General features: G+C 49.5%; 2 protein-coding genes across 2 annotated transcripts; one reads left to right on the top strand and one right to left on the bottom strand.

The window, feature by feature from the left end:
- Window positions 1-9058: 9058 nt before the first annotated feature.
- Cebpg (CCAAT enhancer binding protein gamma) lies at window positions 9059-19440 on the top strand. The gene is made up of 2 exons (XM_026391205.2): window positions 9059-10216; window positions 15936-19440. Exon 2 carries the CDS (start codon window positions 16030-16032, stop codon window positions 16480-16482), a length of 453 nt encoding a protein of 150 aa, XP_026246990.2. The 5' UTR covers window positions 9059-10216; window positions 15936-16029; the 3' UTR covers window positions 16483-19440.
- A 3352-nt stretch (window positions 19441-22792) lies between these two features.
- Window positions 22793-138556, bottom strand: Pepd (peptidase D). The gene is made up of 15 exons (XM_026391272.2): window positions 138473-138556; window positions 129641-129824; window positions 127812-127939; window positions 119448-119511; window positions 115079-115126; window positions 113322-113383; window positions 103313-103357; window positions 90705-90780; window positions 89734-89780; window positions 47337-47405; window positions 45713-45790; window positions 36359-36507; window positions 27573-27757; window positions 24238-24429; window positions 22793-23291 (listed from the first exon to the last, which is right to left on the bottom strand). The coding sequence occupies exons 1-15, from the start codon at window positions 138487-138489 to the stop codon at window positions 23154-23156; spliced, it is 1482 nt and encodes a 493-aa protein (XP_026247057.2). The 5' UTR covers window positions 138490-138556; the 3' UTR covers window positions 22793-23153.
- Between the last annotated feature and the right edge of the window lie 5623 nt (window positions 138557-144179).

Genomic DNA, 144179 nt, shown 5'->3' with positions numbered 1-144179 from the left:
TAACATACTATTTTTGATGATTTATAATCAGACAGGCAAAATGTGGTATCTTAATTTAAGTCTGCTTCATTAAAAAAAACATATTTTTTCTTGTCTCAGGCTGTTAGTATTTTGTGAAATGCTTATTTATTTCCTCTGCCCTATTTATTCACCTATTCTTTTGCCCTTGTTAGTGTTCATCATTTGATGACTGATTTTAAAAAGTGTCTTCCAATATGGATGTTATATGTTGCAAATATTTCTCCAGTTTGTCATTTGCTACTAATTGTATTTATGGTATATTTTTACATCCAAAGGTTTTAAATATTTATGTAATCAATTCTATCCACGTTTCCTTTGCCTTTTTGATTTTGAAATCAAGCTTAAATAACCTCTGTGTGAGAAGTTCCTATCCCAGAGGGGAGCAATTTGCTAACTTCTGTGAAAACATCGGAGCAGGGTTTGTGTTCCGATCCAGGAAATTTTTCTTACTGATTTGTGGGTACGGGGAGACTTACTCCCTGCTGGCACTCAGCTCCTCTCTGGCCATGTTAACCATTGGTAGAGATCACTCTGTGTAGTAATGCAGTCGGTGGTAAAAGAGGGTGAGGGAATGGTCCCCTGAGCCTTCAGCACAAAGGCTGATACCAGTTCCCACTCCCAGCAGAAACCCATGTGACCAGGGAACAGTGATCCAAATTAGGATATTAGCCTTCACACAATACCATTAGCAAATCTGAAGATTCAGTTATATTTTCTCTCCAGTTTTCTCACCAACGTTCCTTTCCTGGTCCAGAATCCAACCTGAGATCCTGTGTTTCTTTTGTTGTCCTGTCCTCTTAGCCTCCTCCAATCTGGAACAGTTTTTCCCAGCTTTTCTACCTCTTATGACTTTGACATTTCTCAAGAGGACTGGTCAGTTATCTCACAGAACACGGCCTCAATTTGAGTTCATATATATATATATATTTTTTTCATTATTATTTTACGTTATGCCACAGGTGTGATGTTGTATCCTTCTCAATGCATCCTATCAGGGGATCCACGATGTCTGTGTGTCTTAGTGTCTTATTACTGGTGATGTTAATTTAGATCCAGGTTTCTCCGCTGTTAAATTATAATTTTGTCCCTTTTAAGTATCATATGAGAAAACACTTTGAGAATATGCAAATATGTTTCTCATTATACTTCCATTCATTTATTTTTGACTCTCATTGGTGATTCATGCCTGAAGTAATTGTGACTGTGGTGTTTGTCTAATGGTGATTTGCTATTTCAATCATACTTTGTACATTTATTAATTGGAATTCACTATAAGGATGAATCGTTCCCTCTCTTCCATTTATTCATTCATACAATTATTTATTTATATCAGTATGGACTCAGATATTTATTTTATTCTGTGAGTTATAATCTGTTACTGTTACTTATTTTGTCATTCAAATTGTCCCATATTTGGCCATAGGGAATTCCTTTGAGGGAGCTCCTCCATCTTTTTGATATGTCCCTCACCATAATTTTTGGGAACATTTTCTGATTTCCTTGCAACATAAGATGTGTCAGATTCTTTGTCTTTTCCTTACCCAAACTGGGAATCAATCACTTCTTTAAAGAACTATAGTTCCTTTCACTGAAGAAAGATATTCAGAAACTATGATTGGTGTCTAAGTAGAATCATTGCTGCTGCTGTGTCATTGCTTCTAGAACCTCTTAATGGTCAGAGCTATAGGCACACAAATATTTTTTGTGTATATACATATATGTATATATTATCATACATATCTATATATACCTATATTTATTTCTATATCAGTATATGTATATATTACAAATCATAAATTCATTCTAATAACCTCTGATTCCAGTCCAATAACACAGGGTTCATGCAAGTCTTACTTTTTATTACTTATAACTTCTTTCTCCAACAGTGAGAAACTTGCTCTCTAATGTGTACTTATTTGTTCAGTCCTAGCATGTATATAAAATAATTTGAGAATTTCTAACCCATATCCCTCCTAAAATTTTAGTAACTAAATATAATTGCTTACTTAGTTATTTTTGTATTTAACCTTATACTGTACATCAAAATATCATATTTCTAAAGTTATTTCAGTGACCAGGTGTGGTGGCACACATCTGTCATTCCAACTACTTAGGAGGCTGATGCAGGAAGATTGCAAGTTCAAACCTTACCTTGGCTACTCAGTAAGACCCTATCTCAAAAAATAAAAAGACTGGGAATGGAGCTCAGTGGTAGAATGCCCTTGGGTTCAATCCTCAGTACAAGCAAGAAAGAAAGAAAGAAAGAAAGAAAGAAAGAAAGAAAGAAAGAAAGAAAGAAACTAACTAACTCAGTGTTATGGTTTGGATCTGCAAAGACCTTCAAAAGCTCATGTATTAAAGATTTGGTCCCCAATGCAACGATGTTCAGAACTGGGGCTTTTGGAAAGTGATTGGATTATGAGGTTGCGACTGCATCAGTGAATTAATCCAACCAATGAATTAATAATTTGAATGGACTACTGGAAGGAGATAGAAACTATAAACAGATGGGGCAGGTTGTAAGGAAGTAAATCACTAGGCACATGTCCCCAAACCTCTCCTAGTCGTCCCGTCCCCGTCCACCCCACCGTTGCTATGAGCTAAGTCGCTTTCCTCTGCTACACCCTTTCTCCATGATGTTCTGATTTATGTCAGGCCCAAAGCTATGGAGTCAAGACAACCATGGATTGAAACCTCTGAAACTGTAAATCTTTCCCCCTCTAAGTTGTTTTTCTCAGGTATTTGTCACAGTGACGAAAGCAGACTAACACACTCAGATTAGTTCTTTTCTTCCCAACAGTGTGGTTATGTTGCTCATTATAGTATGGTTAGGTGGTTCATTGTAACTGTGTTTCATTTTGAGTTCCTCCCACATCCTAATAGGTTTTGATTATTTATTAACTTGGGGTGTGTGAAACATTGCCATAATTCTCAGAACTCTGCAGAAAAGGCCTGTTTATAAAGGTATTGCTCTCTCTTTTTTATTCATTTTACCCTTATTCTTTTGATCCGATTTCCATCCACCTCTTGCAGGGACACAGCACAGCAGTATAAAACAAAACAGAGCACAAATAATATGTATCTTAATGATAAATTGTGTGCCAATGAGAAAAAAGAATAAGATCAACAAGAACTTGGGTAGTCACCCAAGCCATGACTTGAGACTTGGGTTGGGGGATCAAGGAGGAAGAAGGATTTGGATACATGGAATTGGGACAGAATGACCTACTAGATGGCACATAAAGATTCAGTAAGCATTTCTAGCTTTTTTTTGAATTGCAATAAAACTTTATTTATAGATTCTATATGAAATTTGAATTCATATAACTTCCTTGTCACAAGATATTATTATTCTTTTGATTTTTTTCCCATTATTTAATGGTGTAAAAATCATCCTGAGTTTGTGGGCAATACAAAAATAGGAAAATAGCTGGATTTGACCCTCAGGCAATACTTTGCTAGCTTTTCTTGAGCACTCTCCACCTCCTTTCCCCGTTCACTCTATCCTAGACACAGCTTTCTGATCTCACAAGCTGTTCTGGCTGCTGCAAATTTGGTTTCATTCATAGGGTAGCTGAGATAAAGTTGGAATGTTTTGAAAGGATATTTACCATTTTTGCTCTCAACTATCCCCATTTATGGGGATAGTTGGGTCTCTTTAACAGCCATAGGATCATGTTCCAACTTCCATCCCCAAGTTATTTTTGAGCACCCTTGGGGGGGGGGGTGTCTCACCTTAGTCTACTGCTGGGCACCCACCGTGATTACCTGCGCCATTAATGTTTACTGTCAGAGGACCAGCCCCTCAGCATAACAATGACTCCAGCTTCTTCTTCAAAAAATTGATGCACATTTGCCAAGGGTGCCGATTCCTGATTTTCACAAACATGAATTCCTAGAGGCATTCAAGTGATTCTATATTCACTCCTGTTTCCACTGGGCTGAAGTCACAGGGGTTTGTTTAGGGAGGTGGGAAAATGTCACTCTTTCAAAACAGCAAAACAATACTCTTCTCTCCCTAAATCTGAGTTACTTCCCCAGCTCTGTTTTTCCCCAGAAACCTTGGCAAAGAAAAATGATTGAACTCCACATTCTGCTTCTAATCCAAACTCCAACATTTATGGAAATAGATTCTGTTGCCTCTACCCAGTAAGCCCAATCTGAATCCCAGTTTAGGTTCAGGCAGAGATTTATTGCTTTAGGAATCTAAAGGAAAGAAAATGAAAAAGGAAGAAATAATAAATACCTAGAAGTGGACACAGTGTCTCCTCTGCCTTACTTTCACCAGCACCAGCCTTGCTCCTAATAGGACTTTCAGTGCTTGGCCCAAAACACAAACAGCTGGCTTAAAAACATTTTTTTTAAACAATTATAGATGTGCAGAAAAACTGAGAAGATAGTATAGAGTTCTCACACACCCCGTTTCCCCTAATATTAACATCTCACATTGGTATATGCAACAATTAATGTATGTTGAAACATTAACTAAATTCCATTATTAAATAAAGCCATACTTTCTTTGTTTTTCCTTAGTTTTGGCCCATTTTTCTGTTCCAGGGTCCTATCCAAGATACCACCTTTCAGGTAGTTGTCACGTCTACTTAGGATCCTTGAAACTGTGACACTTATCTGGTTTGATGACTTGATCATTTTTAGAATTCCTGGTCATGTGTTCCAGAATGTCTGCCTATTGGAATTTGTCTGTTTTTTTTTTTTTTTTTCCATTCATGGTTAGACTGAGATTGTGAGTTCTTGGGAGGAAGACAAAGAAGTCAACTTTCACCAAGGGTACTTGCTATCAACAGGATTTATGACTGCTGATGTTGGTTTGGATCACCTGGCTGAGGCAGTTTGTCAGATTTCTCCACTGTAAAAGTGCTTTTTATCTCTCTTCCCTTTTCCATAGTGCACTGTTTTTTTTTTTCATTCTCTAAACAGTGTCCTTTCAAAGAACAAAATATTTTGATTTTCAAGTCCAATTTATTAATTTTTTCTTGTATGGATCATGCTTTTTATGTTTTGTCTAAGAAATATTTGCCTAACCAAGGTCACAAAGATTGTATTCTAGGTTTTCTTCAAGTTTTATAGTTTTACATTTAGGCTTATATCCATTTTGAGTTGATTTTGTACACAGTGTGAGGTATAGATCAAAGTTTGTTCTTTTACATATGAGCTTGAGGGTAGTCTTTGTCAGATTTCTCCCCACAATTGAATTATTCTTTTTCTTCTCCTTTTTCATACCTCAGAAGGAAGTCTGATGCGCAGATTGCATTTAACTGGGGGAATTATTATTTATTCTGAAGACATACTCTTACCACTGTGATACATGCATACCCATGTTTATAGCAGCACAATTCACAATAGCCAACTATAGAACCACTAACAAATGAATGGATAAAGAAAACATGGTATATATATATATATACACAATGGATAATTACACAATGGAGTTACTCAGCCATAAATAAAAAACGAAATTATGGCATTTGCAGGAAGATGGATGGAACTGGAGACCACCGTGTTAGGCGAAACAAGTCAAACTCAGAAGGTTAAGGGTGGGATATTTTTTCTCCTAGGCAGAAGCTAGAGAGGAAAAAGAAAACAAAAATGTAGGTAGATCTCCTAAAATCAAAGGGAGATCTGTTGAGGAAAAGGAGCAAGAGGCAGGAGGTGGGGAGTGAAGCCAATTTAGGATGTTAATAATTGGCCAAATTATATTGTTATATTGTGTATAGATATGAATATGTAACAACAAATTCCATCAATATGTGCAATTATAATACACAAATTAAAATATGAAAAAAAGAAGGAATTATGGTCCTCCACCTGAGGGCAGAGGATCTACATAAATTATTTGGAATTCTTCTGCATGGCAGATTTGTCTCTTCTCTGCCATTTATGTATTTATTCATTTATTCATATCTGTATAAACTTGTGGATATTTATTTCATACTTTGGGTTATAATTCAATACTGCATTATTTATTTTGCCATTCAGATCATTTCAGTTTGGGTATTGGGGCCTCTTTCATTTGATTCCTGTGCCCCCTTGACATGTTATTATGGACCAATTGTTTTTTTCCCCCCAAATTTGCATATTGAAGCCCTAAACTGAAATGTGATGGCATTTGGAGATGGGGTCTTTGGGATCTTGATGAGGGTTTGATGAGGTTATGAAGGTCGGGTCTTGATGACAGGTTTGTGCCCTTATCAAAAGAGATATCAGAGAACTTGCCCTCTGATATCTTCTTGCCACCCCTCCCCCCACAAGAGCCCAAAGAGTCATGTGAGCCTGCAGGGAGACTGAAGCTGCCAAGCCAAGAGAAGAGGTCTTTAAAATGAAACCTGCCTTGCCAGCACCTTGATGTTGGGCTTCCCAGCCTTCAGACTGAGAAATAAATTTGTGTCACTTAAGCCACTAGACTGATATTTTGCAGGATAATGACATCCAATACATGGAAAAGTGCTTTATAATATTTGTCAAATGTTCAAGTTCGGACTACATTAGAATTTTCTCTTTAATGCATAAGACTCATATAAATTTAGAGATGTTCTAAGATAACCATTTCACATCTTAACTGTTAGGATTCCAAATAGTGCTTCCAAAGTTGAAATTGGAGATTCAAATTTTGCCCTTGAGAATGGGGATCATATCACATGAGAAAGAACAAATCAGTCGGCCAGAATGACTAAGGCTTCCACCAGAGTGAATTGCCGTTTGAAGTAGATATTTATGGGTTTGTGGGCTCAGCACTCCTATTTCCTCTAAGAACTGCCGCTGCCATCCTCAGAGCAGCCACGTTAGTACCTTTTGACCTGCTCATGACTATTTGGTCATTCAAGATGAGCACCTGATCCATCTGGGTCCATCCTGGAGTCCTTGGCTAGCATTCTTGGAATAGGAACTTAAAAAGGAAGTTGGCCTTTCTTTAGTGACTGTAACTGTGAACACTGAGGTTGTCAATGGCCATGTGAAGAAAATTTGTGTGCAAGCAGAAAGAATCATCAAGTCAATAGGCATGTGCACATACATATATCTCTGAGTTGTTAGTTCTGGTTTTGACTTGATCCAGTTATTTCATGAAGAGAGCCTTAACATAAATCCTTTTTTATACTAAGGCTGGTCAGTTGGTTTTCACTTACTACCAATTAAAGGAGCCCTGACTAATGCACATTGATGGATAATTACTGTTGTATTTTTTATACTACACCCAAATAAATATCTACTAAGATACAACCTGTGGCACAAATTTCTATAAACTTTCTCAAAATATTACAGATATGGACCAGATCTCCTGTCAAAGGAGATAATAATTTGTTTTATTAATTTTCAGAAACTTTCCAAATATATATTAATTTATTTAAGTTTGCATAGTAAATACCTATTGATATGGCTTTCAAATAAGAGATTTCAAGTTACTAAAATTTTCCTCCACTCTTACGTTTTGGAAACAAATGAAGATGTGGTAACTAGGGATACTACTCTAAAAAAATTACCTTATGGGATACAACATAGAGTCAACATTAACACCTTCAATATTATGTGTATTTCAGTGCTTGAATCATCAAAGCAATATTATTATAGCTTGACCTAGTTTTGAAGTGTGTTTTAATCTATTATAATTCTACAGATACAATCTGTTTGTAATTCATGAATGGGCATCATGGTAATAATAATGATTAATACTTTTGAGCTCCTACCATGTACTAGGCAGGCACTGTTCCAGGGGTCTAACATACATTAATCCTTACAGCAATACTGTTGTTATCCCTATTTACAAATGACAGAAAGGCTAAGTAATTTGCCCACAGTCACATATTCAATAAGAGGTGAAGCTGTGGCTAGAACAGATGGATAATGGGAGTCCACACCTCATACCTCTTAGGTAACTAATGTAGTTAATCATAGTAGTTGACAAGTAACTAGATTATTCACTTAACAGGAACTCCTACTTCTCAAATCCTCTGGAAGGAATATTTATTTATTTTGTGGTGCTGGGGATTGAATCCAGGACCTCACACATACTAAGCATGGAGGGGATTTTGATGTACTACTTGTTTACAAATTCTTTGGATTTACAGAATATGTTTTGGACTTTAGTGGGGTAGAGATATACACAGGACATTTTTCCTTTACCGGGATGGCCTGGGTCCATGTGACTTGCAAGAAAACAACATGATGGCTCTCCTAAACTTAGAGACAGAGCTTCCACCAGGCTCTCATTTCCTTTTGGCACCCATCTCTTAGGGTAAAAATCAGAACCCTTCTTGAGTCCACATGACCCTAACTACTAGTTTTCATTGGGGTCCTCTGCTTCAGCCACTTTGGCATTAAATTTCTCTTATCACAGGCCTGTAGGTAAGACATTCCCTGACTGGCACATCCACTTCATCTATGCCACCTAGCCAAATCCTATTATCTTTCAGGCCTTCCTGACCCATCAGATCAGGTCTGGTTCCCTTTTTATAATCTCACAGCATCTTGTACTTATTTCCTGTAGTATCTATGAAAACAGTAATAGGAAAAAGCTATGATTACTGAATATCTCTCTCCCTAGTTCTGAGTGTAAGCTCCACGTAGACAGGGACTGTTAGCCTTGTTCACTGCTGAATTTACAGCACTTAATCAGATTTCAGCATGGTTGGCACCAAATACATATTTGCAGAGTAGAAGAAGGAATTACCAGCTACCAGCTAAAAAGGAAAAAAATATACAAGTCTCCTGGGCATTGACTATAACTGCTGGGTGTGGAAGAAGACCTGCCCAGACAGACACAGAGAATGCTGGAGCAGTTTGGTAGAGTGGATAGCAAATAGAAGGTAACTGAATATACCTATCCATTTTTTTTTTATACAACTTTTGATTAGGAAATGTTCAGGGTAAAATTAGGATTTAGCCAGTAATAAAACATTGTCCAATTTTAATAATGCTAAAATCTTCTTGAAAGAAATTTTGGCTAGGAACACCAAGAGCCAACGTGAAAGAGACATACTGGTTTTGATGACATTGTTATTCTCTCAAATATGCATTTATGGTTATAGTTCACTAATAATTGCAGCCCCTTTTATTTACTTATTTTTCTTTTCTGCAGGTGCTTTATCATCTCTTAGTGATTCCTCGAAACAATCTTATGCAGAGAGCTGGTCGCGGGTGATGAAGAAACATTTCCTCTTTCAAAGCGACTATTTTTTTGAACGATAAGAATTGCTAAAGAGGAAGCAATCAAACCTATCAGGCGGGCTCTGCCCTCCACCCAGAGCTGCTGCTTCCTGATTTAAGAAACGCTTTCAGATCCTCCTGTGAATTGTCTTAGATAAACTAAACTGGATTGCTATTCATTTGATCACGTCTTCCACTTGCTCACCTAGAAGACAGGACAAGGGAATCAATTTTGGAAATTCATTTCATCCTAACAACGAATCACAGCTTGCAGTTTCCGCGAACGGGACAGTAAAACAAAGTCTGCGATTGCCTTCAGAGACGTAAATGTCCAGGACTTTCCTCCAGTCTTGATCACGTGGGCGCGGGTCCAGACTGAAGGGGCGCCGGGCACCCCCGGTCCCAGGAGGCGAGTCCAGAAGGGTGTTCTGGGAAACCGTGAGGGCGACACGGAGGGGACTCCCAGAGGATGTGGTGAAACCCAAACAGAAATCCCTGAGTCCAAAATCCGCCTCGGGTAATGCAGCTTCCCAAAGGCAGGTATGGCCCTCACAGGTGAGGGCTCTTCAAGTCTCCGATTTGGACAGAGTTTTCCTCGCCACTGGTCGCCCACAGCTCAGGGCAGTCACCACCCAGCGAGAACAGCGGCGGGACCGCGGGCGGCGCAACAAGCCGCCGCCTGCTCCCGCCACACCCGCCCGCTCCGCCGCGAGGCGGCTAACGCCTCCGCCACGGGCCCGCCCCCTTTAGCCAGGCGGCCCGTGATTGGCTGGAGGCTCTGCCCGTCCTGAGAGGCGGGTGCTTCGCCCGCAAGCCCGTGCTCCCATTGGTCGTGGTGGCCGCGGCAGCGCGCGCGGTTCGGGCGAGGAGGGGAAGCCGGTGGCCGCGGCGGCGGAACGGGCGGAGGCAGCCGGTTTCGTAACCGTCGCTCCTCCTAGCTGACTCGCGGGCTGCGAGGCCTGGGTCGGGTCGGGCCGAGCCGCTCGGGGCCGCTCAGAGTGGAGGCCGCCTGGGGGCGGGTGGGCTGGAGGCGCAGGTAAGGAGGCCGCGAACGGGCGGGCAATGAGGAGGAGGCCGCGGCGGAGCCGGCCGCTCGCGTGGGCGCGAGCCCGGTCCAGGGAGACCTGGCCCGGCCCGGCCTGGCCCGGCCTGAGGCGGCCAGTTGGCCCGGAAGGCCCCTTGTGACTCGAAGCGCGGGCGGGGGCCCCGCGCGGGGTCTGATGCAACCTGCCGGCAACACCCGGCGGGCTGAGCTCATCCCTGGCTGCGGCCCAGCGCCGCGGCGCCACCAGCCGACCCCCGCGCTCTCCCGGGCGCCCCTCGCTGCCGGCCGGGGACTGGATGGAGGACGTGGTGTGCCCCCCTCCAAAACCCGGCCTTCTGTTTGTGAAACGTGCAGCGTGACATGCCAGGCTCGTATTGGCCCCTGGGGATGAAGGGTGTTCCCAGAATAGCAGAAGGTGGACTGTATCTTAGTTTAGTGCCACATAGGACGTTTCCTGTCGCTCTAAAACGACTGAGTTTGGGGTGCTCTAGAACTCTGTTAGAAGTTAATAGAGTGATTTTATAGGAAAAGTAGGTTTTTTTTTTTTTTTGGGCAAATACAAAGCTTTACAGAAAGAATGTTTTGCTTGTTGGTGGAGATATTTGTCCTGCAGTTCACAGTGGGACATCATTTAGATGAACGTGCGATGACCAGGAGTTGACTACAAAAAGGGCAAGCAATGAGGTCCTTTAGCGTGATTGGAGGGAACACAGGAAAACAGCCAGCAGAAGTATCTAGGTGGAGAGGATGGGATTGCATCTATGAGGGGAGGGATGGTCATTTTTTCCAGGTAAGCGTTTGAAGTATTTGGATTTCCTCTTGTTTGAGGTTTGTGTTGTAAGCTGGCATTTTAAAATGTGTCAGTTTTAAAATCGGTGGGTTACACAAGAATTGAGAGCTTATGCTCACTTGAATCCTTACTTGAATATGTTATCATTTAATGTGATTCCCAAAGAAAATTTTGAAATAAAATACCATAAGGGCTTGGTTTACTAAGAAATTTTCATTTAGAAGTTTCTTCTGTTGTTACTGGAGAGCTGGGGATTGTGCATACTGGGGCAAACCTTCTATCACTGAACAGCTCCCCACCTCCCCCATCCTCAGCTCTAAAAGCTCTTTTTTAAGATCTGATCAGTATTACCACTTGAATAGTATTTGAGATAAGCCATTCTTGAAGTTACTCCTCTGTTTCTAGAAAAACTGTAAACAAAGTTAAATAATTACAGGATGCTAGTGAGCTGAAGAATATTTCAGTTTCTTCTTTCCTGTTTCTGGTAGCCACACTTGACATTTATTTTCCTAAAAAAGAATAGGTGGGAACAAAATTTTATTATTTCCTCCAGAATATCATTTCATGATTGTCAACAAGGCTCTGTGCTCTTGAGAAAGTGGTTAATCCTTGGGGAGTTAAATGGCACCTTGTGAGCCCCTGAGAAGGATGCATAGGACCCTATGGGGATGAATTTGATTTTATTGTCTAAATTGCCTCATCCAGTTAATAATAATAACTAGTGATGGCCACAATTCCAGGTTTACCCCTGGAAGTGATGGTTGCATGGGTTCTTATATTAGTAGCTACATTGCTTCCTAGCCCTGTCCAAAAAAAAAAAAAAAAAAAATGAGCATGAACTCTTGATACATGTATATTTCTAGACAATCTGTATGTTGCTAATCACATCATAAGTAGGTTTAAAAGATGACATTCCAAAAACTTATGTACATTTTCTTCTCATACCCCAGTAGACCACTTATGTATTCCCTAAGGGATGCCCCCTCTTTCCCAGACCCTGCACTGATACTATCATGTGAAGATGAACAGAGCTCTGCCTCTAATTTAGTCTACAGAGAGGCCCACAGGAGAGCTGGAGTTGACAAAGAAACAAGTTGGATAGAAGCATGAAGAGAAAATATAGACTATTGAGGAGTCTCATAAGGGAGCAGGGGCTGGAGAAGGGTTAGGGCCTTGAATTTGATCCTGTAGTCTGGAGCCACAGATTTTCAGCAGGAGTGTGTGATACACTCAGGTTTGAGTACTAAATTGCTCTTGAGACTGGTTGGAGGGAATGCTACTAAATCAGAGACTAGTGCCCCTGAGAGATGATGTCATCTTGAGGTAATTTCTGTGGCATTGGGATCTAGAGTAATGATAGATTGGAGAGTTTTTGTTTTTGTCTTTGTTTTAGGTAGAATTGTCAGATCCTAATGATTGAACAGATCTGGGATAAGGGAGCAGCTCCTTTGAAGAATGGACCTTCACTAAGGAAATTGAATGAAAAATTTATTTGAGGGGATTAGGATTCTAGGTATATGAAAAAAAAGTGACAGAAGAGCTAGAAAGATTCTTAAGCTGAAGCTTTAGAAAAGTTTTTATTCTAATAGTCTAAGCTTTCAGTATGTTACTGATTTGAATGAACATTAATCAAATTAAGAAATTTGAATTAAAAAATCTGTTACTCTTTTGGGCCAACATTTTTAAGATCCAGTGTTAATCTGTCTATAAGAAGTGGCTTCAAGTTCATTATCACCAAAAATCACCTGGAGGTGCCCTTAAAGCAAGATTGTACAATGAAATCAGAGGTCAGGGGCAACCCAATAATTTACTTTTTAATTTTTCTGTTCTTGGTACTGGGAATTGAACCTAGGGGCACTTTACCACTGAGCTACATGACCACTTCTTTTTATTATTATTTTTTAATCCTGAGACAGGGTATTTCTACCTGTCTCATTCTTCTGCTTTAGCCTCCTGAGTTGCTGAGAATACGGGCCTGCCCTATGTCTAGCTGTATTTCTGAAATGTTCTTGAATGCTAATGATGCTGGTCTAGGGACCACACTTTAAGAACTACTGCTTTCAGCTTTCCTTTTGCTTCCTATTTGAATGATTCACATGCAAGGAAACAAGCCCCACCCTGCTTCCTGTAAACTGAACTTTGGAATAGTATTTGTCCACATAGGAGCCAGACTTCCATTTAGATTGTAATATCCAGATTTGAAATAAACTAATTTTTTAATTTTGTTTTTCCAATTTTTTGTTTTTCAGTAAATGCGGAAGGAACAAAAGAATAAATGACAGTGGCTTGTTCAGTGTAAAAACAAAATTGATAATCTTTTGATGTCCACTTAGCTCTTTGATCCCTTTTACTTAATTTTCTCTTTAAGAGCTATATTCTTGGGCTTGCCTATTTTTTTTTTAAACAATCATGGAGTTCTTTTTATTTACTTCAACTTTCTTTTTTGCCAGTTTGTAGTTTCAGTGAATATTCATTGTTCTTCAAGACAAAGGGCTCACCTCCTTTGTTTGGTCCAGTACCTTGGCAAGATGAGTCAGGCTGAGGTAAAAGAGCCCTTCCCCATTCCTGTATCTTTGGGTACGTAAACAGGCATAAACATTACTGAATTGGGAGTCTGTGGTGAATAAAAGTTGTTAGTGAATGGAGTTCACAGTATGTTGGTAGTTGGAAGGCATCTTAGCATTCCACATCCTTCGCCTGTACAGGGGGAGATTGAAGCCCACAGAAGGGAAGGGTTAGCTATGCCTCAGAGTGAAACAGAAGGAGAGGGAGCCAGAGCTGAGATAAGATTTGACCTGGTTTCTTGCCTGTATGTCACTGGGGTATTGCTATCCCTGAACTTGGCCAAAATGACTATAGAGATTAGCTTTAAGGACTTAAGAATATAACATACAAGAAAAATTTAAAAAGTAAATCTATATCTTGGACCTTGATGTTCTTGATGTAAATCAAGGTAAATTTGATTATGATTGTTAAGACAGTCCCAGGAGAAATGTTAAATTAAACAAGTTCTTAGAAATTGGTTAAAACACTTATTCACATTATATCAACTAGATAAGCAATATTTTTAAATGGCAGCAAAAGTGGCTTCAGTTAATACTGAACACCCACTTTTTAACTGGAAGAAAAATTAGGCCATATAATTTTTTCAAGGGAAATTATGAAATGTCCATTATTAAAGAGACTTGGAGTAGCTATCCATCCTGGCTTGCAAGGAAGCTTTCTGTCTTGCTTAGTGCTGGAGTGAGAACAGATAACCCAGTAGCTCAGGGCAGGTTGGGTGGATTTTAAAATTATTCAGAGTAATGATATATGGACCTTATATACAGCAAAGTTTTTTGATGTTGTTTTTTTGTGGTGCTAGGGATGGAACCCAGGGCCTCACGGGTGGCAAGCACTCTACCTTTAACCTGCACCCTCAACCCTTATTTTGAGACAGTTGCGCTAAGTTGTCCAGAGTAACCTCGAACTTGTGATCCTCCTGCCTCAGTCTCTCTAGTAGCTGGTATCACAGGTGTGTGCACGACCATGTACCTGGCCTCAGTGAATTTTTCTTAACGATTCAATGGGGACATTTCATAATTCTGAGTCCAGATTGTTTTTCCCCACTGATATAGTCTTAGCAGTTTTATGAAAAGAGAATAGGATAGTTTTACGGTTCAATACCATTGCTTTCTGAATTTCTAAGAGCTATGACTTCTTGGTGGATAGTTCACTTAGCTTTGTCATGATGATAGGGTAGGTGTGTTTCTATACTTCTTCAGGCAACTGTATAAACAGTTGGGTTCCTGTCAAATCTGGGGAGTTTTTGAAACTGACTTCATTTCTATGGGTAACACCACAGCTTCAAAACTGGCGTGTTCTCTATGCTCATTCAGAAGTGGGTGCAGGCACTGCAAATGTTTAGTCCTTTGTCCAGCCCGAGTCCCAGTACTTACACTTCTTGTATGTATTGTTAGGGCTTTTTTTCTTTCCTTGTGGTTTCAGATTGGGTGTATTTAGATATTTTAGTAATTATATCAGGGAGAAAAAAAAAACATTTAAAAACATGATGGAATGGGAGAACATATTTGGTATCTCGAAGTTCCTTAATCCAAGAAACTAGCTCAGTAAATAAAGAAGCAAAAATACCTTTTCAGATACCCTGTAAAGATAGCTAGGGAGAAAAGTCAACTTCTTGATGACTCACTGGCTACATATTAGAGTATGGAACATGCAGAGATCATAGTATAATATTCTTCATAAATACTGGGGACTGGACACTCCAGTATTCTATTTTGACTTGATCCACATTTAAACTTTCCCCTCTTTCATTGCAGGTGTCTCTTCTACCATATTTGAACTCAGCTTTTCCATGGTTAACCCAAATATCTCAAATTTCTCTCTGGCAGATTATCAAGTGCTATTAGTTCATTGTGCTACCTAATTAGTAGTATTCTGTTTTTTTTTCCTATTCCTCCCCACCTTTTTTTAGCTATTCTGGAGATGGAATCTAGGGCCCCAAGCTTGCTAGGCATGCTCTATACTGCTGAGCTATATCCCAGCCCTTTATATTTTGAGAAGGTCTAAGTTGCCCAGCCAGATCTCAAACTTGCAAATCTTCCTGCCTCAGCCATTTGAGTAGCTGGGATTATAGGTAAGTATCACAATGCCTGGCTTTTTCCTCCATCCTCTTTTTTTCCTGATATCAGAGATGGGCAGTACCCTCAGGATTCAGGTGAGCTGGTTCACTCTTAGGGTGCTTCTGTACTAACTCACCTCTCTAAATTAAATGCTTTAGATTTCTGAAACATTACAACAGTAGGCAGTTGCTGTAAACTTTTCACAGCATGGTGGACTGCAAGTTAGGTACTTGCAGATTTAATTTCATTTGATCTGTTATTTCAAATACTTTATGCATTTTATTTTCTTTTTAACTAGGTACAAGTGAAGATTTTTTTGGCAGTTTAGTTGGAAACCATTGATCACCTGGCTCTCATTTCTGTCTGTTCTGTGTCGGCAAGAGAGTGCCCAAATGAGCAAGACATCACAGCAAAACAGTACTCCAGGGGTGAATGGAATAAGTGTTATTCATACTCAGGCACATGCCAGTGGCTTACAGCAGGTTCCTCAGCTGGTGCCTGCTGGCCCTGGGGGAGGAGGCAAAGCTGTGCCTCCAAGCAAGCAAAGCAAAAAGAGTTCACCCATGGATCGAAATAGCGATGAATATCGTCAACGGAGAGAAAGGAACAACATGGCTGTGAAAAAGAGCCGATTGAAAAGCAAGCAGAAAGCACAGGATACACTACAAAGAGTGAATCAGCTCAAAGAAGAGAATGAACGGTTGGAAGCTAAAATTAAATTGCTGACAAAGGAATTAAGCGTACTAAAAGATTTATTTCTTGAGCATGCACACAATCTTGCAGACAACGTGCAGCCCATTAGCACTGAAAATACAACAACAAATTCTGATAACGCAGGACAGTAGACCTCACCCTTTCCAGACTTCACAAACTGGCTTGAACCGTTAAAGGTGTGACAACCTGCACCACTAATATCAATGGCTCAATGTTGTCTTGATCCATTATTCAAAGATCCATTGGATATTATTTTCTAGGATCAGCACTGAAGAGTTGATTAGCTGTGTAATTTAATTATCTGGTTTTGAATGATACAGATTTTTGTGGGGATCAAAAAACAAATTTTAAGGTATATGGTAAAAAAATATATATGTCTTGGACATTGATGTTCTTAATGTAAATCCTGACTTCCCCAGAAATCCTTATTTTTTAGGCTGGCAAAAGAAATGGGAAACTGGCAGGTCACGCAGAAGGTACTTGGTTTTATGATTAATTGGATTAAGAAAAATTAGGATTCCATCTATTTGTGATTTTTATCCTAAATTGTATATTATAAATCCTAAGGCTATAAAAATCAATCATTGTAATTTGGAATGATTTTATGTATAGCACAAACCTTGTTTTAGAATAATTAGTACTGTTTTCCCCCCAAAGTACAAGTTTTTGAATAGTGATGTCAGGTTGAATAAAAAATCTCATCACCTCTTAAAAGCAGTATGCACCAAATTGGCTTAAAAATGCACATGACATTTAAGAAGCAGATTTTTAAAAAATAAAAGTATAGCATATATTGGGGATATTGTTTGGGTTATTGATTAGGCATTGCTTTGTGTCCTAAAAAAACATTTTGTACCAAAATTTTAGTTTCTGCAGAAGCTAGTAGCTTCTTTTTTTTTTGGGGGGGGGGGGAGGTATCTTTTTGATAGCCAAGTTAGTAAATACAAGTCTTAACAGTTTGATGAAATAAGCTCTGATTAAGATTTATTAGAATATTGGTTTAACTGTTGGTTTCTTCTGTGTTGAAAATAACTGCCATAGGGCCATGATTTTTAAAGGCAAAAATTCTTATGAAAGAACATTTTAGTATTTGATCTTAACCACATTATTAGAAAAATGTATCAACTCCATGCCATCTCCCAAAATAACAGTCTCTAAGAAAACTTGAAAGTTTAAGGTTTTAACCTTTAATTTATTTCACTTAAATACATCTTTTTATATTGTCTTTGTGACTTTTTTCCTAGTTAGTGGGCTCTTCTTCCAGACTTTATGTACCACTATTTCTGTTTATTCTTTTGTCTGCTTTTATGTTCCATAAATTATTTTAGAAAGAAAATGCTCATAAAACTCAGGATATTGACATTTTTGTTGAGACTAAAAAATGGCAATCACTAATGTAGGGCATCTTGAGAGTCTGCCTTATTATCAAATGTTGGTAGTTTAGATTGTCTTTAACCTTTTTTTCTTTTTCTTTCTTTCTTTCTTTTTTTTTTTTTTAAAGCACAATTCTAGCTCAGATTTGTTTGGCTTCTGTGTGTTATTTTGTGCCTGGGATGGTGTCTAGACATGAGTCATATCTGATTAAAGTTTGTGTTACCAGGTATTTTATTTGAACATGGTCATTTCTGGCCAATTGCTGTTTCCTACTAGGACTTGGTATAATGTAACCAGACTGTAATGCAGATTGTGCCCTGGGTTTGGTGGAAGAGTGCTGACTACAGTTCTCCTGGGCAGAAGACATCATTTTTTTGCTGTGCAACTCAGCTGCTGCACATAAAACAAGAATTTAGTATTGTTGGAGATGCTTCTCAGGAGGGCTGTTAACCCTACAGAACCAGGAAACAGGGTAGGGCAGGATGGGGATTAAAAAAAAAAAATTTCCCCCTCCCTTAGGGTCCATCACCAGTTTACTTTGCAATATTGATCTACTACTCATGAAGGTTGATAGGTGTTTGGAGTAACTAATGAGGATGCACCCACAGAATCCTACTGAATCTTTAAAAGCTAGTCCATGTTATATAATTAATTAGAGATACAGTTAAGACCCTTGAATCTTTAAATACCTAAATAGGTGTAACCAACATTTTACTCCCCCACTTAAAAAGATTCAGAAATGGATGTCCCCAAGGAATTTGTGGTTACCATGATACGAATAAGCTATCTTGAAAAACAAGCTGTGGGAATAATCATCTGGAGTGTGTACTCAATATTTCAAATCAACATAAGATTGGAACATCTGAAAAAACTGATTCAAGCTTTCTTATTACCTGTATAAATCAAAACTTTTAACACAAGCAATTATGTATAGAATGAAAATGCTAACAATTGTCTTGACTACTTTACCGAAGTCAAGAGTGAAAGTTTTTAGTTTGATAGTTTTACCAGTATAAAAATGAGGGAAACTAAGTGTGGGAAATGACTAAGTTTAGAGCTTTGGGAATTATAAAGTGACTTTTTTTTAAACTTCTGTGTGTTACTTATGAACCATTAGGATTTGATCTGCTTTGTGGGCAGGTCTAGTGGTTTAGGAATTAGCCGGTAGTATAAATTTCCAGCTGATCCAAGTCTCCTGGGATGGGTGCTTTTTGACTGGTTTTGGCAGCATTTGAGCGGATCAGCTATTCCTGTGTCTGGCCCCTTTCAGTCACTGGGATGCCAGCTCAGATACTTTGGACATTCTTACTGAGAAGTAGTAAGATTTTACTAAAATATGACCAGATTTTAAAAATTTGGGTCATGAGTGTGACATTTTCAAATTTATGTAAAAAGTAGAAGTATGTACAATTTGATATTAAAGGAAAGGAAATTATAGCAGCCTTTGATGTTTCTTAATCCCTGTTAGAGGGCTGAAACTTTGTACCTGAACAACCCATTTAGCATTCAGAGTGCTTTTGATGCCTTAGAAATAGGAAAAACAGCTGTTTTTGTTTGTTTGACAAAAGCTAGGAAAGAGAAAGCCCATTCTCCAGCTAATTAGATCTGCCTCTCAGGAAAAACTACCAACTTGTTCTTTTGTTCCTGGCTTTCAGTTTGTGAGATTACTCTATTTTTTTAAATATAATTTTATTTCTTTCAATAAGTTTAAAATAAAGAAATTTGGAACAATCTCTGTATTTCATTGTGGATTTCTTTATATTAGATAACAGAAAGCGGTTCTGAAAATGTGCCAAAACCTTGCTGAGCTTCCTGATCCCAGCCTGGGGTGGGGGTTGGGGAATAAGCAGAGGTGCTTTTGCCCACATTTACATAAACTTCCTTTAGTGGACAGGGAAGTAGTTTTCTCTGAATGTGAATATATCTTCAGATAATACTTTTAGTTACTGGGTCTAATTTAAACATGTCTACTACAATAGAGAAAGCAATGAATGGATTCTGCTAAATCACCCAGTGTCTCAATGTATGGTTTCTGTTCAGAGTGGTAATAAATTCCTGTTTTGAAGTAATGGATCACTGTAAGGCTTTCCCCCAACCATACAGTTTTAATATTACTATCTTCACTTACATGGCATCATCATTTTTTAGAGATGAGTTTGCTGATTTGAATTGTTTCAAGGGAAGATGCCATTGAGATACTTTTCTATGATCCTTCGATTCTTTTCATGTCTTGGAAAATAAATTTCTATTCATAGCAGTTTCATGAAAACTGTAGTACAGTCATTTCTATGGGTAGTATGTCCCACTTCATTTTTATGAATTAGGTATAATTTAGGATCCAATAATTTGTCCTGGGAAGTTTTATAGAGAGATTATTTCTTTGTTGAAGGTGCCAGGTCGTTTTTAACAACACTTTTAGACCAACTCTTTCACTGTATGAATCTGAAGAGTTCATAAGTATTTTATATGCACTTAAAGGAGAGTGCCAATCCCTAGATTCTTTTATTGGAGCCCAAACATCAAGACTTGCCACTCCCTTTGAAGCAGCTATTAGAGCCTGGTGCCTTTGCACATCACCTCTCAGTTCTCCCTCAATGTGTTTTGGGGGACCTGTCTGCTTCACATCCCCTAACCCTATCTTGTGGAGGGCTGTCCTCCTCTCTAGCCTAGACTTGGTCTTCCTGGACAGGAGAATCATCACATGCTCTCCAGAACCATCCTGTTACTCCCAAGTGCATCCAGGGTGAGACCCAATCCTGTGGAGTGGCTCTCTTTCATCTTGCCAATTTAATTTCTCCTCACTCTTCTTCTACCTCTTGCTTTTCAACCCAAACCCTTCCTGTTTTAGCCCCCAGCCTCTGTGCAAGGTCAACCTTATTTTTCTTCCTGGCATTTTTTCATTGGCCTAGACTATATAGTTATTTGTGCTTGCTAAGGTGAAGCCCCTCTTAGAAGGCTATAGGCTCTGAGCACATGGATTATGTGATTATACCACACTGGTGCAGAGTAGATGCTTAATTATTTATCAAATGACTACCTACACCTTTTTGTGAGTGCTTTAGCCTCGTGTAGTTTCTGGAAGGGCCTCATGTATTTTTGAGGCTGTACAAATTTCTGCAGAGGTTGGAGGAGATACAAGTTGAACACAGCCTTAGGAACATGGGGTGGAGTGGGCTGCCTGAGACCTACCTTGTACCTTCAAAGAATGCCTATTGACCTGGACTAAACAAGTCACATTTATGTTCCCAGTGTCCCTCTTGGACAAAGTGTTTAGTTACTGAGATTTTCTCCTTGATTTTTTGTCCACATGCTTGACAATCAGGGGGAAAAAATGTACGTAGAATGAGCAATTTGGGTGTGGAATGGGCAGTTTGGAATGTCTAAAGGGGAGGAAGGAGAAAGGTGTGTGATACACATAGCTCTGTTTCTTAATTAACAAAACAAAACATCTATTTAGAGTTTCAGTCTAACTTGGACTGGTTTTACCCAGAGGTGGGTGATACTGTAACCCTGTGCACCTCTACTGGTTCATCAGGGGCAGCAGGGGTGGAGAAACGCTTGGCAAACTCTTCAACTCATCTGATGCTCAGAAAGACCCAGTGTTGTACAAACTGCTTGGTGTCACCAGTGGCTCAGGGGATACATCTGTGTACCAGGAAAAAACCTTAAAGAGTGGGTATCGTAAACCCAAAAAGCAAAAGAGAGAAAAGCAACTTGGAACTGTGATTATTTGTTTTTGCTGTGCTGCGGATGAAACCCAGGTAGGGCCTTGGCAATGCTAGAAAAGTGCTGAGCTACACTCCCAGCTCTGGCTTTTATTTCTTTAGGGTCACATCATAAGCACTTTCTTGTTACATCCACTTGTATTGAACTCCTTGGTGGCTTCTCAAAAGCGTCTAGCTTGGGCTAGTTTTCCACTCCATCATTCATCCCTGGCATTCTTTCTTCTCACTTGCCCATCACCTTGACTTGGAAATTCCTGCATGACAACACTGTGAGGAGACAAATCTGAAATGGGTGTGCAGACTTCTAGAAGCTGGCTCTGCAGTTCTGTGGGACTTCTGTGGCAATGGCACAGAGGGAAGGACAGGTATTCTATCTGTGGCAGGGACCAGGCACAATGGGCTGTGGGTGGCCTTACCACCTTGGAGCAGAATTTGATCAGTGGGCTTCCTCTTAGGGCAAGCTCCTGGGCCACACAGGTGGCAGTGCCTAACAGATGCTGGTTTTACATGAAGAAAATCATGGATGCAGGATCCCTGTAAGTCTCAAATTTTAAATAACTACATTTCAAGTGCTATATAATTCTGTCCCTTTCAGAAATCTAACTTTGAGGCAATAACTATATTTAAAAGACTTAGGTTAACCTTTTAACTTGTGCAAAGATAAAGTATAGAATAACTCCACCAATCTGTCCTGAGTGCCTGGGATCTTTCTACAGGGCTGGTTCAACATCTACCCAGCCCCAAGCCTCTGGCTGCACTGGGACTGATGGGGTGACATCAGTGTGGTACAAACTTGTGTGTCTGGAGTGTCTAGGAGGGCTTGTTTACACTGCTCCTTGGGCATAATCTCTGGAGATTCTCATTTCCAAGTACCCCGGTGATTCTGATGACCTGTGAGGCTTGGGAAGTCTAGCAGCAAAGGTGACAGGGTGATACTGAAGCCCAGCAGAGTCCCCGGGGCTCAAAGCAGGCCGTGGGGGAGGACTCTGCCCTTGCTCTCTCAGGCTAGTCTGATGCAGAACAGGGGGAACAGGGCCTGTGCCATCAGCACCATTTTCTTGTGAATTGATTCCTGAGACACTAGATGAACCATCTTTTTAGGGTCCTGATTCCCCGAGCTCATCCACAAAGGATGAAAAGGCAGGAGGATCATGAGTTCAAAGCCAGCCTCAGCAATTTAGTGAGAAATTGCAATGCAGGGAGTCCCTGTTTCTAAATAAAATACAAAATAGGGCTGGGGATGTGGCTCACTGGTCCAGTGGCCCTGAGTTCAATCCCCGGTATCCAAAAAGAAAAAAATGAAGAGGGAACCATGAACAAAGGACCATTTTAGGAAACATTTTATTATAAATTTCATCCTGCACATTGATTTGGGAGAAAACACTGGAAATGCATCTTTCTTGAGAACAGGAATACAAACAGCAGCAAGACACATTTTAGTTGCTACTAAAGAATAAGATTCTCTTCAATCAGCATTTTAAGTCACTGTCATTTAAGCAAAATACATGAGAAATTAAGGGTGTGCTCTTGCAGAAGGTTAAAAAGCTCCTTGTAAACAGGATTATTTGGTATGATCAAGTGTCAACGCTAGGATCTGATTCCTGAGCACCATTCTTGCTGTTGGAGGGCCAATCACCAGGCTGTGTCCGGCCCGGAGAGAGCTTACAAGGCCAGCCCAGTCTCATTGCACATTCTGGCTGGCTCTACTTTGGGCCAGAGAAGGGCGTAAAGGCCTTGTCAGACCCTGCCATGCACGCTTCGATTTCTTCCACGGTCCGGGGCACACAGGTCAGCAGTTCCATGCCGCTCTCTGTCACCACCACATCCTCCTCAATACGGACCTGGGTCAGACCAACAGACGCCCATTATGACTGAGCTGGCCTCACGTGCCACGCGAACAGGTCTGACCTGCTCCAGCCTGATCCCTGCTGTCTGGGAGCAGCCTTTATTGTTTGGATCTTAAGGCTCATTCACTGAATGCCTGGTCCCCATGCAGCAGTGTCAGATAGGGGCCCTTGGGGAAGTGACAGGATCAAGAGGGTTCTGACCTCATGAACGAATTAATCCACTTAAGGATTCATAGCTTACTTGGTTTTGGGGAGGTGGTAAAAACTTTAGGAGGTGGGTCTAGCTGGAAGAAGCAGGTCATTGGAGGTGTGCTACCATTGAAGGCTACTGTGGCCCCAGCTCCTTCCTCCCTCTCTTTTTCTACTTCCTGGCCACCATGAGATAAGCAGCTGTGTTTTACCTCACCTCAGGCCCAAAGCACTGGGGCCAAGTAACCAGGGACGCTCTGAAACTACGAGCCAAAACAACCTTTTTTGGATGGGATGTGGCTCAGTGGTAGAGCACTTGCCTAGCATGTGTGCGACCCTGGGTTCCATCCTCAGAACTGGAGTAAAATCTTTCCTCCTTTAAGTTGATTTATCTCAGGTATTTTGTCACAGTGACAGAAGGCTGATTAACACATTTAGGAATGATCACTACTCTCCAGAAGATACTAGTTGCAAAGCCTCTGTGGACTACCCACTAGAGGAAGGTGCCTCCCATGGTCATTTGCTTATGTGACCTTGTGGTAAATGGGAATCTCTGGGGTGGGCAGAGCCTGTCTTCCTTCTGAGGAATGAGGCACATGTCTGCTACCAGGCCATGTGAAGGGGCAGGCCAGGCCCTCCTCAAGTGAGGAAGTGAAGACTGTCTCTCCTCCACTAGGGCCTCTGTTCTGATGAGCAGCAGCAGTGGGAGAGTGGGCATTCTGAGAACAAGACTGGGCTCACAGGCACTCACCCCGCCAAAACCCCGAAAGCGCTGTAGGACCTCGCGGTTAAAGAAGCAGGCCTGGGCTGGGTCAGCAAGGGCCTGGTCCAGGAGGTGGTCGATGAAGTAGATGCCCGGTTCCACAGTAAGCACCATGCCTGGTTCCAGGTGCCGTGCGGTGCGCAGGCTCCGCAGGCCTGGCTCGTCAATGCGCTCCACACCCTGTGGGGAGAGGGATGGTGGGAGGACCCAGCTGACAGCCCCAGCGCCGGCCACTGGGGCCACTGCCTCACTGGGAGACACTCCAGCCTCATGGGCTGTCTGACAACGGGTCCCCAGCTCAGGCTCACCCTTGCTCTGCTGGGTCATCCCCAAAGACCCTCACTTTGCATGAGTGTCTCTGGCCCCTAGTCACTCTCAGAACTGCCTTCGGGAACCCTGTGGACACTGATGGGCACATATCCAGGGCAAGCTGCCCACGTGGGCCTGCAAGACTGCCTGGGTGTCCAGCTGCCCTCACTCAGGCCCCTCTCCAGGCTAGGGGATGGCAGACGCCAAACCAGGGAAGCCAGAGAAGCTCTTAAGGAGGCTGCGGAGCCTTCCACAGCTGCATCTTTCCTTCCAGCAGCTCAAGTGGAAACTGGTCTCAAAAGTGCAGGTCCCAGCTACCCAAGGCCCAGCCCCAGGTTTTCCACATGACCACTCAGGAAGCAGGACAGGCGCTGTCTTCAGGATGGGCCCGCCAGCATCAGCAATGGTGGATAAATATCTGCCTGCACAGGGCCTGGTGGTGCAATCCCCAGAGAAGCTCTCTGGGCCCTGCAGTAAGGCGCTGGGACATGGCCTCCAGTCCTGGAACCAGAAATGACCAGGGATCGCTGTTCCCTGCAGAAGCCAGAGTCTGCTGTCCTGCCTCTCTCAGTGCACACCCAACCAGGGCCTGTCCATCCACACAGGCATAGCCAAGAGGGCCTCAGCTTGGACTGAGGGCAAGTGGTGCCCAGGACACTTGCAGGAATGTTCTTGCCCTCCCCAGGCCCTTGGGGCACCCATCTGGCCTGCGGTCAAGGCCTCTGAGTGAGTGGGCAGCAAGCAAGCTCTCTGTCAGGAGCTGAGTTTGCCCTGCCCCACTTGTGGCTCTCCTCAGGAAGCCCGCTGCTGGAGATGGAGCTGTCATTTCTGACTGTTTGGGGGCCAAGAACATCAGACTTCAATTAGTGGTTCATGTAAGGTAACCAGAAACAGGCTGGCTCAGCCTCCAAGGCTGGGCACAGCAGGGAAGGCTGTGACTGTAATCCTGCCAGGGTGGGGACAGCCACCCTAACCTGGTGGGAGCAGGCCAGGATGGACACAGTGAAGGGACGTCAAGGCACGATCCCTGGCACAGATGCTGGCTGATGTGGTCCCCAGCCCCACAAAACTGCCTCTGGGCCACTGAGCTGGAAGATAAGCAGGAGGACAGGGAATGCCGGGAGACAGGGTGCTCCTTAGCTGGACGGTCCTGCTTGGACTGCTCAGGTGAGAGGTGCTTGTCGCAAGGGGAAGGGCCTGTCTCCTGCCCAGAAGCGGCTTTCCAGGGCTGGGGATCCTGGGTCTCTACTCCAGAATCTTCCTGCTCCTACCACCCAAAGCTACGCCTGCCCCTTGGCATCCCCTCCCTGCCCCTTTCCTTCATGCTACACCCTTAGTGCCTGTCTCCTTCTCCCCACTCCAGGGCTTTCAAAGCTGGGGATTTGGCCAAGCCCAGACAAAGACATGCCTCTTTCTCCAGGCCACCCTCCCTCCCTGTGGACCCCTAGGCTTGCAGGGGGAGACAGGTTGCCTATGCATGGAGATCCACTTCTCTCCTCCCAGAGAGTTTCAGACCCATCACTCCAACTGAGGTGGGGGAGAAGGGAAGGGATCCTAGGGGGCTTGGGGAGTATGCCCACCCCAGCCCACTGAGCACAGGAAACGCTTCTCAGGGGCCCACCAGAAACAGGGCACAGGCCCGGGATATGCTTGGGAGACCAGCCCAACGGCTGGGCAGAGAGCATGAAGGGCTGGGTGGAGTGGGCACAGGCCCGTGATGGAGAGATCACGGGCCTCCCCTGGCCCAGGACACCAGCCTAGCTGGGGGTGCCCATGCTGTGCCCATAACTGCCTCTGCCTGGGCGGAGGGCTTGACGAAGCCCCAACTTTTACTGGGCTCTGAGCAGAGAAGACCCAGATGTGTCTGTAGGCCTGAAATAAAATAAATGACTTTTATAGGAAAAGCCATATTTTTTCCACAGTGTTTATCTGTCAGAAGAATAGACTCTGTGAGCACAAAGGGCTGCTTACTGGAAAAGATGAAAACAGTTTGCTGCCAATTTTCTTTGGTGGAAAAAAAGTGCTTTGGCGACTAATGAATAACGAACCTCAGCTAACAATGTCTGGAAGGCCCTGCTCTTGGCTCCCTGCACACAATGGGAAGGATAGAAATTAGGAAATTAAAACTGATTTTGTTTCTCCAAATTTAACTGTTTACACTTGAGGAAAAAATAATTGAATAATAATGCTTCTCTTGAGCAATTCCACTCCCCCCTCAAATCATTCTTAGTGCTTTCAAAATACCCTGCAGCCAAGAGGCCAAGCCTACTCTTGGCTAACTGGCTGGTGGGCCCCAGGGCGTGCACCGATTGCATAATCAGCCCCCTGCGCAGTGGGCGCCAGGCCAGGGGCAGGGACGCTCACCCCGCCCACAGGGGCCCAAAGGGGCTGTAGCCACCTGCCTGGTAGGGCCTCCTGTGGGCCCTCAAGCACCCTCTGGGTGGTCCTGTGAGGGCTGGGTGGTAAGAGGAGGAGGGGAAGTTGTCTGGAGATGACCCCCAACAAGCCTTTCTGCCCTGTCAGAGGTCCAAAAAGTGACTGGGGATAGGCAAGCTCCAGGGCCACAGGTGTGCTGGCCCAGGGGCCTGGGAGGCAGAGGGCATGCCAGCCAGCGAACAGGGGCAAGGGCTCTGCCGCTGGGCTTGTGAGGGGTGAGGTAGGTGAATGAAGTCAGAGGCGAAGGAATCAGTGCAGGTCTGTCACTAAGACCTGGCTTCGGGCCCATTGTCCCATGCACTATATACCTACTACCTACCACCCTCTGGGCAGAGGATACTTGTCCCAAGGCCCAGCATATAGAGGCACACAACTCCATGCCTAGGTCCTGTGGTCACAGCCACTGGACGAGGAATCCACCCCTGCCTTAACCAGGGCCCCAATCCCCCATCTCTTCCCCTCTGTATCCCCAGGGAGCCCCACCTCTCCTGTCTCTCAGAACCCCCTCTGCACCAAAGACAGCCAGGCTCAGTGACAGCCCACAAGCAGGCCAACTGGGACAACATGTCCACACTGACCTCAGGGTAGCCTCCCACATCGTGCACGTCAAGGCCCAGGAGGTGGCCGAGCCCGTGAGGCATGAACACGGCGCCCAGATGGACCTCGACCATGGCATCCACGCTGCCCTGCAGAATCCCGATGCGCACCAGCTCCTCCAGGTGAATGCGGTCAGCCAGACGGTGCATGTCAGGCCACCAGACACCTGTGACCCAAAGAGAGGCTGTAGTGAGTCAGGGCTTCACAGGGCAAGGGATAGGGAGACACAAAGCCCTCACACAGGCTGGGTAAGACCACCTGGAGTGAAGGACCCAAGTGTCACTCCAGGGACCAAGGGCAATGTAGCCTAGGTGGCCTTCTGTACTGGCCTTTTCCAGTCAAAGCCTGGACCTCCAGATGCTCTGCCTCCCTATTCTGCCTCACGGGTACACTTCTGTCACCCATGGCCAGGGCCCCAGGCCAGGTGTACTCCAGCCCATGCAGTGCCCACCCCTGCCTAGAGTGTTTCTGGGGCTGGGGAGCCCAGCAAGATCCCTGGGCACCAGAAGAAAAGCACATGTCTCTCCAGGGGCAGATGTGGGTGGCTCAGGCCCGAAGGCTACCTCGGAAGTTCAGGCCTAAGTTTTGCTGCTGTGGGGCAAGGGGAGGCCGGAGGCTTGGTGGTGGTAGTGGGTGTCCCTGTATATCCTGAAAGGCCAGGGTACCCTCAGAGGCACTGCAGGGAGCAGAGGTGTCTGGGTGAAGGAGCAGCTCTCTCAGCACTAGTGGCAGGGATCTGGGCCTGGCCTGCTCTAGCACTGGAGCCATCTCCCTGGAAGCCTGGGCGTGCAAACCCAGGCTGCTAATCAAACACATCTTCACCCCATTCCCAGGCCCAGGATCACTGTAGAGAGCCTTGTAAGCAGAGTCCTGGGGGCCACACAAGCTCTGTGGGGCCAAGGGGCCTTTGGGAGCTGCAACATAGGTCACTTGGAGAGCTGCTGTCAGACTGGGCCAGCATCAGGGTCTGCCTGAGCTCTGGGAATCTTCCTGTACCTCCCGGAGGGGCTTCCAGCCCATTTCTGGACCCGTCCTGAGCACCAGACAAGGATCCCAGGCCAGCAAAGCTTCCTGCCCTGACCTCATGAGGGTAGACGGCCACGTGCTGGCTGAGGCCAGTGGCCCAGGACATGCCAAGCAAGCCCGGTGAGGGCCCAGGTCACTGTAGTGCTCTGGCACTGGAGCCAAGGGCGACCTTGGCTCCAGAGGCCCTCCCCACCATGTCCTGCCTTGGCTCAGAGCTAGACCTGTCCTCACATATGGCCCTGACCTTGGTGACCTCTGATGCAAGAGGGGAGGGCTGGGGATCCCACACCGAGAGGGGCTTTGCTGGATCCTGAATTGACAAGCACTGGGCCATGAGGCTCAGGACTCAATGGGATGAAGAGAAATGGGGGCCTACCCAGGGACAGGTCACCACCCCTCAACACTCACTGGGCACCAGCCCTTCAGGTTTGGGCCACTTCCCTGACAGAGACGGACACCCCACAGCTGGGGTCATGGAGTGGCTCAAACACGTTCACAGGCCGTGGCCCAAGGCTGCAGGGGGTGGAGACCTGGAGACAGAAGAATACACTCTTCGGAGTCTAGTTTCCAGCCCAGCCCCATCTACCTACCAGAGCCAGCAAGGTGCTGGGGTGGGCGCAGTCTTCCTAGGTCTGGAATCTGGCTACTGGGCAGGCTTGGGGTGCCCCTGGCCATTACTGGCTCATTTATAGAGGAGTCTCAGGCCCACACGGCACCTTGGCTCCTGTGCTCCTATGGGTGGAGCCAGGGTGGCGAGCTTTCTCTGATGGTCAGCCTTCCTGAAATGGGGACCAACCGAGTAACTAGAATTCCAGCTCAGCTTGTCACCGGCTGTGTAACCTGGGCAAGCTCCCCCACTTCTGAGTCTCTGTTGCTGCCTCTGTCAAGGAGTCACAATGCTGGCCTTTAAAAGACGGCTACCGTCTGATGTCTACGGGAAGCTATGGACATGAGCCACTATTGATAGGTGGCTTATAACCAACCAGAGACTGATTTCAACCCTGCTGGTCACTGTGCTCCAGGGCTACGCCTTCCTCTCTTCTAGCTACTGCTCTTCCCTAAGATGCCCATGGCCAGGCCCAACAATCCCACCCCAGCCCACCCTGGGCTTCCTCCGCAGGACTCTCCAGAGGCTGGGCCACCTTTCTGCTCCAGAAGCATATGGAGCCTTTCCATGTCAGACTCTGGGCCATGACCTGTGCCACTGCATCCTTGGGACCTCAGCCAGAAAGCCATGGCCTCCCTGAAGACCCTCCCCAGACACTCTTCCCAGCACCTTCCGGTAGATAGATAGTCTTACTTGCTTCTCTCGTCTCCACGGCCTGGCAGAGCGAGTGCGCCTGAGGTGCTACAAGTCCCCAACAGCTCTGCAAACTCAGCTCCTATCCGGCTCTCTGAGATGCTTTCTTAGATGGGGACCTTCTCCAGTCACCAAAGGGCATCCCCAGGAAATGCAGTCTCCCTTCCAACTTGACTCATTTCAACAGGGGGGCTGCAGGCTAGGTCCGGCCTCAGCAGAAGGTGGAATCAGGTATAAAGCATACCCTATGGTGGCCCCTTGCCCAGGGCCTGCCTGGCTGTGTGGCTCAGGCAGCTCAGTGGCGCCTCCAGGGCCCCTTGCCTGTGTACCCTGGGGAAAGGCCTGTGCGCGGCTCTCTTGGCTGTGAGTGGGAAGTTCCTGCCTGTGTGTGGTTAGGGTTGTGACAGTGATTCAACCTCCAGCGACTTGGCCCAGTGTCTGGCCCGGATGGTGGTTACGACACCCAGTACTGGGGCAGGGCCCCCGAAGTGTGTGAAGGTTAGCGTCCTTGAGCTAGGCTTGAGGGTGGGCACAGACTAGAGAGCCTCCCTGAGGCCAAGGCCTACCCTGACTCCTGGACTCCTCCCACCTCAGCAATCTGTGGCACCTAGAGCCCACTGTTCTGAGCCAGAAGGCATCCTGGACCCCATACCTGCCCACTCTGGGGAGGCCACATTGCAGAGAAGGTGTAGGTAGCCCAACTCTCCCCTCCACCTCTAGCCAGCACCAAATCTTGTCCTGGCTTCCCTGAAACATCTCCTGAGGCTGCGCCCTGTCTCTCCCAGGGCCCTGCCCACTTTTCACCCCAGTCATATCCTGCAAACTGCTCAGAAATGTGGGGCAAACAGAGAACAAAGCCCAGGTTCCTTGGCTGGCCTCTGACTCCAGCCTCATCCCTCACCCACTCCTGGGTGTAGCAGCCAGACCAGGGCAGCAGTCAGACCAAAGTTCTGAGAGCCATGATTCTGACCATGGTTCTGAGAGCTGATACTTCCTGTGCTTTCCACCTGTTCTTCTTGGATGGGACCATGGCCTCCAAGCACCCAGTCCTCCTCATACTGGGCCTCTTGTTGAGGCACTTCCTCCAGGAAGCCCTCTCTAACTGCCCCTTCCTTGCTGCCACAGCCCCTCTACTACAGCATAGCACAAGGGCACAGTGTGGGCCTGGTTTGGGCCTCTGTGTCCACAGAGTGTGGGGCTTGGACTCTGCTCGATGCCTGGCATGTGGCACATGTGTGGTGAATATAAGGAGCGCTGGTCTCCCTCCTGGCCCTCTCGTAGCCAGTGCTGTGATCCTGTGGCCCACTCTGTGTACACACACGCAGCCTGGCCAGGGTAGTTGCATGGTTAGTGCCACACCATCTGCCTCATGAAATTGTTGGGCTCAAAGAAACAAGAGCTCCCAGGGCCCAGGCCCCAGGATGTGTATGGGCAGCCCCAGGTTGCTGCCTAGTCCTCTGTGCCCACCTGGTCCCCTCAGGCACACTCTCTCCTGAAGGCCTGCTGGGCCGGGGCCCAGGCTGGCTCCTCAGCTCCTCAGAGCTGTGAGACTTCCTGCCCAGAGTATGAAGCCCAGGCTCCCAGGCTTAAGCCCAGCTGAGAAGGCAGTAGAAGGCCCCTGGGCTGCATCCTGAGTCACTTCCAGACAAAGAGCTCGCTTCATTTGTGGACAATGGCCCTCGGGGGATAGATGACGTGCAAGCCAGGGCCTGGGGGTGCAGGAGGGAAGGCCCAGGGCTCAGACCCAGGGCAGAACCGAGGGCTACTGGGAGCTTTGGGGCAAGCCAAGTTGGCATGAGGCTGAGGGCCTGCGGCCCGGCCCACCCTGCCTGTCTCAGGGACCCACTCACCCTGCACAAGGGCAAGAAGTAAGCCTGCCCACACTATAGGCGCCTTGCTGTGCACTCCCCGGGGTCTTCCCCTACACCCTGCCGAAGCACCCCAAGGGAGGACACAAAGGCAGGAAGCTTGCCCAGCATCCTGCCGCCAGCAGGAAGGGAGGACACAGGGCACCATACAGCCCTCTCTGACCTGGCTTCTGCCACAGAGAGCAGCATGGCTAGGGTGACTGGCACCTTGTACCTGTCTGCCTGACCCTCATATTCCTCCCGATCTGTAAGGGCGAGGCCGATGGGAAGTCCAGACACTTGGTTCTGCCCCTGCCCACCTGGGAGGGAGGCAAAACACCAGGAAAGGTCCACAGAGTCCACATGTTGTCCCTCCCCCAGCTAGCTGGTCACCCCTGCAACTATGTTCCTCCCTTACCTTCAGGTCCATTCTAGGATGAGGGCACTTCCTATGACGGGGTGTCGTGAGTGGAGGCTACGGGGTGGGGGCTCATGTGAGAGCACAGGAGGGAGGGCCCCCTGCCTAGGGCAGGGGATGCAAGCCCAGGGAGACGCACGGGCAGGGTGAGGAAGGGTGCTTGCTGGTGGAGTGCGGAGGCCTCAGTGTCAGGCCACCCAGCGGCTGGAGAGCCTGGGGCTCTGCAGGACCAGGATGTACTATCAGCTCCAGGGCAGCCTTACAGCCATGCTAGCTCTGACCTCTGACTCCGGGCACCCCCGTGGGCTCGGCCCACCCCTCTCCAGTAGCACCTTTCCTTTTTGAGCCCTCTCTATGGCTAGGCTTCCTGGTGCCACGGAGACCAGGCTGTGTGCAATGGCGGGCCTCTTGCCCTAACCCCAAAGCCACAGTGGACTTGGATTCCGGCCACCAGAAGCCAAAGCTGGTTCACAGCCTCATGAAGATGGAATTCTCCCAGGTGCTGGAGCCGTCAGTCTGTCCAGCCCACCCTCCTGCCCACCAGGGCTCCCTGCCTGCCTGAGTTCAGCCCTCCTTTCCTTGTTCTGAGTGGCCATGAGGAATGCTTTGCCTCCCCCCCCTTTGCCCCGGGATGGAGGGCCAAGGACTGCATTCCTCAATTCCCTGGGGGCTCTATCCACCAGGGTCTCTGTGTGATTATTAATTTCTGCCTCTCCTCTGGGCATCACTGTGTGACTTCCTGCTTGTCTTTATTTACTCTTCCCTGGAAGGTCACAGGAAGCAGTCGGGCAGTCTCAGTGGGGTGTTTGTCTTGGCCTAGGAGCTCAACCCACAACCCGGGGGCATTCCCACTGGGACAGACAGGGGTCCAACCTGGCCATAGCTGCCCCGACGCTGTGGAGAAACCATCTGCCTCTACCTGGGAAGCGGCTCTGTGGGCACAGGACTTCCAATGCCCCAGTGCTGGGCCTATACCATGTGACCCAGATGGGGCCCAGCTCTGCCCTTGGGAGCCTTGGTGTGTCACAATCTGGCAGTATGGGTGGTTAAAATGCATACAGGGTAGTGCTGGGGCCTCTGTCCCACTCTCTCATACAAGGGATCCTTGGAAGCCTCAGCGTAGGCTCCCTGACCAGGTCTGTGCTGGGGGGCAAGTTGGGGTGTAAGAAAGAGTGGACCTTGGGTGAGCAAGAGTGTGCCTCTCACGGTCTGCAGGGACCAGTTCAGGTGAACTGGCCTAGTGGCTCCGGGCATCCCTGGCTAGACCTGAGCTGCCCCATGAGTCAGCGTGAGCAGAGGCTACACTCACTGGAAGGCCCTCCATGGCTTCCTGGAGAGGGCCTGTGCTTACAGACAGTGGGAGAAGACACCACACCCCACCCTCCCCAGCCCAAACCACCTGCCATCTGAAACCCTGATCACTTGAAATGATTGGTGTATTCAAGACTGAGGAAAAATGCTCATCTGTGGTGTGAAGACGGGAGACGTATCCCTGTGGTGATGACTCCACAGGCAAAGGACAACGTGTCCCATGGTTTCAAAGTCAAATTAAAAAGGGACACGATGCATCCTCCCCAACTTTGTTCTACTCTGCTACCTCGTCTGTAGACTTTACCTTTCCATATTGGTCTTCTTTTAGGGGCTTGTAGGGCTGGGGCCTGGAGGTGCCCCCCGAATCCCCCCCTCCCCTGGCTCCCTAAGCTCTGGTTGGGTCTTTTGGAGATGGACCGGGGGCCATCCAGAAAGGCCTGCTCACAACATGCCTCCTTTGACAATGACTGCTGCTGATGTCGCTTCCCAAACAGCCCTTGGCCCCGTGATCATGGCTGTGTCTTCCCAGCAATGGGCCAGGGGGCCGCAGGGGACTGTTCAGCCAGATGCTGAGCCAGCAAGCTCTGGGTCCGTGAGAGGCCACATCCTGGGGCTCTTACAGTTCTAGAGCTCGCAATCTTTTTCTTCTTTTTAAAACCAAAGCTCCATGGAGGGGTACAAATCTGACTACCACAGCCCCCCGTTTAGGAACTCCAAGTCTAATTTCAGGCCTGTCACGGCCAGGGCCCCAGAGGGTCCCAAAGCCTCTGTTCACCATCCCCGGAACCCGGAGGAGACACTGGGCTGCAGCCAGCTCTCTGCTGGCCCTTAACTAGAGGGCTGATGCCAGTGTCTGGAGCTGGCTGAGCCCACCCTGGAGCGGATTCTGCTTTGAGACAAGGAGGGGGACTATGGAAGCCATTTGGGGCATGAGGAGGCTGAAGGATGGGAGCAAGGCACACAGCCAGCAGGCAGCCGAGCTGGAGTGAGCGCGGGTCTCTGGGCCTGGGGCTCATTTCTAGACCCCGGAGCCTCGCTCTGGTGCTCCACTGTGCTGGCTCTCTTGCTGCAGTGACCCTCATGTGGCTTGTAGAAGAGTCTGAGCTCCCCCTACCCCGGAGGCCTGGGGCCTGCACAGCAGGGGAAGGAGGTGGTGAGTGAGCGCTGGAGGAAGCAGGGGCTGGGGCGTCTATGACCCGAAACACCAGGTGCTCTCTGCCTTCAACCCCATGAAGAAAGTGGCTGAGCAGCTCAGGAGGACTTCGGGTTCAAAGCCAGCCTCAGCAACTTAGTGAGACCCTGTCTCAAAATTAAAAAAAGAGCTGGGCATGTGGCTCAGTGGTTACGCACCCCTGGATTCAATCCCTGGTACCATTAAAACAACAACAACAACAACAAAAACAAGTGGCGGGAGCCTCTGCAGCCAGCTGGTGCACCCCCAGGAGCTCACTCCCACACTGGCCCAGTAGGTCCTGCACCTCTGAGCTGCCCCAGCTCTGGCCCCACTCACACCTCCTCTCCCTACCTCTATGGGTTGGTGACGGCACCCAACGCCATTCTGTTGCTTACAACCAAAGATGCAGAAGTCAGTGTCCTGGTGGGAGAGCTGTGCCTTGGGCAGTGTAGGCGAGTCACCAGGTCAGATTGGAAGAGAGGCAGGGAAAGCCCATCCTTACTGCAGGATAGGCTGCAGCCAAACAGATCATTAGGCATGGCCAGTGGTGGCCAGCAGTCACATGTCCCCAAGAGGGCTCAGCCTGGGGGATAACTGGCTCATGGTACCTTGATTGGGCTGTAAGGAATCAAAGGCCTGCAGGATGGGCTTCTCTGAAGCCCAGGAGGATCTGAAGCAAGATTATGGCACATCTGTAAATTATCCTATCCAGGCAAAGGTGACAAGTCAGGGTTCCCTGGTCACTGCTGGAAAAGGGTCTCTTCCTGAGGAGAAACAGCCAAACACTGGAGCTGGCACTTGACCAGGTATGTGCTGAGCCTACCCATCTCGGAACTAAGGACGCCCGGGGCTCACTGGAGGGAACGTGGCTGACAACTGAAACAGGGAGAATGGGAGGACCCAATGGGCCTGGAAGGGACGTCAGAAAGGCAGTCTTGCTTGGGGGGACACTTTCTCCCCTCCAGAGGACCACCTCAGTGGGCCAAGACTGCCATATATGGACATCAGGAGGCAGAGCAGTGAGGCCTCTGGAAGCTGCCCGGGGGTGGGGGACACACATGGAAAACTGGGGGCCAGGCAGGAGCAGGATCACAACATGCTGGCCAAGGCTGGCTGTGGGGAGAGAGTGGCAGGCGTGGGCCTAGACTCACCCTCATCACAGAGTGACCGTGACCTCTACAGAGCCTGAACATGAGCCAGGCAGATGCTTGAAGGTGTTTCCCATGGCTCAGCCCGATCCTCGAGAGCTGCTGCCTCCCCAAGTACCGATAGGGAACAGTCACCCAGGGGAAGAGCTTTCTGTCCAAGGTCACAGAGCTGCTGAGTGGACCTGGAACCTGTTCCAGTGTCCACCCAGATGCCAGTGTCCAAGCCTGGCCAACTCTCCCTCAAGTGGACTCTGCTTTGGGACAAGGCACGGGACATGCTGACATTCTGATGACCAGTGTGGGCGGAGGGATGTGCAGAAGAGGTGGCCAGTTGGGACATGGGGTGACTTTGGGCTGAGCTCCCAGACTACAGCCTTCTTCCTGATTGGTGGTCAGTTCTGTTTCCTGGCGTGGCCTGAAGACTGACTCATCAGAGTCTGACTGGTCACGTGTGGAGGGGTAGATGCAGGTGCCTGTCACAAAGCTGCCCCCTCCCCATGCCACAGGGTCCTCCTCAGCTGGCCCCACTCCCCCTCCCCTCACCTGGCTTCATAGTGCTCATGACAGCACGGCAGCTCCGCAGCACCGCCTCGTAGATGGCCTTCTGGTCCTCGGTGAACTTGCCATTGGCTGGAAAGGAGCAGGTGATGTCCGAGGCGAAGCAGTAATACTCACCTCCCATGTCGAACAGGCTGCAGGGAGAGGAGGGTGGGAGGTGAGCGGGCACTCAGGGTGCCTCCTTGCTCCCTTCCCATGTACGGGACTCAAGGATGGCTTCCTTTGGCCCGGATGCAGTAGGGTATTGTGACCACCCCACCTTGAGAAGGTGACCAGCGTAGGCAGCTCCAACCTGGCGTTCCCCGGAAGAGCATGAGTAGCAGAGGAACCCAGACCTCTATCCCCAGCAAAGAGAGTGGCACAGGGCTCAGCCTCAGCAGGGCAGGCCGAGGAGAGTGGGGCTTCCCTCCACAGCCTAGCCCCTGTGGGGACTCACTTGGAGAACTGAGACAGACAGACACGTCCCCAGGCCCCTACCTGCCACCTGACTCCATATGAACATGTCAACAGATCCCCTAGGTCTGCCCTTTACTCAGCAGGGAAGGGAGAAGGAAGGAGCCTGGGGATGGACACAGGACACACTGTCTACAAGAGAATGCGACGTGGGGCCATGTCACCTGCTTCCCTAAATGTGCATCTGGGTGAACACTTGGCAGACGGCTGGTACCTCTGGCTGTGCTCCAGCTCAGGGATCCCCTGCCCAGAGGATGGTGTCCAACACTATCCTCCCCACTGAGGTGTGACAGATTGGTCCTGCCAGGGCCTGAGGGACGGGTAGGAAGGGAATGTCAAGAGGATGGCCTCATATCCAGCAGGGCTTTCCTGGGGCTGAATGGACATGGCTGCTGCCTGCGACCCAGGCATCCCCAGGTGGCTGAGCAGGGCACAGGGAGGGCACACAATAGGGGAAGACAGGAGAGGCCCAGGAGCCAGGGGGCAGTAGTGTGACAGATGGCCAGATCTGCTCCATCAATCAGGAGGATGCAGTGGAGCTGCCCTACTGGACATCATGTTGGGGCCCCTGACACAGCAGGGCCTGGAAGGAGCAGGGACAGCCCCTGCTACATAAAGGGCCATGGGGAGGGCCGATGAGAATCCTGCCCTGCTCACCCTGTGACCAAGAGCCAGACAGAACATGTCTGCACACGCTGGGTCCAGGTCTGACTTCCAGGAGGGTCCAGAAGGGCCCCCATGGTATGGGGTCACCCAGTGGGCCAGGAGGAGCCTGGGTAGAAGCAAAGGGGTACACAGATGGTTCACCTCCTTCTCCCCATCCCACCTCAGCTTTAGAAGCTGCTGGCAACAGTGGAGGCCATTAGCTCCTTCTTGAGGTCACGGCAGAGTCACAACGATCCTCATGAAACTGGCTGAGGAACATAGATCTAGCCCCTGGCTTGGTTTCTTGCCCATGTGTTCAAGGCCAGGTGACCATAGGGGCAGGCCAGCTGAGAAGGTGGGAGCTGCCCTCTTGCCCTGGCCAAGTCCAGTTCTGCTCGGTGTCTGGCTCCATTCTGGGATTCCTGTGGGGGTCCATCTACAGCAGCACAAATCCTGGCAAATTGGAGCGTGGGGCACCGCTGTGGCTTCCTTTACAAGGGCCTCTCACCCAAATCCAACTGTAGTGGTAACCACAAACATTCCAGAAGCTGCCTGTGTGCTGGTCTTTGGGTGGGAGAGAACAGAGCGGGGGACCCTGGGCTCATGTGTGAAGCAAGGGACTGCCACCCTACAGAAGCAGATTTAAAGGAAAAGCCTGAATGTACAGGATCCCCGGATGCTTTGCTGGAGTCCAAAGTCCTCAGATGGGCACGTTTGAATCTCCTGCCTTTTCTGATTGCAAAACACCATAAATAGAGTCAACAGTGCAGGAAGCCCAGGTAACAACTCAGGTGACTCTCAGGGGGTACAGCAGAGCCCCCACTCGCATGACAGAGAACTTGGGGTTGGGTCAAAGTCTCAGGGGGAACCCTGCGTGGAGCAGACCTAGGGGGACCTGGGCCTCACTTGAGGCTGTCTTGCAAGGAACCAGAGACGCTGGAGCAGACACACCCAGGCGCCTCCCCAGGAGGCTGCAGATGCAAAGACAGTAGGGGCCAACAGTTGCCTGTAGGATTACTCCTGCGTGGGGCACACTTCCCTCAGAGATGACCTGGAGGGTGGGGCACATCTCAGCCCTCAACTGTAGGGAAATTGAGCCTATTAACACTGGTACAAAAAGCCCTGAGTCGAAACTCAGTGCCCAGCCCTGCAATGAGCTCTCTTCTCCTGGCTCCAGGGTTCAGACTTTAAGAGTTCAGTTTTCCCACCTTTAAAATGGGACCACGACAGTTGCTGCAGGTTTGAGTCCTCCTGGGGCCAGCGTTCAGGCAGCAGTGGGGATGGAGCTGCATGGGGCCCCGGCCTAGTTTTGCCTGGGGAAAGCAAGTGTTTTCATTTGGGCTCCCTGGAGTCAACAGAGGAAAATGGTTTGCGGTTTGTTGGTTTAGAATATCCAAGAATGGACTGGGCAGACAGGACAGAGCCAGGAGTGTGGGGGACACAGATTCCTGGGAGTGCCACATCAGAGGGTGACCTGCAGCAGCCCTCTGGGGCAAAAAGTTCTATTGGACTGTGTTGATCTAAAAGAAAAACAGAAATTGAACTATGTAAAAAATCAGGAAGCCCACAAGAACACACCAAATACTGGAATCATCTAGAACAGTAAAAAAATAAGACTCTTCAGGGCAAACCAGACTCTGAACCAAGTCTTCCCAGCCCTCTTCAATAAAAGAGAAAGAGCGTGGGATGGAAGGCTCTTGGATTTCTTCAGCCAGCCTGGCTTTATCTTCCAGCTTCTAGAAGACTTCAACTGTATTTTTTTGTTTTAAATCATCCACTTTCTGGAAAAGGAAGTATACACCCGCCAGCCAGCTCCATCCTGCCCAGCAGTACTCGGGCACGGGGCTAGAGTCTATTTTTGTGTTCTCAGTTCCCTATCTTTTTCTGCTTTTTTTTTTTTTTTTTTTTTAATCTCCCTCAGAGTTTCTACATGCTAAGCGATTCAGATTCAAGCCATTCTGGAATCCAGGGATAAAAGCCATCTCTTTTATAAATCATCTCCTTCCAACTCCTCTGTTCACTTCATCCATACTCTGAATGCAAAATGACAATGGAATTTGCTCATACTTGGCTTAATTGAGAACGCAGGATGCCTCCTTCCCGGCTGCCTGGGGACACCCACCAGGGACACTACTATCATTGGCCCAGTGAATCTGTGTAATAATCTGAGACATCTGGGGAGAGATTACACATCTCCCAGAAATACGCTGGCGTCTCCTTCCCCACATGTGTTCCTATAGCTGCGCTTCTGGCTGCGATGAGAGGTTCTGTCTTCCGCTGGCTCTTCCTGGGCAGCTCCAGGCCTGGGCTACCTGCCACCATTGGCCCACCCAGACCCTCCTGGGTCCCTCTCCAGACCCCACCCCGCAGGGCCTGGCCAGCCCGCAGGCAGAAGGCGTCTGAGGGAAGTGCTGCAACATTCAGCAAGAGCCACTCTGCAGCATGGAGCTTCACCTTCATCTCTGAGTGTGTGGCACAGCTCTTAGCTGCTTTTCTCTGAAGACTGACATCTTACACACGTGTGTGTGCAGGACCTTAGGGACAGGGCAGACCCCAAGACCTCAGTTTTCCCACCTTTAAAATGGGACTGCATCCCAGGTCAGGCTGTGAGGTTTGGAGCTGGAGTAAGCTCTCAATTCCCCCTAGAAACTCAATGGGAGAGAAAAAGGAAGGCAACTGGGTCTCTTTTCCATGTGTCTGCTGCAGTGGGCTGACCCTGACGACAGAGTGGTGAGTGCTGGCCTCCCTGGGGCACAGGCCGGTCGCCTGCTCCCAGTTCCCAGTCACACTTTCTGTGCAGTGCCAGCCTCCAGCTGTGGCCAACAGGGGCAAAGGTCATCCTTTGGGGTGCCAGAGGCTCCCTAGGGCCATGGGCTGACACGCCAGGTGAACCTCTCCCCAGGGCCTTTCTGGGCATGTCCGTCCCACTTTACCCAGCTTTGGGACAGCTGTTCCTACGGGGCCTGGGCAGACAGGAACAGTGCTCACGCAAGCAGCCCACGCCAACAGCAGCTTCCTGTCCCCAAGCCCCAGAGCCAGCAGTCCCTGGTGCATTCACTGACGAGAGCAACCATGCGCTGGGGCCTCCCAAGTCTGGAGAGAATCAACACTGCCATTTTACGGATGTCAGGGCGGGATGCAGAAGACCAGTGTCAGGTGGAGGCCCCGGGAAGAGCACCATGCTGCAGCTTGCCTGCTGTCCCTAAAGTATTGTGGGCCAAGGGCTGGGCAGCAGGGCAGTGCAGCTGTGGGTGAGGGGAGGCAGGCAGGCAGTCAATGTCATGCGCACAGCACATGCTTTATTTCACTTTTTTGGCGACCAGTGTCTTGTGATGTCTGTGAGCACCCGGGCTGTCTAGACCAGGGCCCTTCAAACTGTAGGTCTTGACATCAACTGAGTGGGTGCCGCCTAGAAGCACTGACGAACCAAACAGAACGGAAAGAAAACACATGAGAGGGTGTCTGCCTGCCATCAGGGCACAGCTGCCTACAAGTGAGTCAGGGTACTTCTGAGATGGGGTGTCGAAGGCCATGGCCAACTCATCTCTGGATAGATGTCTGACCAGACCTGTACTGCTCCAAGGACTGGGCATGTCCTTAAGACCTCTAAATGCTCAGGATAGGGGTCCCTAGTGACAATCAAGTGTCCCTCTGAGGAAGCAGCAAGGTGGGGGAGGGTCTCAGTTGAGCCTGGCATCAGGAAACAGGCCCTGAAGTGACACTCTTACTCTAAAGCCCACCAAAGCACCAGGCACCAGGAACAATGGGGCATGGAGGCTCCCCTCACCCCAGCCCCTTCGCCAGCAAGGGAAGAGCACCCTCAGGGGGTCACAGTGCCAGACAGACAACGGGGGTGGCAGAACTGTCCTACCCCAGCCTGCAAGGCCTAAGAGATACCAAGAGGCTGCTAAAGCCTGGGGTGAGTAGGCGTTCCCAGCCTGCGGGGCGGAGGGTTTGGCACCTCTGTGGTGAAGACAGTCATGCAGAGGAGGGCTCTGGTGCCACCCTTGCTTGGGGATGTGACCCTGGCAATGAAAGCAGCAGCACATGCCAGCCATATGTGACTCACAGTTCAGGGTGCCTTCAGGCACTGTCCTGGTATGAAATTGGTAGCCCTTATTTCTCTGTGCTTTGGTGACTACGAGTGGTGTCCCCCCCTCTGTAGGGCAGCTAGGGCTTCAGCCTAGCTATTTGCATGGCAGGGAGACAGATGAGGCCCTAGGCCATGGCAAGGAAGGAGGAAAGGAAACTGGCAAGCTGCTAAGCATGGAGGTTAGAGACAGACCTCTCCTCCCCCGCTGGGCTGCAGGCCCACCTCCCATGCCCCCTCAGCAACACAGAAGACCACTACCCAGTGGGGGAGAGGCCCAGCCTGAGACAACACTGCCCTCTTCTGGCCAGTACAGGAAGGTCTGACTCACACCCACCAGTTACATTCTGACTTTAGTTGGGCAATCCAGGTCTGGGGCGTCCTTGGGCCTGAACCCTATAAGGTTCAGAGAGCGGCTATAGTCCTCAGCCCTGCTGCCTTATCTGGTGATGGGAAAGGTAGGAGATGGCAGATGAGGAGGGGTGTCCCAGCTACTTTCCAAGTCAGAGCCCACTGGAGGCACATCCTGGCCTTCTCCCTACCTATTCTGTGGGGTGAGCCTGCTTAGGGGACAGGAGAGGCAGGGAGCTGCAAGGCTCAGACTGGGAGTCCTGCAAAAGAGTGGCCCAGTTCCAAGGCCCTGCTTCCCAGTGGACTGAGACACAGCAGTGCTCCCTGGTGTCCACTGCCCAGGCTGGCTAGGGGAGGACGGGGAAGAGCACGAGGGCTTAGAAGATGACTGGGTTGGGCGATAAGTCCTGAGCATGACTGTGCTCACACCTACCTGCTAGGGCTAGATGAGTGGGCAGGGGCCTTCTGGACACTTCCAAAGGGCCTCCAGGGACCCTGTTAGACACCAACCTTTGTGTGAACACACTGAAAGCATTCACTAGCAAGGCTGCTTGCCACGCTTCTGTAAGCCTGTTCTAGAAGGCTGGCCTGCTTGCCTTAAAAAGGAAAATCAAAAGGGCTTGATAGCTCTTCTAGGACAGCAATCTGCTCATGGGGTTCATGGGGGAACCCCAGGCACACAGCTGAAGAGGGTTTTGGGAGCCAAGAGGAAAACTCCAAGAAGCTCCATGGCCACAGGCCTTGCACAAGGCCTACTGGCTCTGAACCAACTTGAGTGGGGGTCCTAGGGACAGGAAGGCAATCCATGCTCCTGTTCCTCCCCTTGGAGGCATGCAAACCAGGATCTAGCTTTGGAACAGGGAGGGGCCCAGGGCAAGAAATAGGCTTTTCTCAGTTCTTGGCTGATGAACTTGACCTCAAGTATGAACCAGCATGTCCAATGAACAGGCCCTTGAGTGTGTGAGGACTGTGACCCCACAATGGCTCATGGTGGCCTGAGCCCAGCTCCAGATCCTATTACTGTGAGGACGAGGAGATGGGGAATGGGCTTCATCAACCTCAAGCCCTACCTGCCTTTGGGAAAACCACTAGGCTTATATTGTGGTTTGATACCTTATGATGAAGTACCATAGCTTTTATTTTGGGATAATAGAGTGATTTATTATTTACCAAATGCAGTAGGCACTCAGCAGATCAATTTCAATAAAACAATGGATTATAAATGCCGCCAGCAATCTGGCAGTAGCAGTAATCAACAAAACATGTTGTTCTAAATGCTGCATAATAAATTGACTATAATAAACTCATAATTATTCTACTGGCTACATTTCAAAGTTAGCACTAGAAAAACAAAATCACCAATTTGGGCTTGGCACGAACATTCGTGGGCTTCCTCCAATCCCTCCTGTCTACAGCTGCACCAGGAGACACAGGTGCCATGCACTGCCCAAGAGGGCTGAGACTCCAACACCTGGGAGGTGTGCAGGTCTGATGTACACAGCACCCTGGCCTTGGCTCCACAACATTACCGATCGGACTGGCCTCTCAGACCCCAGTTGGGTCAGATGGTGAGGAGTAGAGAAGCAGCCTCCTCCTCTGACATGTGCTGAACTCATGGAGCAGAAAAACTCATGGCTACCTGACTCTGGCACAAAGCCTTCTAGTTAGTTAGAGATGCCCCCACGACAGAGGGACCCTGCTGATATGGCTGGCCTTGGCCTTGGCCTTGGCTTCTGCCTCTGCCCTGGGTCTGGGTTCCTGTGTTCTATCCTCCTGACCCAGCCAGAATGGGCCACAGAGTCAAAGATCATTAGAAAAGTTCTCAGAAGACAAGAGTCTGAAGAGCACAGGTGGTCTCCTTGGGGCTATCTGGTTCAGTCATGGCCCAGGGAGAGGGTGGCTATCTCTCCTTCCATGGTCTCTTGCTGAACCAAGTCTGGGGAGCCACTCCTCTCCCCAAATCCCTCTGCCTCACACCTGTGCCTGATACCCTTCTGTGTCTCCTTTGCTCTCCAACACCAAGGTGAGCAGTGTAGGGTCAGAGGAGGAAACAGAGACAGATAAGGGAGGGCCCTGTTGGGGACACTGCCTCTGGGAGGGTAACTGAGCTCTGCTCTCACCTTCCCAGCCCTGGGCATGGCACAGCCTGGCCACTGCCTAGAGGCAGGGCAGCAAAGCCTGCAGAGTAGGCCCTGGCCCCAGTTCCTAGGGTCCAGCGTGACCTTTAAGTCACAGAGACTCTGGAGTAGTGTGGCCAGACAGGTCAACAAGATGGACACTGAGGCTCTGTTCATGGCCAGGTGGGTGGTGGTAACCTCTAGGTTCACTCTGGGCCTCAATCTCTGCAGGCTCCCATACCTGGACTTGCTGGTCAGGTGCCCCTGAAGGTTCCTCACACACCCCTTCAGCCACTGTGCGTAGCCCTGAGATGCGTGTGCCATCGCCACTTGCAGATGGGTGAACTGAGGCTCAGAGAGGAAAGTGGCTTTTCTTCCAGAAGGCTGAGTTGGGCTCCTGACAACAGTAGCCAGAACCAGAACATCCCATCCAGTGACTGACCTGGCTGAGCAGACTATGGCCAGTCAGTACTGGCATGCCCTGTGGCAGGGATGACCCGGGCTTAAGTGAGTTCCCATTAGTACAGCTCAGAGCACAGATCTCTCTGGGCAGCTGGGTCAGTCTATGCACAGTTGCTTGCACTCCTTGGTAGATGTGGCAGAGGACTCCTGCGTGAGGCTCCCACCACTCCCCGTGGCAGGGCCAAGGCCTGCCCAGATGTGGCCAGGGACAGGTCAGTGTGCAGCCATAATGGGAACTCCAGCTTGGGGAACGAGTACATCGGGGAAGCTAAGGGGAAAGAGGGCAGCCCAGCTGCACCGGCCACCTGAGAAGCCATGACATTGCCTAGGAGCAGGGCATGGAGGTACCTTGTTCAGCTGCGTCAGCAATGGATGACAAGGGGCCCAAGGACCGGGATGGAGGATGGTGGGGCACTCCTACCACTGGTCAGTGACCACAGCATATTTGAAGGCCAAGACAGGGTGGCCCTATGTAGTTTGGGGCTGAGCATCTGAACAGCTCTCAACATCCCCACGCTGGATGGTGAGGAGGACAGGCAGGGAACTTGGCCACTATAGCTGAGGCCATATCTGTGTGTGTCCCTGGAACCCTACCAAGCCCATGAGTGCTACCCCAGGGTGCTCTGCCCTCCATGTTGGGGATCTGTGAATAGGATTGCAGTTCTTGGTATGGAGGCCACGGGGCCTGCCCATGCAGCCTTTCATGTCCTCCACCAGGGGCTGAGATCACGGCACAGCATGCTTAGAGAGCCACCACCTTGGACTTGCTGAACCAACAGTTTGCATATGCCAAGAGGTCCTGTGGCTGAGGATGACATGTTTCTGGGTATGGGGGACTCCTGGCCTCCAGGCACTAGGACACAGGGATGTAAGTATGGAGCTCTCTCTGAATGGAAAGAACAACCTGGCAGAGGCTGGGGACAGTTCAGCTCCTCCTCAGAAAGCCCAATATCCCATGGAAACACAGTGACCCTATTTTGCACCCACCTCATGGTGCTTATTTGCAGGGGACAGGGGATTCTGGCCCTGTAGAAAGCACCATGCAGGCCAGTAGCCTTGGCAGAGAAATCTGAGCGGTTTCTGGGAATCTTGCTGTGGTCAGCACTCTCAGGATAGGGACCCAGAGGCTCCCAGTGGACACTGACATCTACTTTCCACCTTGGCTGGGCTATTCACGTGCAGAGATGGAACTGGGACAGCCCAGGGGCCAGCTTCACTTACCACATGTCTCCATCCTGGATCGTACGGTCGTTGGGGGCCCCAGCATGTCCGTAGTGCAGTACAGATGCATTCTCACCGCTGCAAAGAGCCAGGAGGATGGTCAAAAGCTCATCCGCACCCAGCAGCCCTGGGAAGCTGGCACTCCAAGCCCTTACCCCAAGGACAGTGCTACCCATCCTCCAGCAGAGGCCATAAGTTGGCTGGACCAGGCCCACAACCTGAGATCAGGTGACATGGTGACCACCCATCCACCAGCCACAGCCTCTTGATTCATGACAGTGCTACCTGCAGGGCTTCTGGGCTGTGATTGCCACTCAGGCCACCACCCTCTGGCCTGGGGACGTGAACAGCACAGATGAAGAGCAGAAATGGAAACCTATAGTCCAATAGTTTGTGGACCTGGGAGATGGGGGGACCCTGTGGAAGCCCTCCTTTCCTGGAGACTAAAGGGAGACGGGGTCAATGGAAAGGCCCTGGCAGTCTCCACAGCCACCCTGGGGTCCTGGTTGGGGCTAGAGAGACAGGAAGCCAGCAGCTTCTCATTTATCTGTTGCCTCGAGAGAGCTTCCCTAATGAGCGATGCCTTTAAGAAAAAAGGACTTGTAAGGCTGTCCAAAGGAAAAAAACAACAACAAAACCCAACCCCACCTGGGTGTAATATTTATGGCCCCATTTGGGAGTCTCAGGAATCATAAAAGTAGAAATAATGATTTTTCCCTCTATCCACCAGAGAAGAACATTTCCAAGGACTGAGATGCTCATATGTATTATTCATGTGTGAGGACGTGCACATCAGCAAGAGAAGCCCAGCTCCATCCTGGCTGTGCAGGGGCCAGACCTGAGGGGCAGAGTCTCACAGAGCATGTAGTGAGCCCCAGAGCCAGGACATGCCTGTGCAATCACACATGGAGTGACAAACAGTCACAGACACCCACACCATAGTGCATATTCATGGCCACCACTTGCCTCTCCGTTCATGGTCATTGCTACCACTTGTGCACTCTGAGCATACCTAGCCACGCACAGTGGATGCACACAGCCACACACACGGCCACACAGGACACCCCAGACACAACGTGCCACACACAGACACCTACAATGATATACACACCTACACGGAGCCCAACACCCCCATAACCATGACAGGATGGTCCTCATGCAGCCACACCAAGAGCTCCACGTGTACACACATGTGGACACACAACCGCAGCCCCCTCACCAACACAGCTCCGTCCACGCTCCACCCCTGCTGCACACAGAAGCCACCCGTCCTAGAGTCCTAGTCCAATCCCCGTATGGTCTGTGTGTACCTATGTGAAGGGGCAAGACAGTAGTGGCCCCAGGAGGGGTGGCCTCCCAGTGCTCAGCTCCTATGCCCATCACCAGGGATGGGAGGAAGGGGACAGAGGTATGCTTCTGGAGCAAGCTGGCTGCTTTCTCCTTCCCCTGATCCCAGGTCTGGCGGGTAGAGGCAACTTGAGTCCCGGAGTCTTGGGGGCAAAAGTGACTTCCAGGCTTGGGTGGCCTGGTGTGTAAGTGAGCAAGTGACAAAGAAGCTCACAAAGAAGGCAGCACCCTCTCTCTTTCCCCGGACCTTCCCCCAGGAGACAGACGGTGTACTTACCTGCAGCAGATGCAGGTGTAGGAGTTGTGGCGCATGCCGCCCCGGGAGTAGCAGTAATGCTGGAACAGGCTGCAGGAGAAATACAGGCTGAAATCACTGCAGCATGCACGAGTCCTCAGCCCAGGCTGCCTTCTGCTGTGGCCCCGAGAAGCCCGAGCTCCCCAGCGTGTCTGTAGGGAAGAATCTGGGGGTTCTGAGCTGTGAGAGCCTGCCAGCCTCGCTGCCCCAGGGCTGCCCTGCCTCCCAGGCTCATTAGGAAGACAGAGAGATCACTGGAGCGGGCTGGGGCAGGGGCCACGTGCTTCTGCAGGGCTGGAGGAAGGGCCTTCCTGCAAGTCAGACAGGATGCAAAGCTGGAGAGGAACACGAGCCCTTTCAACCCCAGGGCCGTCCTGTGCTAGACAAGGGTGAGTGGTAGGCCGCATGGAGAGGGAGCAGGCCGGGAAGTCTCAGGGAAGCAGGGAAGGGCAGGTCTACAGGGCAGGTCCCGCTCCTCCCTGCCTGGGAAAGCAGTAAACCAGCTGAGGTCCCTGGACACACTCCTCCCTAAGCAGGTGGGCCCAGCAGTAAGGTCTGCAGGCAAAGGCAGGCACACCTCAGCCCCAGGTTGAGTCCAGTGAGTGTCAGGGAGGCCTCCATGAGAGCCAGACACCAGCAGCCAGAGGATGGCCGGACCTTGGCAAAGCCCAGCAGGACCAGGTGGGTGTCTACAGCGGCAGTAAGCTATCTCCTCCTGCTGGGTCCCCCATGGCAGATCTTAGAGATGGCTCCGAGGACTGATGGTCCAACCAGACTAGCCACATCCAAGTCCTGAACTCTAGGGAGGTGACCCTGTCCAGAATTCTGGAGTAGCCCTGGTCCTCCTCCTCCCCCACCACATGCCCTGAGGCCTCCTCCCGGCATGAGACTGGGCTCTCAGGGACTAAGTGGCTCCTGAGGTTCTGTCCTAGTCTTCCACACACACCAGGTGCCTGGTCTCTGCAGAACCCAGCTGGCGAGAACCCAGCTTCCATGCAGGACCCCAGCTCCGCCCAGCTCTCATATGGCCCTGGCTGAGAAGCAGGCCCAAGCAGCCCCCACCCTGCCTACCCGCCTCCACGGCAGCCATCTGCAGAGCACCAAAGACCAACTGTGGGCATGCCAACTGGCGGCCCTGTCTGCCCTGCATGTTCTAAGTCTGTTTAGAGAATGCCTGTGTGGAGGAGTTTAATCTTTCAAGCACTGTAAACACAAATTATGTATAATTGTTATGATTGGGTATTAAGTAGTTGTTATGCAGAAATGGTTCTGCTAGATTCAATCGGCTTGCAGACTTGCCTTACAAACCTTACAGGATAATTGGGTAGCTGCAAGTGAAATATTCCACAACACAGGCTCCAGGAGCTGCCAGGGAGGTGAGCAAAACCACGCGCTCCTCTCCTCGGCTGCTCCCCTCCTTGTGGTAGGGGCACTTGGACAACCGGCAATGTAGCCTCTACCTCGGTTCCAGGAGGCCAGGGGGACAGTAAGACCCATGTTCACAGCACTGACGGAGGCCACAGCCCAGGCCCACTCCTACTAAGGCAAGGCAGGGCCAGTGCCCCACACTGCCAGTCTTCCTGCATGAGGCCTCTACAGGTAGTTTCAAAATTGGCTCCCTCTACGATGACACAAGAAGACAGTGCTCCCTTAGTTTTGGGAGGCATGGCCCTGCCCTATCAGAAGGACACCTCAAGGGGACACCCAGCCACCATGCTTAGGGTAATGGAGACAGTGTGGGCCTCTGCAGATGACCACAGTCTGTACTGAGACTGGCTGGCTTCAGAAAGGACAGGCAGAGGGCTGGCTGTGCCATTGGCATGTGCAGATGAACAAGGGTGGCCCATGAGAAAGGAGACCGGGGTGGGTTTGGTGCCCTCGCCTGCAGCAAGCCTTCCTGCTGCATCGTCCCCTTGGCAGAAATGACCTTCCTGTATCCCCGGCTTCTGTTGAAGAAAAAAAGCGACTTCGAGTATGAGGCGGGACTGTCAGGGGCGTCTAACTGAGGGAAGGCTGACCCAGTTTTCACCTGTAACTGCAGCCCGACACTCGACGCTGTTGCAGGAACACTGACAGTTCCACACACCTGCCAGGAAGAGCCGAAGGAGAAGAGAGAGGCCCCATGCTGACATTCACTCCGCCCCAAGGACTCTGTTCTTCACACTGGACTTCGGCACCTAATTTTGTTCTCAGTGATCTTTTCTGACAGGACTTGAGGACACACTGGAGCTCTGACGGGTGGACAAAATAGGACCAGTTCCATTTCCTGCAGATTCTGGGCCTGGGCTGTCGATGCATAAAGACACTTGAGTGCTGGGGCTGGGGTGGTGGTGCCGGGGACCATGAGGAAAAGTGGGACACACTTCTAATAATTTCAAGGTGAGGACTGGAGACCAGATGCTCCAAACTGGGGCCACAGGCCTGACCTGGAGGCTCTGTGCAGCTCGGTCTGAGCTCAGCTAGTGGAGCTGGGGTGGCTGGGAGCAAGAGCGGACTGACCCAACTTCCCACTGATGGCTCATATGCTACAGTGGCCAGAGGACACCTGATAAAGTCCCCTTTATATCTTCACAGAAAATCCGGCCAACTGTGAGACAGACAAGGGGGTGTCTAGCTGACTCAGCTAGAGGGGTAACTACTGACTGGTCCAGGTCCACGGCTGCATTTTAATGATGGCAGAGGAGCAGCGAGAAACACTCTCACCTCTCACACTCAGAAGGGCGCCATCAAACGCAATAGCAGAGCAGAGCTCATAATTGAGGAAGGAAGGAGAGGCCAGAAAGTCAGTTTTGATGAAAGGAATGGACCTGAGACACCCTGGGCCCCCAGCACACAAAGCAGGGACTGCTACAGTGATGCACTATTTTAGTTGGCTTTTGTGTTGCCATGACCAAAATACCCAGTGAGAACAAGTTAGAGGAGGAAAAGTTCATTTGGGGCTCACACTATCAGAGGTCTCAGTCCACAGATGGCTGGCTCCATTAATCTGGGCCCAAGGTGAGGCAGCACATCACGGCAGAGGGGTCAGTGGAGGGCTGCTCCCTCATGGCAGGATCAGGAAGCAGGAAGTGAAGGTGGGGAGAAGTCACAGGGAAACCCACCCTTCCAGAGCACACCCCCAGTGACCACCTCTTGCAGCCACACCCCATCTGCCTACAGCTACCACCCAGTCCATTCAAAGTAGGATGGACTGATTAGGTTGCAGCTCTCACAGCTTAATCATTTCATCTCTGAATATTCCTGCAGAGACACAAGAGATTTGGGGGACACCTCATAACATGAACCCACAAAGAAAAGGGAAACTTGGAAAAAATTTACCAGCAACCAAAGAAGCCTGCTGGGCTCTAGATGAACACCAAGCATCTCAGGATTCATAAGCACCAGTCTGTGCACCAAGGGTTTCCAGTTTGCATGTGCATAGTTTGGAAACCCCCAAGCTAGAAATTAACAAAACACTTGGTCCCTGGCTTTGATACCAGGAGCTCCCAGCAGGAGCCAACACAAACCAAGCAGGACAGTCCTTTATAGACTCCTTTTGAGGCCTCTGAACAATGACAACGACATCATGCACAAAGTGCAGGTGGCCACACACACCACATACACACACACTACAGACATGCCACACCTACGTACCTGCAAACCCTCCCCCCATACACCGTGCAGTGTTTTCAGATACAACAAACAGCAGGCTGAGACCTCCCAAGGACTTTGAATAACAGCATATCTGGTGGAGACTTTCCATACATATAAGATAATTAAGACCTAAGAGGACAGCATAAAAAACACAGGCAGATTTTATGAGGAATCAGAGCAAAACTGGTAAAATTGAATGGTCTGTCAGAGGACAGCAGACAGCAAGTCAGGCAGGAGCACTGCCATCCCCCATGACCACCTCCACCTGCTCTTTCTATCAATCTGCAATTCGCACGTGCAGCACAAACACTAGGCTGAGCCCAGCCACCCCTGCTCCCTCCTGCTCACCTGGAAGAAGGGCTTAGGGGGAACCCAGACCAGGTTCCTGGGCCAACACAGCCTTCCCCAGAAGCAGGGGGACTTCCTGATAAGCAGGGGGGACATCTGCCCGTGTCCCAGCTAACCAGACATCCCTGCTGCTCTGCGCCCCCTGAAGCTCTTCCCTGCGTGCCCGTTCCACCAACATCATTGTCTATAAATTTCTCTCAGGCAAGACTCGGGTAGAAGATGCTTTGTATCTGAGCATAAATGAGAACCCTTAAGTAACCTGGGAGAATTGGCGCTGTGAATAACGAGGTAGATGGAGTTACTGCAGTGACAGACGGGGGGCAGGACCATTTGTCAGTGCCTGGAGATGACTAATGGGACAAGAACAGCAAATACTCAGGCCCACATCTGCAGAAACCATGTCTCCAGGGAAAGCCTTGCTGGGCTTCCCCCCCAGGGATCCATAAATCCCTCTGGTGGATAGTTCCTGGGCACAAAGCCCAGCTCGTGCCCTCAGAGGTTTTATCAACTAACAAGAAGATAAGCCATAGTCCCTTAAAACACATTAGTTGCCCCAGATAACAGCAAAATGGCTGCCCTAGGAAGCAAGTGCCTATCAAGCTATTAGCACAGGCTGTGAGCATCGGTAGCTGGGACCAAGGAGGTCAGTGGGGGTAGGGTAAGGAGGGGCAGCTTTGGCCACATCATTTCTCAGGACCCAAGAGGTAAAGAGTGACAGAAACAGGCGTATGGCAGGGAAGCTGGGTAGGGGTGGTGGAGCCCACGTGGCCTGCAGACACTTAGGAGGGTGGTAATCTGGACAGAGGCTTATACAGGTGAGTAGAGGCCAGAGGATGGGGGCTGAGGAGCTCCCCACCCAACTCCTGACCTTCGTCCTTGTCCTTGGCCCCACACATCTAGCATCTCAGGGCTCTGCCCAACACTGACTCAGAAGCCAAACCCCAGCTCAGTCACTTGCCGGCTGTACGGCCTCCTTCCATGCCTCAGTTTCCTCACCGTAAGAAGGGGTTGGTAATGCCACTTCCCTTACACAGTTGCTGTGACAATTAAATGTCTTAATTCATATGGAATATGTAGAATGCCCCTAGGTACACAATGAGCACTTTGTGTGGATATCATTGTCATTGTTCAGAGGCCTCAAAGGGAATCTACAGAAGAGGGATCCTAACCGCAGGTGGCCAGAAAGTCACCGGCATCTCAGTACTCTTTGGCTACTCCTTGAAAACCAAACAGAACCTGCGTAGACCCGTGGCCTGGGCGTCCATTCCAGCATGGTCCAGCACAGCCAAGTCCTCCCAGGAGTCCACAGGCCTCGTGCAGGACAAGCACAGGCAGCATCTCCAGGGCACCTGCCTGACAGAATGCAAAGGTGTGTCCTTGCACCAGCCTTGGGACTCACACACACACGTGGGCTTCCTGCTTGACAAGTGGCATCTTGGCCTGCTGTCCCTTTATGGCTGCCTCTGCCCTCAGGGAAAACTGATACAGGAGTCTTGCCTCCTCGGGGATTGATGGGAGTCTTGAGTGTATAAAAAGTGGGAGGGGAAGGAAGTGCAAAGTCCCTATTCCCAGTGTCGGGTACAACTGTCTCAGTACTAAGTGACTTGTAATTCACATTTATTTTAATTAGTGACAATGACATTTTCCAGGTCTACATGACCACAATTGCAATACACCTTTTGAAGATCTATCCACTTACTAAAGGAAATTCTCTTTCAGAGTGAGAGAAAGGCAGTTCTGCAGAGAGGAGCCCTGACAGTCATCTCAGGCCAACAGGCGCCTCTCCTGCTTTCCCAGCGTGAGACTCGGAGCCAAACTCACATGCATCAGTGGAGCAGGCGGCAGGAAACTTGTCTCACGTGGAACCGTAAGCACGTACCAAATCATCCTTGAACTCTCAGGGGAAGGGTGGAAGCTGCTTGGCTTCTTCTGGGATGAACGATGGGTCATCAGAAGGCTCCTGGCAACAGGGCCCCTACCCACCCAGTAGTCGCTGGGTGGGTCCAGCCACTGGTTCATGGATCTGCCTAAACACCTTAAGGGGGGCCCAGTTCTGTTAGAATGAATTTTCTGTTGGCCTTGTGAAGGGCAGGCACTGGGACAGGTGAATCAGGGTTCTTCCTTTGTCCTCCCCTTTCCCAAGCCCTAGGTAAGGATAGACACAGAGAAGGTTAGGGATGAGCCACTGCCCAGACTATATTTGTGTTTTAAATGAGCAAGTGGCATTCACGTGGTACATCACCAGGAAGGGCCTGGCTTATTAAACATTGGACTAAAACCAGCAGTACATTATTTAGAAAACCAGCATACCAGAGAGCCAGACAGCTTCTCAATACAACTGGTACCAAAGTGGTACCATCAAGAAGGGCACGGGCCATCTGGAACGGCTGTGGTGATGCCTCCGCCTTCTGCGGATTTCTTTGTTGCCCAGTGCTCCCCGAGCCTCCTCATTCCCTCCCAGAGTCCCCCCACACCAGTCTTGGCTCTTGGGTTGAGACTGCTTGGCCAGGAAAACACCTCCCAAAGGCCTGGCCAGTCCAGTCTCAGAATATGTGAGCCCACCAACCTGATGAAAACAGACTCTTTTGGCCCGGCCACCTGCCCAGGCCATTTGCCCAACTCCCCAGCTCCTGCTGGGCCCCTCTAGCAGTGCCTGCAACCTCAGGGACTGCACTTGAGGAGCAAGGGTGCTTGGAATCTGGGACTCCTGTAGACTCCAATCCAGGCTCTGCTGCCTACTCAGGCTGGGACCTGGGGAAGGTCACGCAGCCACTCCAGTGAGAAAGAGCAAAGAGCCAGCTGAAGCACTTGGCACAATCCTTTGTGGAAGGAGACTTTGTTCTACTTCACAGATGAGGAAACCACAGCACAGAGAAATGATGCTCAGGGAGGCCACTGAATCTGGGTTTGAGCTTAAGAGTCCATTCAGGGTTTTTTATTTTTCTTTTTTGGGCAACTGGGGATTGAACCCAGGGTCTCCCTAGGTATAAGAGTGCTAGGCAAGTGCTCTATCACTAAGCTAGATCCCCAACTCCTTTTATTTTATCTTGGGATAGGGTCTTGCTTAAGTTGTCTAGGCTGGCCTCAAATTTATGATCCTCCTGCCTCAGCCTCCCAAGCAGCTGGTATTATAGTGCTCAGCCATCACACACGGCAGGGTTTCTCACTGCAAACCTTAAGGTCTCCACACAGACACCTCTGAAGCTTTGGTTCCGTAGGTGGGGGCTAAAATAGGACCTTCCTTGGGCCTAACTTTGAGGACTGAAGGAAATCAAGCAGGGAAAGGCTGGGTGCTCTGTTAAGTCCTCTGGAGGATGATAACTGTGGCAAACACCTTCCAGGGCCCTGACCTACCCTTAGCTGTGCATGGATCCTAGGCTGAGCTGAAACAGGTCTGCAAGGACAAATGGCTCCACCCAGGGACCTGGGTGGGCTGCTGGAAAGCAATGGCTGAGGCTCCAGGAAAGGCCCCTGGGATGCAGGGTCTTGTAAGGGAAGGACCTATGCACCGGAGGTAAGGGCAGCATCAAAGACTGCAGCAGTCACAGAAAAAGACAGGGAGACGTGCAGCGACAGAGAACGTCAGCTCGCCCTCTCTTCTAGAGAGGCCTTATCAAGGTACAAGATAATTAGCATTTTAATTGGATAATTGGGAATTCTAAATTGCCTATCTTGTATTAAGCATAACTGAGGACATAACATGACATTCAATTAACAAATCTTCCCCTTTATTCTTGACATGCTTGATTACACTGAGTTTCTGACTTACGCAGTATGAGTTATTGGAAAAAAAATTGATCTCCTTAGTCGACAGAGCCCTGGTCACGGTAGACTCCTAATAAGTTATGTAAATATGTATATGGAAGAGATCTAAGAAATTCTTACACAAGGATCCTTAGAATTACACATGAAAAAAATAATGCTTAATCTTATCACCCCGTGATCACCTCTATCAAATATTTTCTTGAACATCCTTCCAGGCATTTTTTAAAACATAAACACAGATTTTAAAAGATAATTAGCTCTAAACTTTTTTTTAAGTCACCTTTTTACTTAAATATGATATATGCTCAGGAAAGGACTCAAATAGTAAGAACACAGTTCAATGAATTGGCACAAACTGAGCACACCCATGTACACCCTATCTGTCCCCATTGGTCCTTCTTCTCCATGGGCGACTTCTAATACCATAGATTAGTTTTGTCTCTTTTGGAACTTTCTGTAAATGGGATCCGGCAATATGTTCTTTTTATGTCTGGTGTCTTCTGCAGCTCAGCATCGGGTATGAGACCCATGCAGGTGGTGGGGGCTGGTCATTCCCTTGTTCTAGTTATTGGGTTGTGCCAGTGAGTGAGTAAAGTCCCGTGTATTTTTCTATTATTCTATCAGTGAACAGCAGGCTGTTTCCACGCCATAGCTATTACAATAATGCTGCTGTGGAAGTTCTTGCCTGATCTTCTGGGAGCTGGTGTGTGTGCATCTCTGCTGAGCAAATGGCAGGTCGCAGGATTAGGTGTGGGTCCCACTGCAGTGGAGACAGCTCACGAGACTTTCCGAGTAGTCACTCCTTCATTTACCGTCCTTCTTCCACTGCACACCTATGCATGGGGCCCAAGCTGAGCTGTCACGGATCTGCAAGGACCAACAGCTCCACCCAGTCCTGGATGAGGGCAGGCTGTCCACTGAGGTTATTGCTAAGCAAGAGTGTGAGCCTTGTCAGGAGGCAACTGTCTATACTATTTGTATTTTTAATGCTGTCACAATATCTAGAATGGGATGACTTTTCCCTGCTGCCACTGCTCCCTCTCTGGTGCAGGCCCCTGGCTTCTCTTGCCTGGTCAATGGTGACAGTGATCTGGCTGGCCTCCCAGCATCAGCCCCTGTCCCCTAAAGAACATGTTCAGCAAAAGGATCCTTCTACAATTAAAGGACCACCCTGCTCACACCCATCCTGGCCTCCCATCAGCAGCCTGCCTGTCTCTTACTCTCCATCTCATCTGGTCTGGAGAGTCCACCTCCTCACCATGTCTGACCTTCCAGGCAAGCTCTTGCCTCAGGGCCTTGGATGAGACCCATTCTCTCCCGCTGGAAGATCCACCCAGAAATCGGTTTGCTTTCTCTCTCCTCCTTCAACGATTCCTTCTCAGAAAGGCCTGTCTTGAGTCCCTGGATAAAAAGTATCTTGTTTTTCCTTTGACCTACACATCCACACATCCATCCATCCATCTACCCACCCACCCACCCTCCCATCCATCTCTATCATCTACCAATCTACTTATCCATTTATCTACCCTACCATCAATCCATCCATCCTTTCCTTGCTGACACTAGGCTGGGGTTTTATCTGTTTTGTTCACTGTAGTATCCTCCAGAGCTCAGATTAGAGCTTGGCACACAGGAGGTTTTCAGTATGTTTTTATTGAGTAATTGAATAACTAATTTTGAATATACAGCTGGGAGTACCACGGCTATAATTTACTTAACCAGCTTCCCACTGGCAGATATCTAGGTTACTTCCACCTCTGTTATGATGGACGCTCATGGCCATATGCCTTTTCACTATTCTTAGACAAAAATTCCTAGAAGGAATTTTGAGCACATGCGCATTTCTCAGTCTCAGGGAAAGTTCTGCAAAATGAACCCTGGACACTCATCAGGATTTTCAGGGTCCTGGGCAGGGCACCTCAGAGCCTGTCTGCCCACAAGACTAGGAATCTTGTAGGCAAATACCAAGTATTTCCAAGTTTCATTGATGGACTGGCAAGTCTGAATGAGCTTATGTGCTTATTCCTCATATTTTTCTTCCTTTCTGAATGGCTTGTTCCTTTTTGAAAAATGTGAATGTTCATCTTTTTCTTATTGATCCTTAAGGTATTTATATTTGAAGGATACCGGGCAGTGGTTTTGACTATCATCTGTATAACAAGTTTTCCCCTTTGCTCTTTAATTTTCTTTATGGCATTTCTGGACAGATAATTTACATTTTTATTGGTCCGATGTGTTAAAGTTTGTTCTTTATGGCTTCTTCCTTTGGCATAATATTTAAGAAGCCCTTCCCCATCCCCAGGATTAAATAAACCCTGACATCTTTTGTGGACGGTTTTCACACTTACTTTATCAATCAGTCTTGAACTGACTGTAATGGAGGTCAAGAGGCAGAGCTCCATTTCATCTTCTTTCACTAACTGTCGCCCGCACGCTGGCCTGCAGTGCCATCTTGTTGAAAGATTAATTCTTTATATGTGGGACCGTTAGGGCCTCCACCTGCAGTCTGTGCTTGTGCAGGGACTGTCCCCTGCCCTCACTGGGGCTTTCAGGACGAGTTCTACTCTTTTTGCATTCTGACCCTCTTCGGTACTTTCTTTGCTGATTCTTAGAAAGGAAAGGTAGGGTGTCTCTCTGGGACAGGTACACAGGAGGGATCCCGGGAGAGAGACAACACACAGAAGAAACTCACAGCACATGGCTCAAGTGGGAAGTTCTAGGCCTGTGAGTCCAGACCCAGTTGGGGACTGAGCAAGAGAGAGAGTGCCCCAGCTTTGGAAAGTCCTGGAAGAGGTATGCAAATACAAGTAAATCTACTGAGAGTTCTCTGATTCTGGGGTGAAAGTCTGCTTACCTCTGACCCCACCTTGCACTGGTCATGCTGACTTCAGCAATAACATCCTTCTTAGCCTGAAACACAATCTTCCCCTTTTAAGCTGGGTCAGACCACCAGATGAATCATCCAGGGGGGCTCAGACCACATGTCCAGGGTACGAAAGGCTCTCCATAGTAGAAGAATATAATCCTAGTTTAATCCAATGCAGAGGCCATTTTATCTCTAAGAGATGGCTGTGCCCCCTCCACGACCCCACGAGGGATGCTAGGAACATGGGGAGGTTTCTGGAGAGTCAGGGAGGGAAGAAGGGGATTTTTTTTTTTTTTTTAGCCAGTATTTCCCAAAGCATGATAAGAGCCCATGAGATGACATCATGTGGATCAACAGAGTTATCTTATTTTTTTATTTATTTTAAAGTGCTACCTTCCATTTAAACTGGCAAATTATACTGAAGAGTTTCACTTATGGCAGAGATAAAAAGCTTTCTTCTGAAACATTTAAAGTGGGGGGAAAAAGGAATCAATTTAAAGAAAACCAGAAAGCAGGTAATTGCAAAGTGGGGTATGGATTTGGCTGAAATCCTGAAAGTGCTGTATGAATGGCTGATGATAAAAAAAAAAAAAAATCTGTTCTAAAGATTGCTGGAGGAAAAGCCCTGTTTCTAGCTCTGGATGGGAGAACTTTGGTCTGGAACCTCCCCAAGTTCCCATTCAGCAGTTAGCAGGAAGACCTCAAATAGAACCCAAGTTCTTCCCTGTGACAGGGCCTCTCTGTTCCCTGGCTCAGCCTGGGAACACCAGAACCCACGGAAAAATGAGCAAATAGACCCCTTAGAACCTCAGGTGCTGAGGTGTGTGAGGGAACAATGCCGGGTCCTGTAAACCTGGCAGCTAAGGGCCTCGGATAGGAAGGTACCAAGCCCCTTGAGGATGCTCTGCTTGGCTGACAGTGCAGGCTTAGCACAGGCGTGTCCCTGCGGTCCAGAATGCTGGCAGGAGTCTCACTTGGCAACGCTTCCACCGGCTTTATTTAACAGCTAATCCTGAGGCTGGGTCATTAGATGAAGCCTGGTCAGGGCACCGACTCTCCTGGAGGCTTCAAGATGAAAGCCCCGTTACAAAGCACCCTTTGTGCCAGGTCGTTCTGCACTCTGCCTAGGGGTGGGAGGTCTTTGGAGGCTCCACTATCTTTGGGTAGAAGAAATGAAACCTAGGTTCAATCCCCAGCACCACAAACAAACAAAACAAAGGAAACCTGTCTTTTGCCAAACAGATGTTCTCTAAATACTGACCCTGCAGGAGACAAGGGCCCCGCATCCCACCTAGAACGGGCAGGATAGAAGCCCCAAATTACCCTTTTAGGGAAAGAAAATGCTTTGCTTTTTGAATCCATCTAGGATGTTTATTTCATTTAAAAAGGTTCCAGTGATACGCTGTTTTTAAATATCGGATTCCTTTCTCAGCTTTCCAATCTTAAAATATTTCACAAATGTGTCATTTCAGAAATAACTATCCCAGGAAAAAACCATTTTAGATTAATGCCTTTCTGAAGTACAGTCTTGCCCTCCCCAGCTGAGCCCCAGCACACTTTGATCTGTCTTCTGGGTCCCTGTCCCCTGCTTCCCTACCAGCTGCCCTCCACTGAAGGAAGTGAAGGGGCGAGAGAAGTGGCAGGTGCTATCGCTGGGAGGCCTGCAGACACTAACCATGGAGGTGGTGCAAGCACAGGGCTCTGAGCACAAGGGTCTGGCCACCTGGGACCAAGTAGCAACCCAGTGGTCAGTGTGCAGCAGGCAGGTGGGCCACCTCCAGGTTGGAGGGACCCAGGAAGAGGTGTGTTCCTGGCAGCCTGGACCCCTGGCCACCTGCAAGAAGCAAGAACCATGGCTACTTGGCCAGGAGGGTGAGACTCAGGTATCTAGGAAAGAGATTTGTTTCCTCTTTGAGAAGGTTCTTCTAAGCATGCACGAACCACAAAGCCCGTGACAGAGTCCAACCCCCAGAGGAGGGAGGCCAAGATCAGCTCTGGCAGGGCCAGCCTCTGCGGGTCCTTGGTGGGAAGGATCCTCTCTATCCTGCTGGTGGCTGCATTTCGAAGCGGCTTGTCAGCTATGAGGCGTGAACTGTCAAGGGCCCCTCTTCTAATGAGCCTTCCCATCCCCGTTCACAACTCTGAGCATTAGTTTAGCCACACTTGGCTGAAGGAACAACATGAATACTATTTATCACTTTGAAAGTCTTTATCCACTTAAGATGATAAATGGGGGTTGGGCTCACGCTGCCCCTACAGAAAGATCAGCCCTGAAGAGAAGGTGTTATCGCCAGGGCCAGGTGGACCCAGGGGTTTGCCTGGCTAGCATATTCCAGCACGTTCTGCAACTGTGCTCCCTCAGTGACCTGTCAGGAGGGCCAATCAGAAGGAAGGACCTGCTCAGGGAGCAGACATCATCTTCTGGGGTCTCAGGACCCTCTCATTCCAAAGCACAGAGGTGGGGCAGGGGAGACAGCTACCAGTGTTCCCCATCTGTCCCCACCTGCAGCAGGATGTCCACTCGGGGTCCACAGAGGATGAAAGAAGTGATTTCAGACCATGTACCCTGAATCTCTCTCCTGCTGACATCCCACACACGGCCGGGGGCGGGGAGTGTCTGAAAAGTACTCCTCAAGGGGATGCCAACAACAATCCCCATGAATTTAAATTTGGGCAACCTAAACCTACTTATCAATAGCTAATTAATAAGATCTAAGTCCTTTGATGACAGGATGATTAAACTGTTTTTGAAATAATCCATTTTTAATTAAAATGCTACCCTCTCTTGTTTCTGGATGTATTCAAAAGGAAGCCTTTGCAGATGTCTTGTTACTAAATACATATTATACTAGGACAATAATTAGAAGAATTCATGCTTTTAATTATATTTTGATTATTCTTTACCTATTGATGCAAAGTTAAAGACTCTTTTCTTTTTATGGTATTAGCCCTCCTCAACACAAAGCCAGCAGACCAACTACAGGATTTCTCCCACATGAGAAATCCCATCTCCTGGTCTGATGGCAATGAGGGCACTTGTCAGAGGTCTACTCAATGTCCACTCATTGGGACTCACCCTGGGGGCCCCTATAAGCCTCCCTCTGCAAGGCAGGAGGGATAAGGCTTGGGAAGGCCCTCCTGTCTAGCCATGAGGTAGGAGTCTTGCGCCTCTCCACCCTGGCCTGCATACTCTCTGCCATACCTCACCAGGATGACCTATAGAAGCCATCATCTCCCACCAAAAGTCAGAAAATTCACAGACTGCCAAAGCGGGTCAGAGGACAAGGAAGACGGAGTCAACCTAGGGAAGCCATGCTTTCTCATCAGCTGTGCTGGGCACAGGTGGGGAACCCAGGTATCCATGTACGCATCTCGTGTGCCCTGAGCTCTCCCTTCTGGAATGTACCTCAGCCCCCACCCCAAGCCCAGCCGTTGCCAGCACCCCATCAGGTCTCCTCTTTCCTCGGCTACCGTGTCCCTCCCTGCTGCTCCCCTCCCTCCTCCATCTGCTGGCTTTAACCAGATCCCCTCCTGGCCCAACTGTCCACCCAGGAGGTGGTGGCTGGAGGGGTCTGGGTGTATTCTCAGCACTAGCAGCCCTCCTGAGGGGCTTCAGGAGTCAGGAGGAAGGCACCATCATCACAAGCTGCATCCACATGCAGGGCCTGACCTCCCACCCTAGGAACCTCCCTGGGTTCTCTCAGGTGGCTTTCCTTCCTGTCACCACCTACTGCTCTTCATAGATGGCTCTGCCCTCACTCCTGTCCCACAGAGCTTTCAGTCAGGCATGTGGCCCCAAACGGTGCTGCCTCCTTTCCCAATCAGTCTTGAAGGAACTCCTGGCACCAGGCCCAAGTCGTCTGGTACTCAAGGATGAGCATGGTGATGGGCACACAGTAGGTCCTCAGCAAGTATGAGAGGAAAGGGTAACTGATGACAGAAAGACCCAATTTGAATAATGATTTAAAGAAAAAGTTCACACTCATACACACCCCCTGAACTCCACCTGTCCAAGAGTAGCTCAGTGGAGATGTGGCCATAAGCTCCCCACTCTATTTCCTCTTTCTGGCTTTAGGTTGTGAACATGTGACTGTCTTCCCCCTAAAAGGAATATGAAGGGAAGTGACATGTGCTGTTTCTAGACCTTGGCTTTTACGAGTAGGTATGAGTTTTCCATGTTTCTCTCCCTTCTAAGGGGGGGAAATCAGGCAACGGAAGCAGCCCTGAGTCACTGCTCCCCAGTAGTACCACGTGCCAGCCTCAAACTGCAACATTTCCAAGAAATAAGGCTTGTTTTTTTTTTTAACTAAACAACCAAGAATTGGGTTTTTGTTGTTACAGCAACAAATGCTACCCTATGCTGATTAAATACACATGGAAATCTAGAATATGGAAAAAGTAGAATTTTTTTTTAAAGAGAGAGAGAGATGGAGAGAGAGAGAGAGAGAGAGAGAGAGAGAGAGAGAGGGAATTTTTTAATATTTATTTTTTAGTTTTCGGCGGACACAACATCTTTGTTTGTATGTGGTGCTGAGGATCGAACCTGGGTCGCACGCATGCCAGGCGAGCGCGGTACTGCTTGAGCCACATCCCCAGCCCAGAAAAAGTAGAATTTTAAACCAATGAGGCAAAGACATTATTCCAAAGCAATGAGTTGGCCAGACATTCTGCAGGGTTAGGGGAGCAGAAAAATCAGGATTCTTGCTTCCACACTTATCTTAAATGCATTTTAGATGGAGAGGTAAATATAAAGAAAAGACAAGCATGTAGATGCATGGATATGTTATGATACTATATGTACCAGTGTTTGAAGTATTTCATAATTATGCAGTAAGTTTTTTTAAAACCATAAATAAAATTATAGACAGAGGAAAACACATGTAAATAGTTGAAATGTATTGAGACAACAGAAATGATAATTATGCAAAGATATAAACTATATAGGAAAGAACCAATTTGACTACTTACATTTAAAATTTCTGTATATCTCTCTGGGAAAACTATTTTCAACATATAGAATAATAACATGAGCCCTACTACAGAGTGTTCTTGTAGATTAGTAAGTCAAGCACAAATGTCCCCACAGCAAATGGGGCAAAGAAGAGACAGGCCACAATGACAAATGCCCAAGAAATGCTGGCAAAAGTTTAACCTTCCCAGTAATCATAGAAGCACCCATAAAGGTGGGATAGTACTTTGTCCTTATCAGATTGGAATAATCCCAGAAACAACATAGCTAACCTTGAGGCCCCGTGGACACATGAACACTCATTGGCTGTCCAGCATGACGGCTCTGAGAGTGAGAGTATGGTTTTGAGAGAAGAGAGAGAGACCACCTGGCTCCTCCAAGGCCCATCTGTCTGCTATGGGGTCTGCGGAACCTTTGTGGCCTATCCTACAAAGGTGGAAAGGATGCTATGTGCCCCTCCAAGGATTAAGTGAGAAAATCCCCAGGAAGTATGGAGTACACCCATGCCAGTCGCAGTTGAGAAGGGAGACCAACTTTTTTAAGAAGGCAGATTGGCTTTGTGCTTCAACATTTCCTCCAGCAATTGCATTTGCAGGAATTTGTCCCAAAGAGATGATCAGTTAAATATCCCTTCAGGGATGGCCAGATAAGGCTGATCATCATAGTGTCATACAGAGAAGCCAAGAACCATCTGGCTGTCCGGTTAAGGACTGTGGGGGTGGATTATGGCTGGAGCCCCACAGTGTGTCCCAGTTCACTGACGGAAGAGGTTTCCACTGCACAAATGAGGAACAACCCCCACCCAGTGTGATTCAGCACATCAAAGTCTGTCTGTCTGTACCCCAGAGAGATCTGGAGCCTATTGGCTAAAGCAACAGGGGTGAGTGAACCTCTGCACCATTGACTTCTCCCCCCCACGCCACCCTGTCCCCCATATCTTGTTTATAATATTCTGTACTGAGTATCCTACTGGCATAGGTATTATTTTTGTATCAGATTAAAGCCATTTTCGTTTAAAAATGTTTTTTGAAAGAAATGAAAGCTATCTGTCAAAGACCAAACAGCTCCCCTGGACCCAGACTTGCCTCACTAGCTGCCAGGGGACACAGCCCACACTCCTAAGCACTCTGAGATCCAGAACAACTCTACGAAGCTGCCACAAGGGGTCGCGAGTGCACACCATCTGCCGCCAACCAACCGGGAGTGCCTTGAAAATCCTTCTGCCTGGCTGGAGGGAACCACAACTAGATCTGTTTCTACACCACTGTTGTGGACAAATTAAAAAACAGCCAAATCAAGCCAGACATGGTGGTGCATGCCTGTAACACCAGTGACTCGGGAGGCTGAGGCAGGAGGATTGCAAGCTGGAAACTAGACTGGGCAACTTAGCAAGACCCTGTCTCAAAATAAGAAGGGACAGGGATGTAGCTCAGTGGTGGAGCATCCCTGGGTTCAATCCCGAATACCACAGTCGAAAACAAAAACAAACAAAAAACCCCCAACAATGACCCAAACTCAATTCTTGCTGACTCCTCATGGGGAACCTCCCTGGAGTGGGGGTAGAGGGTTGAGATCATCCAAAGTCTGAATGCCTTGGGTCCTCCTAGAGGCCAGGACTGAGGTGTAGTCCTGGGAGTCACAAGGGGAATGTCCCCAAGAAAGGGGAATGTAAAACAGGACAGCACTTTCCCCCTCCTTGTTCTGCCCAAGACATTTGAAATCCCTGCTCTTGATATTTTCTTAAACCGTCTGCTTTGCACCTCTGTGTTTTGCCACCAGGGCACAGATCCTTCCCAGGAGGGACACAACCCTCAGAGACTTTCCTACCTGCCCCTCTTTACACCCATCTGGTAACATGTCTGCCTGGAGACGGGTGTTCAGACTCTAAGTGCCACTACTCTTCTGCTTCCTGGGCTCAGGATCAGAACTGGAAGATTAAACCCAAAGGGGTTGTCAAGAGCTTAGGGGTCATAGGTGCCCCTTAATGAATGAGGCCAGGAAGAAACCTCAAGGAAAGACATCCTCTTGGAAGACAGTGAGGCCCCACCCCTTCCTCTACCTAGAGTTCTTGGACCTTCTCTATATTACATCAGTAGGCACAGAAATGAACTCTATAGGCAAGATTTTTTTTTGAGGGGGGGTTAAACTCAGAAGTGCTTTACCACTGAGCCACATCACTAGCCCTTTTTGTTTTTTATTTTGAGTCAGTCTCACTAAGTTGCTCAGGGCCTTGCTAAGTTGCTGAGGCTGGCCTCGAACTTGTGATCCTCGTACCTTAGCCTCTCGAGTTGCCAGGATCACAAGCATGCATCACGTGCCAGGCTATAGGTCAGACTCTTTGGTATGTGCTTTGGAGAATTCAAGTCACAAGAATTTCTGCTCAGTTCTGCTTTGAAAGCTCACGTATCTTCCTCCTCTGGAATCAGATTCTTTGGCAAAACTTCAGTCTGCACAAGGAGGTATCCTATCACAATGTGAGCTGGAGAGGTGAGAGACTGGCTGGACAACAGCCTTACCTGCTTCCTCTGGCTGCCCTCTGCACTCATGCTATATCTTGAAGGCCACTCACCTAAGCCAAATGAGCTCCCCGCTCCTCGGGAAACAGCAGCGACAGCCCCAGCTTCCACTGCAGTGGAGGGGGCCACAGACAGGATGGGGTAGAACTAAAGCTCTGCAGGGCCAAATGAAAGGGCTAATGGGCCTCTGGTGCTGCCACCAGGAAGACCCCAGATAGCTATCTCCCTGGGGGGGAGCAGGAAGCTCCTATTCCTGGGAGGACTGTGCCATTCCAGGAAACTAGCCTGCCACCATGAGCAGATGCAGCAGGTACAGGCAAATCACCTAGACTGGGTAAAATATCACTCTGGCCAAATCCTGCTTGGACAGAAAACTAAGATTCAGCAGACAGCTCAGATCTGAATGGATTTCCAGTCACAGCCCCTAAATCCCCCAATTAAATGCACAGTTGCATAGCAAAGGTGGGAAGGCCAGACTCCTGGGCTCCCAGCACGCACAGCCTGGAGATGATGGCCGTGACACAGCCTGAGTCACATACACATATTGCTCAGAAGCACCCTCAGCTCAAGCAGCCTGCAGATGTGGCTGGCCCACAGTAACCTGCCCGCCTGCCCTCTGGCCTTCCCTCCCATCCTGCTTGCAGCTGGGTGTTCTTGGGTGAAAACACCACAGAGCAATCGTTTCTACCCCACCAGGTTTGGGACAAGCTGGCTGGTCCCCAGGACCTCAGGAACTACACAGATGTTTTCATGTTGCTCCCAACCCACGTGGACAGGGCTATCTGGTCTTTCTTGCCTCCAGCACAGAATATGCCCAGTAAGGGCCTCAAAGCACCAGCCACCACCCCCCCGCCCCCCCCCGCCAAACTTCAATAACCCAGGAAGAGGGTTCTTTATGAAGTGTCTGGAGCCTGCCTGCTCCGCTGGCTCCTGTCTCTTGCAGTATGAGCAGGTGTTTCATTCCCAACCACAGAGCCGAGCTCGGCCCAGCCCTCTAAGGGGGCATTCCTGCTCCACAAACACACAGGGCACAGCTAAGCCCTTGAGACGTTCTTAGAATCACGATGCCTACTTTGTGCCTCCAGGGGCCTTAACTAATTTATAAGGCAATTTTAATAATAACTATATATTAATTTTACATCCCCTTTTTACCTATTCCAGTGGCTCTGAACTGTTAGGAATTAGGTAATATATTACAATGGGCTTCTGGGGATTTTTTATTAACTAATGCCCCATATTTAAAAACCTTCTTGTCAAATGAGAAACATTAAGAAGCACTGTCCCTTTTATAATTGCTTCTAATAGACTCAATATTCAGGCCTTGGCCTTAACAGACAGTCCAGGCGGTACTTCCCTAAATTGCATTTAACTTTACATTTTCTTTCTGTCATCAGCAACGGAGTAATTCAGAAAGCGCACAAATGGTCATTTCATGGTGTCAGCCGGTAAATTTGGGAGTTATGAGAACCACTCAGGATAAGAGATGCTGCGGTCTTCCTGCCTAGACTTTCAGTGTAGTAGCTCTTCTTTGAAGTTTTTCTTTGAATCTATTTCTTTTTTTTTTTAATTTTTTTTTTTTTTTTTTAGTTCTAGATGGACACAGTACTTTGTTTATTTTTTTATGTGCTGCTGAGGATCGAATCCAGTGCCTCACATATGCTAGGTGAGCACTCTACCACTGAACCACAACCCCAGCCCTGAATCTATTTCTTGAGGTATATAACATTTACCCCATAAAGTGCACACACCTCAGGTGTCCACCAACATACCCCCAGATCAAGACCCGGAAGACTTCTAGTCTCTCAGTGGGCTCCATCACTGCCCACTCTCCCTATTCCTCATTTATCAGCATTTTTTCCTGTTTAAAAACTTCATCTATAAATAGGATGACATTCTTTTTTAAAAATATTCTTTTAGATGTTAATGGACCTTATTTATTCATTTATTTATATGCAGTGCTGAGAATTGAACCTGTTGCCTCACACATGCGAGGCCAGTGCTCTGCCACTGAGCCACAAGTCCAGCCCCAGGATGACACATTTTAAAATGTGTAAATTCTTAAGGATTTCTTGATTCTGCATTGTCTACACTGTTATCGTGAGACTCATCCAGCAATGTTCTTGTGTGTCACGACAATCTGCTCAATCAATCTGCCTGGTGGTACTCACGGTGTGAACCTACTATGATCTCTCTGCCCATCAGCTGGGTTTCCCCCAGCTTCCGACCTCTCCTGGACCACAGACAGAGCACATCATCTTCTTCATGCTTAGTGGGACTGCAGAGGCGTTGGATAGGGGATGCTTGGCTTTGCTTGATGCTACCTGTCATTTTCCAGCAACCATCACTGCATCTTTGTTTTCTGCTTTTCTCATGACAGGGAGGAAACCTTCACACCATCACTGTATGAACCTGGAGGCTGGAGCCTAAGTGTAAGGAGTCAGAGCAGCTCCTCAGGGGTGAGGGCTGCCTGCCATGTGCCATCTACCGAATGGACGACAGTGTATTTGGCCTTCCCTTGGTCTCAGGGGTGGGAACATCCGAGATTTTCCTACAGATGGACACTTCATAGAAATGGAATTTGACCATGGATGGGGGTTAGCAAGGGGTGTCCATAAGTGGCTGGGAAGGGTTGTGCCCGCTGAGTGGTCACTGAACCTTGGGAACAGGGCCAGAAACGATCCAGGTGGAACAGCAGGAAAGCCGAGCAGGTCACACACGAGGTCCAGCCTTTGCATGGCTGGGCTCCACAGGCCTGGGTTCTCCCTGCTTACAGAGCCAAGGATAAAGACAGCACACTGGGAACCTTCAACTACTGGACAGTCTAAAATATCTGCGGGCAGCCTAGAGAGAAGGAAAGGAAGTAGACATCAGCCACCACAGTGATGGAGCCCCAGGGCAGGTCCAGGCCCAAGGACTCAGGAAGATCAAAGGCATACAGCGGATAGGAAGAGGCCAAGTGAGGTAGCTGAGGCGACCCTCCCTGTCCAGCCGGCATTTCCAGGCAGAAGAGAAAAAAGCAGCAGCCACCCCAGGCTGCCGGAAAGCCACCACACTGGGGAATCCTTTGTTTTCATTTCCAAACTCCAAGGCCCCTCGGCTGTGCCAGCGTCTGATCCAGACTCAAAACCACAGGGGACCCTTGGCCAGCCCGACACAGAGGAGCCTCAGCTGTGACAGCCTGGGGGCTTGGAACACTGAGGCCCAAGAAGCCGGTTTTAGCAGTTTATGAATAATAAATGTAATTAGCATGATGGAAAACAGAATCTAGAAGCCAAGTAGAGGCCCCAGGGTGAGTGACTTAGCAGGTTGCCTCCCTTGTCACTTCCGCCAGGGCCCCTCAGAAAGGACAGGTGGTCAGGAGGTCGGGGTGGGGGGGCGGTTTATAGACAAGGGAGGAAGTTATGGGCAAACCTCACCCTGGCCAGAGCACAGAATGAAAAACAATGAGGTTCAGGCCTGGCTGGGGTATGAGGGCCACCCCAGAACTGACTTCCTTGCTTGGTTCTGAGCACGGCTTACCCTGGATCCTGCAGCATGCCTCTCTGGTCTCGGTTGCACCACTAATGCAACAAGAATGGCAGTGCTACTGTGGCTGCTGTCACATCAGACTGTGTGAATTCAGCTCTTATTTGCAGGACCCTCAGTTCTCACAGCAGCAGAATCTCCAAGGGTCAGAATCTCCAAGGGCTGCAGGCAGAGAGCTGCCCCAGGCTGCTCACACCCAGGGCATCTCCAAACAGTTCCCTTGGTGTTCCCAGCTGGGTCACTGGCACCAGCCACACAGGATGCTTGCTAGTCTAAGGCTGGTTGGCACGGGTGTCCCTCTCGGCAGATCCCCCACCTCCTGGTACCCAGCACTGAACACTCACTCTGCAAATGTCACAGGAAGGTGGAGAGGGCTTGGAGGAGGAAGGTTGCCTACAGGAAGCAGTAAGGGGGACAAAAGGCAGGTGTGGGCTCAGGGAGGTGAGGATGGGCCAGAGTTTAAACCAGCCCAAGGCTACCTCTGACTTCCCTGCCCTTCTCTTAGTCTGTTCTGTGTTGCTATAGCAAAACACCTGAGACCAGAAAATTTATAGAGTTTATTTAGCTCACAGTTCTGCAAGTCTAAAAGTATGCCAGCTGCATCTGGTGATGGCCTCAGGCTGTGTCATAACATGGTGGGTGGCATCACGGCAGGAGCATGTGAGAGTGTGGCAAGTGAGTGTGTGCAGCAGTGGGTGAGGGGAGGCAGCAGGTGTGCTTTATAGCAACCCCCCTAAAAGTAACCCATCCTGACTCGTACCCTGGAGAAAAGCATTAATCCCTCTTAAAGGTCCTAATACCTCTCAATACTGCCTCAACATGAGTTTTGAGGGGGACAAACTATATCTAACTTACAGAAGCCCCCCACCTTGGTTTGGGGGTGCTGCTTTGGCTGAGAGAAACAAGGAAAAGGAGAGAAGGATGTGAAGAGAAAAGAAGGACCTGGCCAGTGCTCCCTGGGTGGAGTGGGGTTGGGGCACCCACACCCCCCACCCTGTGGGCACCCTGGGGGCCCCTGCAACCATCCGTCAGGTCAACACGATTGCACACCTACTGTGTGCCAGTGCTCAGCTGTGATGGCAGGATGAGCAGGGCAGACCATGCAGTGGCAATCCCCTCCCTGAGTGACTGAGGATGTGGAGCGTGCCAAGGCAGAAGCCAGTGCTGGGGGACACGGCCACAGGACGGGGCTTGTGGGAAGACTCCGGCATCTTCAGCAGAAAGAAGGGCAAGTGGAAATCCAGAGGCCACAAGAAGAGACACACGAGGGAAGCAGGGGCCGAGCAAAGCCAGCCCCTCCTGATCGCAGCCAGGAGTCCGGAGAAGAGATGCATCTCCCAGCCACCTGGGCTCCGATCCTTGGAAAGGCGGTGTCACCTGGTTTTGTCATAGTACTCTGATCCTGTCTCACAACAGTCAACTTCTTCTTTTCAAGATTCTTTTAAACGACAGCTTGCTTAACTGCCAATATCAATTGGCCGGCAAGTCTACGAACACATGGTTCTCTGCTTGTCTCTGAGTCCAGGCACTTTTATTTGTCCCCAAGTATTTGGCAGGAACCAGTTACATCAATAAAGAAACGTCAATTTTTAACAGCCACGTGAGATGCAAAAGCCTCAGATGGATTTTCCATCCACAAATAGGGCGCCTGGAGGAGCTGTTATTAACAGCCCTGGGAGACACAGGGCCAGGCCCGGGAGACAGTGTTCCGGATTTAGACAGGATTAAGGAGACACGTAGGCACCAGACCTCTAAGCATCATAAATAATGCTAAAATTCTAGACTGTAGTTGAAGCCTCTGCTGTCATAATCGTTTAGGTCATGATGTGTTTGATGTTTTATAGCAAAATGACAAATATCTTTCTCAACAGCTAAGTACAAAGAGCCATCAGAATAAATCCAACCAAATTGCCCACTACAGGTAAGCAGGCGGTGACCTGGGGGTGAGGGGGGAATATTCAGGCAGGTGGCGGTGTCAGAAATGACTCAGACAATGATTTCCGAAAATGCTTTGGACCTGTGGTCTGGGGTCTGTTTGCTCATATTCTGGTCATGTAATCTCACTGATGGAGGCGGCAAATTCCTGGTAACACATGGGGTCTGATACACAGGTAGTCCATAGCCAAGTTACAGCAGAGCCAAGGAAAGGGATTTAAAAAAAAAAAAAAAAAAAGAATACTAGTGTGGTGAACTGACTCATGAATGAGACACAGTGAACTAAAGCAATGGGTGATTCTCTGAATAGCTGGTAATAACCCTCTCAGTCCTGCTGTCTGACCTTCTGCCAAGCACCAGTCCCCGAGGATGATATCAGCCCTTGAGGTGGGGGAGCATCCAGGAACCAGGCAGGGAAAGGCTCATGGTGCTGAGCACTGAGTGAAGACACACACTTGTTTTCTGAGCCCTGAAGAATATTGTACCCCAGCTCTCTCAGGACCCACAATGTCCATTCAGCAATCCTGCCCAGCCCAGACTAAAAGAGGCTGCTTCTTGTCCTGGGCCCCACAAATGGTTGCTAAAATAGAGCTTGTAGGACATCAAGGGAAGAGGCAGACCCAAAGGTTTCTCTTGCCCTTAGTGCCAAGGGGCTTCTATGTCCCAGGTTTTCCTGATGTCCAGTTCTTGCTCTGTCCAGCTAGACAGGTCCAGGATTGGAGCAGCTCCTGGGTGATGGAGTAGGGACAGCAGGGCTCTATCTGTGGCCGGTAGAGTATCCTAGCAGGGGTAGTTGTCCTAGAAAATGCCTTCCCACGTTGGTGGCCCTCCTTGGAGCAGAAGTGTGACACCTCAGGAACAACTCATGGCAACTGTGGGGCTGAGGAGTGGTCAGACCCATGGCTGCACAGAAACATCAGGAGTGAGTAGAATGCTTTTGACTCAGAGAGGGATCTGCACTCAGCCAGGCTGGTCCAAGTGTGGTTTCACTCCCCGGCAGGACCTGGACAGGACCTGGACAGGACCTGGAGTGCTGAAGGCTCTGCACAGACTGTTCACACCAGGTGCCTCTCCAAGGAGGGAAAGATGTGGCCATCCAGGGCTCCCACGGCCTGAAGGCATCTCATGGGCACCCTCAGCCCTTGGGGTGCACAGCAACTATGCCTCCCAGCCCCCATACAGATCCTAGAATACTAAGAAAAGAGCTCCTCTGGGCTGGGCACCCAAGCCAAGGGGCCCCAGCTATTGATGGCCATGATTTCTGGCTGGACCCTGGGAAGAAAGGACTCTCTAAATCCCCCCAAGCAAAGGGGAGTGGAAGAATGGCTTCCTCCCCTGCGCACAGGGGCAGGGGAAATGTGGGTGGCCTGGTCTCCTGTGTGCGCTGCGTGAGTGCCCACCAGCCTCCCTGGCATTTCTGTGAGGGCTACCTGGCAATGCCTCAGGAGCCTGGCCACTTGTTTTAGCTTCTTAGGGGCCCTCAGCCAAGAAGTCTCCCCAGGTGAATGATGACCACCACAGTTCCTTAAGTGGGTCCTGAGCCCAGCACTGTCCTGGCCAGGCTGTCCCCACCTAGAGAAAGGCCCACTGACTATAAGCCTGACCCATGATTAAATCAGATCACAACCTCAAAGGGGCCTTGAATAATGCCTCTCATAAACTCCCTGGAGCAAATGTCAAACTGCACAAGACAGGATTCCAAAAAATGCTCTTAATAATGATTTTATACCAGCTTTCCTAAAGTATAGCAATGGGCCATTTCTAATACCCATGAATGACATTTGGTGGGATGTGCCACAGGATGGGTGACCCTGGCTAGACATGAACCTTTCCCCACATGCTCTTCTGGTCTCCCCTCTGCGGCCTCAACTTCCCCAGGCACCAGTGGCTGAGACACCTCTCCCAGTTTTCTCTCCAGCTGCTCAAGTGGAAATGCCAGTGATACCCTTGACTCTTCTCACATAACCCTCCTGGGTCTGATAACCTGCCAATCAGCTGGCCCACTGCTCCTCCACAAGACATCAGGCTGTGCCCCTCCTCAACTTGCCCTGCACCTCTCCGACTGCATGTCCCACCCCTGCCCTGTCCTCTTGCCACTTGGGCCTCCTTGCTGTTCCTTTTCTCCAATAACCTAGGACTCCTCACTCCCTATGAGTCTCACTTGAGTCCAATACACAAGGCCTTTGACAACACCCAAATCAAATCATACGGGGACCCAGTGAGTCCCCTTTTGACCTTTCTTCTTCCCCCCCTGCATTTGCCACCACCTAATACGTTGCTTACTTTACTTATATATTTGGTTTGTTTCCCCTTGAGAGCTTCACAAGCAGCTGTTCCCATTTTGGCAGTTCTTGATGACAGGACTGGCACCTGTCATTACTCAGTAAGGGTTTGCAACAAAACAGACCAGCATGGGCAAGCTGCAAAAGAGATGTGTTGGTCCAAAATGGACGTGAGTGACCTGTTTGCCATGGGCAGTGGATGGTGGACACCATCAGCCTGTCTGGCCCCCAGCAGGCAGAGAGTCGAGGTTTTTGCTGTAATCCAGCAAACCCACAGAATGGTTAAATTGGAGCTCCGTGAAATGGACAGCCCTGGTTAGGTGTAATTCCTAGACAGTTTTGGCCAAATGTTTGGTATCTGGAAATGATACCGGGCACTCCTGGTCTTAAAGGGACAATGAGTCTGGTTTCTGCTCTTTCCATCAAGCCAAATAGCTCAGCCCTGGCTCCCTAAGACCTCTTGAGATGGCATCTTCAGAAAAATGCCTTGGCATTTAACATCCTTCCGGTGAGATAGGCTTTCGTCTGGCCTCAAGACCACCTGAGAACAATTGCCCCACATTGCCTCATTGCAACACAACAACATGTGTCCTTTTATCTGTCAGTCCAATGGCAGGGACCCGATTCCTCGATAACCTTGGGGCTGTCGGTGACCACATCCCCAGGAAGCTGGGCCTCTGGAAGAACACAGCCCTGGAGTGACTGCCACCTTGCTCTGAATGGGTGTGGAGTGTTGGGACCTCATTCCCACCTCCAATGGCTGCTGCTGTTGCTCCTTCCCTTCACTCCAGAGCATTTACAGAATGCCTGCGGGGTGCCAGGCCTTGCCCTGTCAAAAGTCTGGAACCTGTTAGGACAGGCCTCCAGGGACACTGAGCATCCCTGCACATGACCTTTACCCACTTACCACCCTTCTGACCCCTCCCCATCCCTGCACAGCGCAGCCCTTTGCTCTGGACCTGCTGTCCTGAAAGGCCACAGAGAGATCAAGGCTGGGGGCTGGAGGATGGCTCCCTGGCTTCCTGGCTAAGTCTGACCTTGACCCAGGGAGTTGGGCCTCTTGCCCTTCTTAGGCAGTCTCTTCATACCTTCTTCCTTACCTGGAACTGGCCAGATTCTACCCTGACTCCGGCATTATGGTCTATGTCATAGTAATTCATAATGTATTAGATATCTGTCCTTTTTTGTAGATATCTTTTAAACTAGAGCTACCCCAAAAGACAACTTTATCTTCCCAGTGCATGATACCTACCGGGTTGAAAGAAGAAGGTCCCCTTGCATCAAGAGAGGTCACCGTGGCAGCCTGGAGTGCAGGCTCTGGGGTCACCAGTCAGGGTTTCCACCAGGCCCCTCCACTAGCCCACAGTGTGATCTGGGATAAAACTGTTCGGTCTCTTTGTTCCTTACCCATAAAAGGAGCTTAATAGTGGTCCTTAGGCTAAGAGGGCTGCTTTGAAGATTAAATGGATCATACCCCCATTTAACTGTAGACATGCAAAAGGCCCAGACCAGAGGCTTGTGTGTGGCTGGGCCTCAGGCATCGGCCTCAGGCAATGTCTTCTGGGGCTGCCCACTGCTCCCACCCCGAGAACTTTGCTCAATGGGGACGGAACATTTCTTTCACTGCTGCATTCCTGGGGTGCAGAACAGTGTCTGACATTCAGTAGGTGCTTAATAAATGTTTGTTGAACAAATGAATGGACTGAGAGAGAAGCCCTCTGACTAAGGCAGGCACAGAGTGAGAAGACTAGCCTCTCTTCCCCCCTCCCCCCTCTCCCCCACTCCTAGGCAGGAACATGAAACACAGCCAGGCCCTGACTGAAAGTGCAGCACCAGGGCCCTGGGGATCTCTCCTCCTCCAAATTCATGAGCCCCATAAAAGTACAGCCTGAGGGCAGAGCTCTGTGGTTTAAGCAGGAAACACAATGACCATGAGGCAGGAGGCAGGAGACAAAGAATCTGCAGACCAACTCAGCACTGGGGCTTCCTGGACCAGCCTCCCTGGCAGGGGACAGGCCACATTCCCCAGGAAAGGCCTGACTCAGTCTACACAGCCCAATGCCACTTGACAGTTGGGAGCCATCACCACAACTCCTCCTCCCTCACCCCAACATCCACTCATCCACAAGTCCCCTCGGTTCTGCTCTAACCACCCTCTCCACACACCCTTGTCCTCCAGCCTTGCCCAGGCACAGGGTCCTCCCTTCATCACCTCCACTGACTCACCACCCAAAGCCACAGCCTTGGCTGGTCAGGTCACAACCCAGTTCACAGCAGCCCGAGGGGAGTCTCACTGCAACCCCGTCCTGCCACCCACTCCTCTCCTACCGATTGGACCCCACCCACTGGGCCCTTTCCCCCGTGCCTTCTTAACATGTGGCAAATCCTGAGCTGGCTCCTTGTCCCCTCTTAGCTTCAGCTTGAGGGTCACCTTATTTTCCTGGATAATGATTTATCACTATGTGTCTGTCCCCCTTGGAGGCCAGGCCAGCCCACCCCTTGGAACGTTAGGCAGCGCTGAGTCAGCATGAGTGAACCAGCAGACTGGGGCCACACTGCGCTTCTCCAGATAGCAGAGGCATTGTTACGGGCTGAACTGTGTCCCCCTCAAGTCCACACATGGGAGCCCCAGCCCCCAGTACCTCAGACCGTGATTGCATTTGAAGACGGGCTTTAAGGAGGTGCCTAAACCAAACTGAGGCCACCAGGGTGGGCCCTAATCCAATCTGACTCAAGTCTTATAAGAGGAAATTGATCATACAGAGACACCAGGGATGTGCATGCATAGGTAAGGCCACGTGAGGCAAAGGTGAGAAGGTGGCCATCTGCAAGCCAGAGGGAGAGGCTTCAGGAGAAACCAACCCTGCCACCACCTTGATCTTGGATTCTCAAGAACCCAGAACCATGAGTAATAACTTTCTGTTGTTTAAACCCCTAGTCTGTGCTATTTTGTTATGGCAGCCCAAACAGATTAATAACAGAAACTCAAGGCCCAAGGGATGACCAAAAGGTCTCCGGATCTATCAGGGAGGCTATGGCCACAAACCACTGGGTCTTGCATCATCCAGGACCTGAACTCTGAACTAGAATCCCACAAGAGTCAAAGCCAAGACCTTGGAGGAGCTGGTTCGAGAAGACACGAGGACAGGACCCTTTCCCTTGGGCTAGCCCCAGCCACAGCGTGGAGGAGGGGCCTATGTTTTTATGGCAGAGGAGAGACCTCTATGGCCCTGGTTGGGGTTTTGCCCACCCCTCCCAACAAGAGCTTCGGGTCCAAACTACCCAGACACCGCGCCTGTTAGAGATTCGTTTTTTTCCTCTTCAAAGCATTATGGATTGATTGCCAAGTCCTGCAGTAAATCAAAAGAAAGTCACTCCTCATTACCTACTTAGAATTCCCCGAGTTCTTCCTGGGAAACCATTTCTCAGCTGTTTGATGGCAGAGCCACCAGCACTGTCTCCAGGCACGCCACCCATCGCGGCGGCCACCGACACTTTTTTCTTCCAGGCTCCTTTCTCAGTACCTAGATGAATTTCCACCTTCTCCAGCTCTAAGAAGAGCTGCCAAGATAAATGATTCAAAGGCTCTGACTCGGGTTGAAGATATATGAACTGCAAAGCGGATTCTGATTAATGAGCCTAAGTTGGGGAGAGAAGCGCTGACCACCCTCTCACCCAGGATGGGCCACGCTGGCTGCTGGCCTGACTCACCCTGGCACCTGGACGCTCCCTCTGAGGTCTTTTCTCCTGTGGGATGGTGATGCTTATCTGGATCCAGCCAAAACCAGGTGCCGATGCCATGGCCAAACCCCTGCTACCTCTCACCCAGTGTTACCGAGGGCCTCACAGGCACATGACAGCTGGCTATGGCTGGTGGGAAGCAGGAGGTGCCCTGTTCGCACACTGTTCGGGAATAAGCTCCTTCCTGCAGCTGGTACCACTTTTCCAAGAAACCCCTACCCCCCCCCAAAAAAAGCATGCTCATCACCATGGCTGCTCAACCCCAGGTCCAGAGCGGGAGCGGGCGGCAGCAGCCTCTTCCTCCTGCAGGATGGTGAGGCCCTGTCCTGGGATCATAGCTTTCGAATGTGACCCTGCTGTCAAATCCACCTGCCTGTCTTCACAGCCATGAGCCAGCCCCAAGAAGGCACCAAGCCCTACTTCTCTTGCGTGGGTGAATACTAAGAGAGTAGAAGAGCAGACACTGAGCCAGCCAGGCTCTGACCTAAGCAGCTACTCAGACGTGTGTGGTGTGGGACAGGACCTGCCAAGAGCTCCACTAAACAATCCTCTGCCACCTCAGGCTGGGAGCACAGTGGACCTGGTCCTAGCTGGCACGCTCAGAGAGCCAAATGAGCAGGCCACAGCGCTGCTTCTGAAGGCCATGACATGGGAAAAGCCCTAACCCCAGGGCCAGACACACAGAAGGCCAGAAATCGCCACTCACCAACAAGGGGTCCCCAGAGTGCTGTCACAGATGTGTCCACTGAGCTGGTGCTAAGATGTGTGTGTGTGTGTGTGTGTGTGTGTGTGTGTGTGTTGCTTACAGGAGGCAGCCCCAGGGAAACACACACAGTTGCACAAATGCAGGATCAGCAAGGGACACAAGGGCATGGGCACTCAGAGCCTACAGAACAGATTTGTCTAACTAAAGGGTGGAATTTGCACAAAAGCAGCTGGCTGGATCTGTGAGCAGCAGTAACATGACCCCAGACCCATTTCCTATGGCCCCTTGCCAGGCTCCGGCAGTGCTGGATCCCAGGATGCTTGAGAGAGACCGTATCACTGCAGCTAGGGCAGGATCATGTTATGCAAGCCCCTGACCTGAGTCTTTCATCAGCACCGGGACATCTCCCACAGCCATAAGCAGCTGGCTCCCCTGGGTGTCCAGACTCACTTCAGACCCTCTAGTGTGGCAGTACGCTGAGGCCCTGCCTCCCCTGACAGCTGCGAGAGCCCAGTTGAGCAGGTGGAGGCAACCCAGCCTCCCTGGGAGAGGGGGCAGCTGTGGGAGAGGGAGGCTGCAGCCAGGACTGTGGCACAGCCGGGCACAGCTGCTGGAGGAAGCTCAGGGGCTCACACCTCCCATCCTCCGTGCCACAGACTGAGAGGAGCCAAACAGCCTGAGCTGCAGGCAGGGCAGGAGCGGGCCTGGCCTGGGTGACCTCACAGCCCCAGGACATGCAGCCTATTATTGGGACCTCTACGCCACGGGAACCCCCTCTGTGGTTCTATCATAAATTACCTCCAGGTTTCAAGAGCAGACGTGCCTGCTGGCAGATCTGGAAACGCCTTTCAAAGTTCCTAGGTTAAACCCTTCATGACATCCACAGAAGTCAGAGCTAGGAGGGAAAAAACTCAAGGCCCAGAATAATTGCTCCCACAGGGAATGCCTTTTTGCACCAGCATGTAAAAGGTCTGGATGAGAATTTGCTAAAAACCAGCCTGGCACCAAACCTCACAGTGTAATCACAGCTGTCTGCTTGCTCGGGGAGCCAAACCGAAATAACCCTTCCTACGGGGTAATTCCTCACCAGGCGCTCCCAGGACATGCCGCAGCGCTTTCAGAAGGTTGGAACAAACAGGACAGAGCTCCCTCTGAGATGGGTGATGGGGCCCCTGGCAGGAGGGAAGCTGACCGGGCATTTACAGACAAAACATGAAAAAGTCTTTTTTCCGGAGCTCTTCCATTTTTCTTGAAATGCATGACTCTTTTGACTTTCTTTCATTCCTTTGCTAGAGACACTGGTATGAGAAATCTTTCTCAACTGGGAAAAGAGTCAGCAGCCTGAGATTGATGAAAGGGCCAGGCCCTGTGCTGGGGGAGGTCACAGGGAGGAGCGAGGCCTGTGGCATGCACCCAAAGCCTACTCAGCTACCACTAGGTCACTGCTCTGTGGAATTCCAACTTAAGGTTACTTACTGATTTTCTAGAAAAAGTCAGAAAAATCCATTTTTAATCATTGACTCAAATTAACCAAAACAAAAAACGAACCAAAAAAACCCAAAAAAACAACAAAAAAAACCCCTTTAGTTTGGCATGGACCAAACCATAGCTACCTATGCATAGGGCTGAGCTCAGAGGCTACCAGCTTACAAGCTCTGGCCTTTTGTCTTGCTAGAAAATTCCTCCTGAAATCCCTCCAACCAAGGCTCTGAGCCAACAGAGAGGACTTTAGAGTCCCACAGGTGCTGAAGTCAGTTCCACTGGGGCCTCAGGTTGAAGGCAGACAAGCTAATGGGGTTCAATCAAAGCACCTCCAGGCAACCAGACACTGTGGAGGAGATATCCCCTGTTTCCACAAAGAGGGGGCTCAGCACTGGTGGGGCCTCCCAGTGTAGCCTACACTCCACTCCTTAGCCTCTCTGGGCAGGGGCCTCACTTGCACAAGCCAGGATTCCACCCCTTTTCTTCTGCACCTGAGCATTTTCCATAGAGGTTCTGGGGCCCACCAGACAGCCCCTGGTCAGACGTGCAGGAGCCAGGGCAAGTCTCCCTGGGGAACTTAGAGCCTCCAGCCAGCTGTTCCTCAAGGACAGCACAGCTGAGGAACAGCGCACAGTCTCAATGGAGAGGAGGCTCAAATGTGGGAAGGGGTCAAGTTTCAAAATGCACACAAGTAGTGAGCCCCAGAACAGGTGGGTTACAGGAAGAGAATGGGGAGAGAAGGGTGGGAACTTACAACTACCGTGGAAGTGGGAATTATGATAGAAAAGACAACGGCCCCAGGGCACTATCCAAAATCTCCAGTGTGTGAGAACAGGAAGTTCAAAGAAGGCCCTGAGCAGAAGACAGCTCAGATTAAAGAAGCAGATCCTAGACCATCACGGGGGCACGGGGGCTCGTAGGGACAACCCAGGCCCAGGCCCAGGCCGATGTCCATGGTTTCTAACCCTAACAGGTCACCCCATTACCTTCTGTAACTGAGAAGGAAGCCACAGAGACAGGGAGTGGAACCTGTCCTGGATGACATGACAATTAGATCACAGCTTTCAGATAACATGACCATAGACTAAATGCTTGCCCTTGGGGAGTGACCAGTGGAATAACAGGAGACACAGAGAGGGCGAGACCCCTCCTTGGGTGTAGCCGTTGGCCTGTCCACTGTGGGCAGACCAGCCTCACTGGGGGCCCAGCTGTCCCTGATTCCACAGACACACCATATATGCCAGTCAGCAGGCCACCTCCTCCTCCCACCTCATTCAGACTCTGTTAGGTATGACTGCTCCTCTTCCCAGATCTAAGTCAGAACAGAACGCACAAGATCTGAACCCAGCCACTTGATTGTTAGGCCTTCCACCCACCAGTGCTGCCTACTGACCGTAGAGCTGGAAAGCGGCCCAGCACCCAGCTCCGCTGCATCGCAAGGAGTGGGCCTCCACTTAGTCCTCCCAACCAACTGGCAGCTGGGTGAGATTCAGATTCTCAAAGCACAGCCCAAGCCCAGAATGGCACCAAGATGGGTCCTCAGGAAATACTGTTACTCTCAAGAATAAAGAAATCTCCAACTTATAAGCAACCAATAACAAACCTTAAAAATAAAGGAGGGTTAGGGTGCAGCTCAGTACAGTGGCTGACTAGTAGGCCTGAGGCCCTGGGTTCAATCCTCAGCACCACAAAAATAAATACCTACATAAATAAAGGAATGAACAAATATAAGCCAGAAAAATATAACAAAAAGAAAACATTTAAGCTAGGTAGGGTAGCACAGGCTTATAATCTCAGCTACTCAGGAGGCTGAGCCTAGAGAATTGAAACTTTGAAGTCAGTCTAGACAACTTAGAAAGACCTGTCTCAAAATAAAATTTTAAAAAGGGCTGGGGATATATAGCGCAGTGGTACTTGACTCGCACATGTGAGGCCCTGAGTTCAATCCTAGTACCAAAAACCAAACCAACCAAACAAACAAAATAACCTGAAATTGGTTATTAATATCAATACCAAAATCAGATAAAATCAGATTCAAGACACAGACTAAATAGGTTAAAAGGTTTTCATATAAGCTGTAAAAAGGGAAAATATACAATAAAGACATAATAATCAGCAACCTTTATACTTCAAACTACTTACCACTGAAGTGAGTAAAATAAAACCTATTAAGAATCACAAAAAAGAATTCATAAAAATCATCTCTCCTAATCTTGGAACAAACATTCAAAATTAAGGAAGGAGAAAGAAGATGGAAAAATATAATAAACACTATAATACACACTCTAAAAATAAAAACTAAATAGTTTCCAGTGTTCCATAAAATATTGACAAAATGTTTTTGAACAGGCCACAAAAAAAATCTCAGAATTAAAAAAAAAAAAATTACACAGACCACATTTTCTAACTACAAATGGTGACAAAACCAGTAACTAACAACAAAAAGTTAACTAAGAAAACCCACATCAATGTGGAAGAGAACTAGTTCATTTCTTGGGTCAAAAAACAAATCAATCAGAACTTACTGGGATACAGCAAAGGCAATGTTGAAAAGCAGATTAGCCAAGATCCATTTATTACTAGGAAAGAAAAAACAAACTAAAATTCATCTAAACAAGTTCCGAACAAGTTTCAGGAAGGAAGGAGAAAGGAGTTAATAATAAAATTGGGAATCGATGAGTTGGACAAACAGTAGAGCTGAAAATAAATTACAGAACAGATTTTATGAAAAGACCAATAAAACAGATAAAATCCACACCATGTTAATCAATGAGAAAGAACATGAATACATAATAGGCATGAGAAAGGAAATACAACTGTGGATAGAGAGGTGATACATATAAAAATGTAAGAGTTAATAAAACTGGCAAGTCTAAATCCTTGGTGAATACAAAAACTTTCTAGGAACATATCTTGTATTGATTCTACGAGTAATGAAGTCAGAATAAAACAATCCCATATAGAAAAACCTGAAAAGTGAACGAAGAAATTCTCCCCAGAGAAACAACAGCTTCTGATTACATCAAAGGACTTCTTATATATTCAAGGAGCAGCCAAATCCTACGCTTTCCTTAAACACATGATAAATATTTATCTGAAATCAACAGCCAGTGGATAGTTCCAGAAAAGAGAAAAATATGGGAGTTTCCCAAAATAGGATCTAAAAAAATCTCTGGGCCTCAAAAATATGGCTAAGAGAATTAAAAGGGGGTAGGGGGCATTTATAGCTTCACTTCCCACTTTGAACCTATATAAAATGCTCGTAAAAAAGAACAAAAGCAAACATCATTATGAAGATTTGTAAATATCAAGCCTATTCTATATACTAGACATCTATTAGTTCACTGAATTGTTCCCAAGCATGCTAGAAAGTGTTATCAGTCTCCTTTTTCCCAGATGAGGAAACTGAGGTAGAGTATTATCAATTTGCCCAAGGTCACATGGTGGTAAGTGGCAGAACTGGATCCAAACCCCAAGGCCCCATCTTTAGGGACCATACTCTAACCTGGCTCCCTCTTTTAGCCTATGAAAACATTAATCTACTATGACAAAGGATGGCATATCCCAGGATGCCACACTGGCTCTACAGAGAAGGAAGGTTAGTGATCCATCCATCCACTGTATACCCAGTGCTCAATCTTAGTTTTTTTTTCTTTTTTTCTAAATTCTCCAATAATAGAAACCAGGCTCCTTGGAGAAATGGCCCCAGGGTTGGAGCAGGGAATACACAAGATAAGCTTGGCGCATCCTGCAGTGCCATTAAGTAAGGCAGTGCTCAGAAAGCAAAATGATGGGAGTGTACCAAAGGCACACGGGAGCCAAATGAAAGAGCCTCCTTCAATGCACAAGTTACAGTGATCTGGACAACAAAGTAGAGAGTGTAAGACTGGGTTGTAACCCAAAGTATAAAATAATGTCCATGGTCTGTACAGATACAGGTTTAAAAAAAAGAAGTTGAATGGATAAATGAATGCAGAAGACTTACCAATAACATGTAGATATTTCCCCTCAAGGAGATAGAACAAACCCCCCCCCCGATTATGTGTGGGCTGTGCATAGTGACTTCCTTCCAGAGAACACAGTATGGAAGGGGAGAGGGAGACAGTCGCTTCACAGTGGAAAAACCTGACAACTACCACCTTATATAGGTGATCAAGGTCAACATCAACTTAAGTCATGTTGATAATACCTACTCTTGCTATGACACAATGACAATGGCACTTGATCTCTGTGATCTTCCTCATAAGCCCAGTCTAACCACAAGAAAAACTAGAAATGAAAGACACCCTTCACATTACCTAAGCAGGACTCCTCGAAACCATCAAGGTCATCAAAAACAAGGAGAGTGAGAAACTCACAGCCCAGAGAAACTGGAGGATGTGAGATAACTAGATTTAGTATGTTCTCCCGGATCCTGGAACAGAAAAAGGCACTGGGTGAAAGCTAAGGGAAGTGGAGTCAAGTATGGCTTAGAAATGAGAATGCTTCAGTGACGTTCCCGAGTTGTGGGAATGTTCCATAATGATGTTAACTGTGGGGAGAAGGGGTGCAGGGCATATGCAACTCTTTAATCCTTCTGTGATCTAAAATAAAAATTTATTAATTGCTGAACACACACACACACAGCCAAGCGAGAAGCCAAAAAGGCAGCTGATAAAAGTTGACATCCTTTCCTGATAAAATCTCCCAGCAGGCAAGAAAACACTACTTCCGTAAACACATGATAAATATTTATCTGCAGTCAACAGTCAGAACCAGGCTAGTGGTGAAACACTGGAGGCAAACCCATAAGAGTACCTGGCTGGAACCACTGTTTAATGGGGTTTTGAGGGGCAATTCCTCTGGCATTGAAAAGACAATGCTGCTGGACGTGGTGGTGCACGCTTGTAATCCCTGGAAGGCTGAGGCAGGAGTAGCTCGAGTTCAAAGCCAGCCTCAGCAAAAGCGAGGTGCTAAGCAACTCAGTGAGAAACTGACTCTAAATAAAATACAAAATAGGGCTGTGGATGTGGCTCAGTGGTCAAGGGTCCCTGAGTTCAATCCTCCACATAAAAGACAACACCTCTATTGGATGGTTTTGCACTCACACCTCTCATTAGGCTTGCATCAACCTCATTTGAAGGGCTACCTATTTGAAGAAAGCCCTTCTCTCTGGTTCTTTGTCTAGCTTTTTGCTGGACACCAGGCTGATCTGCATCCTAAGTGTGCCCATTTCTCAGCTCCTCTCAGGGGTAGGAGGAGCTGTCCCTGAAAGTGGACTCTGCTTGATGTGATGGCCGCCATCTTGGGTCAAAACCATCATGACTGCCCTGAGCAACCCTGGTGAGTTTTCCTGTATAGTTCCCAGCATACTATACACAGACAAAACCATTGGAGTGATATGTAGAGATTTAGGACCAGACCCTGGGGCCAGAGTGGAGTAGGTGGGCACATAGGACTGCCCTGCCAGTATGGGTGGCCCAAGATGAAGTAAAGACTGCCCTGGATTCTCACCCAGGACAGACTTTGAGGCTGAGGGGGTTTTCTGCACCTAGACATGGGTGGGGGGTCATCCTGCTCAAATGGGCCGTGCCCCAGCTCTCATCCCTCAGCTTGGACAAAGGAGAGAGGCTACATCTGCTATGGAGAGTGCAGGGCACTAAGCATCAACAGTGACCAGGTCCATGGAGAAGGACCCATCACATCCACTGCTGTCCTGGTCAGAGGCACCCTGGACCCAAACCGTGGGATGGACAGACAAGATGAGGACTACGACATTTGAGAAGGCTCATGGTCTCCAAGGAGATGGAGATGCAAACCCTGAAGGAATGACAGAGAAGCAGGGGCCTGGCTCAGTAGTGAAGGGGGCTTCCCAGAGGAAGGGGTGCACTCAGGGGTCCACTAAGCCCATCTGCTGTGGCCTACCTACAGGAAAGGGGAAGCAGTGCTATGGGGTTGCCTACAGACTCTACCTCCTGATGGTTCAAGTTTCTAATGCCACCCCACCCCCACCAAAAACAAAACAAAAACAAAAACTACCACCTGCTTAACAAGAATTCAACAAGGTTTTGCAACCTGGGTAAACTGGAAGATCAGCCACCTGACCCTGCTCCTCGTGGCTTGGATCAACTATCCAGGGGGGCGGGGGTGTGGTGGGGAGTAGGGGTTGTCAAGAGTATGTGTGGGGTATGTTTATGTAGGTGTGGTGTGTACAGAGGTCTGGGGGGCTGTGGGTGACGGTGAGCAAGTGCATGCACACACACTGGGGAGATGAAGACCCTCCGGCCGTGTCCTCACTCCTCAAATCTGGACTTGACAGACGCAGTGAACACAGAATTGTGAGTCACTCCATCTGTCCAAAGGGCAGGAAAAAGCAATAAGACCTTTAATTAAAAAAAGAAAAAGACTGCACTGCGAGGCCAAGTTCTTCATTAACAAAGGACTCAAAGAAAACAGGAAGCTACTACTGTGGGCTGCTGCCTGTAACAGAAGAGCTCAGAAAAACCCAGGCCTGGCCGAGGGTCTTCAGATGGGCCAAGTGTTTGCCAAGGAAAACCCAGCCAGGGGAGGAGGACAGGCCACACCAACACCACGGCACATCACAGAACCTCTGTCTTTTAAATGACTTTCACAACACCCCCAGTCCCAAACTGTCACAAAAGGGGCCCGAACAACCTACTCGTGGCTTGGAGAGAGAGACAGCATAATTCCAATTAAGGTCCCAGGCTGTCAAAAACATCAAGTTATTAATCTCCTTGTGGCAAATGTGAGCAGGGACCTGCTTACACAGCCAATTGAGCATGCTCTAAATTAGTGTTTGCAGGTAATTGATTCAGCTGCCAGCCCGGTGCCAGCCCGCTACAAGCTGGTTACGCCACTAACATTAAATAATATGAGGCGGTAAAATGGACTGCCTGATTGGGCCTGCAGTCAGATGCTGTTAGAGCCCGATTTGCCCAAACATTAATGTCTTATTGGTTTAACACAATTTACTACACCTCAATTTCGGAAAATGATTTTCATTTCCTTTGAAACCTCACTCACAGGCACAGCACGGAGGAGGAGGTATCTTATAAATGCCATCAGCTCACTTACTTTTTTTTTTTTTAACATGCCTGCAAGACTGTGTAACAAATCTTTGATAATTAAAAAAAAAAAAAATGAGGCTTAGAACTGGGTTTCCTGGCTCAAGTATGAGCACAATTGTCCTGTGGTGTCCCCAGCCTTCCGCCTCTGCTTCCAGACTGACTTGCAGGATTCCCTGTCCTTCCGGCCAGATGTCCCTCTGTGGGGCTGGGGCAGCAGGTCCAGCAGGTTTTAGGGATGCCCACCATTTGTGCAGGGTGCCAGCAACTTGCACAAAAGAGCAGCTCGCTTCCTTTCAACCCGGTGAGTCCTCAGTCTGCACAGCAGACTGGCCGCCCCGACCTTTCCAGGCAGCAGCCCAGCCTGTGTTAAAAGGGCCATGTCCCCTGGGCAACCAACACCTCCTGTTTTTTAAAAGACTTCCTCCACTAATCAAGAGGAGAATTCTGAAGTCCCTAGTGGCACAGAGGATGGCAGAAAAATAGCTCAGGACCTTTTTATCCATCAAACCCACACACATTTCCTGATGCCAGTGGTGGGCGAGACATGGCACAATAGATGAGATGTGGCTCCTACGAAGCCCCCAGGCTCCCAAGGATCTGGGCTATACACTGTGTTGCAGTGACCTGGGCAATGACAGAGAGACAAGCCTGGGGGAGGGAGCTCAGGCAGGAAGAGTCTGCCCACCTCATGACTGCAGATGCCCCCACACATCAGAGGGGATATGATGGCATCTGTGGACAACGGTCTTCCCACCACCTTCGGGACACCCTTTGTTCCCACCTTCTACTTTTCCCTGGAGATGTTGCTTCTCAATTCTAAGCTCTCGGGGACCCATGACCAGATGGCTCCCACTGGACACAGGCACCCCCTGGTTCCCAGGACTAGCCACAGGTGGGTGCGGCCACACAGCAGGTGCACAGCAGTGAGCACAACTGGCCCATCACACCAAGTCCCTCCACTCAGCACCCTCTGGGAAGCTGCTATTGGCCATGGTCTCCAGGCATGCTCAGTGGCTACAGCCTCCAGTTTCAGGCCCCCTGGTCCACAGAGGAGGAACCAGCAGGGCCAACCCAGGGACCTTGTAGGGATGGCGGGGAGGGGTGAGACTAGGGTATTGATACTATTCTGGAATTACATTTGTCTTTCTGAATCCAGGGGGTGTTGGTTTGGGGACTCTATTGGAAACCAAAACTCCCTTAGATACTCAATCCCTTATGGGCACCGTATTTGCATATAAACTACACATATCCCTCCATACACTTTAAATCATCTCCAGGTTCTTCATACTATCCAGCATGATGTAAACAGTTGCTGTACTAGGTGACTTAGAGAATAATGACAAGAGTCTGTACATGTTCAGTGCAAATGCAGGATTTTAAACAAATATTTTCAATTCACGGTTGGTTAAACCTGTGATGCCGAACACTCAGACACGGAGGACCAACTATACTGTTAATTTACTTAGATGCGATAATGGCAGGGTGGTTATATAAAGAGAAAAATATCCTTGTCAATTGAGACACTCCTGAAGTATCTACAAGTGAAATGACGTGATATTTGAGACTCATTTTTAAAATACTCCAGCAAAACGAAACAAAATGAAACATAAGACAAAAGACCTGCGGAGACTCTGGGGTTCATTATATTATTCTACTTTTTAGAAATTTGAAATTTCTCAGTAAGAGGGGAAAAAAGACCTCCTTCATTACTAAGGTCGGGGCCTTGTGAGGGTAGCGGGGAAGGGGCAGCACTGGAGCCTGTCCGCAGGCTGCAGCAGGGTGGGGCTCTGGGATACCACAGAGGAGGTGGCTCCAGGACCCTTTCAGAAGCCACTCCAGAGCTGGACCTCTGCAGCTCAGGGCACAAGGCTGCTGTGTGCAGCACAGAGTCGGCCCCACACTGCGGTAAGCTACTCTTGCTCCAATTTCTTGGTTATTTTTATTTGAGGCATCAGCTTTGGGTCACTATGAGTCAACTGATTTGGGAACAGGTTTCTGGGGCAATGCCAGTTTGAGGAACCCAATGCCCAGCCACCTCCCTGGGGCACAGTACTCTTCCCATCTCAGATACTCAAGGGGGCTGGGATCCTGGGAATTAGACCACAGAGACTGTGATGCAGTCTCCTTTCAGGTTAGACACTGAAGAAGACCTCGTCCCCAAGCCACAGCCACAATGAACAGAAATGTCCACTCAGCCATTGCAGTCCTACCCATACCTTAGCCCTGCTTCCCACACTGATGCAACAGGCAGGCCAGAGGGGCTAGGAGGATATATTAGCCTGTTGATTTTTACCATAACAAAAATACCAGAGGATGGCTACTTCATAAAGAAAAGAGGTGTGTTTAGCTCACAGCTTCAGAGGCTGAAATTTCAACATCAGGTAACCTTGGTTTGGCCATTGGAGAGGGTAAACTATGGATGGCATCATTGCAGGAGCATTAGCAAGAGCAAAAGATCACACTTGACAGAGGAAACCAGAGAACTGTGTGGGGTCAGGCTCCCACTGTAATAACTAACTCAGGATCCCACAAGAACCACCTTAATTCCCCTGAGGCAGGGCCCCCCAATGACCTAAGGGCCTCTCACTAGGGCCCACCTCTTAAAGGTCCTTCCACCTCTCACATCACTATACTGAAGACAAAACTTCCAGTACATGAGCCCCTGAGGGACAAACCACATCCAAACCATCGCAGAGGGCAATGCAGAACCAGCATCCCCCTGAGCCAGCTCTGCACAGGGCAGCCCCTGAGGGCACCTGAGCCAGACCTGGGCCCTGCAAGGTGGGGAAGGGGCAGCTCTTCCAAGACCAGTCATGGGAGACAAACCCTAGTCCCCTAGAGGGACTAGCAGTTCTTCAAGGTCCCCTCCCCAGAGGTTCTGGGCAGTGCAATCACTGGTGGGAGACCCAGAACACGGGTGGGAAGGGAGCCACGCGGGTAGCCTGGGTCTGAGTCAAGGGCTTCCACAATCCATGGGCAGCAGAATACCAACTCCTTGGTCACAGGGGTCTCGGAGCAGGGCTGAGCTGACCAGCCACACCTCCATAGCTGGGCAGCCCCAGGAAGTTCCCCAGGACATGGGCTCACTGCAGGCCTAATTGAAGCCAAAGGCCAATGGAGCTCTCCAGAGCGCTTTATGAGCCACTTAACCATCCCTCGCCCCAGTCACCCAAGCACAGCAGACATAATGGCAGTGTTTACACATAAAAATGGCAAGCTGTTTTACTAGCAGCTTTTAGAGTCACAATAGCAGCTATTTGGTAAAGTTTCCTGCAAATTGCAGAAACAAAGTCCAAGAGTAGAATGATGGGCACTAAACCACCCTGAAAAGTAATGAAAGACCATTACCATCAAACACTCTGCCAAGAGCTACGGAGGTAGCCACAGTCGGGAGAGAAATAATCTCTGCCCAGGACCCCAAAGCCTGCTCGTAATCCCCGCCCGGTCTGTGCACGGCGCTGCGGCGCCTCATCTGTTACTCGCTCAGGGAACATAAATTACCACTTTTTACATTTTAATCTTTACCCAGAGAGACGCAGCTTACCTTTCCATCTCATATTCTTTCATTCCCACTTTTACAGCCTTCATTACCTGGAGGATGGATATTAAGCAAAGACATTTGTATTAGGCAGATAAGTAACCCGGACTTATAAATAATGTATGGCATTTTTTTCAAAAGAAGCTCTTCTTTAGAGAAAGGGGGGAGAATGATACGTGCACACAGTGGTGCAGAAATGTGACAAATTGGACTTTTAAGGGCTCCAAAATCCATACAGTTTATTTATACCACTGTGGAGTACTTCCATTGGGAAGCGGATCAGCGCCACGCTCTGAGCCACAGCTGGGAGGTGGCGAGCAAAACTGAAGACAGCAAAGGTTTGGCTGAGGTGTGTTTGGTGAATTCCTAATGCCGAGAAGACTATGAAGATGATCTCTGAAAGGTTTCCTTTGCTTGACTTTCATAAAATGGAGAAAATCGCCTGTACAAGAGATCACGCAGTCCATCAATCACCCTGGTTTTTTCCTAACATGAAGCTGCGACACTAAGCAGGCCCTGGGCTGGCCCAGCACCCTGAACATCCTTCAAAAGATGCACTTCCTTATTTGGTCTTGTTTCTCTATCAATTGGGAAGTGTGAAAAACAACCATATGAAGATGTTTTCAGAAAGTGGGCAATGGTAATAAATATGCTGGAATCTTGTTAAGAACAAAAGAAAGAAGCTGGGAAGTGCCAAGATGCCAGGAAGGGCAGCTCTACCCTCCCATAGTTGGGAATTTTTTTGCAAAACTCCCTGAGGACTAGCATTTCCTCTCACGAAGGTGGCTGCCTTAATGGGAGGAGCCAGGGCAGAACCTCTCCTGTCACTGGGCTCTGCCCACTAGGGAAAAGAATCATTCTGTACAAAACTTCCTGCCTGTCACAGGTCCTCAGGGACTAGAACGGGGGCCGCGAGCTTCCACGTGGTTTTCTAAGCGCACACACAGCAGTGCAGCCTGCTCAACCACCTAACTCACCTCCCGGTGGGCCTCGCTGGAGATTCGATTGGTGTAGCGCAAAACTTCCAGCTCCATGTCTGTCTTGAACACTCGGCTTCAGGGGAGAAAAAGAAAGTAGCAAGTCAGTGACCTCCAGCCCAGACTGGACCCTTCCAGGTAGATCCACCACACTCTGCCTGCCTGTGGCTGCACAGGACCAGAGGGGGAGCCCCACGCCCCAGGAGTGACAAGTTACCCAGAGTGGCCTAGAAGAAAATCCCTGGAGGGGAGCACAGCAGCTGCCCATCTTGTCCCAACACCAGCCCTGGGCAGGAAGGCCCATGACCAGAACCCGAAGCCACTGTCGGCAGTGGAAGAAGCCCAGCCTCTACAGTCAGACATACCCTGCCTTTCTGAGCCTGTTTCCTCCCCCATGGAAGGGGAATAAATTCCCTATGGCGAGGGGGTGGGACTTTAACCTTAAGGCGCCACCTCCCAGGGCTCTGCCTAGCTGGCTGCAGAGAATACTTGTTTCTCCCTACCCACCTGTCCCTGGGGCAGCCCAGGGACACATGTGTTTTGGGCCCTGCCTGAGACAGGTCAGGCAGTGGGAGACACCAGGGGGACTGCAGCCATTTTCAGCCTATGTGTACAGGTACAGATGTGGAAACAGCTGGTCTACAGAGAGAAGCAGGAGACTGGGGCAGACAAGAAGAGCGAGGCAGCAATGAAGGGGAGAATGGGCATATGCAGGGCAAGGGAGGCAAGACCAGAGACCCCGCTGTGTCTCCAGCAACTGGCTCTGGGGGATGCCCAGGGCCCTCACAACAAACTCACGGCAATGTGCCCAAGTGTGTTAGGTGTCTGGTCCTTGTACTTAGCCTCATCCCCAAGTGAGATTCACATAGATCCTCATCTTCTACCCTGTGCACAATGCCACATCCACAGGCATGTAAGTCACTAAGGGCACTGTCCAGAGACAGACCCTGAGCTCCTACTCCAACTGCACCCCTCCCCAGCTGTGTGGCTGAGCTCCTCACTCTGTGCCCGTTTCCTCGCCTGTGAAGTGGGGATGACAATGTGCTCCTCTCATAGGGTGTGGTGAGAATTCAGCGTTGCATTTTCTATGTACCGAGGGCAGTGCCAGGCACTCGCCAGCGCCCTGTGAGTGTCTGTGACATAAACAAAGTACAAAGCCTGGAGATGCTGCCTTGGCCACACTGCCCACCTCAAAGCCACCCTTAGGCAGGTTGCCTGATTCTCCTCAAAATGAGGTATCTGAGGGGGCATAGCCTGGAATCCCTGCAGATGCCAGGTCCCTTATGTGAAATGGTGTAGTATTTGCTTTTCACCTACTCTGCAGTTAGGCCTATATAGTTATGTCTATTCTGAACCTGTACAGACTCTTTTTTCTTGTCATTATTCCCTAATGGATACAACTATTACAGAGCATTTACATTGTATTAGGTATTATAAGTAATTGAGAGATGCTTTGGCCGTTCACAGGAGGATGTGAATAAACTTTACAACTATTTACACAGGTACAGACCTGACCACAAAGGTCAGGAACGAATGCTGGAGAGAAGCTGAGGATGTGTGAAGGGGTGAGAGACATCACTTCATTCATGTGAATTCAACATAGTGCTCAGTAAATGGCAAATCTGAGTCTTGCTTTCTGGAAGCTTCTGGATTTTTTTTCCCTATTGCATCTGGTTGAACCTGTGGGTGAATGGAACCCACGGATATGCAGGCTAACTGTATCTCCCAATGTTTACAACAGGCCTACGAAGTTAGACAAATCTCAGAAAACAAACACAGCTTCCCTTCTTTTTAGACTGCCATTTACTGGGGGCCTGTTCCCTGCAGGCTCTGGGAATGGCCGGGAACACTGGCTGTGATGCCCAACTCACCCCCTGCAGGACCAACACACTCTTCCCCCAGCTGCTGAGGATGCTGGCGGACAACCAGTCCTCTCTGGAGGTCTCCTTGATTCAATGGAGGGAACAAAGACCCAGCTTTTTGCTTCAACTAGGGACATCTCTGCTGGGTCGCTCCAGCTCCAAAGCTCCCTTTGGGATCAGCTGTGGGGGCTTGGGACTGCAATACAGGCCTGTCCTGCTTCTTCTCTCTGCCACACATGCTGATCCCAAGAGCACGCCTCCGCATGTTTTCTGCCTATTTATCTCAGAGACCCAGCTCCCTGGGGATCCCTGCCTGGAAAACATCACCATCCCCATTTCACAGATGAGAAACTGAAACAGCGAAAATAAGATCAAAAGTGCAGGACCCGGGCTGCAGTTTTGGCTCAGTGGTAGATGCTCACCTAGCACGTGTAGAGCCCTAGGTTCGATTCTCAGCACCACATAAAAAGCAAATAAATAAAATAAAGGTATTATGTCCATCTACATAATAAAAGTGCAGGATCTATTCTGCCTCACTGACTCCCTTTTCTTTAACTGCATGTAAATATAGAACTTTAAACCCAGACAATTTACTAATCAAATACAAAAGAAAGAGAGTCCTTTTCAGAAGTTCAAAAATTCAGAAATGGGGAAAATATTTAAGAATCTGCCCTAGCAAAAAGGGAGAGAGAGGGAAAGGGTGGGGAGAGAGAAAGAACAAATCAATTAAGAGGATGAGATGATATAAAGGGATATTTTTAGAAAGTAGAGTTGGCCCCAAAGTATAATTAAATAAAAGCCCAGGACATGCAGGATGGCAAGCCTGGAAAGCAATCAGAAATTAGATATGTGGCTCTGAGAATGGAATGGACTCATTTCCACACGTAAAATCAATAAGAAGCTTAAAACTCTTAGTGATATGGCGAAGGCAAATAGAACTCCAGGAAATATATATAGAAGCCACATTGATTTGTGTGGAACCAAAATAACACCATGCAGGTTACTTTCCAGTCCCAGGCAGGAAATGTGACACAGCAGTCAATCCAGCATCATCGATGGCAGGTCAGCTCCATATAATTTGGGTCCTAATGTGGTGCAACAGGAAATACCATCACCTAGGACGTAGTCTACCAAATATTTTAAACTTGTAAAGCTTTAGGTCTAACATTCAGTTTCTAAGACATTTGGGCACAGAAGAACTAGCTAAGGACATCGCAAGGGAACCACTATACAAATCCAGAAGGCAGGACATCCTGCAGCACAACCAGCCTTTTCAGTAAGTAGTTAGGATCTGAATGTCCCCAAAGATTATATGTTAAAGGCTTGGTGGCCTTTGGGAGGTGATGGAGCATTTAAGAAGTGAGGCCTACTTGGAGGAAGTTGGTGCCCTTGAAGGGGATCTTGCCAGCCCAGCCCTCTGGCCATGAGGGGAACAGCTTTCCTTCACCACATCTATCCACCATGATGTTCTGCCTCACCACAGGCCCAAAGTGATGGGGCCAGGTGACCAAGAACTGAAGTCTCTGAAACAATAAGCAAAAATAAATCTTTCCTCTTTATAAGTTGATTATCTCAGGTATTTTGCTGCAGCAATGGAAAGCTAACTTATATAGTCAATATCATGGGCAAATAATGAAAATAACTGAATAAGACATGGAAAATGAATGTGTCAAGGACAGTTAGGGATGTCTTTTAAATTAACATTTTAATTGAAACAATAATTGTATGTATTTATGGGGTATGATCTTGAATCTCAATCCATGTATACAGTGTCTGATGATCGGATCAGGGTAATTGGCATATCTATGACCTCAAATATATATCATTTCTTTGTGTTGGGGACACTCAAAATCCTCTCTAGTAGCTATTTTGAAATATTCAACTAATTGCTGCCAACCATAGTTACCCCCTGTGCTTTAGAACATTGGAAGTTACTCCTCTTATCCCACCCCTGGAACCATCAATCATCCTCTCACCATCCCTCCTTCCCTAGCACCCTTCCCAAGCTCTGGCCATATTTCCTAACTTTCAACAATGTACCTTTGCTGCTTTTGTTTTAATGAAAAGTTTTTTTAATTAAAAAAAATACTCCAAACAGGGCATAAAATATGGAGTTTCATTTTTCTATAACTGATTATTATATAAGAAAATAATCTATATGTCCTTGATGCTAGGAGCACCTGGGATGGTGATGCTGGACTCAAAGAGAAGCTGCCATCCTGGTACTCTCCTCAGCTCTGCAGAGGCCACACTATAGTGTCAACAATAAAAGTCTGGTTTATGGGTTTTTGTTGTTTTTACCTTTAACTTTTCCCAAAAAACACACAAGATTTACTGATCACATACACACAATGAAAATGATAAGAATAGTAAAAGATCAGGAGGTGAAGGCAGGAGACTGGAGATACAATGCAGAAAAGGCCTCAGGGACCCTCCCCACAGCTTCGGCTGACCTGGGGGGAGGGCAAGATGGTATGGAGAGTTCAAAGAGCAATACATAAAGGAGGATCAAGTGCACTACAAGATGACAAGGGGAACCAGCAAAGGAAATAATCATACCATTAAAAGTGAGCAGGGTAAAGAGGTGTCAAGAAGGCACCTTGATTTTAAGGTGCCTTGATTTTAATCTACCGGCCCTGTTCTGATTCTGCACTAGTGGGGCTTTCTAATAAATGCACATATTGCTTTGATAACACTAAAACCTTTAATAAGGTGCTGCCATAATGGCAAATGAATATCCATTCACTCATTTCACCTTTCTGTTAAGGAAGTGTCAATTTGGTGTTCCTGGCACTGGTGAGGAATAAGGCAAACCCCTCCTTCTCTGGTGGGGCTCTGAGACTCAGGAGATATGCCTTACAAGGAAATCCACAGTTACAAAGTGGGAGAGGGCTGCTGCGAGGGGAAGTCCAGATGCTATGGAGCAGAACCACAGGGACCCAAGCTTGGCAGGAGATGGTCCCAGTACAGAGGCCTGTAATGCAGAGCTGACCTGCCATCAAAGGGGCCTGGAGAGAGGCCAAAGGTTCTAGGTGTATCCCCCTCATGGTCAGCTCTGCTCCTTTGCTAAAGATGACCCACCTTCTCCAAGATCCCTTGTAATTACCTTTCCTTCTCCCAAAAGGGGACATTCAAGCATCATCAAGATCAGAAAAGCCTGAGTGACAAACCCCTCCCCTCTGGCCAGAGGGTACCCTGTCCATTCTCCTCAGTCAACCAGAGAGCCCATGAGCCGGCCTCGGGCAGATGAGGACAGCAGGGCAGACAAGGGGCTCTGTGAGATCTGGACGGGCGGCTCCCCACCTCCATCACAGCCAGCCAGCCCCCGGGGACTTCACAGAAGCAGCCACTGACTCACACTGTCTCCAATGACGCCACACAGATGGCTCAGACAGCCATTTGTCACTGCAAAATGAGAAAGGCATCTTGCAGCATGCCACTGCCTCCCAAAGACTATAAAACCTTCCAGGTCAGGCGGAAAAACAGACACACAGGCCCAGAGGGACTTTCACAAAAGGAACGCCCTTTCCTGAGGAGGCAGACCCACAGCCTGGCAGTGTGCTCTCCGTCATCAGAAGGCAGCCTGATTCTAGGGCAGGGTGCTTGCTGCTGTCCCACCTGGGGATCAGAATCCTGGTCCCTGTTCCCTAGAGCAGGAGGGTTCAGATAGGCATATAGGACTCAAATGTATAGGACTCAATGAGCAGCTTGGGTTCTTAAGATCCAAATCCACTTACAGGATAACCTTACTGCCACCCTCCACAGGGAGAGGACCTTTATCAAAGACAGTGATGGCCAGAGTGACAACATGGATGGAACCAGGCCCAGGCCATGTCCACCTCTGCTCCTCTGGCCCTCTCCTTGGCTGGGTGGTGGGCCCATCCCTCTAACCACCACTCCTGCCAACACTGCCCTCTCCTGGGCCCAACCAGCCCGCTCCATGTCTGCTCTAGGGCTGCAGAGCCATGGCTGCCAGGAAGTGCACGGCTGGGCAGACAGCCCTCAAGCTCCCAGGCAGCCACCACACCTGACTCCCACATGGCCTCCAGCTACACAGCATGCAGGAAGCCTCCTCCCAACTCCTCTACCTTCTCTACTCCTCCAGCCACTCTCCATGCACAGGCTCCTGCTCAGGAGATGATGAACACTGCCTCCACTCCACCTTGAACTAAGGACTTTCCCCCTCTCCACAAATCCTCTCCTTCCCCTTGTGAGGGAAGTGAGGCCTCCTCATGAGACAGGGACAGGCAGGCAGGCAGGCAGAGGCACAGGTGCATGCGCGCGCGCGCGCGCACACACACACACACACACACACACGCATGTGCACACCCGTTCCCTCCCTCCCCACCTCTCCTTCTCCAAGCCCCACCACCACCTGCCCCTCTTAACTAGCAGCTCCACTGAAAACCCCTCCCCTCCTGGCTCCTGGCTCCCCCTCCTCGCTCCTGTCTCCCCCTCCTCCTGACAAGCCTTTCTCATTTCCCACCTCGCCTCCTTCCCTCCCCTCTTCAGCCCCAGCCACTCTGCCAGCCCTCCTCTCACCCCCGCCCAGATCACAGGGTTCCCAGGTGCCCACTTGGCCTGTTCTTCCCCTCCCTCTGCACTTTGCCTTCTGCACCTGCTCCTCAAGGCTTGAAGGTCCCCTGGTACTTGGAGCCCTGCATGAGACAACTTCCACTGTGTCCCAGCTCCATGATTCTCCTGCTGCTGAACGGCCATGGACGTCATCCCAGACACCTCCCTCTGGCCCACCCATGGCTCCCCACATCTGACCCAGGACCAAGGGCTGCCATTCTCCCTGCACATCCTCCTTTTCTCTTTACCTGGACCTCACTCTGACCGCCTCTGGCCCTGCCTGCTCCCAGACAGCATCTGGGGATGCTGAGGAAATGCAAATCTTCTCGAGCTTTCTCTTGCTGACAATCTTTCAGTGGCCTCTAGGTGTCCCCAGGATGAAGGTAAAGCTCCACGCCATGACTCCTGAGGCTCTCCAGGCCCTCCTTCTGCTCCCCAACACTCGCCACTGCTCTGTCTCCAGCTCCTCCCTCCTCTGCCTGGACCTTGCTCTTGCCCTTTCACCTAAGTTGCCTCCAACTCCCCCTGGAAATACTCCTTTCCCAAGGTGGGGAGGGTCTCCTCCATCCCTGACCGTAGGCTAAATCCCTTCTCTGGGCTCCCTGGGCAGTCTGTAGGAATCCTCAGAAAGCGCTCACACTTCTAATTTCTTTAAAGTCTCTTCCAAAAGGCTAAAGCCCCTAAGGGCAAGGTCCCACAGTGCCAGAACATGGTAGCCCAGAGCAGGCATACAGAAACAGGCTTGCCACACTATACAGACTTTGCACCCTAGCTGGAAACTCTCCAGCAAGGAGAGTTAACGGCCTCAGTTAAAATTAAAAACAGATTTCCTCCTCCGCCCCACCCCGGTGGAGTTCATCAGGTCAGGTGGAATCCTGCACACTCCCAGGCCAGCAGCAGCTCCCAGGCCAGGCAGCATAGGTACAGCCTCCGGGGGCCTCTGCAGCCCAAACTCTGCATGAAGGCTAGAAGAGACAGCAGGGGACTTGAATGAGCCCCCGGTAGCCACACTCCCAGGCTCCCCACTGCCTCCTTCCATCCTCCTGCAGATGAGAGGACGGCATATCGCCAGCCCAAGGAGAAAGAAGCCTTGACCCACACCACACCTGATCTTGAGCACAATGGTGTGTTTTCAGCCTTTGAGGTGGAGTCCTGCTTTCTTTTGTGATTTAACTTTGGGAAAAGTGACACACTGGGCCTCTGGCTGGTTTACCCAGGACTTTCTCCCCCAGGCCCTTGGGTCTCCTTTTAAAAAGAAAAAGAATTCAAATAGAACCCAGGCAAATTATTCCACAAAGGCAGTCCTCTGGTAAAACTGGCCCGGTTGTTCTTTGGGCTGGCCCAACTTAATCCCAGCTCAAACAGACGTCTGTGTGTGCTGGCCTAACCAATTATCCATTGGGGGCTCTGGGCCTGCAGTCTCGCTCAGGCGCCAGGGAGAGAGGAACCATTCCTGGCCCAGTTATCTCTAAGACACAAGCCCCAGACACTGTTTTTAAGGTTGCTGCAGAAAATAAGACTGCCCAGCACACTGCCTGGTTTCGATCCATCTGATGAAGCTAATTCTGCCACTCCTGAGTAAACAGGACTGAGAAAGGAGGATTCCCAGGTTCTGTAGACTCACCATCCCTGAGAGAGGGATGCTGTCCCAGCCTTCTGTGTCCACAGAGGTGAGGAGTGGCTGTTGGAAATACAAGGATTCATAAGGCTGATATCCCCATGAGAAGACCAGGTCACCTCCTCCAGGATACAGTAGAGGACCATAGCTCAGGACAGGACAACACAGATGTCCCATAAGAAGCTGGGGAAGAAGGCGGCTGAGGCTTTCCAGATAGGAAGGAGGTGCCTGGTATAGGCTGGGAGCCAGGGGCACCCCTGGGCTTCATGCCAAATCATGGGTTCATGGCCATGCCTGTGAGCATCATTGCACTCAAAACAGAAAGATGGCCACCTCCACACAGGGAAATTGAGAGAGTGAAGGCTCCTGCCCCACCCTGTGCCCAGAGTTTCCTGCTACTGGGTAGAAATGACAAAAACTGTATTAGGCAGAGATTTATTTGCACAATCTTTTTGGCCCTTAAATATTCACAGGTCACAAAACTGCCTCTGGGTATTAAACCCAGGATTAAGACATCAATTAACTGAGGTCTGATTGCTCCACTGATTAACACAGTAGTGAGACAGGATAAAGTATTTCCAAAATCACTCTCTGCGCATCAAAGTGCCACCGTGCTGAACTAAACCCATTTGAAGGACCTGGAAATTCCATCTCTCCTGGAAGACAAATGTACACAGCATGGTTCTGTGGGATCCAGGTGGGCAAGAGTTCAATACCACAGGACTCCCTCTGCCACCTCCGCTCCCAAGCAACAACCATCCCTTCCACATCCCAAGATGGAGCCATACAAAGAATAAAATCTCAGAACAATAGGAGGGACTAAAAAGAAATGGGTCGGGTGGAATTACACCAACTTTTCAGAAGGCTCAATCAATAATTCTCTCAAGGAACTAGAGCCAAGCTCAACCCCAAGCACAGTATACCTGAGACCTCGCCCAGGACAGGCCAGTGTGGATGGGAGGTTCACTCCACACCTAGATTATCTATCCCACATCTTGATGTTCCCACATCCCGTCTCCTGCCTTCTGGTTCATGATAACTCATTCTCGCTCTGCCCTGGGAATCCCAATTTCCATTTGATTTTGTCATCAAATGGAAGGTTAAATGCCTACTCATTAGGAGACAAAGATGAGTAACTCTACTAGAAAACCTTTCCTATGTGCACCAAGAATGTAGGTCTTCATCTACTTTTCTAACTTGGGACTTGTTACTCAGAATGTAGGGTCCTGGGGCACTTTGCCCCTAAGCCGTTCGAGGCTTACCATCTCTTGTGTTCACAGAAGGCAGGGGAGCAGAAATAGATCTGTTACCCACGGCCTGTTTAATGCATGCAGGACACTTTCACTCAGTGTAATTAACAGTTCTAAAACCGGCGTATGACTCAATTGAACAGTCGCACTTAAAACCCAAGAAGGCACACGGCAATTGCTGATACGCTTGCTCTTCTGTGACACTTCCAGAGGTACTTAGCCAGAACCCAAAGCACTGAGCTATTAGACGGTATGAAGGCCTCTCCTTTTATTTCCTACCCTACCTTCAGATCAATTTCATCATCTGCAAAACTGCAAAGTAGAACCACAGCCTAAATTATGGAAGTGAGATGCCTGCTCTTATTAAATTTCAACTTTTGACCTACACATTCAAACTGCAATACCCAGCACAAGAAAAGAAATGATCGGTTATGATCTCATGTTTGTGGGGAAGAGTATGATTATAGAGGAATTTACAGGAAATCAAAAAGGCCCCGCTTGAGAGAATGGAAAACAATAAAACAGTCACACAAAGAAAATGAATGACAACCAAACAAAAATGAGAAAGTGAGCTTCCCCAGGCTGGGAGTCTGCTGTTGCCTTCCAGTCAGACAGACTCGGGGAACAACCCAAGCCAGCTTGGAGCTGGGGTACGCATGGGTGCCACAGAAGCTTTGTACACAGCCCCTGTTCTCCAGCCCTGCTACACCCTGGCCTCAGCCCAAAATCCATTCTGCTGGCTCCAAGAACCCCATACTTCCAGTATAACCAGGAGTGGACAGGGAGAAAGGCTAGCTCTCCTGAGATGCAAGGGCTGCACAAGATTCTGGAACCACCAGCCTGGACAAGTCCCTAAACTCCCTGTGCCTCAGTTTCTTCATCTGTAGCATGGGAGTAACTAAGAACCTATACCAAATGAATCAGGTGGCACGTCCAGTGCTCAGTACAGTCCCTTGCACACAGGGAGCCTCAGCAGTCAGCATTTGGCTCGTGCTCTCATTCAATCCTTGCTCCATCCACCTCCTTTGCAGGTGAGCAGTGGAGGCTGGGTGTGTCTCAGCATCCTCACGGTGGGCTAGGTGTTACCACACCTCTACTTTTCAGATGAAGTAGCCAAGCCTTGTAAAAAGATAAGTAAATTCTGAGGGTCACATGCTGGGGCTAGAACTCAGGTGTCTGGGCTGACAGTTTCCCCCAAACAGCTTCCCTCTATAGACAGAGAGGGTGCTGAGGGCATTCAAGACCCAGGAGCCCAGATGCAACATCATGGAAAGCCCACCCTCCCCAGGAAATGAAGGACCTGCCCGGCATTCTACCCTGAACCCTTCCTCATTTACAGGGCAAGGGCGATGTTCGGGGCTGCAACCGATCCACGGAGAGCCGCTGCATCACTGCAGAGGCCAAGGTCTGTGCTATTAAAACACACCCCTGAGGCAGCAAGGACAATGTGACATTTCTGAAATCGTTCTACTGCCATCAAATGCCAACTAAGTCCTTTCCGCTGCTCACTTTAATAAAGCTGAGAGGTATTCTATGAACGCAGATTCCACCTCAGAGCCTTGGAAATGTCACTTGAATTAAAGCAAGCTTGCTCCAAAGTGACAAACTAATGGTGCATCCCTCAGGGAGATGCTGGAGTGCACAACCCTGTCACAGGCTCCAAAGCGCCCCCACTATAAGCAAGGGAAAGTCACAGTGAGGCAACATGGTTGTACGTGGGCCTGTTCTGCCAAGTTGGAGGCTACCGAGAGGCCAGGCACTTGTTACTTTATTCAGAAAGAAAAGGTGGCCATGAACTTGAAGGTCACAGCCCCTATCCTCACAGTGTGTGGCTATGACAGAAACCAGCCTGGGGCTGCCGAGAGACCTAGGTCAGCCCACCTGGCTTCTCTGGAGGGTCAGTGTACTCGACACATGCCAAGCAAGTCCCAATTTGCCACAGCCTCCCCTTCCAGTCATCCCCATTTCAGTGAAGTACGATCCCGCTGCTCAGGGCAAAAACCCAGCCACCTTCGCTCCACCATCACAGCTGGTTCCTCCCAGGAGTCCCCGACGCAGTTGCTTTTTCTCTCACATCTGTCACCACACCCCTTCCATGGCCACCTGGATTCCTGCAACAGCCTCCTCCCAGGCAACCTGTTCCCACTCTCCCCCACAGCTAAGTCTCCAGTCAGAGGCCAGAATTGTTTTTGGAAAGGCAAACCTGATGCCACACTCTCCTGCTTTGACCCTTCAGGGGTTTCCTGTGTTTCCCATTTCTCTCAAGACAGAGTCAAAACTGGCACCAAGACTGGCCTAGTCACAGCTCACCTCTCTGACCACCCTTAGGCTGCACCTCCCTGCCTGCCCCCATGGCCACACAAGGCGACTACCCTTTCTCTGGTTCCCTGAGCTAATGTCTCCTTGGCCTGGATCACTCTCTCCCTCTCCAGCAGCCAATTTCTGTTAATCCTTGGGTCACGGTATTGGTTGCAAGCTCCAAGGTTAGGTGAATTACATCTTTCAATTAGATTTGGGAAGATCAGAAGCGAAAAGTCTACATATCTCACCAGTGAGTGACAAGGTGGCAAAGGCCCTGCCTCACCTCTCTTCTACATTTACAGTAAGTCCAGTCACGCAGCAGAGAAAGAATGCCTTGCTGCTATCGCAGAACACCTTGATGACGTAGGAAGAAAATCAGTGGCACATCAGATTGGAGGGTCACTGCCAGGGCCCACAAAGGCCATGCCCAACCTGAGAGGGCTTGACCTCCAGGCACCTAACAAAAACCAGGTGTGCTACAGCGAAGGGCTGCCTAGGGAAGAAAGAAGCCACAAAAGAACACGTATAATGGAATGACACAGCTGTCAGGACACCTGGGCAACAGGAGGAAAACATGTTTACCTTTCTGGCATGGCATTGTGTGTGACGTTCACTTCTGTACTCTGCACTACCTGCCTTCGCTCTGAGCTGTGTATGTCTGGCTTATGATGGAAGAATTCTGAAAACCCTGGCATGCCTAAGGGCCTGGGTTCATCCTCAGAAAAGGCACACACACACGCACACACACACCAAAAAATAGAAGAAATGTTAAGTGAAATTTAATTGATATTCAAGTGACTCATGTCCTTTTGAAAAAAACCAACCAACCAACAACAACAACAACAACAACAACGCCCCAAAAGAAAAATTAAAAAACAGAAAAGGCTAAAGGAGGAAGTTCTAGGGACCAGCTTTCTGAGTTGGATGGGTAGAAACAGCAGGGTCTCCTGTCTCCTTGAGCTGAGCATAACAAGAAGCCAAGTTGCCCACAACCATACTTACCACTCAACGATCTCTGGGTGAAGAATGGTGTTGTTGACATTGAACCTACAGAAAGAAAATAAACAAAGCCAATTAGGTCAGTAGTCTAACACTGAAAAGTACCTCATTTAATACACACACACCATGACCAAGAGAGGGCCCCAATGAACTTCAAGACTTCTTGGCCTGCAGAAGGCCTGCCATTCGGTTCCTACAGCAGACCCGGAAGCCCAGGGTATATCCCCCAAGTGCAGCTTCCCCTCCACCCCCACAATGCAGATACCAGAGCTTCTGTCAAGCAGCCAACATATTGGAAGCATCAGAAAGAAAACAAAAAGCAATAGAGAGAATATTTGAAAAAATAATGGCGGAAAACTTCACCAACTTGACTAAAAAAAAAAAAAATTAAAACATTAACCTACATACACATCCATAAAGCTCAATGATCTCCAAGTTAGATAAATTCAAAGATATCCACTCCTGGACACATCATATTCAAACTGTGAAAACACAAAGAATACAGATGGACCCCAACTTACAATAGTTCAACTTAGAATTTTTTAACTTATGATGGGTTTATCAGGACGTAACAAGGAGTATCTACACTTACATTGATTCAACTTAACATTTTTTTTTTTTTACTTTACAAAGGGTTTATTGGCATATCACCTCAATGTAAGGTGAGGAACACCTGTATCTTAAAAGCAGCCAGAGAAAAATAATTCATCACATACACGGGATTCTCAATAAGATTAATGGCTAATTTCTCATCAGAAACTATGGAGAGCAGAAGGCAGTGGGATAATGCATTCAAAGTGCTGAAAGAAAAAACATTGCCAACTAAGAATTCTACATCTAGCAAGACTCTGCTTCAAATCTAAAAAATTAAAACATCTCGCATAACAAAAAACAAGAGAATTCATCACTAGCAGACCTACCCTGTGAGAAACAGTGAAAAGAATCCTTCTCACTGCAAAGAAAGGGCACCAGAGAATAAGTTGAATTCAAATGAAGAAAATAAGGACACTGATAAAGGTAACCATAAGGCAAACACAGAGACAGGACAAATGTATTTTTCTAAGTCCTTTTTTCCTCCCATCTGACTTAAGAGAAAACTGCAAAAAAATAATAATTGTTGACATGCACAAAATACACAAAGATGCGATTTACATGTAATAACAGCAAAAAGGAGGGGGAGGAAATGGAAATCTATAGGAGCAAAGTTTTTGTATACTACTGAAATTAAGTTGCTTTTAATGTAAACTAGATTTTTATGTTTAAAGTTTCAATTGTTATCTCTAGAGCAATCACTAAGAAAATAACGAAAACATACAGAAAATAAGAAAATCAAAATTGAAATAAATATATATATATAAGCTGGGTGGTACAGTGTTTGCTTAGTAGGTGCAAAGCCCTGGATTCAACCCCCAGAACCACAAAAACAAAAACAAAAAAGGAAGAAAAAATATCAAACACAAAAGAAGGCAATGGGGTCCCTGGTCCCCCCTACCCCTCACTCTCTTTTATGTTGCCATGAGATGGGTGGTACTGCTCTGCCACATGCTCCCACTGTGATGTGCAGACCCAAAAGCAGAGGGGCCAATCAATCATGCAAAGGAGCATCTAAAACTCTGAGCCAAAATAAACCTCTCTTTGCAAGTTGATCATCCCAGGTATTTTGTTAAAGAGAGAAATCTAACAGAGACAAGCATATAGATAAACATAATAAAATTGTAGGTCCCAAAATAAATCCATCCATTAATGGTAAAGTGGCCTTTTTATTGTGATAAAACACATAAAAATTGTCACTTTAACTTTTTTAAGTATACAGTTCAGTGGCATTGTCATATTGTTGAACAATCGTCACCACTATACATCTCCACAACTGTCCAGCATCCCATTCCAAAACTCTGCATCCAGTAAGCAGTAACACCCCCATTTCTCTTTTCCCCCCAGTGCTGGTAACTGCCATTCTATTTTTTGTCTCCACGAATTTGGCTACTTTAGTAACCTCATATATGTAGAATTATACAATATTTATCCTTGGCAAGTTGGATTTTGACAATCCAATAAATGTGAAGACAATCTTTTCAAGTGATGCTGAAACAACTGGATATCCAAATGAAAAAGAATTAAGGTGGGTCCCTACCTAACACCTCATAAAAAAAATTTACCACACTGAATCAAAGACCTAAATGTAAGAACTAAAACTATACAATTCCTAGAAGAAAACATGGGTTTAAATCTTTATGGCCTTGAACTAGATTTCCTAGATATGATACCTAAGGCATAAGAAGCCAAAGAAAATAGATACTGGACTTCATCAAAATTAAAATTTTTGTGTATCAAAGATACTATCAAGAAACTGAAACGACAACCTACACAATGGGAGAAAAATTTTGTGAATCATCAAGAGCTGCTACCCAGAATAAAGAATAAAGGATTTTGAAAACAAGTTAAAAAAAAAAAAAAAAAGCACCTTAATAAGAAATGGGTAAAGGAGCTGGGTGGTGGTGCACACACCTGTAATCCCAGCAGCTCAGGAGGCTGAGACAGGAGGATCGCAGGTTCAAAGCCAGCCTCAGCAAAAAAAAAAAAAAAAAAAGTGATGTGCTAAGCAACTCAGTGAGACCCTGTCTATAAATAAAATACAAAATACGGCTGGGGATATGGCCCAGTGGTCGAGTGCCCCTGAGTTCAATCCCCGCTATTCAAAAAAAAAAGAAATGGGTAAAGGGTCTGAATAGAAATTTGATCCAAAGAAGATATACCAAATTGCCAAACAGCACAAGCAAAGATGCTCATCATCAATCTTCAAGAAAATGCAAATAAAAACCTCAAGATATTACTTTACGTCCATCTGCATGGTTATAATAAAACAGACAATAACAAGTACCGACGAGCATGTAGAGAAACTAGTGCCCTCATACGTTGCTGCTGGGAATATAAATTGGTCCAGTTGCTCTGAAAAATTATTTGGGAATTCCTCAAAAAGTTAAAGGGCTACCACATGACCCAATAATTCCACTTCTGGAGAATTGAAAAACATGTTCACACAAAAACTTTTACATCCATATTCACAGTGGCAATATTCATAATGGCCAAACAGTGGGCACAACTCAAGTGTTCATCATCTAATGAATGGACAAAAAAGATGTGGCAAATATTCATTTAAAAAAGAATTTTTTTAGCCACAAAAATAGGCAAAGTATGGATTCACGCTATAATATGGATAAAGTTTTATATTTTCCAGGTGAAAGAAGCCAGACACAAAATACTACATACTGAATGATTTCATTTATATCAAATGTCAGAGCAGATTAATCCATAGAGACTCGGGGTAAAAGGAATGTTGGAGTGAGAGGAATGGAGGAATGAGAACTGTAAATGAGCACAGGGTTTCTTTTTGGGTGATGAAAATGTTCTAAATTGATTGTGATGATCATTGCACAACTCTGTAAACAAACAAAACTCACTTAACTGCACGCTTTAAATGGGTAAGTTGTAAGGTACATGGATTGCATCCCAATTACATTGTTTTTTAAAACTTACTGAACTATGCCTATAGTAAAAGTTATATAATGCAAATTTTACTTAAATAAAGCTGATTTATAAAAATTAACAAAAGAGAAAGGAGACATAGATAAATCCACAAACATGGTTGAGATTGTCACATACCTCTGATGGTAATAAAAACAAGCAGAAAAATCAGAAAAGATATACAAGACATGAGCAATACAATTAACCAACCAGACTCAATTCGCATGCAAAACACCACTGCCAACAGCTACAGAATCTATGCTCTCTACAAGTGTATATCATTTATATACTAATAAATATCATAACAATCATATGCTAGAAGTTGAAACAAATTTCAAAGGGATAAGATACTAAGAATATTCATTGATCACAGAATCAAACTAGAAATCAGGAACAGAAAGGGAAATATATAATCTCAAGTTGTTTAGAAATTAAGCAACAAACTTTAAATTCCCTCTGTTCAAAGACAAAAATCACAGTGAAACTAGAAACAAAAATATAAAATATCAGCTGTGAAATGCAGCTAAAGTAATTCTTAGAAGATAATTGATAGTCCTAAATGAATAGAGAAGAACATTAAAAAATCAACAATCTAAACTTCCATCCCAACAATGTCCCTTTCTTCCTTCCTAAAAAGCTAGAGAAAGAAAAAATAAAACAAAAAAAAAATTAGGAGGAAATTTAAAAGAGCACAAATTAATGAAATAAAACAGGAGATGAAAAAAACGTCAAAAGCTGCTCTTGGATAAGATGAATGTAACAGATAAGATGACCCCAGGAGACAGAAATTATTAGGTCAGGGCATCTCTCTGACCCAGGAGAGCCATGTGTGACCCAGAGCTCAAGCTATTGGAGAGACAGCTGGGGGAAAATGATGTGGCCCAATAAAGTAGAAGTCTCAGCAGAGGAGACTTGGCAAGCCTTCAATTCTCTGGACTTCAAGACCTGCTCCATCTCAGGTTGGGAAACCACATGCAAGCACATGCAAGGCTCTGAGCTCCTAACCTGCAAGCCAGGGACTCTCCATGGCCTCACTACTAGTGTTGAAAACATCCAGGTAATGCCATGGTTGTGAGGCCAGCAGCCTTGCTCTTGGCTGAGCCAGCTGACCAAGAAGCAGGGAGAGGGGAAGAGAAAGGCAAGCACAAACCAGCAGGTGAAGAGGATTCCAGATCTGATTCCTAACTATAAGCAGGACTACCTGATTCAAAGTCAACCTAAATGCTGTAGAATCAAAGACCTACTTGTGAAATATCAAAGAGACTAGAGGCAGCAAGGTAGTTCAGGGTGAAGAACAGAGTAGCAGACAACATAAATCAAGACGACAACAAAGACACTGCTGTCCATTTTGCCAAATGTCACTTTGACCTTAGGAAAAGCAATGGCCAATCTACCTGACAGCCAGCCAAACTAGCAAAATTTCACTTTACACAATATGTATGTACACACACATGTACAAACACATAAACAGCAGTAACCCAGCACAAAATGACTCAGCGCGCGCGCGCGCGCGCGCGCACACACACACAGAGACACAAAGACGGGCATATGCTTAGAAAAGATACTACACAATAGTCATATGCTCAAGCATACACACAATAGACGCTAGACCCAGTCTCACCTTATCCATGGGCAGGGGGACATGTTCCAAGACTCTCCGTGGATACCAGAAACCACAGGGAGTATGGAATCCTATGTATACTGTTTTTCCTATATATACATATACATCTATGATTAAGTTTAATTTATAAATCAAATACATAAGAAATTGATAATAACTAATAATAAAGCAGAACAATTATTCAAAAAGATAGTAATAAAAATTCCAGTATCATTACTCTTGCTCTTTGAGTCCATTATTAAGTAAAATAATAATGAACACAAACACTGAGATACAATGACAGTCAATTTGATAAGCAACACAGTTACCAAGTGACTAATGGGTGGGTAGCATATATAACATGGATACAATGGACAAAGTGATGACTTATGTCCTGAGCAGGAAAGTGTAAGATTTGATCATGCTACTACTCAGAATGGCATACAATTTAAAACTTATGAATTGTTTATTTCTACAATTTGTCATTTAATGTTTTTGGCCCTCCGTTGACTATGGCTAACTTACACCTCAAAAAGCAAAACCACAGAAAGCAGGGACTACTGTATATGCCCAAACACATAGATACAGGTTTATACACACAAACACACACTAAGTTACATATACTTAGAAGCATGTGAACAAACACAGACACACACACCCATTTGGACAAGGATATATTCAGATATACACAAAGACCCAGATCCAGATAAACAGATACATATACACAGACTCCTATAAACCGATGTATATACACAGACATATACAAATGTACATTCAGCCACAAAAACATACTGAGGGAAACACATTCAGATGCACAGAGAAGAGTTCAAAAGACAGTATTGACAGTTTTAATTCTGGATAATGAAACTTGAATATTTGTGCTGTGCTAACAGCATTTTTCTATGATGACTGTATATCAATTATATAAAATCAACAATAAAACCCACCAATGATCATAAGAAAGCAAGAATGTCCTGGAAGACGGTAATTTCCTGGTACGCTCTAAATGTGGGGTAGGCAATGAAGGGGTGAACAGGGTGGGCTTGACTCCCTGCATGGGCCTCTAGTTTCAACCCTGGAGGGTCTAACCCAATGCATGAGGCAGACCCCCAACTCTATTCCTTGCTAGCGGGTGGGGCAGGTTCTCCCCTCATGGAGATTTCCATTGAATTTGAAACCCAATCCTAAATATTAATTTGTTATGCAAGTTAACAGTAGCCAGAAGCCAAGGTCCCCAAACCACAAATTGGCATTTTGTTATAATCATCAAGTTTTAATAATGTCCCTCTACTTCCTGGGTTTTAAAATTCACATATTTGAATATTAATATTCCTACATTAACAACCCCCAAATTCAGCATTTCACATTTAACTGCTTATTTAAATGGAATTAATTTGTAACCAATTGTCTTCAAGTATCCAAGGCAATTTAAGTACATGCCAAAAGATAAGAAATATGCTTATCCTGAAAAACCAGCTGATGTAAAACAGGGACCATATTTCTCTCTCAGACAGCCTATGAAATGCAGTCTATAACTTGCTGTCCCCATGTAGGACTCCTGGGCACAGACTCGCCTGCCTGGAAGGGAACTGTCTCATGCCAGGGATGCATCCCTATTAAGTGAGGCAAATCAAACCTAAAAAATGGGGGGCCCTCAACTCAGAAAGCATGGCCCCCTAAAGACCAATTTCTTCTCTTCATGGTCAGCCTCTCTGTCTCAGGAAAATCTGCCCTGAAATCTATCATCTCCTCAGCTGCTAACAGACCCATCACATCTGACATGGTTCCCAGGGTGCAGCAATCAGGTGCTCTGTGGAGCCTGGGTACCCAGAGTCCTCAGGAAGAAGTCTCAAGTCCTCTTTACTGCAGGGCTCCCCTCCCCGACCCAGCTCTCTAGCCTCCTGTGTGTCTACCACCCACCCTGCCTCTGCCTCCCTTCCCTCTGATGCCACCCTCTACCATCCCTACCACTGTGAGACCTGGAGCCCTCCTGCTATGGGCTGATCACCTATGATCCTGGGAACTAAGGGAGGTCTGAGGCCAAGGTTGAGCCCAAGTGGAAGGAGTTAGCCTCCTCCTCTCTGCGAGCAAAAGCAAAGGCAGCCTGAGAGGGCCCATCAGGACAAACTGAGAGGCCAAACCTGAACTTCTGTTGAAGTGGGAGGTTCAACAAAAATCCAAGATGGAGGTACATCAGAGATGTTTAATAGGGTCAAAAGCAAAAATTCCAGGAATAAGGAGCTTCATTAGGGCAGTGAGAGGCAACTAGGGACACAGCAGTTGAGAACTGGAAAGTAGGATGACAGCAAGATTCATCTTGCTTAGGAAACAGTCTATTATTATCCCCAGCAAACAGCTGGAGGCACTCGGCAGGCAGGTGAATGCGGTCACTGAGCCGCAGTGGCCCTCAAGGACAAGGTCTCTTCCCAGCCCAGAGCAGTGGTAGAATTGAGGTGCTGGACAATTCTCCATCTGGGTGGTGGGAGGCAGGGGACTGAGCTATACTCAGAGCCCAGGAATATAGAGGTGACTTCCTGGAGGAAGGATCAGGGAGCACCTGGAGGCAGACGCCAGAGCCCCAAATCAATGCCCATGGGACACTAGGTAGGGGGCACCTGTGAAGGATCCTTCCCCAGCGGAAAACCCCTGGTTGTGAAGTTACACCAAGAGAATGGTGAGATGTGAGGCCCAGAGAAGAGGCCTGAGGGGACACACCTGCCCGGGGACAGAGGAGAAGGGAGACCAGGAGACCGGGAGATACAAAAGCAAAGAAACAGGTGGGAGGGCTTTCCGCTGCAGCACTCAACCAATCAGGGACCTCAGCCAACTGTCCATCATGTGGGTGTGAAAATAAATCTACCCAATGCCCATTTGGAGGCCAGTCTCTTAGCCCAGACAAGCAGATGAAGGCCTGGAGACCACCAGTCAGCCCACATCTGGACCAGACTGTGTGCCACAGATGGTGCAACCTATGTGCCGGGGGAGATGATGCAAAATCAAGCTCGCCCCTGGCTCTCAGAAAATCATCTCCAGATGCTGAGGTAGTGGGTAAGGGCTTGTGGAGCACAGGACCCTCAGGGCTTCAGGGGACTGTGGAGATTCAGGGGAACAGCGCAGGATCTGCTTTAAAAAGGGAGAAAGCTGGAGTTTACAGTGATGTGGGATGAGGCCTCCACTTCTGACACCCCCATAACGTGACGGTGGCCCTGACTCTTTTGTGTGAACCTCATAGAGCAGCCAGCAGAGGTCTGCCTCAGGGACCCCATCCTGAGCTTCCCACCCAGGACCACACCTGCCACACCAACTCACTGTGTGGTCTGGGGGAAGCTCAGCCCTCTGTAACAGAGATCTCCAAAGGGACAAGAAAAGGCCCCACAGCCAAGAGGCTCTGCATCTCACCATCACCTGGGAACGCCCGCCATGCTGGGCCTATTTAGCCCACTGTGTAGATGTGAAGACAGGCCCACACGGCAAGCAACTACTAAACAGCAGCTCCATGCAGACTCTGGATGAATGGGATCTCTTTAGTCCCCACAACAAGCCCAAGCAGTATCACGTTATGTCGGGGGTGGGGGGGAGGACCAAGGTCACAAAGCCAGTCAGGGTGCCCCTTCCCAGCTCAGGGCCCTGCCCATGAGGAAAGACCTAGGAGTGGACATAAGGATGCTGTGGAGATGGTCCGTGGAGTTGGTCAAGGAAGCTGAGCAGGGCCTTGAATGCAGGCACCTGGGTCATGGGGAGGCTTAGCCCTGGACAGCAGCAGCTGACTGTGCCCACACTCCCTCCAAGGGCCTGAGGACAGACAGCAGTTCCAGTTCCATGGTCAGCATTTCAACAAGCAGACTAATGGCATAGGAGGCAAGGCCACTTTGAGCAAACTCCCTAGAGGATGCAGAGATTTGTACAATGGAAAGAAGCAAACCTGATACCCACTCCCCCTATCTCAGCGCTCTTATCACTGGGAAAGTGATACATATTCATGAGCTCATAATCCTTTCTAATCACCACTACATCACACATACGCACAAACTCCCGCAGCTCAGGCTCATACATAATTATAAGGAGCTTCCTCCGTCACTGCCTGGGTCCACCAAAGGACAACAGAGGACACAGCGGCTACAGTGAATGTGTGGTGGAGGATGATGCTGGCGGCCCAGGTTCATTCAGGAGCAAGGCTGGGTGCTGTCCACTGTCCACACTCAGCAGCCTGGAGCAGGGCCTCTCTTTGAGGGCTTGTCTGCGGCAGGGTCAGCCCAGCATTGCAGGCCCACAGATCCCTGAAGCTGGTCCCCAGTCAGCCTGGGGACACAGCATAGTGGATAGGCAGTACTCTCTGGGGGCCACAGGGTGACGAGGTGACAGTGAGGTGAAGGTGCTCCTCTCCCTGTGACCAACAGCTGCCCACCTGCCTGGAGAGGCCTAGAAAGGGAAAACTGCTTCCTAAGCAGGGTTTGGCGACTCATCTCAGAGCTCAGCTGAGGAATACAGGCAGATAAAGGGATACTACCTGAGACTAGGGCAGTAGGGGACACAAGGAGTTGTTGAGAGCTAGACTGGGAGAGGTCAGTGGCCAGGAATAAGGGGAGGGCCTATATGGAAAACAGTGTGATTCAGAGCTCAGAGCTTCTCTCCAGAGAGACCATGCACGGCAGCTAGAGCTGGGCACTTTCATCATGAGGCACAACAGAGAAGGTTTGCACTCCTTAAAGCAAAAAATAGACAATTTTAGGCCAATAATTTTAAAACCATTTCCTCAAAATGCCCAGCACCAAATCTATTTTTAGAATGTTCCTCTGTGTATTTCACAGCTCATATGTAGACTGGGGAAGACCCTCTGGCCAAGGAGCAAGTACATGAGGGATGGACAGACAGCCTGGGACCCACACTCACTTGCTGATGCCCTCAAAGGAGGCTTCCCTGCACACGCTGCCGCTGTCGGTATTGACACCACGCTGCAAGGAAAGGGAGAGAGGGTGTAAGAACACACACATGTCACACGGGGGCCACACAGTGTCCCCATAGCCTGCACAGGAGACCCTACCTCCTCCAAGCAGGTTCAAGATAGGGGAAGTCAGGGAGCCCCAACTCTGAACCCAAAACCCCTCCCCACCCTGCCTTTCCCTCACCAGTGAGGCCCCCACCTCCACCCCCACCCCAGCCAGGCAGCTCCAACCCAGGCCCTCCTTTCTGCACTGCAGCTTGAAAAGCAGACAGGTCAGGAGCCTCATGTATCCCACAATGTCCCAGGTACACAACAAGGTCTCCTCCACGGATGGGTCAGAATACTCTGATGACACCAGCTAGGATGCTGGGCCCAGTTAGGGCCCAGGCAAGAAAAGTGGGTACCAGGGACTGCTCACCACCACTACCAACTGCTCTGCCCAGGCTGGGCCTTATCGTCTCTCTCACCCACGTGTGTCTCACTAACAGGGGTATCAGCAGCACCCCCAAGTCCCCTTATCTGCACAGATATGACCATCGCAGATCAAAAATAACTGAAAAAAAATTGCATCTGTACTGAACTTCTTGTCATCATTCCCTAAATCTACTGCATAGGTTATTTCCATAGCATTTACATTAGATCAGGTATTATAAATAATCCAGAGATAATTTAAAGTATATTAGAAGAGATATACAAGTTATACAAATACTATGCTATTTATATAAAGAACTTGAGCACCTGGAGTTCTCGGTATCCAAAAGGGTTCTAGAACCAAACCTACAGATAGAGGGATGACTGTATTATCAAATCCAAGGATATGAGACCTACATCAGACAGGATGGTTGTGAAGCTGTTCCACCCCTATCCTTTTCCTAATTGTAAGGAGACTCCTCATGGAAATGGACCAAGTGGAAATGAAACAAGAGATTCAGAGAAAAAGATGCCCCCCAGCGAGGCAAGGCATTTTAAATCACAACTGCTTTCTTAAGAACTGCAAGCCAATCGATGTCTCACCACATACCCAACACACTGGGCCATCTCTGACCACAAGCATCAAATGCAACCTTCCTTCTTAGCCACCAAAACAGCAGCACAGAATAAAGAAACCAAGTACTAATGAAAAAAATCACCAAGAACTATTCCTGTAAAAATCAATTAACAAAGGAAAGAAGGGTCACTTTGGAAGGACCATGTAGATGAAACTCCCAAAGTCAAAGAAGAGCAACGAAGCGCGCTTCCCCTCTAGACACCCCACAGCAAGTGAGCCCCAGCCCTGCCAGGTGCCGGGGACCATGCTGCACTCCAGGCTGTGCTCCACAGCCCAGCTATCTGAGGAGGGAAGCCAAGGGTGTTTTTCAAATTCCATTAATGACAGGTTATATGCAAATGCTACTGAGGGAGGAGTAAACTAACATTCCACACCGCAAAGCCCATGAGCTCAGACCAACACAACTACATCTTCCAGCAGGTGTTAACCCTAAGTGCACATGGTGCCTTGTCCATCACATCACGTCCCAGGGACAAGAATGGATCCTGGACACCGTCAGCCATTCAGACTAAGTAAACATGGTTACTATTACCAATGACCCTTCCTCCCCATTTCCTAATTCTCCCCTACCACTCTGACATTAGCCGGGAAAGGTTGCTCCCTGAAACCTCTTCTCTGTACTGAACACTGCCCAGCTCCTAGACACCAGCCACTTACCAAGGTTAGGAGGACAGAGGGGTTCTGTGATGTCAGGATACTGGCAATCTGAAAGGTAAGAAAGAAAAAAAAACATTTTACCATTTTAGAGCAATTGTGAAGAAGTCTGCTGGATATAATATACCTCCATTACTTAATGACAGTGCACATTTATACAGCAGGTCCTTAAAATAGGTGAGATTATTGTCCCATCCTGCAGAGGAGGAAACCAAAGCTTACAGAGGTCAAAGAACTTCTGAAAGTCACACAGCTATCAAGTGGAAGAGAAGGCTTCAAACCTAAGCCTGGCACGACCCCATGGCACTAGCCTCCAGGTACCAGACAGATCCTAGTTCCAAACAACCAGACCCACCCACCCTCCAGGGTACCACCTCTGCCATCTGCCAAGAGCCAGTCCCACCAGCCCAAAACCCTCAGGCACTGTCCCACCAGCTTTGCATCCCCAGGGCAGACACCTCCCTCCCTGCCCCCCCATTCTCAACTAGACTGAGAGAGTTAGCCTTCCCCAACTCCACCCTTTGGCCTCTAGCCCACCAGTCGTTCTCCAGTTCCCCACGCCCCACCATAGCCCACTCAGATGCCCTTCTCAGCAGGCTAGACGCTTCCTCCTCCGCCGACACCCCACACAAGTTCAACTCTCCACATCCCTGCTCTCCCCTCAATGGGACCTCTGCCCAGAATGCCTTCCCTCCATCTCCGACGCTCCACCCCGTCTGCATTCCCAAGGCAGGCTCATTGGCCCCTCCTCTACGACCTCACCAGCAGTCATCAATTCCCTAGCAGAGCCACCATCAGTCAGCATTAGCTGTGACTCCTGCACCCAAGAGTAGCACCGCCCTGCAAGGAGCAATTTCTTCCTCTCCAGGCCCCCACCCTAGTCTGCCTGTGTCTGGGCTACTGCATCAGCCCCCTCCCCCTGCAGCCCCTGCCCTAAACTCTCGTCACTGTGACAGTAAGGAGGACATGTTGCTGTTTTAACAGACTGAGCTGTCACTGACATACTCTACAATGAATATATTTTAAGTGGACATTTTGACATATGTATATACATCTATTTTAATACAGAGATGCTCCCAGAGAAAAGCTGGAATATTCTGAAGCATCACAAACAATATGCATGTGCAGCTATCTTGAACAATCAGAGTTCAGCACATGACAATAAAATGCACCTGCAATCCCATCCCGGGAGACTTTTTAGCTCTACACATAAAAACAGAGATCTGTAACGACATTTGGATCATACGAAATTACACAGTTCACTTATTTCCTGTCATTAAATATTCTTCAAACACGAAATTTTTAGCAGTCACTACCTCTGGGGATGATAAACGTTCAATAAGTCCTTGATTATGGCCTGTGCCAGTCATCTTACACCCATCATCTCATTTAACCACCCATGAAGATGCTGCCACCACGGCCAGATTTCACAAATGAGAAGGGCTTGCGGGCTAGAGAACCTGCCCAAGATCAGAGCTAAAAGATGACAAAGCCCAGATTTGAACCTATGACTGTGTAATAATCTCTGAATGGATACAGCATAATTTACTCATCCTTCTATTGGACATAAATTATTTCTAAGGATGAGTGATTACAAATAATGTTGTGATGAACATCTAGCACATAAGGCTTTATTTCTTTAAAATTAAATTTCTTTTTTTTTTTTTAAAGAGAGAGTGAGAGAGGAGAGAGAGAGAGAGAATTTTTTTTTTTTAATATTTATTTTTTAGTTCTCGGCGGACGCAACATCTTTGTTGGTATGTGGTGCTGAGGATCGAACCCGGGCCGCACGCATGCCAGGCGAGCGCGCTACCACTGAGCCACATCTCCAGCCCCAAAATTAAATTTCTTAAAAAGCTTATTTCCTTTAGAAAGGAAGGAAGGAGGGAGGGAGGGAGGAAGGAAAAAAACAAAGTTGATTCAGTTGGATCAAAAGCTGTATACCGTGTCAAGGCTTGTGATGCCCACAGCCAAGTGACCCTCCAGATTCATGCCAACCACCCTCCCTCCAGCAGTGCCCGAGGCTCCCTCTCCCCGATGTCCCTCACTCCCTCATTCACTCAGAAACTGCTCTAAGAATGAATGAGCCCTCAGCCTCGTCCCTTCCACTCCCCAGCCCCTCCTGGAGGAGGGGGAGGCTCAGGAAAAGGAACAGAGGCGCCTCACTGCCACGGAGCAGGTCCTGCGTGTGTTGTTATGTTGACACGAAGGGTCTACATTCATCAGCACACAACGATTCTGTCAATTACAGCAGCAGAATCAGAGAACGAGAAGGCACTTGGGGATTGTATCTGCTATTGTCCTTGGGAGAGAGGAGCTGGATAACAAATGTGTGGGCTGATGGTTTTTCTCTCCACAACGACTCTCTGGACGTGCTGGTTAGGGATAATGGAGGAGAAAGCAGCCCTCGCCATGCTGCCTGACGCTCAGATGGATCGAGGCCCGACACAGAGAGCAGGCTGTGCGTCTGCGAGGCCTGGCAGGGCAACATCTTTTATTGATCACAACTACTTCAGTGGGCCCTGGCTACCTCTGCAGCTGTGAAACCTCTCCCGGCCTGGCAGCTCCATCAGCCCTTCCCCATGGAGACCCATTAGGGCGACGTTCTCATCGGCACACTCTGAAGCCGTGTCTCAAAAATTAAGGGAACACGATGTGGCTGTCTCCCACTGGCTCGAAATGCAGCCCCCACATAGAACAGCACAGTTCTGTCAACCCAGGGCCTCATTTCCACAGAGCAGTGGCTGCTGGGGACACATCAGCTCTCCCCAGCCAGTGCTGTTAAATGCCCCGGCTGTGCCGCAGGCCATGGCCAGCATTGATCTCCCAGGCAGCCTGGCCTCCTGGGCAGGTCAAGGTAGATGGGCATCCACAGCATGCTTCAGAGCCTGGTGGGCGCGGCCACCTCATGCATTCCCCTAATCAGGATGCCAACCAGGCCTGGGGGCCACTCTTCACAAAGGAATTAGTCATGCCTTCACCAGTGTTGCCGAGAGCGCCCATCTGGCTCCAGAGAGCTGGGCTTCGCCATGCAAGCACTAAAGCTCTTGAAAGTAAACCCTCGTTCACAGCAGTCTCTTGAAACATTAGTGCACACTGGTGGCCTGCAATGCTTTTAAAATTTTGAATTTGTTTTTAAAATGGAAACATCACAAACAATTTGGATATGCAGCTGAACAACTGGAATATCCAGCAGACCTGGGCCAGGAGTTCTGCAGAACAGTGGCCCCTTCAGAGGAGGGGTGGCTCTCCCTGCCCCACCACCCCCACTACCTGAGGTATCTCCACCCTGGGCTGGGAGGCAGGCAGCATCTTCCCTGTGGTGTGTGTTGTTTCTCTAACATCTATCCTTTCTGGATCTGAGTTGGTGACTCCGGTATCTCTGAACATCTGCCAGGTGCCCTGAAGGAGAGCAAGTGCACAGAGCATACCCTGCCCGCCACTAGCCCCCAGCTGGGTCCTCGCCATGCTGCAATGCCTCAAGTACCACTCACGGGTCTCCTGAGTGTCCCCTTGTCAGGAAAGCTACCATCTCAAAAATTAAACTCAGGCCCCTATATGAGGAGAGGGGAACTGGAAAGCCCAGTTTGCATTTTATATGTGATATCAAGTGAGTAGCAATGGCCTGGTGGGGTGGGGCTCTGACTTGCCCAGAACTTGAAGGTTGTGCTGGTGCCCCAAAACAGAGCGGAGGGGCCTCCTGTGTGCCAGGCAGTGGCCACAGCATCACAGGGCCTTGGTCATTTGGTCACTTGGACCACAGAGCTAGCTAGTGTCACCAATGCCACAGCCCTCTCAGCAGTAGAAGCTGGAGAAGAACCCCTCCGTCTGCCTGGGACACATTCAAAGCCTCAGGAGGACGGTCATACACTTAACCAGGTCACATCACACCTGCCAGACAACCAGGCTGGGAAGTGGATTCAAGTCAAGAGAACTCCAACTCCGCCCACCCCACCAGCCTTTCACTGCCCTGGGTTCTCCAGACAGTGGCACCTTGGCTGGCAAGGGCCCGTAAGGAAGCCTCCTGACACACAGCCTCAGGCCAAGCCCAGGGGTTCCTCTGGTCAGACCTAAGTCCCTGCTTCAGGCAAGCTTCCTCTCAGAGATGTCTTCCCCTGGTGCATCTCAGTGGCCACAATCCAGGTCACCAGACATTTCCACCTAAGTCAGAGGCAATACCCAGGGCACAAATGGCTTCCTCCGAGAAGTTCGAAGTACACATTTCCTGCCAGCTCTGAGTGAGGTGCTCCTCAGGGCTGGTGGCCAGGCAGTGGTGTCCGCAGGCTGTGGCAGTGGGAGGAGAGGAAATTCAGAAGCAGAAGGGTTTCTGAAGCCAAGGAGCTGCTTGAGAGAGCAGGCATCAGCAACTTACCTCATCTGTATACTGGACGTCGTCCACAGCATATTTCTCCTTGAAATGCTCCTTGGAATGGATCCTCAAAAGGAAGCACAAGGAATGCCAGGGTCAGGGCTTAGCAATGGCTCAGCATGGCCACTTTCTTGCTTTTCATGCCCAGGCCACGAAGCCCCAGGCCCATTTGGAGTGGGCATAGAGTGGGTCTGCCCAGTAGAGACTTGAGGACAAGGACACTGGGCCAGAATGTCACCTGCCTTCTTAGACACCACCATTCCCAGGGACCTCCACCCCTCTCTGACCCTGGCTGCCTGCAGCAAGCAGATGCAAATGCCCCCTCTCTCCACCACCGCAGAGCCTGGCCCAGACAGTACACACGACCCTTAGAACATGAAGCAAGCAGCCTCCTGGCTGTAATGGAGTCTCTTTAAAGGAAAGTTAACAAATTAACATTTTAAAGAAGTTAATATCAGTATTACTCAACAGGATGAGAAAAACTTAAGCTGAATCATCAATCCTGAAAAATCAGCCAATGAGAAGAGACAGGGCAGATGAGGTTGGGCAGCCCCCGCCCACCTCACCCACCGCACAGTGATGAGCCTGGGGGTCACAGCTGTGCCAGGCAGACCTCACGCTGGGTCCAGCAGGCCACCACCCCCACTCTCAGGCTCCAGGTCAACAGATGAGTCAATGTCACTGCTGGTGACAGAACTTACATATGGAGGAACACTAACTACATGGGGGAAGGCCAGCGCCAGCCAAGTCCAATGACGCACGCTCACACCATCCACGCCATCCCCCCCCCCCCCCCGGCAGCAATGTCATCACAAGGAGTCACCTGTGGGAGACCAACCTTGCATGTGACTGAGTCACACTCCCCGGCTGGGTGCTAAGGCGCTCAGTCACAGAAATGTGGCAGAGCTTTCCCCCAATTTCTTGGGTTCGAGAGTTGGTGTCTCGTGCATGGGTGTGTCTTCCTACAGCCCCATGGTGAAGCTATGCTCAACTGTTTCTTTGAAATATAACTCCTTGCCTGGTTTAGGATAAAATCTTCCATGGAAGTGCCTTGTGTGTGTCCCCTTCTCTTACTGTGCCCTTGGGTGTGGCCTACCCAGGTGTCAGTCAACCTACTGATGGTGGACATCATGAAGATAGACTCAGCCCCTGAAACCTGACCCCTTGCCTCATTTGAACAGCTTCTCCTCAATAAAAGGGGTCAGCGTGTGCTCTCGCTCTCTCTCTCTTCCTTCAGACCCTTAAGGTCAGAGGAGCCGACACAAGAAAAAGGTATTTGTGTCTCTTGTGTGGTTATTTTGCGCAGCCCAGTCAGCCCAGTTCAACTGGAGTAATCCCTGAGCCTTTTAGTCGGGAGAACAGAAACCCAGCAGTCACCTCCATCCTTGCCCTGCCAGGCTACCTGTGGTCTCACAGCATTGTCATCAGCAGGTGTCACACCCTACACTGGCCTCAGACAAAGCACAGCAGATGGTTTCTGGATTCTGCTTCCTGGGCCCTCAGGGATTATATGATAAGAAGGTATCTAGGGAGTCCCAGATGAAACAGGGGAGGCACTGAACTTCAGCACTCAGAATGAGTCCTTAAAGACTCCTACATCCAAAGCCTGTGTGACATGAATGACCAGAAACCAGAATCCCACAGCTCTCCCTGGCCCTCCACCACTTCCCTCTCCACAAGAACAATCCTCGGGAACTGACTGCCAAAAGGGTAGGCCACAGGACCTAGGGCACAGTGGTGGGCTGTGGGAGTAGCAGCAGAGAGCTCACAGACACTCAGGGTGAGCTGGGTCAGGCAGAAAGCCCACCTCAAGGTCCAGAGTCTGGTTTCAGTGAGGTCGGCTGCTCACCACAGCCCAGAATGCCCTCAGCTTTTCCTCCCTTTTGGCCCTTCTGATGTGATCACTGGGTATCAAGCTCTTACTGTTAATTAAATTTGCACAATTCAGTCACATTAACTTCCACGTTTGAGGCAGGACTCAAAAGTTTAAATGGCCAAGGTCTGACACCTCCATTAGCATGGCCCCAAGCAGCTCCAGGCAGAAATGGATGACAAGTACCCCCGCAGGATTCTGGAGGTCCCAGCTGCAGGCTGGCTTAGAGAACTGGCAGGTCCTTCGCTACTGAGCAGCGACTCTCTTGGCAAGTACTTGACCTTGCAAGTGGCACAAAAACAAGAACCAGAAAAGCAAGAGGCAGGGCCATCAGCAAAATGTGTTGCTGGAGCGTGGTGCATGCCTGTAATCCCAGCAGTTCGACAGGCTAAGGCAGGAGGATCACAAGTTCAAGGCCAGCTTCAGCCAATTTAGCAAAACCCTATTTCAAAATACAATAAAAAGGACTAGGGAGGTAGCTCAGTGGTTGAGCACCCCTGGGTTCAATCCCCAGGACTGGTGGTTGTGAGTGTCTTGACCATATCCATTTTTTTGTTTTGATTGCCAGCTCCACAACACATGCCTGCATCCTCAGCAAGTCCCTAACTCTGGCCCCTTTCACTTCATTACCTTCAATGATAACAGGCATGGAGGGCAAATTCCCAATGGATTCATAAAGTTCATCGGATCTGACTTCAAAGCCGGCCTCCACGGCTCCTACAGAGGGGCATCTCGGCTATGTGTAGGTAGGCACCTGGCCTTTCCACCTCCACTCCAGTAGGAGTCCTAAATCCTCCCACCTCACTGGAACCATCCTGCTGAAGGAAGCCACCTGCCCTTCCAACCCAAGAGTCTTGTCAGTTAGTCCTCATGGGGAGGTCTCCAGCTAGTAAGCCTGAGGTCAAGGACATAATAGCAGGAAACCAAAAGAGGTACTAGCAAAAGGGAGGTGAACTAAGGGAGCTGAGATCTGTGGGTGACCCCAGGGGATGTGCTCACCTCTCCACTCCTTCTTGGTGGCCACAGCCCTTCCACTCACTGATCATGGAAGCTGAGCTGAAGCACAGGAAGCTAGCCCACAAGAGAGCCTGCTACCGCCACCCCAATATCAGGAAGAAGTGGGCATAGGCGCCAGACCCACCAAATGCCCTTTGCCCAATCAGTGCTTGCCCTCCTCAGTGATGCCAATGAGACAAAAAGGGCCTCCCTAGCAACAGGCCTGATTCTTTATTTGACAATTAAAACCTGAAGACTTATAAACATCGTGTCTGGCACCGTGCACTTAATTCTTGTCAAAGGACAGAAATAATTAAGTTTGAATAGTACTTATTTTTTCATGTTTTGGAATTAATTATAGTAAAAATCATTTAAATGTCACCTAAAGCAATATGCATGCCAGGCTACCATGTCACACAAGTCATCAGATGCTTGGCAGCCATGATTTGGCAGGTTGATGGGAACAGGAGTAGCATGTCCACGGAACCCTGCCAAGCTGGCTGGAGAGGTCACTGAGTGGCTCTGAACCCACTGGAGAGGTCACTGAGTGGCTCTGAACCCACTGAGGGCCAGGCTGGCCATAGTGGGAGATAACCACTTGGAGGTTCTACACCCTATCCCACCTGGAGTCGGGGATCCAGAAAATAACTCATTCCAGGCCCCATCACATGGCAAATTTGAAGAAAAAAAAATTGGACTAGGAAAGGATGGGTCTGGAGGGAAGCTGAGGCTTCCAGTGCAATATTTTTCGTTTTTAAGTGCAAAGGAAGCTTTTGCAAAAAGAGAAGTCCTCTCACTCAATGGGATTCTCATCCTTTAGAGGGGGCCCACGCCCAGGGACCTGGCCAGTGCAGGCCTGCTCTGCTAGCAGCTGGGCCCCAGCAGGAGCCCAGAGTCAGAGCTGATATCTGCTTACTGTGCAGTGAGCACCAACACCCCGCGCAAGGCCTCGGGTGGGAAGGAGACATTAAATTAATGTCACACAATGCAGACACGATGGAGCCCCTTGGAAAATGAAATTTCAAAGAGCAGGTCTTGGCGGCTAGCTGACCACCTGCATACAGTTAATGAATAAGTAATAGGGCCAAATTACAGCAGTCACCATCAATTTCCAGCGGCCAGAGCCTGCCTTCAGCTCCAAACAATGCCGCTGCCCTTCATTCCGTTCACAGCAGAACGCGGCAGCACTTGCTCCTGAGTGGAAGTCGGCAACCATTTCAAGATTTCATTAGGTTGTCAAAGAGAAAAGCAGCCCCCTCCAGAGCAATGCGGGCGTCTGATCCTGGAGACCTCTCCCGCAGGCGAGCCGGTACAGCAGCAGCAGCACTTCCTGTGAGATGCTCAGCTCAGAGAGGCCCAGCAGAGGGAGAGCCGGTAAGCACAGGTGATCAAGACAGGCTTGCCAGGGGGTCAGCACAGCCCCGGAGACTAGGTGCTGGGAGGGTCTAGAGCAGCCCAGGAAAAGCCAAAGGAACCCCACCAGCCCCTTCTCAGTAAGGCCTGTGCCCCTGGAAGATGGCCCGCACATACCTCTGATAATAGAAGGAGCTGGGGTGAGGCCAGAGAGGTTGAGGAAGCTCTGTCCTCATGACCCAAGATGTGTGCATGAGGAGCTGTGCCATGAAAACACCAAACACATCACACACACACCCATGTCACAAACACTCCACATGCATCACACCACACACACACACACACACACACACACACACACACACACACACTCTTCCTACACCAAAAGAGATCAGGCGCAGTCTCAGGTCCTCAGCCCTAGAGAAACTCACCTGCCACTCTTCCTGGGCAGCCTGAGGCCCAGACAGGTATTCAGGAGGATGAGCACCCGCTCCCTACAAACTCAAGCTCGACACACTGTCTCTCAACCTACAGATTGGGTTTTTCAGAGGTTCCAGGAGGGTCCCTATCTTGGTCCAAAGTTGTTCACCCTCTATGGGCCCTGAATCTTCTCAAGGTGTTAAATTACAGAAGCAATTTCCTGCTCTGAGGACCCCAGACACCCCAAAACCAAAGCTGCCATCAGCTAGGCCTGATTCTGATGAACTATTTTGATGAACACCCTTACATCAAAAAGACAACACAATTTCATGAACAAAGGCTGCAAATAAAAATGAATTCAAAACTACCACTCTCCTGCTCCAAAAAGGGCCTGGGGTAAGGCACAGGCAGGCTCCAGGCTGCCCACAGCCCCCTGGGTGTCTGCAACCCTGACAGCAGCCTAGACAGCGAACACAGGAAGCGGCAGATCCTGCAGATGGGGGTGTTGTTTCCCTGGGTGACTTTGGATTGCAGTATCTGCCAGATGGATTTTCAAAAGTCATCAGATAGAGACTCTGAAGGAAGCTGAAGAGCTGAAGGTCAAATGTTCAGTCTGGTGGGTTTTGATTGCAAAGGCCAGGTAATCCCATCAGCTCGCTCCCGGTGCCCTATTGATTACAGAAGTGTCTGGAAGCAGCCACACACATCAGATCTGGCCGACCCCCAACGCCAGCCTGAACAATCAGCCCCTCTGTCGCTGCCCCATTATAACCACGCCTTCTCTCCCAAAGGTTCGAGACCGGGGACTAAGAGAGGGTCATCTCAGAACAGAGAAAGGGAAAGGCCTGCTGGGAGTGGCCATGGCAGGAAGCCAGGGCTGCAGGAGACAAAGATCTACTCAGGTGTGGGAATCCCCCTTGGGACCAAGGCTGCCTGGCACGGCCTGTCCAGCCTACACATGAAGCCTTTTCCACCAGGGAGGACCACCCTACAGACCTGCCTGCACCCTCAAGGTCACCCAAGGCTATCTGCCTGCCCTAGACAATGAGCGGGCAAGACAAAGCAGTGGCAGACTAAAGGAGACTTCTAACAGCTTCTCTGAAACCCAGCTGTGGCCAAAGCATAGAATATTATTCCTATATGCTCTAGAAAAGCCAGCTGCTAACTGCTGTTCCCAGACCAATAGGATACTGGGTTTTAAACCCTCAAGTCAAGTGCACAGGGTGGATGCGAGGAGACATGTTGAAATTCGCTCAGGTTTAGCCACTGGATAGTGGTCCTAAGGTAGAACCAGGTCCCTCCTCCCATAGCCCCAGAAGATGCCCACACTCAACTCATGGACAAGCACCCTCTGACTTCTTGCTAGGGCCAGTTCTTCATAAAAAGAAGTAAATAGGCAGAAGAGACATTATCAGAGCCCCTCCTCTTGATTCAGAAACCTCCAGGTGAGGCCCTACAGATGCCCTGATCAGAACCTTCTGGAAGCTGTCTTTCTTACCATAGTCTCTCCCCACAACTCACTCTGATCTGAGAGCTGAGCTAGCTCTCTGAGCAGTGAGCTCTCAGCAATTTCTGAGCCAAGAGGCAGGACCACAAAAAGGCTAAGAGGGCAGCCAGGTGAAAACTGCAGGTGCCACCCAGAGCCACAGGACGCTCAGCACAGGGGCCCCAGCTACTAATCAGATGTGACTCGCAAAGAAGGGCTAAGGCCACAACTCTGCTCCTGTGACCACCTTGGGGTGAAGGAAAAAATCTGCAAGGATCCTCTTACAGGGACCAGATCTAAACTCTTCATCTAGGTTGTTCTGGGTTCTAGGGTTGGGTAACAAACTACCCTGACAGTCGGTGGAACAGAAAACCATTCAGAAAATCATGTTCATGGATTTCCTAGGTCTGGTACTTGGAGCCCAGAGAATATGCCTAAGCTCTGCTCCACAACACCTAGGACATCTAGACCTCCGCAGGAAGACTCCCTTCCGTGGGTGAACTTCCCACTGCATTTGACATCTAGCCTCTCAAGTTGCACAGTGACACCACCACTTCTGAGGAATCCTGACCAGGGTCAGGGAAAACAGATTCCACTTTTAGACAGCAAATGGCCAGAAACACTGCTGTGGTCAATTCTGGACATTACAATCTACCCCATCATTACTGCCTCATGTCAGTGTCAAAAAATATAACCATCCCCACAGTGGCCACCACTGTAACGACAGCCCAGGTGGCACCTCATGAGCAGCACCACTATTATTTTGCAGGAAGGAACTGGAGCCCCAAACAGTGACCAGACCTATTCACCAGCCCCATGACCTTCACATGGACACTACACTGAACCACCGACAACATTAGCTCCCAACTGCGGCTCCAGGTCATGGGACCTGCATAGGTTGTCCCCCCACACTGGGCCAGTTTCCTCTATAAATGGGCATTCGCAAGGATTCAGCCACAAATGGAATACAAGTAGACAATAACTGAGGAAGAATGGGAAGGCACTGATCAGGTAAGGCCTCTCCGTGACAGTACAGCCATTCACACCAAAGGCCAACTTGATGGGGAGTGTCCACTCCCCACCCTCCTTCTCAAGAGCCACGCCAGGAAAATATCCCCCAGAGAAACAGAGCCGGCTTCTCTTCTACTGCCAATTCTGCCTGAAGCCGAGTCGTCATGGCAAAGCTGAAAGCCCAGAGCCACGCTGGGATCCTCAGAGTAGAACTGATGCCAGTTTGTGGGCCTGGCCCCCCAACTCCAAGACAGCACAAGAGCTACATGCCAAGGCCAGCAAGGGAGGCTGTGGAGTCTGCGCTACAGAGCCTGTGAAGGGGAGGGGAGGCCACAAAGCAGAGGAAGTCCAGGCAAGCCCTGCAGTGGCCTTGGCCCTCTGCGAAAAGCCCAGAGTCCCTGCAGCAGCCAAGTGCCTTGTCATTCAAACCAGCCATTGACTCACCAGCCCACCTGGTAATGAGCGTTCTGGGGCACTAGGCAGCAAAGGCTGCAATTTACACATTAGCCAAGAATAATCACTCTCCAGGCAGAAATGACAGGCTGGAAGGTGGGGAGCATTTAGCAGGATCCTCTGATCACCTCAAACATTCCTGGTTAAGCACAGCTTCTGCCTCAGTGCCTGCGAGAGGCAGGGACAACTCTCCAGAGGGCCCTGGAGCTGGCAGGCACTATGGAGGATGGGGGAGGGGCAACTTCTCCTGCGGGACAAGGCCCAGTCTCTGATCCCACACCTGTGACACAGGACAGCTCTAAGGTCCCACCCTATCTCAGAGATAGCCCAGCGAAGGACAGGCTCATCTGTGGCCAGATACAGGAAGGATTAATGCCCCCCCATGACAGTGATGGGCCCCCAGACTGCTCTCCCTGATCCAAACCAAATCTACCACATGGGCATATGCAGGTCCACACCACCCCCAGCAAGGCCAAGTGGATGTGACCACCCACCCACTGGGGCCAAACCTCAGGCATTTTAACTAAGCTGAGAATCCTTGATTTCAAGATCAATATACCCACCATACCCCAGTTTTGGTGTCTCTTCCCAACCAAGGCACAGGTTGCTAGCACAGAGCATGCCATCAAAGGGCCCTGCTCTTACCACCAACCTCTCCCCTTGTTACTGTGCCTCCTAGCCACCCACTGGCCCAACCTGTACACCCACCCCCATTGCCACCCCCAGCCACCCAGTGGTCAGCAACCATGGTAACATGGCAGAGACCACTCCTTACTTTCCCATCCAGGTGGCATAGCTGGCAGGAAGCCTGGGCACAAAGAGAGTGGATTTCCCAGTGTCAACATTGATGACGCCATAGCAGCCTGGCTCGAGGACACCAAATGCCCAGTGAAAGAAGGACTCCTGTGGAGGGAATAAGGAACCTCGTTACCCAGTGATCAGGACAGAAACAAGAGGCAAGGGGGGGAGGGGGAGGCGAGCAGCAAACGGGGCCTTCTTTCCAGGAAACAGACCAGTGCCCTCATCCTCTTGGAAACTGACCCCCACCCCCACACAGCCCTTCCACCTCTGCTCTGGCTGCAAGCTTCCCGTCTCATCCTGCCATGGCTTGGCAAGGGCAGCCCGGCGGCTCCTCCGAGCCTGCTCCAGGCCTCTCCAAGGATGCGTGTTTTGTGTGTGTGCCCCAGCCTTCCTGTGCCCCCGGGCCCCCACCCACATTCCCCAAGAACATAGCAAGGTTGAGACACAGTGCCCAACAGCCCCACAATTCCAGCTCAATTCAGACACCCAGGCCAGACATCTACACCAAAATGGATTCCCTCATTTAGAACAGCTTACTTCCCCCAACCACCCCCGGGGCAGCTGATGACTTCAGTGTTTAGCAACAAGCACTGAGCTCAAACCACGTCATCAAGGTACGATGTGTAGGAGGAGCTCTTTTGAGATTTACCCAGCCTAACGTCAGTAAGAGAGCCCACAGGTGAATTTAGGAAACTGATCTTTAAACCACGAGTATGTAAACTTTAAGAAGCATCAAGCCTGGTCAAAAAAAAAAAAAAAAAAAAATTAGGGCCCCATGTTGCTGGCAGCTGAGGATTGCAGTCTTGCAGCTGCAGAAACAATGGGGCAGAGGGAAAGGACCCTTGGGACAGGAGGGGCTTTTCATAAAAAATAAAAAACAAAAAACAAACAACAAACAAACAAAAACACCTCTCCAATCACCCTTAGCAGAGGATCTCAGCATGTCTGTGCCCTGCCAGGACAGACATGGTCTATCTGGGGAGGTCAGGCCTTGCTACTTCTCTCCACCTCAGCAACTCCTCACATTCCCTGTCCCACCACTGATGTGGATGCTGGCCCAGATCCCCTAGGCTTTCTGCCCCCAGGGAGATTCTGGAATTCCCACTGTGGTTGGGCCTGGCAGCAGGGAGAAAAGAGCACTAGACATGGAGTCCAAAGAAAGGGTTCAAAGCCAGCTTCATCTCCTAACAAGTTATTACCCTTCTTGAGCCTCAGTTTCTTCATCTGTAAAGTGGATGTAATGCTAGGACCAACAGGCGTGAGCCCAGCCCAGCCCAGGGTCTCCTGGTTTTATGGGCAAGGGTCCTTGTTCCTGGGGACTGAATGCTGCCTGCTATTCTCAGCTGGGGCCACCACATCCAGGCAGGACAACACGGGGCTCCAGAACCAAAGGCGTTCCCAGACCACTTTCCAGCAGAGGAAACCAGGGAGGCTCAGCACTGGCCAAGCCAGGATGAAAGCCAGGCTCTGACTGCTGCTCAGACAAGCAGCCCAATCACACGTCCCCTCTGGGTCCTCCTCAGTGCAGATGGCGTCCAACCCCAGGAACACACCCAGCCCACCCTCTGCTCGCCCACCCTGTGCACACCAGCCCTCACCTGTCCAAATTCACCTGGCCTTTGGGCCCACCCCAGTGGCTCCCCCTCCACGAAGGCCAGCCTGCTGGCTCCCCCAGGAACATCACTTTTCTGCACATTGGCCTGAGGGAACTGAGCCTGGCTGGGACAGCTCTGGACACTGAGCCCCTCAGCATGGACTCCCCCCCCACTACCCTGCACCTCCCGGGCAGCCCTGGAGGCTCACCTGGCGGAAGATGACGCCAGTGTCGGTGCAGTAGCGCTGCGTCTCCTCGCCGCCCTGCAGCAGCACAACTGATCCGGGCTCCACTGCCGCGTTCTTCTTCAAACGCTCACACAGGCGCCGCCGGTTCAGCGCGAAGAGCGCCAGCGGGACCTTCAGGGTCTCATTCCCCAGGGAAAAAGAAGGGCTGCAGAGACATAGCACACGGGCACATGGACACGTCAACGCCTCCAAGGGTCCCCCGCCCAAGGTCTGAGACTTTGGAGAGCCCACCAGCCTCGGCAAGCCAGTCAGAGCTCCACGGCTGTGGCTCGGAGAGGGTCACTCGCTGGGCTGCCCGAGGGCCACGGGGCTCATCATCCACCCTGCCCTGCTGTCTCTGAAGGCCTGGCCTACCATGGGCTTGAGGGACAGCTGATCTGCTCAGGGGTGCAAGGGTGAGGCCACGGAGGGACGGCCTGCAGTGGTCAGAGATGTCACTCAACAGCCATCGCCCTCCAGGACCGTTCCCAGGAGCTCCCCGTCTGCTTAGAGCTTCCCGAGACGGTGGCCAGCGTGAAACAAGATCTGACCCAGACAACACTGGCCTCTGACTGTGTTCCCAGCCTTCTGTCCCATTCTCCTCAAGCCTTTGACCCATAGCCTGGGTGTGTTGTCCTCACCCCACCCCATACCCCAACTCTCTTAGCTCGCGCTCTCTCTCTCTCTCTCTCTCTCTCTCTCTCACACACACACACACACACACACACACACATACACACGGCACTCTGAGATGAGTGTCTGAGGAAAAACCAGGAGAAGATGACTCTGTGAGCAGGAGTCACAGGGGTACAGACCCCGCGAACAGCAGAGGGACCAACAAGGATGTCACTGAGGAGAGCCCCTCGAGGGGTGGGTAGAGCAGGGCCTGGCAGGGTTGGCAGGTGTCCCTCTTTGGCTCCTCATGCCCTGCGGATTCCCCGATCACCAGAAGACACAACTCATGCCCAGCACCCGCCCCTCAAGCCCCCCATCTGCCTCTGGACCCCCGAGGCTTCTCCTCCCCCTCCATGACCCCCCACCCCTAGCTACTCATGGGCGCTCCAGCAGCAGCTTCCCCTCAGCAGCAGCCACCATGGAGCACACTGGAACCCCTTCCGTCCTACAAAGAGAAAGAAAATGACTCCCCTGGTCCCCTGGCGGTCCACTTCGCCCTCCCTTGGCATTTAATATCCTCTAAAGAGCCTCTCAGCCCATGTCCCCACCCCTGGCCTGACAACCCATGCTCTCCCAGGTCCACCCCATCAGGTCTCTGTACCCCACACACAGCCCAGGGGACACGATGACCCCCACTCCTGAATCTGCTCTAGTCCCCACTAGTCCCCAGTCCTCGCCAGGCCTCTGTGCCCATGACACTGACTCCATCCTCTCTCCCTCCCCAGTGGCCAAATGTCCTGCTGGAGCCCTGGGGCTGGGTTCTGGACCTTTCCCTCACTGGGCTCCTTCCCATAGTGCCTTGGCTTTAAGCACCCACTGTTCCTGTAGGCCAGCGACATCCCCCTCCAGATTCAGAAAGCCCCTGGCCTCTCGATCTGCATCTCAGACCCCAGTCACCTTAAACTCAGCAGACACAACAGACCCAACCCTGCCTGCTGGGGCCACCAGCAGGGCGCCTCTGCCTGACTGTTGCAGAGTCATCCTCATCTCCTCTCATCCGCCCTGGTCAGCAAAGCCACAGGCTCTAGCATCCACACACACCCAGAACCTGACCCCTCACCTGTTGGGGACTACCTCCCACCTGGACCACTGCAAGGAACTCTCAGGTATTCTCTTGGTCCCAGCTCCCTGCCCCTCACCAGCTCCTCGTGGGCTCAGAACAAGGTGCAGGCTACTCCCTGGTCTGCCAGGTGATGAGGGGTCAAGAAAAGGTTTCCTCCCCTGCAACATGGGCCTCCTCTACCCTCAACACCAGGAGGGTGCCGTCCTTTGCTGCTGCTGCTGTCGCCCAAAAGGCCTGCTCTCCTGTGGTGCCCACTCTCGTCCACGCTGTCCACACCTCTGCAGAAACACCTCCCTCTCCCCAGAGCAGCGTCTCCTCGTCACCCACCCAAACCCCAGCCCCTGCTCCTCCACCTCTCCAGCATCATCACCAAGGAATTCATTAGCTCGCTGGGTGAACTCCAAGTCCCATGAGAGGGACAAAGCCTACCTGTCCAACAAATTAGGAGGGAAGGAAGGGCAGAGTCAGCAGGCCAGCCGGAAGCCAAAGTGTGAAGAGACGAGTGACCAGGGTGGAGAGGGGTTAGGCAGGGGTGGGGTACGTGGGAGGGAGCCCCCAAAGGCTCTCAGCCAGGAGACAGTGCTCAAGGAAGGCAGGGACAGCCCAGAGCTAGCGCAAGCGGAGAGGGTTCTGCCTGGGGACTGCAACGAAACCCTCCCTCACAGCAACGTGGCCATGGAGAGGCCTCATGGCACCTTACCTGAGACCCTCGGAGGACCCGGCCCTCCCACCAGGGACACAAGAAGGTGGTGCCTCTTGTACATCTTGGCCCCAGAGCCACCTTCTAACGAGGTCTTCTCGTGTTTCCCTCTTTGAACCTGCAACACTCGTCCTGCTGACCCCCATGTTGCGCTGGGCCGGGTTCTTCACGTGCCCTCCAGATCCCCTCCACCCACTCTGCTCAGACGGACTGGGCTCCAATGGTCTGCCTCCTGCCTCTGGCCTCCAGGTGGGCCAAGAATAGGAGGTATAAGAGATGGGGGATGACAAGGACAGAGAACCTACACCCATGCTCCTCCCTGGCAGGCCATGATACTAAATGGCCTACGGCAGTCCCTCCACACAGGGGCCCCAGCTCTGGCCAGGCCTGAGCCCTGGTGTAGTCCTCCCGGAATACTAAACAGCTTTCCTCCTCTTCCTTCCAGGTTCCTGTCACCTGCCCACAGCTCTGAGAACTGTCCCTACATTAATTAAACTATCTTCCGACACCCTTGAGCGGGCTCCTCGCTTCAGACCTGGTCCTTGGCCTCCTACTCTAAAGCAGTGTGTGCCCTGGCGCTGTCCTCTCTGCCCGCTTGCCCCATGAGACTCAGATCTAGGCCTGCTCTGGTCACTGCTGCATACTGGGCCTAGCACCCTGTGTGACACCCAGCAAGCTCTCAGTAAGGATCTGCTGAGTGTACGACTCACAGCTGAAACACCAGGCCACACTCCAAGCTGCGCAGATCAAAGGTGCCACATCAGCACCAGCGGGGCAGGAAGCAGACCCTGGGTTCCCTTCTGGTCAGGAAGGGTGTAAGGGTCAGGATCAACCCGCACACACCAACAGGGCTAGACCCTCCCTGGGCACGTGCCCGTCCTTCCTCCCGGGGTAAGCAGATGGTGGGTGGACCCAAGTGACCAGGGCTTCCTCTATGCCAGGGTGCTTCTCTGTCATGCTCAGCCACAAGGGAACTTGGTGAAAGCTTGTAAATATGGCTGTCCCAGCTGGCCCTGCTAGCAGGAACTGAAAGCGTATCTGTCACATCCACGCACAGGGGTCCCCCAGAGCCTCCCACATCCTCTCCTTCATTGGGCAAAGGCCACGGTGCAGAATGGGCACAGGGGAGAAACTCATCTCTACAGACTCCCCATCAGCGCAGAGGCAATGACATGGGACCCTGCTACAGATGGCCTCAGCCAGCGTCACCCAACAGCACCACTGGCTGAACATGCCCACGGCTCCACCTCCCTCTGACCAGTCTCCATCCTTAAGCATGTCAGGTGCTGCCTCCACCTGGCCTGTGGCCACACCCCACCTGGAGGGGGTGCTCAGAAGGGCTGGGCCTCTTTCCAGATCCTTTGGAGAGGCCGAAATCCCTTGGGACACCCACACTGGGGTTTATTGGCGGTTATATTAAGGGATTTGAGCACCAGCAGATATTGGTATTTGAGGGGGGTCGTCCAGGAACCAATCCCCCAGGACACTCAGGGGCGGCTGCACTTATGACTTCCACATATGGCTCAGACTGAATGAGCTCACCCTGGCCAGGGCTCTGGGCCTGAGGGCAGTCAGCCTGAACTACAGGGCAATGTTCCACAGTCACTAATTACTGCAGGACACCCCGGAATCAAGGCTTAGAGAGACATGCCCTTTGATTTCTCACAGCATAAACCAAGCCCCCAGAGAGACGGTCAGGCCCACAGCCAAGGCAGGTGTCTTCTGCCTGCAAATTCAGCAAAAGCAGCACTAATAAAATATCTCCAACTGGTTTCTGCTGGAGCTTTTATTAACTGGCCCTTGGAATTTAAAAGGCACAAGCCATGTCATCCCCGAGACCCAGGACAAATAAGGCCCACTTCACTGCAAACAGTCAAGGACACAGGGATGCCCCAGAGGGGCAGCTGGGGCAAGAACAAGCAGAACAAGCCTCTGGCCCTACAGGACAGCCCCCCACCCTCACCAGACAGCCACCAAGGGCCAGCAAGCAACCCAGGGCCAAAAGCAGAGCAACCGGGAATGGGTCAACCCCCAAGGAGGGTGATGTCATTGCCCCTATAAACTGTCCCTGTCCTATAAAATCTGTGTCCCCATATCAGTGCCACCCTCTCCTTTACCCTCAAAGGCCACCTGTAGGGTTCTGACCTAAAGACTGTGGATCTGTGGGGAGTCACACATAGGATTTAGAGGCTTCATCCTCTTGTTGGGAAAAAAATCAGACCTTTATTTTCTTTAATTTCTAATACAAATTTACATTTTTTCAACTATTGATGTAAGCAACTAATCACTCAGTATCAGCAATGCATGTGAATTTATCACCCACAGAAATCACAGGCACTTTCAATCCACAGTATTGCTGTCAAAATCAAAGTAGTTATCAGACCTGCTGCTAGCTTTTATTAGTTAATGTGTTAATAAAGAAACATATGATCAATCGCAAATTTAACATTTTGGTAAGTGTATTTTCATATAATGGATATTCCTTGTAATCCTCCGTACTTATTTCATGAATTAAAAAATATTAGGCCAAGAAGGGTGCTGCTATGGTTTGTCCCCAAAGGTTCATGTGATAAGAGACCTGGTCGCCCACGTAATAGGGAGTGGAACCTTTAAGAGGTGGGGCCAACTGGGAGGTGCTTAATTCACTGGGGGGTACCACCCTCAGAGGAGGCTGATACCTGTCTCACCAGAATGGGTCAGGCCTGGCAGGACTGGAATAGTTACTGTGGCAGTAGATTATTATAAAATGAGTTCAGCTTTCTCAGCTGGTTCTTTTGCTACAAGACCCCTCTCTTCCCCACAAACAGCTTCCCATTCTCTCTTGTGCTCCTGCTGTGCGATGCTATCTGCCTCTGCAGCATGAGGCCCTCAAGAGATGCAGTCAGCTGATCTAGCCTCCAGAACTAGGAACCAAAATAAATCTCTTCACTTTAAAAAGTACCACATGTTGGGTATTTTATTATAGCAACACAAAATAGACTGGCAGGAGCACAGGTCTCACCAATGCCCGTGGGGTCCACAGCACAAACCAGGGTAAGATTCCTGCACTACAGTGTGAAGTCACTTCTCAACAGGGCCACACTGCTAAGCTCCCGGTAAGAAGCCAGCCAACAAGTAGCCAGCTTCGCAACTCTCAGCCTCCACATAGGGCCAGGCATCGAGTAGAGGCTTGGGAAGTCTCCTGGCTACCTAACCATCATCAAGGCCGGCAGGTCACCTGGCTGCAGAGGGCCTCAAAGCAGCTGGTGAGCATTCCCACTCCACTTCCTCCACTCCAAGGAGGATAAGGGGGTCAAGCACACACAGGGACCAACAGGGGGCCTATGTGGAAACAGATCCAAGTCTAGGAAAAGTCGGGGAGAGCAAAGGGGCACTCAAGGTCAAACCTGTCTCCCTCAGACCCACCATCTGCAGCTCCCAGTGCTCGCCCAAGGCCTTTACTCCGGAGCACAAGGTTCACATCAAGGCGGGACAGTGGGACAGGCTTTTGACCAAGAACATCTCCAGATACTCTCCAGAAGAATGCTGACTTCAGTGTGGCCTATGGCCCAACAGGGCCACACCCAGGGCACTCACCTGCTGCTTCCCTTGGCTCTGCAACAGCTCCTGGGTGCCTCTCAGTTAAAGAATGAGAGCTAGATCCATCCCACTCCTTGGAATTCGGTCCCCCTTCCACCCACAACTTCTTTCCTCAGTTGCCAAGTATCTCTCAAGACAGCAGGACAGGATGCTGGACTAATTAAAGGGGCATTTTATGTGTGTGGCACATTTCACCAAGCACCAGTCACAGGGCATCCACAGATGGCGCTGGGAATATAAGCTGAATGGGTTCCGGGGCTCCTAGAATGCCAGGAGAGGCAGGAAAGGAAGCCACCCCCCACCCAGTCATGACGGGCGGGTGAGGAAAGAGGTCCTGCCAGTCGGGAAAACTTGGATCCTCTGGAGCTCTGAGTAGGAAGCCTGAGTTCTGAGTAGGAGGCCAGGAAATGTCTCTGGGAGGAGGAACCATCTGAGCTGGGCCTGCAAGTGTGTGAATAATTTTGTAATCATGTCAGAGGACAGGGGTGGTCCAGGACCAGAAGGGGAGGGGGCCAAGGAGCGAGAATGGAAAAAGCCACGTGAGGGAGCAGATGCAGACAGGTCTGGCTGGAGCTGAAAGGTCCCAACTCTGTCCACAGAAAGCTCAAAGCCCGGCTCAAGAAGGCAGGGCTGCCTCTCACCAAGTGCCACAGGATGGGGGCCCTCTTCGTGGAGGAATTAATGGTGAGTGCAGCTGACCCTCAGGAGGCTGTGAGACCCTCTGTCTCAAAACAGAAGCCCCTGCCCAGGCAGGCCAGAGTAGCATCTACCCTGAAACACTCCCCAGAGGAGCCTCTTAAATTATTAAGTGAGCCTAAGATGCTACTCAGGGCTTCCACTGTTCCCCAATTCATGTGTGGCACACCTCAGTCACATGGGACTCTCAGGGAGCTCCCCAGTCCCAGTCTAATAGGACTCTATGAGCAACCAAATCTGACTCCCTGGCCATGACTTAATGGCTCATTATGCATGATACTCTGATCTGTCCCGTGAATGCTGCAGCTGGGAGTGGGGTTTTGCTGGGGACATACTCAAATCTCTTGGGGAAGCAAGTGGGCTTAACCTCAGGCTCAAAGTCTCCAAGGGAAGCCCTGTACAGCTTGGGATGGCCCTTCCCAAGGAGGCCCTGCCCAGCCTCTGGAAGCTCCCCTACCTGTCAGTTTCCCTTCTAACAGTGACCCTTTTCAAAACCTCTCTCAATTCTGCTTTAACCTCCTCATCCATCTTGTGTGATGACCCAGAGAATCAGTTCTGTTACAAAAGCCCCTCCTTCCAGTATCCAGTCAGTTCCAATCACCAGTTTGGCTCCTCTATATCTTCAGAAGAGGAGCAGGCCTTAGACCAGCCTGGAGCCCTTACCAAAATGCAGCCCCTGGCACTCCCTGTAGCCACCTGACCAGTCCATTCAGAGAGATAACCAACCCACAGCAGATGCCAGCTTACACCTACTGCTCACTTTGTTCCTTAAGACAGAGTCACAGGCTGGGTTCAAAGCTCTGATCCTGAACTCCTTCACACCAAATTGGGACTTTGGTCTGCAAAGTTCTCTACCGGAAGTGTCTCATTGCTTAACTCCTAGCACAAAGATCATCCAGGGAATGAAGCCTTCCCACATTCTCCCCTGACCTTAGAGTCCATGTCCCTCCATAGCACACCTGAGGCAGAGAGATGACAGAGCCCTGTATATCCATCTACCCCAGTGGCCAAGTGTCGGCCCAAGTGCTGTACTTGGAACACAGCAGGTGCCTACTAAATGTCTGATTTGTACATTCAAAGCTTTCCCAACCTTGAGGGTCAACTGAGAACCTACTGTGCTGTCGTTCTCCCCACCTCCCCCAAAATGCATTCTGTCCACTAGCTTCCCCATTCTGATCTCAATTCCCACCCTGGTATCTGAGATGCTGCTCCCATCTACCCCTACCCTTCCTAGTGCCCTGCGCCACCAGATGCACAACCCCTTCTACTGAACTCACAGCCACCAGGGGAGCAAGCTCCTTAAAAAGTAGATCCCAGTAGATTAAAACCTCTCCCACCCCTCAGGACAAAGTCTGGAGAGGCCAGCTGGGCCACCACACCCTCTAGCCCGGGGATGCACCCCTCCTCCCAGTCCCCAGGACACTCCTCAACTCTTAGTCTTTATCTCTTAACCTTTGCTCAAATATTCCCTCATCTGGAACAATCTCCCCAACACTTTGGTGAGCCTGTTCATTGACACTAGGACAACTAATTCTTCTTTCATTCTGCAAAATTATGGATCTCCTACTATGTGCACGGGGCTGGGCCAGTGAGACCCACTGTGAACTGTGAACCACAGGCCTACGAAAGTATGTAGGGAAGAAGAGCTGACATCTGGGCCCCGAAAGAAGGGGGAAGCGCCCCTCTGGCAAAAGGGGCTTCCACGCCCACCTCAAACACTAGCCCCTTCGGGAAGCGCCTGGGGACCAGCAGCCCCGGCCCAGCCACCTTCCCCTCTGAGGGGCGTGGCATGGACACTCGTGTCAACCTGGGCTCCCACCTTGGCCGCACACGGTGAGGCCGCCACAGGTGTGCGGCCGAGGCCTGGGCGCCAGGGCAGCCCCAATGGCCGGTGGGCAGCGGGAGGGTGCAGGGGGCTGCGGACACCAACGCTGGCCCTGGCTCGGGCAGGGCGGCCGCTGGGCCGGCGGGAAGAAGCGCACAGCCCGCTGCCACACGAGGAGCCCGGCCGAGCCCGGGGGCTCTCACCCCCTGTCCAACGGGGAACACCGAGGTCCCCTCTCCGTGGCCGGCAGGAGCCAGGGAGAGGAGCCCCACTCACCTCGCAGCAGACGCCATGTTCACTCGGCGCACGCGTCACGTGGAGTACAGCGTCAGCTGAACCCGGCCGGGTCCCCCTGTAGAGGGCGGGGCGGGGGCGTGTCCTCGGGAGGGGCGTGTCCTGGACGCCTCTGCCCCGCCCCCTCCAGAGTGGGGGCTCCGCTGGACGCGGAGGCGGAGCGCTGGACCGTGGAGAGCATTGAGGCGCCAACCTCCGGCTGCAGGCGAGGTACGAGGCTGGACCGAGCCTATTCCCACCCCTTTCTATGATGGGAGGAAGTGACCCGAGACTGTACACACCTTGATTCTGCTTCAGCCCGGGACCGGGCTTCCCAGCACTCCCGCGGGAAGAACACATCTGAATAAAGAAACCTTGGGAGGACGCCGAGAATCGTGGTGCACACCTGTAATATCAGTGTCCACTCCGGAGGCTGAGGGAGGAGGATCGCAAGTTTGAGGCCAGCCTCGGCAACTTAGCGAGACCATATCTCAAAATGAAATTTATAAAGGGCAGGGGTTGTAACTCAGCGGTTGAGCACCCCTGGTTTCAAGCCTCTGTTTGGGGGCAGAGGGTGGTGGGAAAGAGGGGAATGAGGGAGTCTCTGAACCAGGTTAGAGAAAGGAAAGAACTTGAAAAAAGTTGGGGCAATCGGAGGAACGGAAACCATGAGGAAAGGGAGTGTAGGAGAGAGGTACAGCCTGAGGTAAGCAAGGGCCAGATCCTGTAGGGCCCTGAGAATGGGGCTTGGGAGTTAAGTCTGGTAGGACCTTTTTTCCAAGCCTCCTCAATTCCATAATAGACAAGAACCTGGAGGAGGGAAGGAATAGAGAGGAGTGGCCCAGTGGAGAGGGGTGCAGGATGGCTTGCTTCTCTGCCCAGCTGGACTCTGGTGTTGGTGCAGAGTCCTACAGAGAAGGAGGAGTAGGGCATGGTGGTGCATACCTGTAATCCCAGCAACTGGGGAGGCTGAGGCAGGAGGATCACAAGTTCCAAGCCAGCCTCAGCAACTTAGGCCCTGAGCAACTTGGTGAGAATTTGTCTTAAAATTTAAAAAAATACAAAGGGCTGGGGATGTGGCTCAGTGGTTAAGCGATCCTGGGTTCATTCCTCAGTACCAACAAAGAAAAAAAAAAGTGGGGGAAGATGTAACACTCCGAAAGCAGGTGCTGCCCTCCCTACTGCCTACTGCCAACAGGTGTGGAGCACTTATAGGCAGGCACTGACCCAAATGCTTTGCCAATGTCAGCTCTCAGAAATTTCTCAAAAGCCCTGTGAGATAAGGATTATCCTTAATGCCATTTTACAGATGAGGGAACTGAGGCCCAAAGAGATAAGTAACAGGCCTGAACTCACACAGGTCAGTGGGTGCTCAGGAAATTGTACCCTGTCCCATTATGTAGTAGCCCCACCTTCAGCTGAAGAGACTCAATTCCCTGATAAAGGACAAACTTTGAAAAATAACAAAAGATGAGCAGAAAGCTATTTGTGCCACTTTGTCAAAGGAACAACTGCTCCCAACTAATGCAATCCCACCACCACTTCTTTTGACATAAAATGTCAAAAGTAAGCCGACTGCCAGCTCCTAATGCTTACTAATGTGAAAAAGAAGTAATTATCCTCAATAGTTACAGATAATAGGGAGAGGGCACGAGACAACTGAATGGAGCACCCTTGCCAGTAGGCAGTGGAGGGAGGTCCTCCTCACCCAGCCCATCTGAACGGTGGGCCTCTAGGCAGGGCGGGTCCTGCCAGGGGTGACATCAGTCTGGACTCCAGTAGGGCTGGCCCCTATCCTTCACTCCCCCCCACAATCAGAGGTCCAGCAGGGCTGCCCCCCTCCCTGGATTCTGTGCATCAGAGGCTCTGGCTGGGCTTCCAGGAGAAACCGCTCAGGGTGTGGGAGAAGATTGCGTAGTTACTCATGCAGGGCAGACCCAGGATGCTGCTGGGAGCCAGGAGGCAATTGGGGAAAGATTGATTTTAGAGAGTTGGAGTGGGAGTGTGTAAATCAGCCTAGGGAGAGAGCAGGCAGCATGCTCACACCCCACACAGCCTCTGAGGTCACAGGCCTCAGGGAAACAGTCTTTCCTCACCACGGTCTACAGGTGGCTCACCAGGTGGCTGGGAGGTGAATGTGCTCCCCCAGCCCAGTACCCGGAGCATCATTAGTCTTCACAAGTGCCTCCACCCAAGCAGACACCTGCAGAAGACGCTCCATCCTGGAAATTCTCCGTCTTTGTCCCTGTGACACTAGGTCCAACCAGGTGCCTTGCCCACCCATTTCCAAGTAGCCACTGTTCCTTTGGAGCTCCGTGCACACTGCTGATAGCTGGCCATCTGGAGATGGCAGGCCAGCCAGACTCTGTCTTGTGAGCCATCCTTGTGGTCACGCAGAGGTGTCCCCCCAGAGCCATGACATGAGCCCTGTTCCTCTGCTACTGCATTTCAAGGGCACTGGTCTGCTGGAAGTTCTGTGGGACCACAGGTGGCCCAGATGCTGATTCTGACCCTGGGTGGTGCCACCCAGGGTCCAACGATTCGACAAAGGATAGGGGGGCCAGACCCTGCCCTGGAAGAGGAGGAAGAGGAGCCCTTCAGATGGTCCCCGAGAAGCCCACCATCTGGGGGAGGGGGCAAGGTTTTGTGCTGCTACTTAGCTTGTGGGCAGTGACTGAGGCATTCAGAGCAGGAAAGATGTGGAGTCCAAGTTCATCTCCCAGGCAGGAGTTGAAGAGGGTTGAGGGGAGCCTGGAGAGAGCCAGCAAGATGCCCCCCGCCCATGGCTGTCTCGCTGTAGTTGTATAAACAGGTCCCACCATCCACATTCGCCATGTCAGCAGCTCCCGCAGCCACAGCCCTCCAAGTTCTGAGGCCAGCATGGCCTGCTGCCTCCTCCAGGGCCACCCAGGCTCCTTCAGAGTCACCACCAGCCCCCCAGAGGAGCCCCACATCACGTCCTAACTCCTGCTGTCCCTCCCTGAGCCCAGCCCATCTGGGCATCCATCTTCCTGCAGAAAAGAGTTGGGCAGCAGCCGAGGGACCTTCCCGAGGAAGCCCCCATCACTTCCTCAGATGGAGTGGTCCCCGCTGGGTGCTTTGCCAGGGTCTACGAGGCAATTCAAGATGAGAAATGGAACGGGGACTTCGCAAAGACCAATCAGTCCAGCAGCACCTTCAAAACAGCGAAGGAAACAAGCTCTTTTTGTGTGTGTGAAAATGGGGGATATATTGTTTTTCACTGTCTGGAAGACTGTTTTCTCATCTTGAAATCACAAGCTGTTTTCTTCCAGCGAGACTTCCAAATACATCCAATTATCGACATTCAATCTAGGAAATAAAGTTCTGAAATTGTTTTCTTCCACACACATGGAGTGGGCCGGCCAGGTTGTACAGGTGATAATTACTTTTATTTCTTACAAGCCATGCTGGTGCAGAGTGGCTGGCAGATCCACCTTTTATTGCTTCCACGTTTATTACGTCGCCCTTCTGTGTTGGGCTAGCTGTTGGTGTAACTGTCCTACCCCAATTCAAGATCTTGATCAAATGAGTGAAACCCCTAAATTCAAAAGGATGAGTGCTAAGTTCCAGAGCAGGGGGGATTTGGTTCTGTAGCCCATGTCCTGCAGAGAAACTCCCTGGAGGGAACAGATTGCCTCTGCCCAGCTCCGAGTCATTGAACGTCACTGAGGGGACCATGGGTCCCCCCCCCTGGCATTTAAAACTGTCCATCTCAGAGACTCCCACCAAGGTGGCACAGTACAATCATACCCTGTCCATACCCTGGATATCCATCCTGTCCCTTTTGGCTGCTTCTGGGGGCGGGGGCGGGGGTGGGGAGTCCCTGGCATCTCACCAAGTTTCATTTTCCATACAAGAAGGGGGTTAAGATGCTGGGAAATCTTAATAAAGCCCGATATAGTGATGGATCAGTTTGGAGTACCAGCACTCCCTTCCTAAATGAGACGTTTGCTTCCATAAACTCATGCTGAATATTGCCATCAGAAAGTCTAGCTATTTTTATTCCAGCCTAGGTGTGAATTTCTGAGTTTCATGGTTTTGTATGATTTTGATGATCTGTTTACACAGGGGAATCGTTAATTTTCATTTCTTCGGCTCTTAAGCTCTTATCTAACTCTGCCTATGTGTCATTGCCAAATGAATATCCCCAAACATGAATGCCATGTCCAAAAGTTTGTGATGAGAAAGAAATGCATGCTGGTCTAGAGTCCAGACAGGGGGACATCTCTGGTCCTCAGTTTCTTGGTTTGGTGGTGGAAACCTTTGCTTCCCATATAGGGCAATTCCAAGGGTCAGATGGGGCTTCAAACACCATGGCCTTTGGGGGACAGTTTAAGATGACACAAATGTGGAACTTATAAGTTTCATTATTAGGACATTTATTGTTATTTGAGAACATGAACACAATGACAAGGAATGTGGATATAGGAACCTAGGTCTGATTCCTAGCTTTGCTATTTACTTACTGTGTGGCTTTGAGAAAATTACCCAACTTCTCTGAGCCTCCATTTCCTCATGGATAAAATGAAAATGATAGATCCCAGCCCAGAAGGTTGTTGGGGGGATTATATAGGATGATCCCAGGAGACACTTAGCTCGGCCCCTGGCACACGATTCCTATCATCTTTATTTCCATGATCATGTAAGACGTGGGGGCAGTGGGGAGGGACTAGCATCCTATCCCCAAGGTGTGAAGATGGGTGAGCCCCTCTGTGAGGTCACTCAAGCCCTGTCCACTTACAGAACAACCTTGACCCAAAAGGATGAGTCCATAATCCGACACCAAGGTAGCCAATGTGTAGCTTCTTCAAGAGGATTGGCTGGGCCCTGGGACTGCCATACCACCTCAGTCACTTGGACTGGCAGCCCAGTCAACACAGAGATGCTAACAGGATGCAGGAACAGAAGAGCAAAAGGTGGGAGGAGGCTGCAGAGATGGTTTCCTGTTGTACCCTGCCTCTGGCCCAGCCTGAGTCTTCAGCCCACAGGGCTCTGCTTATAGGCAGGGATTTTTGTTGGTTGGTTGGTACCAGGGATTGAACTCAGAGGCACTTGACCACTGAGCCACACCCCCAGCCCTATTTTGTATTTTATTTAGAAACAGGGTCTCACTAAATTGCTTAGTACCTTACTATTGCTGAGGCTGGCTTTGAACTCGCAACTCTCCTATGTCAGCCTCCCAAGCTGCTGGGATCACAGGCATGCCCACCGCGCCTGGCATAGGCAGGTTTTTGAATATAGGGAAGAGGGTCTGCAAGGAGGTTTGTAAGAAGGGTTAGGGACATATAATAGCTTGCAAAATTGACCTCAAATTCTCCCTTGCTGTGTCCACACCCTTGCATTGTGATGCTCCAGCTTCTCCCATCCAGAGGTGGAGTCTGTTTCAGTAGCCCCTGACACTGGGTGGCCACGTGATTTACTCTGGATAATGAGACACTAGGAAAAAAACAAAGGTCTTGAAAGGTGCCCACCCACTGGGTTTACCCTCTGGCCACTATTGGCAGTCCTGCCAACCACCACTGTGGGAAGATGCCCTAGCTAACCTGCCGAGATGCCTGGTCACCAGCCTGCCAAGCAGCAGACACACAGGCAAGGCCGACTTAGATTATGCAGCCTCCAGTCAACCTGACAGCTGACTGCAGAACCATGAATGAGTTCAGCAGAGACCAGCTGAGCCAGCTGCAGATTC

The sequence above is a fragment of the Urocitellus parryii genome, chromosome 15 (genome assembly GCF_045843805.1).
Source record: "Urocitellus parryii isolate mUroPar1 chromosome 15, mUroPar1.hap1, whole genome shotgun sequence".
Classification (NCBI taxonomy): Eukaryota; Metazoa; Chordata; class Mammalia; order Rodentia; family Sciuridae; genus Urocitellus; species Urocitellus parryii.
The sequence above is the reverse complement of the archived record's forward strand: the minus strand, read 5'-3'. Positions and strand labels throughout refer to the sequence as shown.

What these genes read in the sequence shown, in the direction of transcription:
- Cebpg (XM_026391205.2), top strand. Translation starts at nt 16,030, where the DNA reads ATGAGCAAGACATCACAGCAAAACAGTACTCCAGGGGTGAATGGAATA.
- Pepd (XM_026391272.2), bottom strand. An exon ending in TATGCCACCTGGATGGGAAA is followed by an intron (nt 119,512 to 127,811) that starts GTAAGGAGTGGT and finishes CTTCCTTTTGAG; the next exon opens with GATCCATTCCAAGGAGCATT. An exon ending in TCCTTTGAGGGCATCAGCAA is followed by an intron (nt 103,358 to 113,321) that starts GTGAGTGTGGGT and finishes TTCTTTCTGTAG; the next exon opens with GTTCAATGTCAACAACACCA.